The sequence below is a fragment of the Chelon labrosus genome (genome assembly GCF_963514085.1).
Source record: "Chelon labrosus genome assembly, chromosome: 5".
In the NCBI taxonomy this organism is placed as follows: Eukaryota; Metazoa; Chordata; class Actinopteri; order Mugiliformes; family Mugilidae; genus Chelon; species Chelon labrosus.
The window spans coordinates 10,216,161-10,332,054 of NC_140341.1; the positions used below are offsets into that span (position 1 = coordinate 10,216,161).

General features: G+C 43.2%; 6 protein-coding genes across 22 annotated transcripts in view; 4 read left to right on the top strand and 2 right to left on the bottom strand.

Annotated features, from left to right (window-relative positions):
• Window positions 1-19,833: 19,833 nt before the first annotated feature.
• On the top strand, window positions 19,834-22,939 carry rpl8 (ribosomal protein L8). The gene is made up of 6 exons (XM_084544584.1): window positions 19,834-19,857; window positions 20,651-20,794; window positions 20,889-21,030; window positions 21,976-22,194; window positions 22,279-22,394; window positions 22,743-22,939. The coding sequence occupies exons 2-6, from the start codon at window positions 20,657-20,659 to the stop codon at window positions 22,899-22,901; spliced, it is 774 nt and encodes a 257-aa protein (XP_084400710.1). The 5' UTR covers window positions 19,834-19,857; window positions 20,651-20,656; the 3' UTR covers window positions 22,902-22,939.
• A 1,810-nt stretch (window positions 22,940-24,749) lies between these two features.
• usp9 (ubiquitin specific peptidase 9) lies at window positions 24,750-58,896 on the bottom strand. Of its 8 annotated transcripts, none has more exons than XM_084544302.1 (48): window positions 58,572-58,896; window positions 54,373-54,641; window positions 51,839-51,984; window positions 51,352-51,431; window positions 49,945-50,057; window positions 47,534-47,752; window positions 46,658-46,773; window positions 46,286-46,537; window positions 46,041-46,176; window positions 45,799-45,951; window positions 45,156-45,260; window positions 44,809-45,015; window positions 44,576-44,712; window positions 43,245-43,283; window positions 41,898-42,031; window positions 41,701-41,791; window positions 41,086-41,199; window positions 40,760-40,988; window positions 40,123-40,218; window positions 39,798-40,009; window positions 39,448-39,688; window positions 39,140-39,289; window positions 38,818-38,938; window positions 38,560-38,690; window positions 37,646-37,924; window positions 37,399-37,524; window positions 37,030-37,155; window positions 36,762-36,928; window positions 36,565-36,673; window positions 36,305-36,451; window positions 36,069-36,215; window positions 35,753-35,960; window positions 35,436-35,656; window positions 35,035-35,222; window positions 34,780-34,953; window positions 34,541-34,682; window positions 33,649-34,405; window positions 31,850-31,973; window positions 31,537-31,762; window positions 31,291-31,420; window positions 30,981-31,166; window positions 30,539-30,759; window positions 30,359-30,447; window positions 30,111-30,267; window positions 29,411-29,623; window positions 28,946-28,975; window positions 27,414-27,512; window positions 24,750-27,284 (listed from the first exon to the last, which is right to left on the bottom strand). In XM_084544302.1, exons 2-48 carry the CDS (start codon window positions 54,472-54,474, stop codon window positions 27,027-27,029), a joined length of 7,848 nt encoding a protein of 2,615 aa, XP_084400428.1. In that variant the 5' UTR covers window positions 54,475-54,641; window positions 58,572-58,896; the 3' UTR covers window positions 24,750-27,026. The 8 variants fall into 8 exon arrangements, with proteins under 8 accessions (XP_084400428.1, XP_084400427.1, XP_084400432.1 ...); XM_084544301.1 differs by having other exon boundaries at window positions 37,030-37,167; XM_084544306.1 differs by lacking the exon at window positions 43,245-43,283.
• Window positions 58,897-62,022: 3,126 nt separating this feature from the next.
• On the top strand, window positions 62,023-73,742 carry med14 (mediator complex subunit 14). Of its 3 annotated transcripts, none has more exons than XM_084545478.1 (29): window positions 62,023-62,480; window positions 62,849-62,875; window positions 63,004-63,109; window positions 63,870-64,043; window positions 64,156-64,285; window positions 64,403-64,531; window positions 64,702-64,809; window positions 65,619-65,751; window positions 65,850-66,000; window positions 66,098-66,209; window positions 66,462-66,587; window positions 66,751-66,829; window positions 67,160-67,319; window positions 67,456-67,650; window positions 67,749-67,883; window positions 67,994-68,070; window positions 68,184-68,344; window positions 68,451-68,597; window positions 68,842-69,086; window positions 69,732-70,001; window positions 70,175-70,409; window positions 70,888-71,010; window positions 71,187-71,363; window positions 71,626-71,864; window positions 71,965-72,144; window positions 72,278-72,385; window positions 72,482-72,607; window positions 72,706-72,895; window positions 73,006-73,742. In XM_084545478.1, exons 1-29 carry the CDS (start codon window positions 62,305-62,307, stop codon window positions 73,077-73,079), a joined length of 4,293 nt encoding a protein of 1,430 aa, XP_084401604.1. In that variant the 5' UTR covers window positions 62,023-62,304; the 3' UTR covers window positions 73,080-73,742. The 3 variants fall into 3 exon arrangements, with proteins under 3 accessions (XP_084401604.1, XP_084401605.1, XP_084401606.1); XM_084545479.1 differs by having other exon boundaries at window positions 68,872-69,086; XM_084545480.1 differs by lacking the exon at window positions 70,888-71,010.
• A 3,488-nt stretch (window positions 73,743-77,230) lies between these two features.
• LOC311487664 (uncharacterized protein) lies at window positions 77,231-80,195 on the top strand. Its single transcript, XM_084544018.1, has 6 exons — window positions 77,231-77,349; window positions 77,431-77,498; window positions 77,590-77,692; window positions 79,227-79,345; window positions 79,459-79,604; window positions 79,695-80,195. Exons 1-6 carry the CDS (start codon window positions 77,280-77,282, stop codon window positions 79,801-79,803), a joined length of 615 nt encoding a protein of 204 aa, XP_084400144.1. The 5' UTR covers window positions 77,231-77,279; the 3' UTR covers window positions 79,804-80,195.
• Window positions 80,196-81,292: 1,097 nt separating this feature from the next.
• On the top strand, window positions 81,293-98,018 carry LOC311488418 (cohesin subunit SA-2). 5 transcript variants are annotated; one of them, XR_014699080.1, is made up of 32 exons: window positions 81,293-81,393; window positions 81,771-81,860; window positions 81,963-82,050; window positions 83,201-83,359; window positions 83,491-83,742; window positions 83,823-83,894; window positions 84,578-84,782; window positions 84,890-85,041; window positions 85,123-85,196; window positions 85,281-85,404; window positions 85,500-85,598; window positions 85,990-86,069; window positions 86,146-86,253; window positions 86,324-86,444; window positions 86,538-86,658; window positions 87,834-87,937; window positions 88,051-88,143; window positions 88,244-88,330; window positions 89,024-89,224; window positions 89,377-89,453; window positions 89,540-89,627; window positions 89,711-89,791; window positions 91,248-91,340; window positions 91,416-91,590; window positions 93,589-93,725; window positions 95,446-95,547; window positions 95,634-95,785; window positions 95,881-96,009; window positions 96,088-96,275; window positions 96,359-96,434; window positions 96,514-96,768; window positions 97,152-98,018. XR_014699080.1 is itself a non-coding variant. In XM_084545098.1 (32 exons), the coding sequence occupies exons 2-32, from the start codon at window positions 81,817-81,819 to the stop codon at window positions 96,647-96,649; spliced, it is 3,540 nt and encodes a 1,179-aa protein (XP_084401224.1). In that variant the 5' UTR covers window positions 81,293-81,393; window positions 81,771-81,816; the 3' UTR covers window positions 96,650-98,018. The 5 variants fall into 5 exon arrangements, 4 of the variants coding, with proteins under 4 accessions (XP_084401224.1, XP_084401221.1, XP_084401223.1 ...); XM_084545098.1 differs by having other exon boundaries at window positions 83,491-83,587; window positions 83,666-83,742; window positions 96,514-98,018; XM_084545095.1 differs by having other exon boundaries at window positions 96,514-98,018.
• A 131-nt stretch (window positions 98,019-98,149) lies between these two features.
• Window positions 98,150-115,894, bottom strand: part of ppp2r3b (protein phosphatase 2, regulatory subunit B'', beta) — a 23,483-nt gene continuing 5,738 nt past the window's right edge. For 2 of the 4 annotated variants that reach the window (XM_084545101.1, XM_084545104.1), the window contains 12 exons: window positions 107,365-107,550; window positions 106,910-107,013; window positions 106,264-106,366; window positions 104,805-104,879; window positions 104,626-104,712; window positions 103,838-103,994; window positions 103,156-103,204; window positions 102,980-103,069; window positions 102,716-102,891; window positions 101,472-101,590; window positions 101,258-101,364; window positions 98,150-99,192 (listed from right to left, as the gene is read on the bottom strand). In XM_084545101.1, the coding sequence (XP_084401227.1) occupies window positions 99,054-99,192; window positions 101,258-101,364; window positions 101,472-101,590; window positions 102,716-102,891; window positions 102,980-103,069; window positions 103,156-103,204; window positions 103,838-103,994; window positions 104,626-104,712; window positions 104,805-104,879; window positions 106,264-106,366; window positions 106,910-107,013; window positions 107,365-107,550 (1,392 nt within the window). In that variant the 3' untranslated portion in view covers window positions 98,150-99,053. Of the gene's footprint in view, window positions 99,193-100,653; window positions 100,696-101,257; window positions 101,365-101,471; window positions 101,591-102,715; window positions 102,892-102,979; window positions 103,070-103,155; window positions 103,205-103,837; window positions 103,995-104,625; window positions 104,713-104,804; window positions 104,880-106,263; window positions 106,367-106,909; window positions 107,014-107,364; window positions 107,551-109,706; window positions 110,339-115,894 lie in introns of those variants that run through there. The other 2 variants (XM_084545103.1, XM_084545102.1) reach the window with 2 other exon arrangements.

The following is a 115,894-nucleotide window of genomic DNA, read 5'->3' on the forward strand; positions in this document are numbered from 1 at the left end:
AGCTGGCCAGTTGCGATCGGATTGCCCAGGTTGGATGTTAATGCAAGGTCTGAACGGGGCCAAGTCAGCAGTGAAAGCATCAAAGTGCTCTGGAGACCAGACCAGGCATCCCCCACCCCGTAGCAATGACACTCCTTGATGTCAGCAGCCATCCCCAGCAGGATGCAGCCTGACACAGGCACACACAACTCAAAAACAGTTTAGGAACAACTCAAGAAAAAAAACATGAAGAACAGCACAAGGTGTTGACCTGACCTCCAAATTCACTAAATCCCAAACTGATCAAGTATCTGTGGGATACGCTGGAACAAGCCTGATCTACCGAGGCCCATCGGTCTGTCTATCTCTGTTCAGCAAGTTGTGTTTATTCACTCATTTATTATTCAACACAATTAACAGTTAAGCTGGAAAATCTTCTCAGAACCTCGCTGACAAGCTCATTGTCTGTTTAATCTGTGCAGAAGCTGTAACATGTCGTAATGCGGTACTGTAACTTCCTGAGTACCTCAAACATGTTATGTTACCATGTTAATTTCTAAACTTTAGCTTTGCTCCAGCCCAGACGATTGGGTATTCTGTTTCCCTTGGAGGTTTTAAGCGAAGTAAAACTAACAATATGACGGTTGTGGCTTCATATTGAAATGACACATAAGAGACGGTCAAGGGTTTTGTCATCTGGCTCTCAGAAGAAAGCCAAAAATAAGCATGTTTCCCAAAATCTATTACTTTAAACTCAGAATGTGTTATTATATTATCTACACAGCGTCAAGCGTCGTCCAGTGTGTGAACATGTCTTCCTGCAGCAGCACAGAAACCATGTCCACGACCACGATCACTTCAGAATCCATCAGGGTCTTTACAGAGACAAGGAGGGCAGTGTGAGAGGAGACTGGACGGAAAACATGGAAAAGAAGAAATGCCAAAAATAGACAGAACCCTAGTACAGCTGAAGATGAGAAACATCTTTCAGGATAAAGCAGCAGAGCCGGGCTGCCTTTGGCTGCACACTGTGAGACGAACCCCTATGACAGAAAACAGAAACCTGGAATCTCAACTGTGAAACTCAACATAAATAAACACGGCCCAGAGAAGTGGGTCGGGGTTCATATGATCAGTCTTGTCTTATTTTAAATACATCCGTAATTAATGACAACAGCACAAGAATTAGACTATTTACTGTGTGTGTGTGACCATATGTTGAATCATTAATTAGCTACAGGCCTGCAGCAGTTATACGGTGTGTGTGTGTGTGTGTGTGTGTGTTGTCCCACAGGCAGCACAATCTGTTCCCGAAGAAGATGCCTTCGGACACGTACACACACACACACACACACGGTGGACTGAAGCGCCAAACTCGCGTCTGTCATTTTCCCGCACACGGGCCCAACGTCTCCAGAGCTAAAAGGAGATGCGCAAATACCGACTGTATGATATTAATTCGGAAAGAATTTCTGGTGAAACGTTGCGACAGCGCTGGGGAGCAAAGACAACTCATTTCATCCGTCTGCAACACTCATGAAACAGTAAACAAGCTTTGGCCACAGTGGTGACCCTTCTGCAAACTGGCAAACCACATGAACGGAGAGGAAAATAAAATTCACAGTGGATGTGTCACAAGATCAGTGTCAATATTTAATTTATAGATAAATAAAGGATTGCCACATCTAAAGACCAAAAATGTAGTGTAATTAGCTTTTTATTTTTTATTTTTTATGGTAGATATAAAAACATCTACACTCCTGTTAATCAGCAGGTGTAAAATTACATTAAAAAAAAGTACTAGCAAAAATAAATCTGAAATTTTGTACATTTATTTTTAAAATTACAACCCATGCAATGTCACTAAAACCAATGTCACACATTTCAGACAAAAAAAGATAAAAATAAAAAACACAATAAGGAATAAAGCCCTTTTATAACTGATGTTGTGGCAGGAAGCTCCTTTTGAACTTCAGATTAATCTCAGCTGTTCTTGAAGGACTTTTTTTGGTTGTCTGATTGTTTCAAAAGTATCGCTCAGGCGAGGGCTACAAAAAAAAAACCTTCCAAAGCATCACAGATACCACGGAAGAAAGCGAAGGCCGCCACTGGCAACGTAAGAGAATACGGCACGACGGCGACATTATCAATAACAGGATGTCCCTGAAAAATTGATGAGAAGACAAAGAGAAAACAGGTCAAGGAGGTTGTCCTGAGGCTGACGCCAACTCTAAAGGGTTAGGGTTAGGGTTAGGGTTAGTCCCTGTCCCTTGTTTCATGCTGGTTTTCATCGTCACTGCAAAGGTTGTAGATATTAAATAGATGTTCACTAACAAGACCACCCCTCTTGATATTCAAAGTAGTTTATTTGACCGGGTTAGGAGATCGAATAGAGGGGTCGAGGGGATGGGGTGAGAAGGGTCGAGGGGGAAAGGGATGGAGGGGTCGAGGGGAAGGGAAAGAGAATGGAATAGCGACCGATGGCGATCCTCGGAAGTCTGGATGTAGGAACCCGGGGAGAGAGATTCAGGGTGGGGGCATATCTCTGGAGGCATCGACTCCTTGATCTCCCGGTTCCTGCAAAGAGATTATAAAGAAGAAGAGAGAACAGAGAGGGTTGGGGTGGAGGATTTTGAGAACTGAGTCAATCGGGCGAGGAGAGGTTAGATGCGTCTATATAGGCAGGCGCGGGTATTTGGGTGTTCGAGGCGTGGCCCTGTTCCTGAACCTCAGTTATTTAAACTTCATTACAAGAAATCCTCACGTGATTAATCTTTGTTTCACCATAGCAACAGTCCATTCTGCGCCAAAAAATCTTATTTATTCGATTGCCACTTAGCAACATTGCACATGTAATAAAACCATCTAGCTGGTGTGTTGGCTGGTTGGTGCGGTTGTATTCTGCGTTGCATCACACCCACACACAGTAGTCACCTGCTGTTTACACCTGCAGCTGGTTCAGAAGATTGATTTATTCAGTGTTTGTGGCTGTCTGATTGGCTGAGGAGGGAAATTACATAATTAATTTAGTAAAAATCATACTACAAAAAACAACAATAATCATCAAGAACATTGTAAAATGAACTAATTCCTGCAAAATTTAAACGACAGTGAGAATAAGAACATCCTGCAGTTTTAACTGATATAAAATCCTTCACAAAAAATGTTAGGTGCTGCTTTAAAGCAAACTACATTGTTAGCTTATTGTAATGAGATGTATTTTGTCATGTGTATTTGGTTTTAAAAGTTTTTTTTTATTAGTGTTGCGTGGTAAAAACTCAACGAGGTGGAACATTAGATTTTTCTCTTTCACAGTGTTTGCTATTTTAGTTGAAGTCAGGCCTCCTGCAAAACAGTAAAACCATTTCCATAAACCTTCCTCTCATTGTGATTGTTCCTCTCATGCATGCAGCGAATGAAAGAATGTAAACAGGATTCCTGTGCATACACAACACGGCCAGATAATGTTTAACATGTCTGTCTTCGGCGGACTGACAACAACGGACGCGCTCAGGAATCCTCCGGCGCATGAATCAGCTGCTACTGTACTAATCAGTCACCGAGGCCTCGGGTGGATCGAGACACACGGGCTAGAGATGCTGAGTTTCATCCGCATTAGCTCCTTCCTGCGTCGGGGTCCTTGGCCATGATGTCACATCCTGTCTGGAACAACGGCCATTGTGCTCGCCAGGAAGCGAACTTCCCGCGCACAGTTTGTTCTTCCCCGCCGAGGGTCATTCGGTGCGGGCTGACTGATGCTCGACAGGAAAAGCGTTACAATGCGTATGCATCCACGCATCGTGCTGGTTCCATGTAGCATAGTTTATATAGTGTAGATTTACAGCCGCACGGGTCAGGTATGTGCACTCGGCTGTAAAGTGCACCGTGCAATTCACAGCTCTTTAAATTAATGAAAAGGCAGACTAAGTGTTTAGTGTTATGTTAATTCCATTTCAACATGATTATCCAAACAAACTACAAGCTACTGCATGCCTTTTTATTGTACTGAAAACAATAGAGGGAGCGGCAGGCACCAGTCTGAAAGTACCCTAACAGACAAAACATTCACTCAGTCTACAATTTACTCTAAAAACATTAAGTCAGTTAAATGCTTTCTGTCCACAGCTCTGATAGAAATCTCACCTGACTGTCAAATGTCATGCTGTTAAATGGTTTTAATGCGTTCTAAATGAACTCCTGTGCAGAGTTTTAAATGAACACGGAGGACTTGTCCTGTCTGTTAACCTGCAGCTTCATTAAGCGTCTAACGAGCGTCAATTTATTATGTTAATGAGCTGCAGTTAAAATCTCTCCCGGAGGGAAACAGATAGTCTGTTAACGAGCTGACGGCCGAGAGACGAGCCGATTGGTCCGAGGAACCGTTAGACCCTCACCGCATGTGTGGGTGTGTGTGTGCAGGGTGGATTTCATGCAGAATTTTATCTCTCTGTGGCCCTGACCTGCTTATCTCTAACTACACACACATACACACACTCTAACACACACAGTCAGATCTTTTCCTGTCTGGAAGGGGGCAAGGTCTTGTGTGTGTGTCGTATCCAGCTGTTGGCTTCGTATCTGTGACCTCCTATGGTGGGCGTGTGTGTGTGTGTGTGTGTTGGGGGGAAGGAAGCTATAACGGGTTCACACTAATATCATCCCTAATGACGTCCCTGTGTGTGTGTCAGTTGGGGAGTGTGTGTGTGTGTGTGTGTGCGTGTCCTCAGAGCGAGAGACCGGCAGATGGAGGGAATTTTGCTTTTTTCGCCTGATTTCAATTCGAACCACAAAAGACAAAAACTTTATAAACACGTGAAGTGTGTTTGAAGAAAGTCACACAAAAGCTGCGGCTCTCTTTTCTGATTTGTGTTGTATTCTAGAAGCTGACTGAAAACCAACACCCTTCCCCTCTAATATGCTAATATAGTAAATTCTGATCTCAAACGTGGTCGAGATGTTGGGTTTTAGAAAGTAGTTCCTTCCTTAAGTCTAACGTGACCACAAGAACCATGACTCATTTGTCACCGTCAAAAGAGGAAGTTTTGATGATGTTATTGTCGCTCTAAGGAGGGAGGTGGTCGGGGTGGAGTGTACAGTCGCTCTACCATTGACCTCATATCTGTGACACCATCGTATGGATTGATTTTGAGAGCATGTTGTGGTTTCTAAATTGGCCTTAGGTGTGCATGTGAGTGTGAATGGTTGTCTGTCTCTCTGTGTTAGCGCTGTGATAGACTGGAGACCTGTCCAGGGTGTACCCCGCCTCTCGCCCGATGACAGCTGGTATAGGCTAGGGTTAGGGTTAGGGTTAGGGTTGCCACTCGTAGGACAGCGGCTTTTCATTCAGCACGTTGAATCGGCGGAGGAGCTCGTTGGTAAAAAATAAATGACTCTAATTAGATGGTGGTCAACAGTGCACATGAACAGAAACTGCTGTAGTCTTTGCAGTGCGTCCCAAATTTTTACACATATAGGCAACGTGAGGTGATGCCAATTTTATATAAAGATATATATATATATATATATATATATATATATATATATATATATATATATATTTATTTATTTTTTTTAATGCAGGTAGATCTTTTTAAGTTGGTCATTGTAAAAGTCAAGCCAAAAGGGTTGTGGCCACCCCTGTTCAAGGCGAATGGGGCAATGTTGGCAAGGTGCAAACCTTTTCTGATCAAAAACGCACCCCAACCTTATTAAATCTTACAAAAACATACACTGCCTGGCCAAAAAACAAAAGTCGCCACCATAAACAAAAAGGTCACACTATTTCGTTGGACCGCCTTTAGCTTTGATTACAGCACGCATTCACTGTGGCATTGTTTCAATAAGGCTTGTACAGAAGGAACTAGGCATGATGGGTGCATCACTTCATCTGCCTCTCTTCTTACCCTGATGCCCCCATCACTCTGGAACAGGGTAAATCTGGACTCATCAGACCACATGACCTTCTTCCATTGCTCCAGAGTCCAATCTTTATGCTTCTGACCCTTCTCAAACACACTAACATCTTTTCCATTTTCAACATGTTTGTTTAAGAAACGAGAAGCTACTCGTTGCATCAGCTGGGGTTCTACAACACACACACACTTCTTTCCTCCTGTTGTCAGTTGAAAGATAATCGCCCATGCAGTAATTATCCAATAGGAGGTTCATGTCTATTTGCTTAGTTAAATACAGGTGGCAATTTTTTTTTTTGGCCAGGCAGTGTACGTCCAGTTTCTCAAAACCGTTTGGGAAGATGCGCTTTGGTCCAATGAGACCAACAATGAAGGTTCTGGCCTTAAAATCTACACAACTCATCAGCAGGATAATAGATGATTTACATGATATTTGTTATGTTTTTAAATTGTCACTAAACCAGTTTTTTTTTTTAATTTGTGCTTAAGAACAGAAGGACGTCAATTAACTGACTCAATTATGTGCTGTCAGCCTCATAACACAGTATGTAGTTTATAGTGTCAGTATGTAGAACACGGTGCATGAAATTAACCCTTCATTTTGACGAATGGGAGTCTCTCGTCACTGACTGTGACCCTCTTTTGTTCATTCATCCTGAAGGCCTGCAACCAAGTGGATGGAAAATGTCTCTGTCAGCGTTAAGACAGAGGCTGCAGTGTGATGTCTTACTGAGAAACACTCTCTCGTTAACAGCTGTGTCGTCTCCCACAGCTCCTTGACTGACTTCCAACTGCTGGTGATTCATTTACAGACGCTGCTGGAGGTGAAGCGCTCGTTCTCCTGATGTGCAGCTCGGCGTCACGGACCCGTCGGCCGCGTGTCGTTGTGCATTGTCACACAGCTGTACTTCATCATGAAACAGGATCAAGTGGGAGGAAGTGCTGCGAGGCTTCTGGCCACATCAATCGGCTCATCTTGAACTGTTTTGAAGTTTGCTTGTGCAATGAAGCTAAAAAAAAAACAAAAAAAAAAACATGACATCTACTGATAAGACAACACAATTTGTTTTCCCCTGTGACATGAATTAAACCACTTTTATTACACAACAAACCCAACAAGTAGTCGTTACAGTTAAAGCTTGGTTTATACTGTAGTGTGCAACGGATACAACCGAGTGGCTCGTGTTGAGTGGGGCCAATAAATGTTGATCAGTGCTTTTACTGAAATGATTGCAACACAGAAAAAGGAGAAGACGTGCGAGTCGACGGCACGTAGGAGGAAGAGAACGTCACAAGTGAAGCAAGGAGGGTAGGAGCCAAAGGCAGAGCACGCACGCAAGGAAGCAAGACGTGGTGTAATAACAAAGTTCAGTTTAATGAAGATTTAGCTTAAGCTGGTATCATAAAATCAAACTAAAAGTGATCCAGAACAATCCAGTGAAATTAAAAGAGCCAGGAAACACCAATCAGGAACAGCAAGGGGACACACGCAAACTTCATGCTTGCTCTGGGGGTTTCAGGTCAGGTTTTGGAAAGTGTCTTGAGACGATTTATGTTGTTATTGACGCTATATAAATAAAATTGAATTGAACTGAAATAGGGGCGGCACAGTGGCGTGGTGGTTAGCACTGATGCCTCATAGCAAGAAGATTCATTGAGGATTTTAAATTGGCCGTAGTTGTGAGTGTGAATGGTTGTCTGTCTCTGTGTTAGCCCTGAGATAGACTGGAGACCTGTCCAGGGTGTACCCCACCTCTCGCCCGATGACAGCTGGGATAGGCTCCAGCCCTCCCGCGACCCTTCACAGAACAAGCGGTTACAGAAGATGAATAAATAAATGATGACAAACTGCCAAATGGATACATGAAGGCTAACAAAGCAAAGGTGAAACTATTTAGAGAGGAGCACACAAGGAGAAACCAATCATATCATCACAGGGAAGGGAAAGAAAACAGGACGTGAAGCAAAACACGAGACACCAAGGAAGAATCTTTCAAAAGAAAAACAGGAAACACATGGAAAACCAAACAGGACTGCATCACAGTGACATGTGGCTACGGTATAAATCTATCTTAAGAAGTATTGTTTACTATTTGTTTATTTATACACCTGCTTGTATCACTGTACGTTGGGTCGTCAAACCACTTCAGACAACAACCGTTCAGACATCTGAGTCCCTGTGTAGTATATTAAAGACTTATATAACACAGCTTGAGTCATTGTCCATCACACGTTTTGCTTCGGATATCTAAACCAGAGACTGACTGGGCCTCGGCTGATGTGTGTGTGATTACGGCTGGTGACTTTAATACCTCCAGGACTTCAAACTCATGACTGAGGACAGACCATAGTGTTTCGAAGCGGTTCAGCAGTAAAATTACCTCTTTCCATTGTCTGTTCTTCTGGATTAAAAGAATCACATGTTGGCCAGAATGCAACACGGACACGTCACATGATACCACAGACACACAGACACACACAAACACAGCCTCAGGATGATTAGTGGAGCAATACTCTTTGGCCAGATCAACATCCGTACAATCACTGACCAGATTTATGTCCCACTTCTGTATTCCTGTGTTTTTATTGTGGGGAGACAGACCCCAAATGTTTCAGAGCGAAACAAGCAAAACATAAGAATAGGGAGAGAGCTAGCTTAGGCGTCAAACACTTTTTGTTTAGCTCACAGATAATAATAATAACAATTTATACTGTATTGATGGGGATATTATGTTCCTGCTGTTTGACACATCCTTTTGTTCACACAGTTGAGTGTACAGTTGGAGCAGTGGGACCACGCCCGTGGAGAAATTTGGGGGTTAGGTGTTTGTTTAGTGCACCGCAGTTATAGACACGGGGGGGGAGGCTAACATGGGAACCTTTGGTCCCCACAAGGGAGCTGTGGAGATAGGTTGCATGTTATGGATTGCCAAGTTCTTCTTTGCCACACCACTTTCCATTTGAAAAGAGATTATCATCAGCGCCTCTACTACTCCATTTTTTTTTATATATATATATGTATTTGACCAGCGGCCGTTGGTCTAGAACAGACCTGGGCTGACTCTGACCAGTCCACGTAAAGCTCGTTTGTTCTCATTTGTTCTCGACAACATTTGTTCTGTCCTAAGTTAGCATGCTAATGCCGTGTTAAACATGCTGCTGTTATTTGGCTAACGGACACTTTCAGTGTGTCTGTATGTTAGCATGTATGTTAACAGACTGGTGTTTAGCTGCAGTGGTGTTGTCATTTATGCTAAGCTTTCTGTTAGCCGTGTGTGCTACTGTGGAACAGTAGGCTAACAGATTTAGTCTGCTAACTGGTTACAAAGACACAGTGACGCTGCTAACTGGTACATTCTTACTACGTCTTTGTGTCAGAATCTCCGTTAACATATTTTAGTTTTATTGGTCAACCGTATGAACTTCAGAGCGCCGCGCTGCCGTACCGGTACTCTGAGCGGTTGCCAAGGCAACCATGAGACTCTGACAAGTTTGTCAGTAAAGTTGGGAGAAGGAGCTAATTGGCGTTCCTGCTTGATGCACGCAAAATACCTGCGGATCAGTTCTGATAGATATAAAATATTAGCTTGCAGGCCGGATGCAATTATGGGCTTTGAGTGTGACATGTGTGGTTTAGGAGTATTAGCAAATATAAATATTATATATGGTCATTTAAAAGAACATATCATACTAATAGATTAACAGTTAAATAAAAAATACATTTTGTTTATATTTTAAAAGTTAATTGGTACAGATTTAATTTAAGATTTCATGTCATTTAAGATTTAATCAATTTATAAGAGAATGTGTTCATTGTTAATAAAGCATTTCAAGCTTTAAGTATGACTAATTGCTTTCTTGATCATCCCTTTACTACAAACACCAGCACAAAATAAAACATACCAATGCTGCAGGCGCAGAATTGAGTTCAGCCTATTGGCACGGCCCTCCAAAATATTTACTGTTTCTCACGTGGCCCCTTGGGGAGAATATTTTTGATGTCAGCCCTTTGCGAAAATGCAAATATATATGTGCAACATGCAGGAAGAAGCAGAAGTGTGAAAGCCAACGGAAACATGGTGGATGTTGTTTAGTTTATGAACCATGGGAACAACTGTCACAGTCACTGTAGCCTCCACACTTTTATCTGTATGACAAAAACACTTTTTACTGAGTTTTTGTACAACTATGTATGTTTGGTGGACTGAAAAAAAATATTTGAATGTATGTTTTATTTATGTGGTCACACCCTGGTGTTTTTGGTTTTTCTAGGAAGGTTTCAGGAACCATGCGTTTGGTTGGAAAAAAAGAAGTATCAGAGTCATTAGAAGTCAAAGGTCACCACGCTAGCCACCGCTTCCTCTCAGATGGTTTTGATTGTAAATACCTCAGTAACCATGAGGACCGTGCTGAACTTCCTCTTTGCTGGCTGACAGCAAAGAAGGGAGGGTTTGGTACGCGTTGCCCCCGGCGACAGCCTCGCGATCTGCTTCCCGCCTCTCGGCCTTCCCCATCTTCGCAGGAAGCTCGTCTCTGTCAAGGCCTCCCCGTGTTTAGGGACATCAAAATAAAAGCACGCTGACCTCCTGTCAGAATAAGAGCTTAGGCCTTCACCTTTTGTCAGTGAGAAATGACTAACATCCTGGACACACTGACACACACACACACACACACACACACTTCTTACTTCCTGTCCCCCTCCATCTCTGCGACACTGACATGTCATTAGAGGCGAACATCAGGAAAGTAGAGAGGCTGGACAGACAGGAAACATATAAGTCCAATATTCGTCCCAAAATAAAAAAAGTTCTTGAGCTGAAGTTAACTTAGAATGAATGATGAGATGAATATTTAAGTCAGACAGACTCAGAACTAATATTTAAATTAAAGTTTTGCTTGTCATAAAGCAACAATGACTTTGTACTATAGTTGCCCCGATGAACGCTGTTTTGTGCGAGTCATCGTTTCCTTGAATCTCAATAACCCAGACACAGAGTACTAAGTCAGCGTGACCCAGAGCGCCACAATGGTGACATTAATGGTAATTCGCCAGGTTGAAATAAACAGGAATTATCCTTAAAACATGATGCCGGCTTAATTGTTTTCCCAACAACGTCTCCACTGTTCATTCAACTCTCTCCCAAACAACAAGGAAGTCTTCTCAAACAGCTGACAGCTGCAGTCAAGAGAATATATATATATGTGTGTGTGTTTGTGAGGGTGTAGAGTGCGTGAGAGTCTGGACTCTCCATGGTAACCCGTTTTCAAAAACCCATTCATGATGTTTATTTTCTTGGCAAAAATAAATAAACAGGAAGTGAGGCAGAATGGAAGGAATGGGACGTCCTGTGAGGGGAAGGGGGGGCGCAGTATTGATCGAATCCAATCAGTGATAAGAGCTGATGTGAAGTCACTTCCTGGACACGTCCTGTATTTACTCCTGTGACGTTTCTTACTCCTCACTGTGGCAGGCGCCGCGTCGTTGTTGTTGTTGTTTTGATCATGGTTGCCAGTAGCGATGTGGACATCATGAAACAGAACAGCTGTCATAACTGGAGGCTTCGCCTTAGCGACCCAGACCCACAATGCCTCTGGAGTAAAACAGCTGTTCTATCCAGGGGCGAGAGACCCAGAAAAAGACTGAGAGACAGAGAGAGAGAGACACACAGACAGAGTCTTGTTAGTTCCCATTGATACTGATTAGAGCACATGCAGACTATATTTAAATAAAGTTAGCTTTGTGTATTATTTAAGTGGATATAGTTTTATCATAATAATGTATGCTGTGTATTGAATTGTGCAGGATTGAGTTTATTATATAGTTATTTCTTTATCAGCTCCTGCATTTTGTTTACATGTGTATCATTTTAATAGTTATTCATGAGCCATTTAGTCACAGAGTAATTTTAGTTCATACCTGTCGTTGTTTGACAGTCTCCCGGGGCGCATGTAATACAGAAATGAAAGTTGTGTGTTTACTGTCCTGCCGCGCTGGTGATGACTGACAAGGACGCAAAACTGTAACCCCCCAAAACACCCACATCACAGAGAGCCTGGAGAACGCTGCGCCAAGAAATCAGGGTTACATTTACATGGCCATTAAATAAAATCATCTCATAAGAAACATGTGTTTACATGCCCCAAAACATCGACCGCAACACCACTTTTTGCGGCCAAGCGGTTCTGCTGCTGTGGAGCGTCACATATACAGGATATATAGCAGAAGGAGAAGAAGTTTTTTCCCCCTAATTTATTGACCGCACTGGGGTAATTCTCGCGGAGAAGATGGACTCAGGTTTTCAGGGTTCCTGCCCACATTTATTCCAGCTTTGTTCACTACCTGTGTGTTTTAAGTCTCTCCTGGAAACTGTATCTGATATTTACCCCTAACATGCTCAGAAAGTGTGGATTTATTACAACCAGAGAGAAACTAGAGAAACAGTCAGACGCTCTAAATCTGATTGAATATTGAACGTCAACACTTCTTCCTTGATTGGGTCAAAGGTCAAAGAGGTCTTTATTGCCATTTCAACATATATATAGCAGGTGCAGTACACAGTGCAATACACAGGACTGAGCATAAAGTGCATGTGTGCAAGCTTATGAATTAGCTTGTGACTATAGGTAATGATACACCGATCAGGCGTAACATTATGACCACCTTCCTAATATTGTGTAGGTCTCCCTTGTGCCTCCAAAACAGTTGTGACTCATCAGAGAATGGACATGGGCCTTCTGAGGGTGTCCTGTGGTGTCTGACAACAGGATGTTTGGGTCCCATGGGTTGAGGGGAGGGGCCTGTGTGGATCATCCCACAGATACTTGATCAGTTTGGGATCTAGTGAATTTGGAGGCCAGGCCAACGCCTTTTATTGAGTTGTTCCTGAAGTGTTTTTGTGTGTGTGCCTGTGTCAGGCTGCATCCTCCTGGGGATGGCTGCTGCCATTAAGGAGTGTCATTGCTATGGGGTGGGGGTGCCTGGTCTGGTCTAGGTGGGTGCTACATGTCTAAGTAACATCCACACGAATGAATGAATGCCAGGTCCTAAAGTTTCCCAGCAGAACATAGTCACAAGATGGTCAATGTGTTTTTACTTCTCCTGTCAGTGGTCATAACGTTGTGGCTGATCGGTGTATGATATGATTGTGATTGACAGTTAGTGGGTGTATCGTTCAGTCCAGTTTCATTGAGTTCAAGATTAGACTAAATCCTTGAAAGTGTCCATTTCAGCATTTTCCAGCCTCTTCACTGCTGACTGAGGAGCGTATCGGTACTTACTGATGGAAAAAATAGTTCCACTAAATCAGCAGACGGACAGAAAAACACTGGAATTGAAGCCAAAATGTGAAAGGGGAAATACAGAGTGTGTGTGTGTGTGTGTGTGTGTGTGTGTGTGTGTGTGTGTGTGTGTGTGTGTGTGTGTGTGTGTGAATACCATGACTAATTAAAGTTTAAATTTGTACTTCCCGTCCATAGTTCCCATGGTGACCGTGGGAGAGACCGTACAGTGTTTGATTGTATAGCAGCGCACAAACACAGCAGACAATGGACAGATAAAAAAAAACTCTTGCACAGGATAACTGTATATTTAACAGCTAGCAGAAGTTAGTATTAAAGTCAGCGTGAACACTTTCTACTTAAATGTGAGAGAAACGGGACGATAAACAGTAAAATAGTAAAATATACCAAGCAGTTCGTGTGTGTGTGTTTTGTTTCAGCTCTATTGTTCTGTTTTGTCCCAGATCTGACAAAGCTAACTGCATTAATGATAAAGAGGCTAACACACCCACACACACACACCCCTAGTGCAGTGTTAAGTTGTTGGACAGCAGAATGGAGCGCCGTTGTCACATCTGCAGCTCTCTGCATTTTCCTTCATGCGGAGGCCGAAGGTTGCTCCACCGTAGGGAGGTCAGAGGTCAGAGATCACCTCCTCCTCCTCTTCCTCCTCCCTCTCTGATGTCTTAAAGCTTAAACTTGAGTCTCGGCGTGAGTTTGCGTTGCTCTCGGCGAGGGAACAAAGAACTTTTTCCAGCATCTCAGCCAAGTGGATGATCAAGCAAACGCCATGTTGAATAATTTAAATACAGTTAAATTCATATATGTTTGGACACTGACAAATATTTTTTGTCGTCAATCAAAACATTTTAAAGCCTCAAAGCTTTTATGCTTGTTCTCAGGTCCTAGCACAAAGCCACAAGAATATGTCTACCAAGGTTACCAAAACCAACGGTAGCCCATATCACTAGGTCTTGAAGGAATTACCCCGGCCTACTGTCACCAAGTCATTCAAACTAAACCATACCAACAAGCTTTGTTCTGACAAGCCCTCAAATTATGTTACGACCACCTTGATTGGCTCACAACAAAGTGATCAAACACAAACAGAAGTTGCAAGATTAAGCAACTTATAAATCTAACAAGATGGGTCAGTCAAATGAACTAAACAAAGAAGAAGACGCTCAGGCCAGCCCACGAAGGACTGTAGGACCTGGTGATTTCCCCTTAGCCTTAAACATGAATCCTAATCAGTTTCACTCTATTGAAGCAGACTGGTTTGAAACACTGCGTCGTGGCTCGTATCAAATCTCCGTGATCGCATGACCATGACGTTTGAGGCTTCACAACAAAACACTGACTGATTCGAATCATTTGCGCCACTTCATTCATTATAAGGAGACGCAAAACGCTCTGTGTTCCCTCCCGGCTTCACAGCGTTGCATAAGAACTTCTCAGGACCTTTTTTCGTTTTGTTGGAACTGGAATCAATGTGATGCATCAATTATTTGGAAGTCAGTGGCTGCTATAATTAAAGATTTGGTCACTGGTATCAAACAAAGAAGTAAAACCAAAAGCCACATAAATAACAGTTCCTGCTGCACTAGCTGGGAGAAGACGGTATGAGAACCAGAGCCAAGCTTCCTCCTCCTATTTATTGGATCCTTCTGATTACCACAGATCAGCTTCACCTGAGGAAGATTTAAACAGTCTTTACCACTCTTGACCAACAGAGGGGAACACTAGAGGCCATAACAGTCACACATCTAATCGTGATACAACCAAGAGTACAAGATATAGGTGATACATGATACATGAGAGACTGATAATAAATAAAGAAGGATAGATAGAGGTGGCACTCAAAATATTAATTGTAGAAACGTTTAATGTATGTACAGAGTGCCCCCGCTATAGGGATAAACTAGAGTACAGAGGCTGTCAGTGACAAGAGTAGCTCTAATACAGGTGAGCTGCTGCAATGAGTGAATGTAGAAAGTCCAAATCTAAGCAGGCTGGATAATTATAAGTGGTCAAATCAGTAGTTTATTGATGCGTTTAGGTACATGCATATAAAAAAAGCATCTTCACAGCACTCAACCGAGTGAAGAAAGGTCTTCAAGAGGTGGAAATATTATGATCCCACACTGCTTTATGGAGCTTAAAGGGTAACTACTGTTTTTTACAACCTGGACCTTATTTCTGGCATAAAATACGGTTGTTTACTCACCCATATAACTTTTGTGTCATTTGTAGTCAACCGGGAGATATTCACATCCGCGTACATCCATATAATGGGAGTGAATGGGGCACCGAAACGCAGCCTCTAAATAACGCATTATCTGCTGCGAAATTCGTTCATTTCACCAATATTTTGTTATCATATGCTAGTGCTATTCCCCGTTGAGTCTGCTATGGTTCGTCCACAACCTCAGAATCGGGAAAAGTATTCAGCCATGTTGCAAAAAAATAGCAGTAACAAATTACAGGTAAACAAGCCGACCGGGTGCGCGGGGCTCTCAGAGATGACATCATCCAGTTCAGAAGACATCATCCAGAGTCTGTAGGTCAATCTACAGACCCCGGATGATGACAACAGGTAAGTCCGGACTCAACGGGGAATAGCACTAGCGTATCATAACAAAATATTGGTGAAATTTAGTTTCGCGGCAGATAATGCGTTATTTAGAGGCTGCGTTTCGGTGCCCCAGTCACTCCCACTATATGGATATACGCAGATCTAAATATCTCCCGATTGACTACAAATAACACAAGAGTTATATGGGTGAGTAAACAACCGTATTTTATGCTAGAAATAAGGTGCAGGTTGTAAAAAACAGTAGTTCCCCTTTAAGTGTTTTTTTGTTGTCAGCGGTTTGCACAACAACAAGCCTGTTATGAAATAGCAAAACACTTCTCAATTTCTCCTCGTTTAAAAATAATAAACCTCCATCCTGTTTTCTATTTAAGAGACAAAGAGCTTGTTAGAGAGGAATGTAATATGGCGTTTTGTTGGGTGGAAATCTAGCTGTACAAACACAATCTTAGTAAAGTTCCTTTTTATAACATTTACAATAAACTTATAATCCACTAACTCATCTCAAAATCCAGGTAAAACTAAAATATCAGAAATAAAACGCTCCTCTTGCGACACTTGGCTCACACTTCTCACGTTTACTACACTCACATCTTGGCATACAGGAAGTACAATACTATTTCTTCTTATTTTTAAATTCACTTCTCTGTTTTAGGACCTCTAATTTTTGATTCATGCAAAGTAAAGTGTATAAAACTGGACTCAAGAAAGTTCCCATTCCGTTTAAAGTGCTACAATAGCCTAAACCTTAAATAAATAAATAAATAACATAAAACAGGTTGACCATTAAAGGTTTTAAGAACTCTTTGCCATTAAACAAATATCAGCAGATTTTGATCAATTGGAGCGTCTTTATCCGGCCGAACCTGTGATCTCAGAGGACTAAAAACGAGAAAAGCAATAAAGAATAAAGGACAAAACAACAGAGTGTGTGCGTGCAGTATTTATACATGAAATCCCTGTGGGAGTATATAAAACAATGCAGCATCATAATAACTGAACCACATATTTATCACCTGCAGTGTCAGCCCTGTGTGTGCGTGCTCTCATTAATCACGGCGCCGTTGTTCTTCCAGCGGGGCGCTCTGATCTCGGGAGGGGAACCATCTGTTGCTTCTTCTTCTGTGGTGGGAGGACACGCACAGGACTGTGAAGACACTGAACTGCCAGAGAAGAAAGAAAAACACGCTCTTGCTGATTTAACTTTAACAGAATTCACATTTTCTATGAAAGTTGCACTTTTAGAGAAACATATCTTATAATTATAATAATAACCCCTATGAAAAAATATTATATCCTGAAGGAAATGCTGCAGTTTAAACAAAATTTAAGCGATTAAGCTGAATTTTAAATTGCTCTACAAATTTTCTTGTGGGTCTAGTGAGGACAAAGCTTTAGTTTATGTTCCACAGGACACAACTAAATCAAAGGTTTGCATACCAGCTTGTGGATGACTTAAATCAGAGGCATTTCCTCGGTTCATTGTTCTCTGCACTGGACACACAGACCAACGTCATCAGAGCAACACGGAGAGAAGATCTGCCAGAGTGCATTTTACAAACCAAAATGACGACAGCTCTGTCAGTGACATCACGAGCAGAGCTGCAGCTTGAACCCAACTCCGGCTCTTGTTGGTAAAAACTAAAGCAGGGCCTCCTCCAGGAGTCAGAACCACAATGGGAACACCTGCTGGAAACATGGTTTGCATCAAAACCAGGACTGGATCGATCCATCTGCGCATTAAAACCCCTTTTTGTTTTCAGGAAGAGCTACTCTGTGAAAGGTTCTAGAAAGGATGAAGGAAAACAACTATCTTAATTGTATTTCAGTGCTTTTTGCAGGCCCAGACTCTGCCTGGTTTTAAAACTCATTCTTCCACTTTGGTGTTTAATTCAGTTTGAGAGCTACTTTTTTTATCGCATGATTTAATTTAGTATTTCTTCTTCCTCTTCTTTCTTGTTTTTGTGTTGACTGTGTGTTTATTTATTTTTGGAAGCCTTTACTGCTATGCCTTTACAGAGGTTTGGTCAAGTTTTTACAGATTTGTTTTGACACTAAAAATAATCACTAAACTGTTTGATTCAGAGTCAGATTTATTCCCACCAGACAAACAGAGTGTAAAGTATTTGCTCGGCAGATGTCACTGATTTGACTGCATCATCTTTATTTCCTCCATCAGTAATGCTCACAACAAGATCAGGGATGTAAATAGAAGTTTAACTCTTTTAAATGACACAGTGTAGCAGCGGCGGCTGTACAGTAGGTGTTCACTTTTAAACCTCCACAGGGGGCCGCGCCTGCTTATTCTTCTCTGGTGCAGTATTGCTGCCATCTTCTGGAGTTTACTCATTACCACAGAGTCTGGAGGGGTTGTTAAAGCGCTTCAACGTATTACTCAGAAAGCTAAACACCAGCCAGTTCCTTTCTTCTCTCATGTTCTAATCTAAATCTAATAATTGCTTAATCCTATCTTCTCATTTATGTAGCCTTGATAGTGTTTATTTTCTCAATAAATATTCTAATTACAAAACCTGGTAAAGACTACAAAATTGATTGTGTATTCTTTGATAGATAGATAGACAACTTTATTGATCCCTTTGGGAGGTTCACGCAGGGAAATTGAGGACATACATGTACATGAATTGGATAGAAAAACAGTGAATAAACCCCAAATACCCAACACCCAGAAAAGAATAATAATAATAATAATAAATATTGTGATTGTACATAAGATAAGATAAGACATGTTTATTAATCCCACGTATGGGAAATTTCCTTGTCACAGTAGCATGGAATTTGGCAAAAAAAATATATATATACAGAAAACAGTGACAACTTCGACAGGGAAAAAGTTACCAAAAAAACACAAGTACAAAATTTTGACAAATATATACAAAAAATATACAAAAAACAACAATACTATATATATAAACTATGAGTTGGTGAGGTAGTGGTTCGTGCAAAAAGGCAGATTAATTTGTAAAAGTACAGTTGTCATTGACTCAGGCTGGTGTTGTAAGGCCTGATGGCAGCTGGAATGAAGGACCTGCGGTAGCGTTCCTTCTAGCAGCGTGGATGCAGCAGTCTGCTGCTGAAGGAGCTGCTTAGGTCTCCTACAGTCTGATGCAGTGGGTGAGAGGGGTTGTCCATGATTGATGTCAGCTTGGCTAACATCCTCCTCTCACCCACCTCCTCGATGGAGTCCAGAGAGCAGTCCAGGACAGAGCCTGCCCGTCTGACCAGCTTGTTCAGTCTCTTCCTGTCCCTCTGAACTACTCCAGCAGACAACTGCATATAGGATGGCAGAAGCCACCACAGAGTCGTAAAAAGTCCTGAGCAGTGCCCTGCACACTCCAAAGGACCTCAGTCGTCTAAGCAGGTGGAGACGACTTTGGCCCTTCTTGTACAGGGCGTTTGTGCTGCGTGTCCAGTCCAGTTTATTGTTGAGGTGAACACCCAGGTACTTGTAATCCTCCACGACCTCGATGTCCAAGCCCTGGATGTTCACCGGTGCAGTCAGATGTGGTTTCCTGCTGAAGTCAAATACATACATGGTTTGTTATTGCATAAATATTGTGATTGCACATGGTTTGTTTATTGCACATTCTTAGAGAGAAAAATACAGACTGCATATTATTATTGCACCCTATTATTGCAGTAGTTGGTGTAGTTCACAACAAAACAACAAAAAATGTAAATTAAGACACCTAGCATGATACCATAAGTAATAATATTTAGAAATTTAATTTTTTTCCCCCATAATTTCAAGTTATTATATGTTTTAATAATGTTGGAAATTAAAATTGAATACTTTCACAAGTAGCTTATCGGTTTTGTAGTCCTATTTAAAGAGGAAATCTGCCCCTAACATGGCATTATACATTTACAAATAGTATATAAATATTTTAGTTTTGTTTTAGTTTTAATTTTTATTCAGTTTAATGTATGTGAAGCTTTTAATATAGTTAAAAGAAGAAGAAGAAGCTTCAGCCGCATAAGAAGTGCCTCCATTTCCCATCAGCCCCCGCGGCGATTTCTCCGGAAGAAAACCTCCGCTTCTCCCTTACACTTCCTCTTTCCGTCAACGGAGTTTAGGTAGGGCAGCTACTTTCTGGTTCCCGTCCTAAAATCTGCTCTAAATCATGATTTTATTGAGTCATCCGCGCTAAACTAACATTTCTATGTGTATAAGAGACGTATAAGAATAAGACCCAATGAGTATTTTAACGGCAGACTTTGTTTTTTTAAAGATGTTTAGTGTTGTTGTGTGTCGCTGCTGGGTGACATGGCGTAGTGACAGCGGTGTGTTAAAGGCTAAGAGGCCGGCATCCGCTACACACAGAGCGGCTGTGTGGTTTTAAACAAGCCGTTCAGATGATGTAGCGACAATTTTATTTTGCACATATCTGTTAAACAATTAGAAAGTTTTAACTCTGACATCCGGGTAGTCCGCAGGGTATATATTATAATAACAGCCAGAGTTACGGTAGCTAGCTTGCTAGGCTAATGCTAGCTAACGGCTATTGAGCTCTTGTAGGGAACATGTGAAGTAAAAGTTGCTTTTTCAGTGTCACAGCTGTTTTGTGCACTCATTATCTGTCAGTTTAAGTTTAAACTTAGTGAAAATATGCTATAAATAAACCTAATATTAGTCGTAGGCCTCTAAACTAGCATTCACATGTCAAGCTAGTTAGTAGCAGCTTGTTTGAAAGCTTTTAAATGTTTGCAGAAGACTGGAAAGTTTGTCAATAAAAGTCTCATGAGTTCTTACCTTTTAGAGACAGTAGTGTTTATAATTTAACATTTTGATTCCAATTAAATGAATTGCACACTGCTGGGATGTCCACGTTTAATCATGGTCCTAATGCTGAGTCTTGTCTGTTTCCAGTACACGATGGGACGTGTGATCAGGGGACAGAGAAAAGGTGCGGGCTCCGTGTTCAAAGCCCACGTCAAGCACAGGAAAGGTGCTGCTAAACTCCGTCACATTGACTTCGCTGAACGCCATGGTTACATCAAGGGGATTGTGAAGGTAAAGATTAACTCCCGGCTGATCCTAAATGTTTGTTTGTTGGTGTATAAATGTGTTGACGTTGTTGTTGTCGTCGTCCTTCTTTCTCTCTCAGGATATCATCCATGACCCCGGCCGTGGTGCGCCCCTGGCCAAGGTGGCCTTCCGTGACCCATACCGGTTCAAGAAGAGGACCGAGCTCTTCATCGCTGCTGAGGGCATCCACACCGGACAGTTCATCTACTGCGGCAAGAAAGGTGAGACGCCGCAGAGTGTATCCTCACGTCACGAAGTAGATGTGTTTTGATCAAGCTCCAGTTTCATGAGTTGTTTCCTTCAGCCCCTAATATTTTACAGAAGCTGTCTGAGCCGCCATTCATTTAAAAACAGGGATGCTGCTTATCATGTTGACACTAAACACTGGTCAGAGACATCGCACTATAACATGTACTAGAGCTGAATGAGTCTTAAATGGTGAAGACGATTTCATCGTAACAGAAATCCTTAGTGTTTTGTACACTTCGCAAGAGAGATTTGTGACTGGTACTGGGAGTAATATTCAGCAAAACATGGATCAGATGAATTAAAAACTTGTTTTAGACGTAGAATTTGTAATATTTCTGGTTTTGTCTGCCTTTTAAAATCGGTTATGGCCACAAAAAGTCAAAGATTTCTGTCCTGTTGGATATTTTTTTGCTGTAATGTTTAACACTACCTCTTAGGAGCGTTATTAGGACTATTTTACAATGTATTAAAGTGACCAAAAGTGTCCTTTAACTTTAAACTGGTAGCACAACTTCAGTAATGAGGTGTGTGTTTGAACAAAGAAGAAAGTCTTGGCCTGTGAAACATAGATAACGTTTAGACGTCAAGCTTTTAATAAGAGCAACCTTAAAACACTGAAGACGAGCTAATGTTTCATCCTGGAGTCAGACCAGGATTAGAAGTTTTAAGTGTTTTGATCTGATCCGGCCTCATTCAGCATCTCTGTTGGGTTTTTATAGTCTGTGCTATCTGACGTTTACGTTTGACATGCTCCTTTACGCTGGAACCAGTTTTAGATTTGACGTCGTACATAGAGACGTGACATCTAGTGCAGTGATAATAAAATCTAATAAATCAGATTCTCTAAACTGTTGTTCCTGTAATTGGGACCATGTTCTGAGATGAAGGCTCATGTCTTCTCCTCTTTTATCCCACAGCTCAGCTGAACATCGGTAATGTCCTGCCCGTCGGCACCATGCCTGAGGGAACCATCATCTGCTGCCTGGAGGAGAAGCCCGGCGACAGAGGCAAGCTGGCCCGCGCTTCAGGAAACTACGCCACAGTCATCTCCCACAACCCCGAGACCAAGAAGTCCAGAGTCAAGCTGCCCTCAGGCTCCAAGAAAGTCATCGCCTCGGCCAACAGAGCCGTTGTTGGTAAGAGCCTTTCCGCATCCTCGGAGGAACTCTGTGCTCTCTGAGCGCCGACAGTGACTGACCGTCTGTGCCTGCGTGTTACAGGTGTGGTCGCTGGTGGTGGTCGTATTGACAAGCCCATCCTGAAGGCCGGTCGTGCCTACCACAAGTACAAGGCCAAGAGGAACTGCTGGCCACGTGTCCGTGGTGTGGCTATGAACGTAAGTGAACATGATGACACTCCTCTTTGGGGTCAACGAATTACGTTAGACCACGTAGGCCTGAGGTAGCAATCAGTACACAATGAGGAAAAACATGTCCTGATACTTTTAAAACTTGAGGAGAGAGACGTTACTTTCTGTTCTCCAGGGAGTTTAGGTGACAAAGCTTTAATGACTTTTTAGTTTAGCTGCCGTAATTGGTTTGCAGCTGGTTGGAACTGCTCGTCACTTAACATCTGGTTCAATTGAGCGTGGGTTCAGCAAGTTAGAGTTCATGTACATTAGTCAGAGGAGGAAAACGAACATGTGATTTCTCGTACTTAAATATATATTTTTCTTTCTCTGCAGCCCGTTGAGCATCCCTTCGGTGGTGGTAACCATCAGCATATTGGCAAGCCCTCAACAATCAGGAGGGATGCACCTGCTGGTCGCAAGGTCGGTCTTATCGCTGCCCGTCGTACAGGCAGACTGCGTGGAACAAAGACCGTCCAGGAGAAGGAGAACTAAACCCGACTTTCTTGATAATAAAATGTGTTCCAAAAGAATCGGTCTGCTGGTTTGCTTCATTTCTGGGTCCAGACACACGGGAGATGAGTAGTAGAAGGATCAGGTTTGAGTTTAGAAGACCTGACATGAGGCTACAGATGAAACCTATCTTCAATGAAGATATAGTTTGGAGGTCTAGAAAACTAGGACACTGTTTTACTTGGAAGTTTAAACCTCCTCCCATAAAGGACAGAATCAATGAACGAATGAGGTTTATGTGAAATGAAAAGGTGTAAAGGAAGCAACTGCTAATAAAAATCAGTTGCGCCAGCTGCTAAACATAAGGGAGTTAATGATTTATCAACAGAAGTACACCCAGCACTTAAAATACTTGCTAAACACAGATCATGAAAACATTAACCAAAGTAGAGCAAGTAACGTCCTTAATAGTTGGATAGTAACAGTTTTGCATCACTGGGATTTCAAAAGGTCAAATTAAGTTTTAATTTTGTGCTGCAGTAACTACTTCTGAACGCTAGAAGGAGTCATAGTTAAGCAAGATATGTCTACACATTTTTAATCATCCAGGTCAGGTCTTACAGAAAAAAGCTGAAAGGGCATCTACAATTGAACCACTTCCTCTAATTACAGATAAGTTGTTTAAAGTTGGCACCACGCCTGGACGGTCCAAATTAAAATCTTAATTTTCCACCAGTCGCTTAGAAGTGAAGAAGCCACTTGAATAAGAAAACTTGTAGGGACTTCTTTCCTCTCTTTGACAGCGACTACAGCCCAGATATGTTCAGTGTATAATTACTGAACCACACTAACAGCTCTGTAACTTCACTGACCTTTTTTCACATCAAATGTTTGTGGCCAATCAAAGCAGGAAAACCACATTTGACGTCTGTTAAATTTCTTATTTCCAAAAAAAAAAAAAAAGCTTAAACAAAGGCAACTGGACTTGTAGACTTTCTCTAAGATGGTTTGTTTCTCATTCAAGTAGCTCCTTTAGTTCAGAACTTTACCTTCCTGTTGTCCTCTGGGTCAAATCTGACCCATTTTCAAATGTTTTCATGTCACGTAAATGTGGTCTACTCACCATGATATCCCAAAAGAAGCGTCCAATATGCAGTAATTAGTTGAAAAGAAGTTATATTTCAGACTTTATAGTCAAACAGTGCGGGTCAGCTTCAACCAGAGAGGACAAAAGTCTATAATTTTGATCATTTCAAATGCTTTTGTTGAAGGAGCTTAAAGCTTCAAGAATTGAAGTCCTAATTTTCCAAAGCTTAAACTGATGAACCTGATTTCTTTCCAAGCAGAAGTTTTAAAATGTGCCTCCTGCAATAATCAGATCAGATAAAGGTTGAAAATTAGGACATAATTTCTTTACTTTAAGTTTTAAGTTCCTTCAATTAAAATAGGGCTTAAAGGCGTCGTCGTACATACTTGACATGGTCATCAGGCTGTAGGTAGCCGACCTGGATGAGCAGCAAAGCATCTTCAAGAAACTCTACAAGTCCAGTTTATTTTATTTTTTTTTTTGCTGCTACACATGTGACGACATTGAAACCAGGTGTGCTGAATGCAGGTGCACAGAAATAACGAGATGTCGGCCGTGGAGGAGATCAGACCAAGATCAGTCCAGCTGCTGAAACGTGTAGCTCCGAGAAGAAGCGACGAAGCAATCTGAGCAAATGCAAGATTCATGCGTTCATTCATTTTCAGTAACCGCTTGTCCTGTGAGGGGTCGTTGTGAGGGGGGGGGCTGGAGCCTATCCCAGCTGGACATTGGTTTTTTGAAAGCCTAGCGGGAAGTTTGTGTGACTCTCACGACCGTTATCCGAATTAAAAACGAGACACACACAAGATTCCATGTTCTTTATTTGCTAAGGGCGCAATGCTTTTTTTTTTTTTCCTTTTTTTTTTGTTATATTTCTGTGCACAAAAAACCTCACAAAGTGAAAGTCCACATCGCGACTGTAGCTCCAGAATTCAACGTCACACCATGGCCAAAACAAAAGTCGGCAAAAAACAGGGCGCAGAACTCTGTACAGTCATTATCTTCTTTAAAAATAACACAAGGACAAAAATGTTCCTCTTAAATCAAATTCTATTTTTTTTTTTTTAGTGAAATACAACAAAATAAATTCTATAAAATAAGAGCAACATATTTAAATATAATACGGTGGGCAGAATATTTTCATTTGCAGGAGTATTTGGTATGTTTTTAGACAAAAAAAAAAAAAATGAAAAGGAAAAGAAAATCAAAAAAAAAATAAAATAAAATACACGCATTCAAGTTACCAATTAAATACAGTATTTACTGATGTTTTACCTTTTACTCCTACAGAATTGCAAGTTAGCTCAAGTTGCAACGTTGACTAACCAGACTCTATTCTTACGGTAAAAACCCTGCTGTGGGACCTACTCTCCGTGGAGCGGGACAGGACTTGTGTGTGTGTGTGGGGGGGAGGTGGGGAGAAGGGGGGGGGTTAGGGTCTCGCTGCAGCTCGGGGATGGATGGGGGAGTCGGGGGGGGGGAAATGTCGCTTCATCCCGACCCGCAGCCAAACACCCAAAAAAAACAAATAAAACTAAATCAGAAAATAACAAACCCCCCCCTCTGACCTGACCCGGCTCCACGGCAGAAAGGAAGCCGATCGGGCGACGGCGTCCGTCTACGACTAGGCTCTATTTGAAGAGACAGAAGCGAAACCACACAGTCTATTACACGCGGGCGGGCGGGCGGGGAGGGAGGGAGGGGGGGGTGTGGTAGCCCGGTGCAGCAATTCTGTTGCATATGTGTTCAGTTTTTCAGAATTCCTATAAGATGAAAAGCTAAGCTGGTCTAACCCACCGAATCCGACTGCCAAATGTGAAGGATTATAATGTGCAATTGAAAAGCCACTTATTCATACATTGGTTCAAAATATCGCCCTCGTAGAAGAAGAAGGGTAGATGAGTAGAAAAACAAACAAAAAAAAAAAAACCTAAGGGTAACACCACCCCTCTCTCCTCATCCCGGAGATGTGGATTAAGAACAGCTTTAGGTTTGTTATGATCACAAGTCTTCCCTTGGGGGGACGGGGGGGGCAGGGGGGGGGGCTACACTATTCTGGTGAGAAGCCATGCTAAATGTTACAGCATATTAACTAGAGCTTCAAAAAGGATTGAATTATTTAACCAGAACAAACAAATGTAAGAAGAAAGGTGGAGGAAAAAAAAAAATAAAAGAGAGAAAGAAAGAAAGGCAATGAGTTTCAGAACAATGTTGCATCACTGCTTTTTCACGTCAACCGAACACCGTTAAAGTCCACCCAACCATTCAACGTCTCAAACTAAAACCAACCACGGCTCGTGAGTTGGCCTGGCGTGGGTCATAAGGTCGCCAAGGAGCTTTAAGAATAATAATAATAATAATAATTATGATAATAACAATGCGTCCTTCTACACTTGAATGACCAGAAATGACCAGAAACCATCCGATGGTGGAACAAACTGTACTGCTGAGAAATGGTGATAAAGCAAAGAGGAGTTGTCGTCTTCTTACAGTTTTTTCTTTTTTTGTTTTGTTTTTTTTTTTGTTTTGGAAGGGGGTGGAAGGGGGGGGGCGGGGGGTTTTCTTTTCTTATTTATAATATCCATTTTTGTTTTCCATAATATCTGCAACATCTCCCAACAGCAAACCATACAGAGTTATGCTACCGGGGGATCTGAACAGTCAAAAACATTAACATAATATGTACACCTTTTCGTCATGAAGACAAGCGCATCTGCATCGTCAGCTCTGGGTAAATTTATTTTTCCTTGTTAGAACTCCGCTCCCTCGCCTCTGCAGCCGCCAGCAGGCTCCTGTCCAGGCAGCTCCAGGCCAGGGGAGAGCGCATCCCGCAGGTTGACGTAGGGGACGGGCGGGGGTAGAGAGAGAGGAGTGGCCTGGAGAGGGGATGGTGAGGCCCGGCTCTGCCCTGCCCTGCCCTGCCCTGAATGGGGGCCAGAGATATAGAGAGAGACAGAGAGAAAGAGAGAGAGAGTGGGGGGGGGGGGCCCGGCGAGGAGCTCTGTTGACCGAAAGGACGAGAGGAAGGAGAGCGGGACGACGGAGGCCTCGAGGCACAGCAGAGGGCAGGGGAAGGGAGGTTACTCCTTAGGCGGGGCGGGCGCTGCTGGGGTGGAGGTGGAGGTGGAGGTTGAGGTGGGGGCGGGGGCGACCTCCTCGGTGCCGTCCCAGTTCTCTTGTGCTCGCGGGCCCGGGCCGGGAGTCGGGCCGGGGCCTGGGGTGGGGGTCGGGGTCTGGGTCGGGGCCGGGGTCGGGGCAGAGGCGGGGCCGGGGCGCTGGGGGTTGTTCATGTGCTGGGCGGCGGGCCCGGTGTACGGCTGCCCATGGGGGTGGTTGTTCTGTTCAGGGAGGGTAGAGAGAGAGAGAGGTTTGTGTTCTCTAGATTTACAGACACAAGCAACAATAAATTCATGTTTTAATCAAAGGTTCCTCTCAAACACGGCGTCGTAGCTTGAACCGGACTCTACCTGCTGAAACTGAGTCGTTCCAGGAGAGTGTGGGTACAGGGACGTGTCCTCAGGTGGGGAGGAGTCTTGATCGTCAGGTGCTTCCTGTTCATCCGGCTCCTAGAAATATGACAAGAGGAACGTTATCGCAAGTCAAGCTTCATCTACAAGCAATACACAAATACAAAGAAGGAGCTGCTTATATTATATTATGTATTAATTTCTTTATTTGAACAAAGCCCTGGGTATTGTTAATGTCAAGCTTTGTGGAAATTCAGCGTGAGCAGGCTGCGTGGGAAAGTCAAAACGTTTTTCTACTGCTCTGGTCGAGTAAATGAGGTTTAAATGAGATTAGATCATGTGAGTGGGCGGACGCTACACCTGAGAGCTTCCCTCTCTGCACGCTCTGGAAACTAACAGAGGCTCTACTGTGGAGCTACTTTCACTGTGCCTCTTTTTATTTATTTTTTTTAAATATTAATAACATTATATTTGCCATATATCTCTGGGACATGGTCGGGTTCATGAGCAAATAAATTAAAACACGATTTAATTAATTAAGAGAAGCTGCCAGGAATGTGATGCTAATAAATGCCTCTAACTAAAGATAGAGGCCATAAACTGGTTTTGATAGTTTAATCAGTTAAAATACTGTAAATACGACTTAATATTAAAGTACAGCTGAGGCTAGGAGGCTAACAGTAGCGCATAAAGAGCTCTAGACTGAGATGGGAGACTGGCTGTGTCCATGTTTTGGCTAATCAGTGAGACTGGGCAACAGGACAGGAGAGAAAACAAAGGCCTGTTCACTGTGTGCAGCTGCTGAACGCGGCTAATTACGCCAGTTACACTATGCTCACCGGCCAGTTTATTAGGTACACTAGCGAACGCATTCTAATATGCACTAAGTCGTAGCTTCTTGACGGTTATAGTGTTCAAAAATTGGTTTAAAATAACCGAGAGAGCTGTTGATTCAACTTGGTTTTCATTTTGGAGAATGTGGTTTGTGGTTTTAGTCAAACACCACCACAATGCGCATCCTCCAAAATGATCACACAGCTCAGTTACCTCCTTTCTTACACGATTTAAACTTAACGTTATAACCTTAATGAAGGGGGATGATTTAGTGCACGTTTGCTTTCACAGGTGTATCTAATGTTTTGGCAAGCGAGCGTACAATCTCACGTCTCAGCGGTGGCTGCTCTACGTTTCCTTTCACTATAATAATCAACAATATGTTTTAGTTTTGTTTTAAATCTACGGTCACAATCGGTCTTACTGAAACAGCATCTTTCAGATAAAATAATTAAACACTACACATAAAAACTGCTAACAGGGGCTAATTAATTCAATATGATGCATTCTGGCTGTCCTCAACTTTATTTTTTATTTTTTAAATCATACACATTAAATACAACTCAATATGTCAGTGTTTCTAGTCTCTGGTTTTCTAACTAAGCTAAAGTTAAATGTGTTTGGAGACCTAGACACTGGTTCTTCATTGATTAAGACTTAATTTCCTTCCTTTATGTCGTGGTGCCTGGAATACTGACCTTCCCTGGGCTTCCCTGAGTACACTTGAGCTGTGTATGGAATATTACAGAAGAAGTGTGTCATTGGACTGGCCTTTTCATCATAGAAAAATACAAGTAACTCATTTTAAGTGAGAACAATTAAATGATATTCGTGTGTATTTGTGAACTGCAGCCATGAAAAACTAAACATACTCAGCATATTTTTCTTTTTTTTTTTAAATCAGCTATAAAACATGAAACTCAGAACATTACACGACACCAATTTAAAAAAATGTTTACACAATCTATTACACATACACGCCCAATTAACTGCTGACATTCAGTGGGCTGTTAACACATCAGGTTCAGCCTCACTCATACTGCTGGGTTTTATTTATTCATTCATTATTTGTTTTTATATATTTTTTTTTTTGTTCATTCCCTACGGCTGTAAGATAATGTGAAAGCAGTGGGTGTGAAGGGTGCGGCGTCGGTTGCCATTACCTCCTCGGGACAGAGTTCGCAGGCCTTGGCAAGAGTCATACGTGCACTGTGAGAGCGCTCCAGGAAGTATCCGTTGGACGTCTCGTTGCTCTGGACGGGAGGGGACCAGTTGTTGTAGGTGTACTGGGGGTTGCCCGTGTATGGTCTCCTCTCCAGCTCGTCCCCTAACCACTCCACCGCCCACGTCCACTTTCGCTTCAGGTCGCCGTTACTCTGTTTGTGCAAAGAAGAAGAAGACGGTGGACGCCACCCCCCACCGATTAGCATCAACGTGTCGCCGCTGCAATTACAGTTTTAATCTCATACGGTTTAATTTAACAGTTTGGATAGACATCGATCAGCCACAACATTAAAACCATTAACCGGGGAAGTGAACCGTCTTTTGGCATTTACTTTTATACTTTGAATACTGTTGCGCCAAAGAGATCCCAGTACCATATGTTCCTTGGTTTAGCAACACACACAGACGTTTATCCGTGAGTAGGAAAAGAAAAAGTGATTCATCGGACCGGGCCGGGCAGTTTTGGAGACGTCGTTATTCCAACTTGTCAATTTTTCCTGCTTCTAACATCAACTTTCAGGACAAAATGTCCACTTCCTGTCCAATATATCCCACCAAATCACAGGAGATTATCTGTGTTATTTCATTGGTCGTAATGTTATGGCTGATGGGCGTCAATCCAAGCACGAGGAAGCGTACCTGTAGGATCTGGTAAGCCACAGAGCAGTTGCTAAATAGAGCCACCATGCACTTGATGCACTGATAGGCCCGTTTCTGGTAGTGGTTCTTGGAGCGTTGGATGGTGTCAAAAAGCCCATCTCTGTCGTCAGGAATGCCTTTCAGCACGTTGTGGATCCTACACACACAAGAACAACAACGAGAAATTTAAACTAGGATCATATTTACAGCTTAAAGCATTAATTTACACACTGAGCAATGAGTCTGACCTGTGTGTTTGCCAGGAGTCCTCAATGAGCAGGATCTGTAGCAGCAAGTCCAGGTAAGGCCTCAGCTCATAGGTGTAGGAGTACGCCACCTGCAGACAAACACGTTTACGATCTGAATGCCAGCAGACAGATTTCCAACAGATTTCCGGATGTTGGTTTGACGTGGCGTCGGGCGTTTACCTGCCAGAGCAGTTCACTGAGCACAGTGGAGGAGAACTGAGGGTTCTCCCAGCAGCTGAAGCGGAGCAGCTTCACCGTCTCCTCCGAGTTGCTGCAGTCCTCGATGATCTTCTTCACGTAGCTGGTCCTCACGAACAGGATCTCCGCAACCAGCTGCTGCACAGGCATCACTGGAGCCGTCAGGTTGGTATCCCCATAGGGGTTAGGTAGGGGAGGGTTACCTGTAGAGTAGACGGAGAAGAGAAGAAGGTTAGAGCAACTATTATGAAAGAGGAACATACAACGTTTAATTTCTGAGAGCCCTCAGCTCCAAGCAGCGGCTACACAGCACAGGCTCAGAGCGGCTGGTTTGTCAGTCACTAGATCCTGAGCAAGGATGAAAATCTTCACTGGGCTCGAGCCTCTCACCACCACTACGGCTGAGGTCAGGTATTAAACTCACCATTAATGGAGGACTGCATGCGCGAGGAGACGTCACAGCAGCGAACCAGCTGCGAGACCACAGTGTAGAGCTTGCCCAGCTCAGCGTACTGGTACTTGATCGGAGGGCCGGGACCCTCGTCCAGAGCGACCAACATGAAAGTGGCAGGAACATTCAGCTTCAGCAGCTGGGTCTTTTCTGCCAGGCCTGGGAGTGGTAGAAACAGCGAAGGGGAGAAAGGGAAAGTTAATTATGTTTTTGCTAAACCCTTGAATAATTAACTGAGGAACAGATGAACATGACAGGTTGGTGATGTCTGTGCGCTCCTTACCCAGATTGGCGTACATGACAAAGAGGTTGAAGTACTGCTGCAGGTGACGGCCGTGTTCAGAAACCTCTCTTCTGAGCAGGTTGAGTACAGCTCTCAAAAGGTGGTCACTTAGACTGAGGTTATCACAGCCCTGAGACACAAACAGTCAAACCATTTATCAATCTACAGCACACAGAGAAACTCCAGTGATAACACGTGCTAGAAGCTTCCTAAAGTATCTTCTAGGACGTAATAACTGGCACCGACCTGAGTCGAGGGTCCAGGCGAGGCGGTGGGGGAGGGACAGGGGCCGTCTTGCAGGGAGAAGTGAGCGATGAAGACGATGAGCTTGGCGAACGCGCCGCGGACCTCAGCGCTCGGGCACTCGAGCAGGTACTCGGAGAACCGGTTTGGGTAAGCAAACAGAACGTTGTGTGCAAACCAATAGCGTACATTCTTACTGTGTCTCAGCAGGATGCAGAGGGCGTCATACCTACGGGGAAAGATGAGGAGAGTGTTTACAGACAACAGGGGGAAACAAAAAAAACACACACAAAAAAAACGGGCAGACAGAGCTTACCAGTCGCTGGCAGGACCCCGTACTACTTTCTTGGTGTGAAAACCTGTGTTGAAGAGGAACCTAGCAGCCAGCTGAGCACTTATCATAGCAATCTCCTCTGCCTCTGGCAGAAGATGGTCTTGTCCTGATAAAAAGAGAGGGGGAAAAAAAATACCAAACCACAATGACTTTCTTCCAGATACACACTATGAAGTGACATAAATATAATCTAGACAAAGGAAAAAATGAAATCTAGTCAGCTGAATCGCTACCAACCACATATCCTCATTTCATCGGACCAAGACACACACACATTACCGTATATACCCGAATATAAGACGAGGTTTTTGTCCTAAAAATAGGCTGAAAAATGGGGGGGGGGTCGTCTTATATTCGGGTATATACGGTACTTTAAAGTGCCGACACACAAAACTGACATCAATCACTGTGATGCTGCCTCACATCGCTTGTACCTGGAGCAAAAAAAAAAAAGACAAGCTGGGATGTACACTCTACTCTTCACCTGTGTAAAAGGAAATGACTCTTCAAACCAGCAGGTGGCAGCAGCCTGTATCTGTCTTTCTGTTGACAACTATTAGCGTTGAGGCGCTACAGAAAGCCTCAAACTGGATCATCCTGACCAGTATCTACAGTTTATTCATTCTAGATGATGATGATGTAGTAAAGTATTTGAGCATCTAATTATTGTTTACTTTAGTTTTTTTCTTATTTCACAGTGGTTACTAAACTTAACAGCCAAACAGAGTGATCTCTCCGACCGACTCGCTCCACCGCCAAATCAAGATGCTCGAGCAGGTGGAAACCCGCCGACAGGGGTCCGACCAGGGACAACGGTGCAGGACGCACTGCAAAGACCACTTACTGACAGCCCAGCACCTGCAAACGCCTAACCATCGGCTTGATGTGGAGTATATTGTATAAAACAACACATTTAAACACACTTTGCAGGTTTGCACGTTGTCCTTTGTTCTGGTTCTGCTGCACTATAAAATAATCACCGCAAGAGACAAACATCCTCTGATTGAAGATAGTCAGGTAAGAATGGCAGGAAATTGTATTCTTGTTAAATCCACTTGCAGCGTGAGTGAGTGAGGTGAAATAGCAGATGGGAAGCCATCAGCTCAAAATGTGAGACAGCTGTGTTCACGCTTAGGGGAAAGATGAAAATCAATGAGAGGGCTCCGATCAATAACACACAATCATACATTAAAAAGGAGCATGACTGGGTCTAGGTGTTGTGGCAGAAGGTGAACGGTTTCAAACTCTTAATATATTTAAAAAAAATAAATCTTTTGAGGCATTCAGAGCCGATTAAGTTCTTTGCAGTGATGAGTTCGCTCACACGTGGACTTCACTGTGAAACATTATGACGTTCTGGCTCAATTAATAATGCATCGGTGCTTTTTACTGCCAAATAAAGAGGCGGTGCAGTTCTCGGCAGACCGTGCTAAATTAGTGCACGTCAGGTTTTTTGTTTTTACCACCACCACAGTGATGCTGCGTATTTGAACCACTTTTAAATTATTAGATGTTTTAGTCATTGTGGCAGCTGCTGTATCTTTAAGAGAGAAGTTTTTAAATCCACAGTGTAGATACGATGAGGAATTAATTAAAAGTGAGGGAGTGGCATGACTTACCTGGATAAATAAAAAGGTCTGAAGTGGCAACTAGCTTTTAAAGACGTGTTTAAACTCTTTAGATGTTGGCTCTAAAATTTTGGCTAGCTACTATTTTATCTTGATAAGCAGTAAAACAAAACAAGTTTGCATTTGGCTGCGTGCGACAAAAACAATGCATACCTGGAGGAGGGTTTAAATAGACACTGTTACAGGTCAGAAGTTTCTTAATGAACTGGAAATATTCCAGGCTGTATTGCATTCGGTTGTGCATGAACTGGACGTTCTGCTTGCGGACGCTGCACTCGATGACACCAGGCATCTTGACCTGATGCGGCTTGGTGGAGGACAGGGTCAGCTCCGAGATGTATTTGACAAGCTCGCTGTCCTTGTCCAGTGAGTCCATGCGCTCGTAGAACAGGATGTAGGCGTTCCACCAGCGCTTCTGCCTCCGGTACGACATCCTTTTCATCATATGATCAAACACCTCGCCCATGTACTCCCCTCCAAAGCACTGGTTCTTCATCTCCTCCTCATCGTCCATCTTGCACTCGGTCACGTCGCCGTCGTCGAACTTATACCACCGATTCTTCTCGCCGTCGCCCCCGTTCCTCTGGATAATGTAGGAATAGTAGTGTCCGCCGCTGGCCTGGCCCGAGTGGACCAGCACTCCCACCAGACGATACTTGGAGCTGCCGGGCGGTGTGGGCTCGGAGGGCTCGTTCTGTTGGATCACCTGGTTCTCTGGGTTGACGTCGTCGCCCTCCAGCTTGGCCACACCTGCTACCGTGTACGGCTCCATGTCCAGCTCCCTGGGGAACTCAAAGTAGTCGTTGAACTTGATGGCACACTCCCTCTCCCAGTCGTAGTCAAAGCGCTTCAGCTGGATGGCCAGGACAGGCGGCAGCTTCTTGATCAGCAGACGCTTCACTGTATCCACCTGGCAAGAAAAACAAAGATTTATGATAAATAAATAAATGTCCTGGACGTTAAAGAGAGAAAAGAGAGTTTTAATGCCTCCTCCTAACATAAATATAACACTCTGTCTTGAAACAGAAGGCCGCTACGTTCTCACCTTCTTGTTACACTTCTCACAGTGGTAGGCATTGGCTCCTTCCAGCAGATCTCCTTTAACATACTGCTCCATGGAGTCCAACAGGTTCTGGTGATTTCTAATGTCTACATTGAGCGTTGTGAACGACTCCTCACACTCGTACCTAAAAACACACAACAGTTATTAGGTAAAAACAACCCAAGTAAAGGTCTAAAAAGTTATTTATACTGAGCAAGTACAGGGGAAATAACCGCAATCACCTATGGGGGCATCCCTGACAGATCTTCTGGTCAGCAAAGGACCCTCCCAGCACCTTGCTGAGCATGGCAGGGTGGCCCAGAGCCTTCAGAGCCTCATCCAAACTGTCCACCAAAGAGTTGAAGAACTCCAGAGCATCGTGCTGTTCCCTCAAGTTAACTGGTTCACCCCATAACCTACAAAAAAGAGAAGAATTTTAGACATCCGCAAATGCTAAACAGGAAAAAATACAAATAGTGAATCGTCTCGTGAAATACCTGAACTGTTTCCAGAATCCCCTGGGGACGTAGTACTGCAGCCTGGAAGCAGCCAGGTGGCCAAAAATGACCTGTAGGTGGCGCAACACACCAATGTTGTACTCCTTCCTGTCCTCCGACTTACTAGAGGGTTTATCATCAAACTGGTGATGGTAGCTGAACACCTCATCCCGAGGATCTACATTACTCTGTGGAGACAAGACAATGAGTTTTACCTGCTGCTGCTGCTAGGAAAAGAAGACTGAATGGAGTCCTGTAACTACGCTGCCCTCAGCTCCAAGCTCAGCCTACATGGCCTAAAAGCTTAGAGTTGGGTATTTTTGTCAGTCACTGGATGCTGAGCAAGGATGAAAATCTTCACGGGGCAAAATCTTTTGTCGTAGCACAAACTCTCACAGTACCTCATTCTCCTGCTTCTCATCCCCAGACATGTCGTCATCCACATCTGTGCCGGTGCCCTCGATGGCCAGGATGCCGTTGCGTATGGGAGGGATCATGTACAGCTGCTGAATCACAGAGTTCATATAACAGGTGGCCCCGGCGTTCTTTAAACCTACGAAGCCCTTGTTGGGGCGTGGGCCCACTGGAGGCAAGTACTCCCACTCCGTCAGTGTTTCACAACCTGGAAGGAGAGGGAAGCAAAAACGCCATCATGCACGCTGTAATGCACACGTGATGGGATTCGTCTATAGAATGGCCCACAGCATTGTCTCCCTACCTAGATAGTACATGTCAGTCAGAGTGTCGACTATTTGTTTCAGGTTACGGACACAGCCGACAGCCAGCGCCACCAGGAGCTCAAAGCCAGCGTTGATGGAAGCAGGCGTGCTGCACACTGGGATGGCCTGCTCCGTGGGGAACTCGCCGCTCTTCATGTACTGCAGGTAAACGTTAGACGCTGGGAAGATGAAGTCATCAATCAGCTCCTGGATGAGAAGAAGATGTGAGATATAAGTAATGTTATGAGCAAAGAGGTAAAAACATAAAATAGATAGTTTTTTTACAATCTTTACATGAACAGTTTCATTCTGTACCTTAATGAGGTTCGCTCCTCCCTTCTCACAGCCGATGTAATATTTCTTCTCTGGTGTCTGGAAAGCTAGAAGCTCTTTGGTGACCCCAAGATGGCCCTCCAGGATCGTCTCCTCCACACCTGTCTCCCCTGTCCTCTTAACCTCATCCTGGTAAATGAAGACACACTTATGAACAAACTGACTTTTCTGGAGCTAAAATACAACTTTATTTGTCAGATATTTCTTTATTTTTTTACCCGTATCCGTTTCAGCCAGTCGATCTCATTGTTGAGCAGCACCTCAGCGTTTGGCAGGTTGATGTTGCTGTTGTAGGCGTAGTTGAGCAGATGTCGGAGCAAAGTGAAGTAGTCCCCAGCATGCTTGGCTCGCTCTTTGGCCGTACTCTGAACAAAGACACGGACAAATTGAAATTACGATTCGGGGAAAGCAGTTAAAGGTTTACGTGGCGATGCGTTAAAAGTGTCCGATACACTTGAAGACACTTAAAGCCACTCACCCCCAGCACAGTGAAGAGGAGGGTGATGAAGAAGAGGAGGGGTCGATGGCCCATACAGCACCGAGTCGCCATCAGGAAAAACTGCTCTTGTGCCATCTGACGCACAGACCTGTCAACGTCACGTGTGTCAACATTAGCATCAAGTCTCCGTCTCAGTCAGTACATTCATGCTTGGAACACATGCTGGTGTAACTTACTTGCTGTGGCAGTGAAGCAGCAAGTCTATGATGAAGGTCTGCCAGGCTTTCTCTTTACTGAGTGTGTCCAGAGCCGTGGGCATGAGGGCGAAACACAACGTCATCACTTCCAGGGCCTCGCAGCACACCTGCTCATCTTCTCCATCCGGCTCCTTGGCGGCATTCGTCTAGAAAGAGGAAGATATATATATATATATTAAAGGTGCTCACAATGTCTTGGTCTCTTAAGAATGTCCTGCTCGAGTACGGTTAACAGTTAACATTTTACCTTCTCGTATATTTTGCTGATTTCTTCATTAGAACTGAAGACGAGCTGAACTGTACCACAGCCTGAGGCCCAGACTATTTTCTGCACAGCTCGGATCACACAGATGTCTGGGATGTACTTTGATGCCTGGAAGAAATTCTGATGAAAAAACAGTTCCCATAAAATCAATTATTTCAGACAGCACAACTTGACAAACAAGACTTTCATGTGCTTGTCCGATGTGGGCTTAAAACATCTTCCTTACAGGCTACCTCTCAGTACAGCTGCAACGCACGGCGCATGTAAAACTATTCATAAAAATTCATCGCAAGCACAAGCTTGTGATATTCTAATCTTTCAAGCCTCTGCAAATCATTTCCCTTCTGTTACCTCATCAGAAATCTGCTGGGCCAGGCGAATCGCTACATTTCGCAGCATGCATTCTGAGGCAGGGTTGGGGATGTTTTGCAGGGCACTCTGCAGAACCAGAGCCTGGTCATGAGTGGCCTGATTTATCTGTAGACAGGAGACGGGGGTGTGGAGAAAGAGGCAGACATGTCAAGCGAACGACCGGCAATCACTGAGGAACTAGAAATACAGGTTCTTTTCTCTGTGCGGGTCATGTGTGCGGCCTAACCGGAGAGACGGGAATATTTCCCTCCGCGTTGGGCTGGCAGGCCTCTGCTACAGCCTTCACGTGCCCGAAGCCTACTGCAGTCAGCAGGAGCTTGGCAATCTTCAGTGCGTTGAGGTAAGCCCCACGTCGAGTCTCCATGTCCGCCGACGGCAGGAAGTTGTTCCTGGTGAGCATGCTCAACACCAAGGGAAGACCGCCGCTCTTCAAGAAGTTGTACTGGAAGTCGCTGGCGTCCTCGCCCAGAGTGGCACTGGCTGGCATCAGCAAAGCATACACAACCTGCAATGTAGACAAGAATGACATGGATGTAAATCAACAGGCATGAGCTACAACAGATAACACGGTATACACTCACTAGTGAAAACAAATGCATCGCAACAGAAACATCCTGGATGTAATCTTTGCTTCATGGAAGTTGTGACATTCAGCATTTGTTTAAAATAACAGAGATTAACAGAGTTTTGGAGGCTGCAGTGCTATTGAATAGTATCGTGTTGTGATAACACATGTTTCTATTATTTTGGCAACACCATTTTAGCGAGTACATTAAAAATCAGAATCACTTTTGTGATAAATTCTATCCAGTTTAAAAACATCCTCAAAAATGATCATACACTTGAAATACCACCTTTCTGATGCTGTTTCAACATAAACTGAACATTGTCCTAGAAAGACATCTAGTGCAGGACTGTTATATTAGAATACATTGGTTTTGGCAAGTGAGTAAACATAATGTAAAAACTGGAACTAATACATGTTACTGCTTTATATTATTCACTGTAACCATGTTTTTAGACTACTGTTCATGCCCCAATAGCAAACTACTTCACCACAAGCTCGTCTGTCCGAGATTATAAGATTTGCGGGAACAAAAAGTATCAGGAATTGTAATGCAAGGCCACACTGCGACTTGCCTCAATGAGGTAGAGCACTTGTGAGGGTGAGGGGCCGAAGAAGCGCGAATCCAGTGAAGGACTCAGGCTGTTTTCGCCGAGCTTGGCGTGATCCAGACACACAGCTCTCAGATTCTCCACTGTAGTGTTATCTAAAGACGCAGAAACGGAACAAAAAAACGGCCGGTGAGATAACACTCTCTCTGTACGTGTTAATGTGCAAGCATGCTTTCAATTGAGCACAGCGGGTCGATAATGTTATGTAGCACGCGTGTCTACCTGGAGGCATGAGTTTCATGAGAACTCGAGCTCCGTCTCTAAGCAGAGGCATGTTGAGGTTGCAGCCCAGGTCGGCCACCTGCCACAGGAAGGAGATGTACCGCAGATGCAGCGACATGATCTGGAAAATAAGAGAGACCGTGTTACAGTATTCGTAGAGAGCACAAAATGATGATAAATAAAATACACGGCTCACAGGTAGCAATAATGTGTCCTCCCCTATGCTATATAAGAAGCTTAAAGTGGATTTTAAATATCATGCACATGCCGCAGAAGTAAAAGGAAAACGGTCCTTCGTTCAGAATCTGTGTTGGTAACTCACCACACCAGGAAGACAGCTCTCCACCTCGGGGTTTGGCCCATCACTGTAGTGGTTGCCGTGGTTACCAGGAGAGCCGGTGGACGAGTCTGATGAGCTGTCTGGGCTCGAGGGCATGTTGGCACTCACCTGGGTCAGCTTGGCCGTGATGAGCTGTACAAAACCAAAAAAATAAATAAATAAAAAGTGAGAGTGACTTAATGCGGATGTGATGGATGGAAGACTAAGCGCCGTGTCTGTAAGTTCAAAGACGCACGTATTTTTAGAACAGGTGCGTCAAAAAAAACAGGAGAAGACGAGCACACTCTCACCGTTTTGTCCTTCAAATTGAGCTGACCAATCAGCTTCCTGTCGTCGGCTGGATCGACCACCTCCCCGCCGATAAAGAGCTCGATCTTGGTGTGTGCGGCGTTCGCCTTTATCCTGTTCAGGATGCCGCGCCGAACCGAGCCAATTGTGTCATTGGTGTGTGACCAGATGTCTAAATCGTCGACCTGACGCCCCTGGTTGGGGAAACGTACGATCAGCGTGATATGCTTCCCACGGAAAGCTCTGCAAGAGAAACGGAATGAAGTTACCAAATTTGGATGTGGGTAGATTTCACGGATTTTCAAGCGCAGAAGTAAATTTACAGTGAAGCAGGCTATCACTGCGAGTGTACCTGGACATGGGCAATATAGTCCTCTCCTCGTGGTAGTCACTGTCACACTCATTGATGTACTCTTTGAGCACAGTGAGAACTCGCACCATACGGATGGCCTCCTGACGGGCACAATTGATACTGTCTTTGTCCCCGTCCAACACACAAAGGGTGTCATAGGACGCCTTCAGGCGGTCAAAACACGACTGGATGAAATCTTCATGAATTTCAACCTAAAAAGGGGAAGAGGAAACTGGTGAAGACTTGTCCCTGATAATTTGACAAACACATACAACAGAAGCAGATTAAACTTTTAATCTTAGGGAGTTGAATCAGTCCCCAGTACCTGATTGACTTGTAGTTTTGGTCCTAGGTTGGTGTAAATCTCTTTCAGCAGGTCTATGGCTCGGCTAGCTATGTCGTCACTTCCTTGAATAACAACCTAAAAGAGAAAAACGGTAAAAAATGAGTCTTTCATTGTCACATCTCTGCAAAATATGCAAAAGATGAAGTAGTCTCATCATCAACCAAAAGAAAAAGAGGGGACAAGGAACTATGTAAAATAAATTTACTAGGTCTAATTGCACATGGACCACAATACTCATTGCAAAAGGTGTATATGAGTATTTATAATGAGTTTAAAACATACAAATGTTATTATTATTAAACCTTATTACTCTTAAGTTGCGGACGCACGTCTGAGAACTACATGCAGAGTGCTACTAACACCTACGCACACGATGGGCAATTCCTCCTTTGTTTATGTACATGCACAAGTCTGCAGAGAGTTATTGCCAAAATATCAAAGCTTAAAAAACAGAGGCTTTCAAAGTCTGATCTCGGGGATTTAAGTGGTGCTCAAGGTGACTAAAAAGACTCCAAGGTATTAAAATCTCATCTCCTAAATCAAAGTGGATGAGCCTTCAAAAGAAATAAAAACAGAAAATCTGTTTGTGTGCGCTGGCTCCAACTACTCTCCTCACCCTCCAGAGATAGTCCAAGCCTATTAGTTCCAGGTCATCCATCATGTAGGCCCTGCGCTTCGCCACCAGCTTGCCCTCCCTGCAGTTGACAGCCTTGAAGAACCTCTCAAAGCACTTCATGCCATTCTCCGTCAGCAGAGATGGGTCCAGCTGCAAAACGTTGTTCTCAAAAAAGTCCTTATTGATGTCCGGGTCCAGGTCTGGCTCATCACCCATCAGCTTTGAGTACCTATTGGGTGTCGCAAGAGAGTTATTCGGATTAATTATTACGTTTGAGGGAATTAATTTAATCTTAAAAACAAGGAGTGATCAAAGGCGAACTGTACCATTTGAAACAGGCCTCGCGGTCACAGAGAAACACCGCGTTCTCTGCGAGACACTTCCAGATCTGCTTGGCCTGAGGGGCACACAGCCACAGCTGGCCATCTTTGAGCAGGAACCTGGTGGGAGGAAAATAAAAAAAAAAACAGAAAAGAAAATCATTAGTGGAGAATGGTACCCTGAAGGTTAGAGTAAAGGTCACAGGGCTGGTCACAGACTTGTACTATAATTGCTGGTGGGGGTTAAGAGACAGGCAGCACTTGATCTTTCCTAATTAGCCACAGTTGTCCTTGAACAAGGTACTTAAATGGAGCAGGTTAACGGCGAAAAGACAAGACGGGGGGATGCTTGGCTGCTGTGTAAAAATCAAAACGGATGAAAACTAACTAAAGGACTGTTGGGTTACTGGTCAATCGATAGATAATGGGTAGATCTGGTAGAAGCGGGCTGCAAGAGTTTATTTTGGTTAATATGAGACAACATGTTCTGAGATTCTTCCATAACTTCAGGCAGACAAATCCTTTATCCTTTATAAAAAACATTCATACAATTTCTCTGTACAGTCTGAAGTGTAATAGCCTTGTTCACTGAATGCATCTGAGATACTTAAAGTGACCTACCTCAGGAAGTTGAGTCGTTCCTGTACTTCCTGGACGTGGCTGTAGCGGCTTCCTGGTCTGACAGTCTGGGGGTCAAACTCTGCTTGTTCTTCTGTAAAACACACACACACACAACCAGTCAGATGTCTCTTCTCTAATTCCAACTGGTGCAACTATGAAAATGACATTTAGACTCATTTAGGACCCAGACAAAGTACCTTTAGAGAACTGCCTCATGGTCTCCATGTAGGCTGAGAGGTTCTCAGCCACCAGAGTGACCAGAGCGTGGTTATGTTGCAGCTGGTTAATCAGGTCATGGCGGTAAAACACATGAGGACTTCTCTGGGTTTGACTGAAGAGAGAAAAGCGGGAGTGGTGGTGGATGCAAGGGATACAAAACCACATATTGAGTGATAAAAGACGAGAAGCAAGAATTTACAGACAAGTCATTACAAACTTTTTTTTTTTTTTTCCGATTAAGAAAACTTTGTATGGTTGATTTCTTATTTCTTATTTGTTTATTATATCAGGGACGTAAAGAAAGCAGCTTTCTGTTTATCTGTGTGTGTGTGTGTCATAGAATAACCAGCAGAAGAAGTCATATCATTAAAAGTCATTTCCTGCCTTGTTTTAAAGATGAATGTTTCTGGCTTGAAAACCAAGCCTGAGAATGAATTCGATAGTCACCATAGCACAAAGACACCCATGGGAACCTTCCACATTTTGAAATGCATATAAAAATGTGGGGAAACAATAACAGGTGTAAATTTGAATAAGTGTGTCCAAGGCATGAAATAACCCTGATATTTTTTTTTGCATTGAACGATTTGAGCTGAAAGAAACTGGCATCAGGAAGAGTGGGGCTCCATCTCAAAGGACCTTTCATTTAGTTTCTGCAACTGACTAGATTAAAAGGGCTACTCTGTGTTATGCACTATGGCTTGTCTTCAAGCACTGAGAAACTCCCCAACAACTAGAGAAATTAAGCACATCAGATGGAGTTTACCAAACAATCTCTGCTCGTCTGACATTCTGCAACCACACCTTGCACATTGTTTGGACACTGGCATAAATGCAGCAACCACACCCTGATTTATCCTAACAGATAATCTAAAGATAATAATCATCACTGTATAATCAGTCATACAAACTGGAGGCTAATGTTACACATGACTGACTTCTTGTCCTATATCATCTTTCTCTCTCTCTAGGACTCAGTAAATCTAAGGTCAAGTGCACCTACAAAAAAATGTAATAGATGAGCAAAAGCATTAAATTATGAAGGTATAATTTAATGCTTCCCTGCACCCTAAAATTTAGAGCTGTTAGTCTCAATCTTGTCAACCGTGCTTGACCGGACTCAAGACGTGCAGGACGAGTCATTTGAGATGAAACCCAAGAAAGAATTGCTTAAGCAGATTCATGGCAGAGATCTACATTATTATTATTATTATTTTTTTTTTTTTTTTACATAGTAAAATATATTGTAATTGTGTCAAAGAGAAAGTTAAGACTTGACGTAACACAGAAAATAGGTAGAACCCTGGAATTAGCACTCAACTTACCCCGCTAAGTTCGTTTGTATGTTAATTGGCATTTTCTTTCTGAAAAACAACAGGCATGTGTGCTACATATTTTCTACAGTGACTATAAAAAGACACTACTTCAGATCAAAACAGTTTATCATTACCGTTGAACAGTGTTACAGCAAACCAATCTTAATTTAATAGTTTCACAAATTCACTAGGTTTAAGTAAGTAGTCGTGTTAGTTCAGCCTGTAGAGCCTGGTTAAAAAGAGATTTGACCAACAACAGCTCACAAATTTACTCACACAGTAAGAAAAGCTTAGATTTAAATAATAAAAATGAATGATGGCTGGATCCTATTAAAGCTGCATTGGTTTCAGGGACCTGGTATTGGTGCATGCTGGTTTCCTGTCACAGATAACTGGGACATTTGAATCGATTGATGCCATCTTTAATTTATTTGTGTTTTTTTTGTTTTTTTTCTACTGTGCCAAGTCTGCAGTGAAACGGGTTAACATGATCACTAACATGACAGTGGCTGGACAGGCTAGAGGAACAGACTAGAGAGAACTAGTAAGTTATCTGTACACAGCATTAGCTACACTAGTGAAAATTAAATGCACTGATATGTAACAGTCCTCCACTGAATCGGCAGCTTCATGAAGGTTATAGTATCCAGAATTTGTTTAAAATAACCAAGAGAGATGTTAACTGTGGATTGCTGTACTGCTGAATTGTGTCGTGTCGTTCCGAAACAAGCTTCTGTTATTTCAGAACAGAAACGTTTTTTTTTTTTTTGTTAAATTCAATCCAGTTTAACAGCAGCACGAACTCCATCCTCTAAAATGATCACACGTATATGGATTACCACCTTTTTTTCTTACAACCGTTTCAACATTATAACAATCATTAAGCTCAGATTTACTGCAAGACTGTTACATTAGGACGCATTTGTTTTCACTTTTCAGTTCTTTTCAGTGTCCCTGTCAACCTGTAATGCTTGATTTAAGGCGAGATGTGTTGACTGCAAAAATTTTTGATTTAGTAAGAGATGTTTAGAGTAAAGAATGAAAAAAATAAATGCGTGTATAGCCCAGCCGTGTTGGTCATCACTGATGGGTAGTTAATGCAATCAAAGTGAGTAGCAGTGGTATAACACTAAACTAACCTGCAAGGCCATTTACTCTCTTGAGCACTAAGAGCAACAGAAACACTACAGCTGTTGTGCAAATGTGATAAACATGGCAAAATGAAATGTCAGGACAAATATAAATGTTGTTTTTCTTACAGGCATTTTATGCAAAATCATTACTACAATCTAAAATAAACAGTTCCTACTGGCTAGAGTTCTACAATGACATGATCTTACCTAAGATTTTGGGGAGCTTCTCCAAAGAGGCTACAGATTTCTCTGATTTGCTTCAGGGCAGGTATCACCCATTTGTCATTGGTCCGTAGTTCCTCTATAAAGCGGTCTATCCACTGGATCTTCTGCGTGTCTCTGTCCTGTAAGGGAACATTAAACATCCTCAGCATTAGTTAAACAAGTCCTCCGTCTATTATTTCTTCTCGCCTTCAAATACGTTCTCCGGCAACGTGTACCTGTGAGCAACTATAGTCCAATATCTTGATGTGAGCACTTAGAGCCTGGTCCATGATGTCTACAGGCACATCGTCGCTGTGTGCCAGGTTCCACAGCAGGTTGAGGACCTTGTGGGCCATCACACCGTCCTTATCATCCTCAGCCAAACGCCGGATCAGCTCCAGCAGTTTTTCACGCTGCTTCTTGCTGGCGTTGGTCCAGCTTGCCTGTGGAAAAAAAACCAAAAAGGACCAAGTTCAGAGATTAAGGCGCGATACAACAAGGTATTTGTGATGTTAACATTTGAGTCTTAGCCAGAAACGAAGGTAAAAGGTGTAGTTTGTGACCGCTGAAAAGACAAACTTACTTTGAAACAGTCGAAAAGGTGATCGAGCTGCTCAGGTGAGAAGTCCCATGCCAGCTTGGCCAAGAGGTCATGGACGTTCTTCACAATTGCCTCATGCTTGCCAGCCTGCAGACGTACACAAACAACAAGGTAAATATTTTCCGACTTTATCACCAGCAATTATCTGACGAGGGCCTCATCCACTCCTGATAAAGGCCCCGAAATGAGAGGCAATTTCCCTCGTGCCGGGAAGCATAGGTGTGACTAAAGTTTAATTGATTGTCTAATCTAAAAAGTTAACTGGCGAAGGAAACGTGTGGGTTTGTAAAGTTTTTCTCCTTGCGGCTGTAAATGATGTGGCCAAGCTGACTGGACAACAAGGACATTTCAAATGGAGCGCAGCAGTGCAGCAGTCAAAACACATTACTGTCATTTTTAGCATTCTTGAAAATTACAGTTCATCTCTAACGTGGAGAAAAAGACAACAGAGCAACACACTGCACTACACAATAGCGGGGTTGTTTTGCAATATTTGTTTATGCATCCTTTCATGACTTCATTAATTTATGACCTTTACTTTTTTTTTTAGGTAAATTCACAGTTTGCAAAAAACTTAAAAATAGCCGACATACGAATACTAAAAATGTCCTTAGTTGCAGATTACCTGTGCAGCCCAGATGTTGTCCAGATCTTGCATGGTAAGAGCTTTCTCTTTGATAACGAAGCGAAGGATCTTCTCCAGTTTCTCGACGTACTGCGGCTGATGCAAACTGTCCCTCAGCACAATTGACAGGATGTGGTTCTGCTGGATCCATTCCTGAGGTACAAAGAATAAATTCATTTTTTCCCCAGGAGATATTGAAGTGTCAAGTAATATTGTTAAGAGCCCAGATGAAGTGAGCTTACCGCCATGCGCTCTGCAGTCAGCCATTCCTCCTCTTCGGGGTTGTGCCGATGTGTGTAGTAGGACACACTGGAGATCACCTTGTTAACTTCATTTAGTGCATTCATTTTGCCGTTAAAAGAAGAAATTTGCAATAACCTGGGGACAAGAATTGACAGTTTTGTTAACATCCGATCCTGTTGTCGGTATGTGATGTATAACCGCACTTAAAGCGAACAAAATCTTGGGTTTTCATGATCTTACTCACCTAAGAATCATTTTTAACCTAAAAATCTCTAAATTCTTCACGGTCTCCTCCTGCCCTGGTACACGTGAAGCCAGATTCTTCAGAGACTTGATTATCATGGACAGTGCGTCGTTTTTGGCTTCATTCTTGGCCTCTTTCTTTAGCTCCTCATCTGTGAGATTCTCAAGAAACTGGGGAACCATCTCGATGACTGGAAGGAAGTACTTCTTTACTGTGTGCAATGTGAGGAACTCGTAACACTGGCCGAAAGGCCTGTAACACAGAGAGCACGAAGATTACCTCAACAAAAAACTTGACCATTACGCAGAGGCACTCAAGTAGCCTATAAGATTTTAAGTTAATGAAATGGCGTGCGTTGCCAAGCAGTCTCACTTGATAAGTGCAGCGATGATCTGGACGTTCAGTGCTTGGCCGCTCATGAAGCGATCGTGCAACATTTGAAACCCGTTTAACGTGCCAAATTTGTTTATTAAGTCCACCAACCAGCCCTGTGAATAAAGAATAAAGATTAAACACATTAGAAAAACTAATTAACAAGCTGTGACGTTTATGACAACATAGATTTATGGTCATAAATTTCCATGGAGAAATATCGAGATTACCACCGACAAAGTAAAACAACTCCATCTCTTCAAAAAACTAACTGAACTTCTCACCCTTTAGCACAAAAATACCTTTAAGCAGACAAAATGGTTGCATTGTGGATGGATGTGTGACCCTAAAAAACAAACAGTAACAAAATCTGACTTAACAGTTGCACAGCAGAGACCTAAGTAGTCCTTGGCCCCCGGCCAACGGAGGCAGACAGGCTAGCAGTGCTGCAACACCGTTCATAGTGACCCCGTGCCCACGCTGCATTCATCACTCTTTCAGTGTAAAATTCTATTCTCTGGTGTATCCACCTTCTCTTTTGTGCAATCTGTTTCCTGACACAGGCATTAAGTGCCGTATGGACAGTGTGTTCCATATTTTTTATTATCAGGCTATTCCAGAGGGATTCGCTTTGTTTCACAAGGGCCCTTAGGGTGAGACTAAAATGCCACTCGAGGGATTTAATCTTGGAACAAGAAAGACAGGCTGTCTGTCCTCAAGAGGGGAAAAAAATAATAAAATGCCCATTTCCTGTATAACTGTTCTTGACAAGATGTTTTTTTTTTTAATTATATACACACGGCTAAACATCAAACATTTATGAGGCAATATGCATCTAGATTATTATAAATGTCCAGTTTTAATGACCCAGTTCACCTTAGGAGATCGTGGGTCTGGTGGCCGGGCGTAGAGCTCGTCGTCAGCCAGCTGTGCTCCAGCAGGGACGGTCTCCGAGGGCCGAGTGCCGTTGTAGATGTGGAACTTGCAGTGAGGGTTGGTGGCCATAGCCAGAAGCTCCAGTAGAGGAAACCAGTCCTGAGAGAGCTTGGCCACACACAGCTCCACCAGCCGGTGTGTGTTATTGATGATACACCTCTGTGGAAGGAAAAAACAAGGTAGAACACACAGTGATGAATTAACCCTTAAACCACCAGAGGGGGAAAAAAAAAAAACACAAAAAAAATGTCCTTCCTTAAGACTGAGATGATTCCCATTGGTTTAATGACAATAACCAATGTTTCTTGACTCAAATCAAACCACATTGAGACCGCAATGTTGATAACCGTCAACTACCACAATCAAACTAAAGCCTAACTTGAAGTAAAAGTAAAAGTTAGATAGATTCTGTTAGCACCATAACCAAAATTGGCTAACAATTGGACATTCTCTCTGAAGTTTAGTTCATGGTGTTGAAAACTAGTAAGAAAAAGATCAAAGCTGTGGAGCATGATCCATTCTTATTTCTCAAAATATTAGTCTTTTATGTCAAATGCTTTTTTTCACAAATAAAAAGAATGAATCAAGCTCACCAATCTGCCATTGATTCAACATGCTGGATCCCCTGAAAAGCCTCACATAGGGGTCCGACTAGTGCCAACATTCAGGGCAACACAAGAAAAACCAGGGCTACAGATGCTCACCCAGGGCATGACACCAGAAAATGGCTGTCTGTTGGCTTGGTGCGTCACCAGAGCTTGGTTGCAAAGAACATTGACCGTCATTTGAAAGATCCAATATCGATTCATAAAATTCTTTGATCTATTTTTAAAATATCTGCCATTTCCAGCACCTTTGACCTTGCTGAGGTCTTGCAGAACTGGTTTTGCCCAAGCAGTCTCGTGAAAGAGATCTAAAACATAATAACAGAAGCGACAACTACGTAGAGCACCGTTCTGAAAGCCTGAAAGCTGATGTGGCGCAGCATTTTGGATTTAAAAAGTAAGACAACAGAAGAGGAGCAGGACAAACGCAAAGCCGCGAGCAAGACGTACCAAAATGAGGTAACATTAATTATAAGATTACCACAAAGCTCCAAAACCAGTCGTTTAAAACGGAAATCTCTATAAATAAACTGAACCGAAACCCAGTGAATCAGAATCAATTTGTTTCAGGAAATCAGTAGTGATACCCAGCCCTCTGTGTCACAGCTGTAAAACATATATATGAAGTTACTGTAACTTTTATTTGACTCAGCAGGTAGGTTAAAGATTCAATCATTACACATTATTTTATTTAGTTAAAGCCTTTTTTTTAAACTACGGTCCTATAATTTATAATTTACTATTCATGGCGTCTAACCAGTGACCCTGCAGTCAAACATGTCATGACTGAGCAGCTGCTACAGCCTTAACTCCTAAAATAGACGAGCCTCACATTTTACTTGTGACACTTTGGTGCCTTTATTGGGATTTCACATCATCAACATGTGGGATGTGTAAAAATGTTCACGAGAAGTAAACGGAAACAAATTCAAAGCATGTGTTTGCCGTCATGCCATTAGTAAAAGGCAATAACCCGGTCCTTCTGCATTACCCCCCCCCCCCCTCCGGCTGGTTCAGATGTCTGAAGAAACCAGATAGCAGTAATCAATATGGGACTGAACCCATTGATGCATTCCAAGCAAGATTTGGGAGACTTTAGTTGCTCAAAAGGTGCTTATGAAGCTACTAGCGGATAAGCAACATGACTGATTAGAAAACTCAGTGTGTATTATAAGATATGGTCATGCACTAAAAACGTTCTATCATAAAACGAACCTAATCAACCTTTTTTAACACTATTTACAGTCTGGGTAATAGGAGAAAACAGGAAACATCCTCAGCTGTCTCACTAGTTTACTGTGAAAAGGTTCCAGGGATCAATCTCCCTAACACAACCAAACAGCCAGTGTCACCTACTTCAAACAAAAAGATCATTGGTCACTGCTGGCGTTGCCTTTTCCCCCCTCTACAAAACTAAACAGAAAACTCAATTTAAAAGGCAGAAGCCAGGTCTGAAGCGTGCGTACAGCCAATGAAATGAGGACAAAGATGTCAAAGAATGAATGAAGTGGAGGTGACCACGCTGAGTCACGGCACCTGACACAATAAAATAGATTCCTGTTAACCTTTCACAAACACCTTTGAATCCATTTTAATCTGCACAGGATAGTTGTCGTTGCTGGGATCAAATTCCACCAGCTGCAGAAACTGTCTCAGCCTTTGAACATGTCAGCCATATATATATATTTTTCATAGAAAATCTGAATCTGCTTTTTAAATGCACAATGGCGTGACAAACAAACTCACATGAATCTCAAACTTCCAGCCGCTGACTGCCTCGTCTGTCAGGATCTTCGTGAAGGAAATGGTCAGACCATCTCGGAAAAACCTCTGACATGCCTCACACTTCACATCCAGTCCTGCAAAGGAAAGACATCCATTAGATGAGACTAAACATTTACACTTGAATATGCTACTAAATGAAATGAAATACAGAGCTGAGACATTTTAAGAAGCACAAACGGCTTTAAGAGCATGAACAAGGCGTAAAGTCAAGCAAAGACGGATATTCACACACACACACACACACATATATATTCAATGATCTTTCAAGGTAAATTGCACACATTCACATCATTCCTAATTCAAATCTATAATGGCTGTGAAGCAATCTCTGCGGGGTTAATATATATAGTATAAGGTTGCCGTGTCAATTGTGTAACATCCATAATTACTATGTTTACAGCACAGTCGTCCTTTTGATTCCCTGCTGCACTCTGGTGGATAGTATTAAAAATAAACAGCTGTAGTAAAAAAAATAAAGCAACTTGGGAAGATACCCATTTGATTAAATAAAATTAACAAAGTCTGATATTAGCTTTTAATGAACTGTGAAATCTCCCTTTGTCACGAAACAAGGACAGCGATTCTTTTCACACGGATCACTTTCCTAATTAATTAGGAAGGGAACTATTCACAGCCGCCAGCAAACAATGATTCTATTAATGTAGAAACGTCGCAGAGTGTTGCTTTAAATCAGAGGATTAAAAAAAATAAGTATGAAGCCAAGGGACATTAAAGAAAGTCCCTGGTGTGAAAAGGTCCAACTGGGCCATCCTGCTCAGGTTTTAAAGTGGGGATACTGGGATAAAGTGGAGATAGGTTTTATTTTAGTGGTTAAATGTGTAGGCAATGTATGTATTGGCTGATAAACAAAAATAAAATCCATTTTCTATTTAAACACCTTTGCAGCTTTTCTGTTTGATTCTTTTCAGTTTAAAATAATAAATCTTTATTCGAGATTAATCCATAATTAAAACTATTTCTGAAACTATTTTATCCACGGATTAGTCAAGAGATAGAAAAACAGAAGAGTTTCACATATACGCCCTTTAACTTTAACAATAAACTTTAACTGAAATACAGCATTTTTGTTCTTTAGACCTTGACGGGCAAAGAATGTAGCCAGCCATATCTTGAGATGAGCTCTGAGGCGATAAATTGCCAAGGCTTTATGCTTTTAGTCAATTTAAAAGGCACAAGGCACCATCAAAAATTAACTCCCAACAAACTACTATAAACAGATTATGCACAAATTCGTGAAAACGCCAACTTAGCTAGTTAGGCCTTTGATGTAACATGTGCAGCCTGATAAGTCGCTTAAAGAGCAGGATCTAAACATCTTTAAGGACTCAACATTCAGTACATTCCTACCTTTTTTACTCAGGTCTATAGCAGCTTCCAAGAGGACTTCTAACTCTCCTTTTGGCAAAACTGGAACAACCCAACGAGGCCTAGGAGAACAAAAAAAAGACATGAATCACCAGAAAAAAAACAATATATGGGCATAAAAAGCGTGACTAATGCATGGATAGTGTCCATCTGCAGCTAAATTTAATTTGCTGTTAAGTACATTTCCTGTGAGAGTGTGACTGTTGTGGTGTGAAGCAAACTTTAAAAGAGACTACACACACACACACATTTAATTAAAATATTCATGGGTCAAGGCACAATGGATTGAGGCCACTGTCTATTCTGTCTGATCTGAAAATGTTTTAGCTTGAATTAAAAACAAAATGTGTCCTCACCACAAACACTGCAAGACAGAGGAAGTAAGTGGAGTATCTGTTCGGTTTTAACAAAGCACCGACTGGGATGTGATCCAAGCATGTGGCGACTGAATAAGCAAGCGGGCACATACCTGTTGATCATGTCATCGAGCTTGGCTAGGTCAGTGTGAGGAAAAGCGGGCTCTTCCTCCTCCAGCTGAGGGGGCCCATCCCCCTGGCCCTGCTCATCTGGAGGGCTCACGGGAGAGTTCTCATTAGATGAGTTAGGAGATGATGTCTGGAGGGCACAGACAATATAAAATTAAGAGATTTGTGAATGAATCGTACAACCAAACCCCAGCAGTATTGCAATGTCAAACCAAATACCTCAAAAAATTAAGATGTCATTAAAAATTAGACATTTAGATATAAGCTGATATCACTGACGAAAAGAAAAGGCCGTAACTCAGTCATAAAGGCTCAGCGCAAACACTTGAGAGTGTACGGGGAACACACACCTAAATTTGCTCAAGTTATCCTGTAGCACGTTGCAGTGAGTGACATTTTTACATATTCACATATTAAAAGAATTCCCGACAGACGAAACTCTCTCAGCAAAGCGCTGAACTGCAGCACAGTGACCCACTGACCAACAAAAACAACAACTTCGATCAACCTTGGCGGGTTTTTACACTGATCTAAGGAACATTTAACCGGCAACACTGGCCGCTAAATTAGCACGATTTTCTTTCAAGAAGATCAAGATGCTCCCCTAGTTAACACAAGTGAATAAATAACTCTTTAACACTCACACACCCTTCCATAGCCAATTTCTGTTCTGACAAATGGTTTCACTTGCAGCTGAGTGGGCATAAGTCAGGAGTCAATGGTTCAGCACAAAGGGCACCAGAGTATGAGCCATAATATATTGAATCATGAGACGGCTGCAGATAAACATCCCTCACGGATGCATTGTGAGGAAAATATCAACACCTGCAGAATGTAATTTAAACTCCAGGGCCCATTAGGCTGCAGTGCTCATTAGACACCAGGGAAAAACAACAACATTTTTAGACAGACACAACTTTGCTGCCATTTTTTTTTTTTTTAATAACAGTTTGGAGAAACAGGAAATATAGTGTGCGAAAACAGGTTGATGACGCACAACAAAGGTTCCAGTCCAGGAATGTAATTGGTTAAGTGGCATGTTGGTTAAACCACTCGACTAACAGGAAAACAGAAAGTGATTTGTTTTTATCTCTACCTGAAATATAACTTGGTAGAAGACAATCAGGTTTAAATGCATCTTTAAACCACCGTTGTCGTTGTAGAGATAAAAAGATATGCAGATTTGTGGCAAAGAAGCAACCACTGGCAGTTGCATCTTTTATCTGCAACGGCTACTTCTGACTTTTTATTTAATTTTTAAAATGTTCCTCTAATCATTTGCAAAACAAAAATCCGCAATCAAACAAGGAGGCTTTTTATTTCATCCCAGGTGTATCCATAGTAGATAACAAAACATCTTGCATCTCCGTTGCCTCATTACATTCCTAAAAGATTAATGTAATTTTGCTAACGGCTGTGTTTGCTTGGATGAATTAATCCAAGGGCGCCAAAGCAAAACACACAGCCAAATGCATTTTCAGTTGTTCTGAGTTGAAATAACATAACAGTACAAAATCCAGGTGGGACGTACTAAAGCTGCAAAGCAAAAGCGAAACTTTAATTGATGTTTTTTTTTTTTTTTACTCTAGTTTCTATAGTGACAGATGCCAGTGAAAAGAAAAAGCCCCTCTCCTTGTCTGGCGGTAGAGTTCCTATTGTTGTGGTCACTAAGTGTACACCCATATGGAAATAAAAGAGACAGGTGTCCTTCCTGAAAGGACCTTTGTTAAAACAATGCCATTCAAGTCACCATTCCTATAGTATTTGGCATGCAGAGCAATGCTCTTTTCATCCATATCTACCTAGAGAAAACAAAAAGTGAGGGCCGACGCGGTTTAAATATAAACGTGTTAGCATGTGGGTGTCTCTCTGTTTCAGAGCTGTCAAACAGAAATACTGGAAGGAAGAGCGTAAGAGAAACAAAGGCAACAATGTGCATCCATGAATGGATATCCAAGCACCAGGGCCGCTCTCTTCTTTATTTCCTTCCTCCACAACGAGCGTGCACCGGGCCTCAGAGCTGGTGCGAGCAGCTGTGTATATGACAGTAAAAAGCGGGATACACGTCGTTGAGAGCACAACTGAGAAATATAAAATGTGGGGGTGTGTGTGTGTGTGGCGAAGGCTCCTTCTGCTTGGCTGACCTACATAGGCAGCTTGCCTCTCACGTCTCACCACGGCTCATCTTTAACCAACACAGGACTGCACATGCACACGCACAAAGAGACACACACACACACACATCTTTTATCCATCACTCAGGAGGCTCTATTCATTGATGACTCCCCTTCACTCCCTTTCTCCCCTCTTTTCCGCTCCCTCCTCCCTTCCAATTCCCCTTGGGCATCTGTGTGTGTTTAGGTGAGACCAATTTCAGTTTTGTATAAAAAATAAATAAATAAATAAATAAATAACCCGGCGCTGCAGTGTTTTAAATACAAAGACACACATCCTACTTTCTTTTTTCACAGGTTATTTTAATTTCACGTGTGTTAGCTAGCTAAAATATGACACTGACCTGGTTCTGTGGCAGTGGGGGTTGGCTCTGAGCATCAGGTGCCTGGCCCTGGCCCTGACTGTCATTGCCCCCCACCGGAGAGCCACGCGTGGTGGCCGTCATGCTCGCCACGGGGCAGATCTTGGCAATCTTGGCCTCTTAGGGAGCGCTGGCCAGGAGGGAAATCACAGCCACCTCAGCTGTAGAGCAGAGGGAAGAGAGCCCGAACACGCGAGAGAGGGACACAAGCACCTGGAGATCTGGATGTGCTGCTGAGACCATTGCATAACCTGTAGAGGGGGAAGAGGGTCAAAGGTTAGAGCCGTCAGCCGGTTAGTTAGGTTAGCCGTAACGTGCAAAAGCAAACTGAGGTAGCGGATCATTAAAATGTTCTACGGCAGAAATTACTGCGTAAATCAAGTGAACCAGGCTGTGCTCGTCACCTAACAGAAGTTCTGTGTTCAGCGACCAACTACATTTGAGGAGCTGATACAGTTCACTGAATTAAATGTAATCTGATTCACTGCTTCTGAATTACACCTATACAACTTGATCATCATATAATTACAGCTCTACACATGTTCTTGCATCAACCCGCAGAGAAGTGACATTACCGATATCTTTATGCCACTTACGGACACCGAGCACATTTACCAGCAGACAACACTGCAGAGGCGAGTGTCCACCCACTCAGCCTTACAATAATACTGCCCCAAACTTAATGCGTCTAATGTTCCCATTTTTTTTTTTTTATTCCCCACACAACAGCTGCAAAACACGTCAGGATACGCTGAGGTACTTTGGCTAACGCACGGGACATATCAAATTCTGATAGAACCTAAAAGTAATCTTCCAAAAGCCTATTTTAATTTGAACACCGCTAGCACAGACACCCCCCAACGGACACTGTTAACGATCAGCCAGAAGATTATGCCCGTCGCATTTCTTCTTGAGTCCCACCACAGTCAACATTTTAAGGGCAGACATGACCATACAGGTGTGTGTACGGTGGTAACAGAGTGAAGAAAGCACTCAGTCTTACATTTATTTTGTTTTGTTCTTCTATCTGGTGCATTGAAGTACTACTGATTTAGTTATTAGTATGCAAATTATCTCAAACTAATTGGTGCTTAAATTAATTGATGCATCTCTCGTTATAAAGAACTAGTTACTCTAAGATTCAGAAATATCATCTTAATAATAATAACAAGGCGCCTTGGAACGATTTTAATCCGCCATCGCGCTTTCTCTGAATAACGTCATCGCCACCAAATCAGTTCATTACAGCTTTGGCCTTACGTTTGTTATATTTGCAAATTAATTTGTCAATTATAACACAAGTGTACTTGCCAGGCATACTTAAACAGAAAGCCGTGTCTCGGTAACGGTGCAGAACGTCAAAGTTCAGCCAGGAAATTGGTCCGTAAACTGTGACGCTTGGGTAATATCATTTGCATTTACTTTCAAAATGCATTCCTCTCATGAGCACAGTTACGTGCTTCTAAGTTCTTTTACACCAAGTTACAACGCCTACACGTCATAAGACGCAAGACATAAGACATGTCTTATCTCAGCAAAACATAAGTTTGAAAGTGCAATGAAGTAATTACACATATGACAGAAACAGAGACAGGAATTTCCCTTTAAAGAGCGACAATCACAACAACATAATTAAAGCTGCCGATTTTGCTCTTGATCACAAAGTCCTGAAAAGAAATATATTATATTTTTAATCTTCTTTCTGCATTTTGATCTTTAACATTTGTGTTACGGAGGACTTTCAAATTCAGTTAAATCTAAAGATTATTCCCTTTTTTAGCTTCGGAAAGTTGCATAATTATTTTAGTAATGTTTTAAGAGTGGTAGCCATGGTAATTGGGGAATGATTAAACGTATGTTAGCATCAGAGCAGAAAAGTTTAAGTCTAGCATGATATAAAAAGCAGTTAAGGGAAATTTTGCATTTCTGACACCGTCCAAAATCTACCGATACACAATAAGCAGACATTAGCTTAACAGTAATTTGATGTCCCAGGACTGCACGTTTTTGTCTTCCAGTCACTTAAATTAAAACTTAAGCCGTGTCCTGGTTTAGAGGCGAGCAGTTTTGTAATTTACTTCACAATCTGAGCTCTGGAAAAGGACCGAAGCCAAAGCAGTTCATGTGATCAAAATCAGTGAGATGCACAGAGATCCACAAAGAGAGACTGGAACACGATAAAAAGGGAAAAATATGAAGTTTAACCAGTTGAAAGCTCCAGCAAAGTTGGCAATCTCAATACAAGGTGCAACCAAGCTCCTCAGAGCGTAGTCTATTTTACTTCCTATAGGTAAGAGTGTTATTCCCAGAAACATCTAAAGTTGTGTGTGTGTACATTTCATAAAAACGTAGATAAGACAAACAATAAGTTAATATTGACGTCTGTAGGAATGGCAATAGTTTCTATTCTGATGCCTTGAACTAAAACTTGCATCTCTGTTACAACAGGTTAATGTGGATGGAGACATTTGGTAGATTTATTTTTTGTTTAATGTACTGCATAGGGAAGTGCAACTATTTTATTCCCTACATTACAGGTGGCCACTGTCACCTGTTTCAGCATTAGCATTGCAGGTTTCAGCACTCACGCCACACAGTACGGTACAGTTATTGATAAAAGCAAAATCTGGAGAGTGTCTTTGGGTTGCTGGGGACAAAATACCATATTAAGGCTACTATCAGTGTCTACTAAAAGGGGGACAAGGTGGATTACTTCCATGACGCACAAAAACATACAAAAAACATGTGTTTTATCACCAGTGTAAAAAAAATAAAATAAAAAAATGACACACGCCATCAACAACCACTATTAAAAGACACGCTTTGTATAACTGAGGCCTGTTGGACTGAACTGGCTGTAAAATATTAGCCGCACTGTTATTTAAAAACATCTCATTGACGGATACATCGGTCTTGTTACATGATACGCTTTACCTTGTAGTATCTGCAGAAAAAATAAAAAAATAACACGATCCGGATGCACATAAAGTACACAGGAGCATTACACAAGTATCATAACAAACTAGCGACATTAACCACCAATAACAACAGCTGGTTTGGGGTAGTTAACGCCTGCTGCTTGCTTGCTAGCTAGCTAGCTAGCTGCGGCAACTAACGTCAGGTTAGCCTACAAGGCGATCCGCCCAGACAGCAGAGCAGTGGAGGCCTTGTCGTCCAAAGCCCATTGCGCTGAGACATGCAGGCCTCATTATTCGGTTAGGGCCCGACGTTACACTTGTCCTGCAAACCGTTACTGCACAAGAAACAAGCCCAACTGTACACGGAGTCGGTTTAATATCCGAAACCAGTATCGATCCAGCGCCGCTTCCCTCGGCGTTATTGCTGACGAACTATGTCACCGTAACGCCATTTGCAATGAGCATCGGTCATGCTAACGATCTAAACAGTTGATGTTAGCTAGCCGTTTAGCTTGTGTGCCTAGGTAAATACCCCGAGCGTGCAGTTGGGCTAACGTTTGTGTTTTGACAAGCGGCTTGATGAAAATGACTCGACAACTAATTAATATTACATCTATATATATTAAAAAACCGATCCCCGTGTTTAAGCTTGGCGTCACTTTGCAGCCATTTCGGCGTCCCAGCACAAGTTAACCCAGCTAGCTACCGTTAGATAACACAAACGTTAGTGACAGGGGAGTCGTCTATTTCCTGAAATTTAACAGAGTGTTCTGACCCGTATCGCCTGACGCTAAGTTATAAGTTAGCTAAAACAAACTGAAAATAAGATCTCCCGAGGCCTGTGGGGATATAAAAATGTTACCAGCAGGGTTGTACAGATGAAGCAGCTGCAATAAAATATTTTTAAAATATGCGTGGAGAGCATGTAAATTTCGCCAACTTGTAAACATGAAACGTTTAAAAGGAAATGTTCCTTCTCAGTCTGTAGACCGTGTCGAGGACTATTTGCAGGTAGCTAGCATTAGCCTCGGTGAATCTAGCGGGGGGCATGCTAATCAGACTGTTAAGACCATGAATTGCATTTTAATCGCGTTGACATTGTCAAATATCCAGCAAGCAGTAGCTAACACACCAGCAACCCCTTTAAAACACAAGCAATTCAAAATCCAGTACCTTGCACACAACACCAGCTGACGCTAATGGTAGCTGTAGCCAGCTAACAATCACCAGCCAACATACCGAGCTAGTTAGCTAACAACTCACCAGGAATTTGATATGACTTCCCCTCTATTCACGGGCTACGTCCAGCCTTGAACGGTGGTGTCGTCGTATATTACATAAACGTGGCCTATATCAGTGACAGTTTCGCAGGGCACAAACCTGTTACTAGAAAGATCTAATTCCTACGTTTTTTCCTCTGCTTCTGGGTGTTTTTCCTGCGTCACCGGCGCGGTAACAGCCCCCTAACTCTATCTAGTCCGATTTCTGGGGCTTGTCACTTCGGTCCCAGCAGTCACTCACAACTTGAATCAGTTCAACATGGCGGAAGCGCAGTCGGACACGAATGCTGCTCCAGCATTAACCGGCCGGGGCGACTGTGCGAACTCCGGCAAATCAGCGACGTCTGAGAGAGACAGTTTGCACCGCAAACCAGAGCGGCTCGGCTAACACAACACCCGCTGAATGGAAAGGGCATAAAACCCCTTCTCGTTTCTGATATCTGACTCCGGCTCCAGCAGTACAACGTCCAATCCGCAGTTTGAATAAAACCAGGAGGAGAGACGGAGGGGGGGGGGGGGGGGAGAAAAAAAAAAAAATCCCAGCAGCTATATCGCCTCCTATCGCACAGGGTGGTCACAAATGAACATGTTTATTTAAAAATAAATAAATAAATTACAAAAAAAGTCATCATTCAAACACCTTTTGCACTTATTAAAGAGGATGTGGCTGGAAGAAAATACAGACTCACACTTAAACTACACTAAAAACACCATATGGTAGGCTATATTCCAATTGTAAATTCCTAATTCATTGTGGGAAACGGTTTGCAATAATTTATCTGCACACAAGGTAAGCAATATAAGTGTAATGTACACCGATAGAGAAATAAAATAAAATAAAAATAAAAATATAGACTGAATAAAAATAGACTGGTAAACTCAGAGGAGGGGGGGGGGGTAGTTTTATATGTACATAAATTTACAGTATTTGTCAGTCTTTACTAGATGTAAAGAGAAGTAATGCTTAGAGATAGTTAAGATATATTCTCAATTTTATATTTAATCATCTTTTGTTGTATGTATTTCAGTTTTACAGTAAACTTCAATTGGGAGTGACAAAATAAGTCCTTGAAGCAAGAAGACTTTGCCTCTCATTGGAGAACTGTTAGCTATCATGCCACGGTGCATTGTTATTCCAATGTATCCCCTGAGAACTGCTATGACCCCGTCCTTGCCGGTCGCCGACGAGCGTGGGGTGCGAGGGCCCGTTCAACGCTGCTTGCAGCTTTAATTTATCATGCGGTTAAAATGAAGAAAGATTACCCTTCCTTCTCACTCCTCTTTGTTACAGGAATATAGCCTCAAATTTGATTAAACACAAATTAGTTTACCCAAAAAGCAGAAAGCAATCATATCCAAACACAATCTCGCTTCTGAGTGCTTATTAGAAATTATATAGTTGGGAGGAAAAAATACTAACTTAACACCAAAGCCAACTGCAGTATATCCCCAAGATAAATTATGCTAAATAGTATTCATGGCATGTTTAAATCAATTAATATATGGTTAAAATAAACTGTACACTCCTGGTCATAGCTGTATTAACACCATCTTTTCCACCCTCTTCTTTGTGCTTTGCGTACATTACTCCAGGAATATAACCCAACCTTTGCTGTATATTAATTACATTAAATACAAATTAGTATACCCAAAAACAGTAAACAATCATTTTCAAACATATTGCAATATTTCAGTATTTATTAGCAAGGGCATGTTTGTAAGAAAGTACACACTCGCACTTAAAACTGCACCAAAGCCAACTACAGAATGTAGTCAAGACCGATCATGGGAAATGGTGTTCAGGGTACATTTATATTGATTTATATGTGGTTAAAATAAAATACACCCTAAGTAACCCACTTGGAGGCCACTGGGCCCCTAACTCCATCTTCTCCATCCTGTTTGTGTTTTGGGTACTTTACATCAGGGACATAGCACAAAATTTACTGTGTATTCATAAATAATAAACACCAGTGAGTTTACCCATATACAATAATAACGGGCTTACAGCCACGTTTTGGTACAATAAAGCAGGATACACTCCACAGCACTTATTGTGTTATTTGATATTGCACTTCTCATATTGGTAACAATGGTAATTCAGCAATGGTTATCTCAAAAGCCACATGGTGTTTGCGTATGGCTACCTTCCGTTTTCGGTGATCACCTGAGGTAAACAGTACATTACTCTCAGAAGTTTGTTCCCTTATTAATGCAGTGGACACATTAAATCTGTATTAAAAACATTAAATCTGATCTAACTCGAAATGTTTTAAGGTGTTTCCAATGGAGACACTTTGGAGAAGGTTTAGAGGAAATGTTAAACAGGAAGACAAGTGATCAGCCCACGTCTCCAGACATACTCCTTTGATGAGACAGCAAAAAACGAGGCGAATAGAAACCAAGTAATCCAGCGCCCAAGTCATGTAGCTCCTCCTCCCATCCTGTAGATGTTCTTCCTCCTCTGACTGTGGTTTGCCTTGGTCAAAAGTGGGGGCTTCCTGTGGAAATTGAAATGCACATTTAATAAAGGCTGTTTCACAAACAATAACGCAAAGCCACACACACTCTCGCAACCAGTACATAGACCAGTTCAATACATTTATCAATACATCAACAACATTTGTGGCTCTTTTTTTTTTATTTGCACATCAACACACATCTGTACAGTTACTTTACTATTTAGAACCACACTTTTGATGTATTCATTGTATGTTTTATATTGTCTTTTTTCTCTTACTGCACCAAACACCATGACAAATGCCTTGTATGTGTGAGCATATATGCTCAAGGTTTTCATTGATCACATGCTTAATGTACAGGCACAACAACAGTGAAATTAAATTGCCACAGCTCCCAACTGTGCAAATAGCAGGTAATGTATGATTCTGAACTAGTTTGGGAGTAAATGAGTAAATTAATGGCAGAAACTACAATTATTTATATATTTCAAATCCTAACCCTTTAATAAAGGTGTATCTTGAACGTTAAGTGCTTTTCAGTGAAGCCCCAAGTTAATACTACTACACATATTAGAATTTGAATACATTATAATCAAATCTTTACATACTATCATGCAAATATTAGTATAATCAGCAGCATGTAATGTAATTTTAAAGGGTAGTATCTCATAGTGTTGCTGTTGGTCTAGTTTAAATATAGGTTGCTGCCCACCTGCTATTTTTGGCAGTTGTTTATTCGTCAACATCCTTCCTGTTAACTGTTACCAAGGCAACAAATTAGAGGAAACGTTAATCAAGTTGCAAGCTACGCTAAGCCCGTGAACACACAAGCATTATAACGCGTATATCTTGCATTGTGAACCTGACATTGAACAAATTGTTTGGCCCCCAACGGAAACGCAGCGGCCGGCCGAGAGAGAGAGACATTCGTGACTCTCGCTCCTCAGAAGTCTTGTCGGGGTTTTCCTTCCCACCGCGTTTATGGTAATCATTCCCGACAGCAAAGATGGCGGCTTGAGCGGCGCTGAGCCTCCTCAGTAATGAGTTACCAAATTTTAAGTATTTGCAGAGTTTTCCACTGATCGGAGAAACCAAGTCCATGCGGATAAACTCTTTTCGTGAAAGAAATGTTGTGAAACTGCGAGAAAAAAATCTTTTCACAAGGAGCTAGCGAGCACAACTACGACCGTTTTTCTCCGTTGTGGCGCTGGGTGTGCATCGGCGTAGCTAACTGGTCCGTATCGTCATTGTAAAATGGCTCCGGTGCAGATCGGGTCAGATGGGCAGCTCGTCCCTCTCGGGGGTCCGGTTGTCTCGGGTCCGCAGCCGCCACCACCGGGAGCCCCGGCTACACAAGGGGTCCGACTCAGCCTGCTAATTGAGTTTCTTCTCCAAAGGACCTACCATGAAATTACACTACTGGCAGAACTGTAAGTAACAGTTAGCATTGTAGGCCTCAAAGCTAACTGGCGGACTAACCGGCTAACGTTAGTAAACTAAAGAGGATGCTACTTCTTCCAGACACTGAAATAAACATTTTAAGTTTGGGCTATCGAGTTGCTTTTCATATTCACTATGATCGAAACCTTAAAACATGTAGATAACACAGAGAACTACAGTTATTTGAGGGGGGCGCACAGGTAAACAACACCTGACAATATGCCTCAACATCAAACTTTAACGTTAGCTAATGTTTAGTTGATTTGTTATTGTGCTTCTGCCATTTTCACCTGATTGCTTGATCAATTTTGTGAGTAAATGCATTATACTAATTACATATTTAATATTTATCTTCCAGTCTTCCCAGGAAAACGGACATGGAAAGGTGTGTCTCCTTCAGATTTCATTCATTCATTCATTCTTGTTTATCCCCTCGCTAAGTTTGCCACTCATTAAGTCAAGTCGTTGCCTTTAAATTTTATTTTAACCTTTTATCTCTTGTTTCTTCTCCAGGAAAATTGAGATCGTTCAGTTTGCAAGTCGCACCAGACAGCTGTTTGTCCGCCTCTTGGCTCTGGTGAAGTGGGCAAGCAACGCAGGCAAAGTTGAGAAGTGTGCGGTAAGTTGTGTGTGTGTTATTTACTGGTATTGCGGATTTTTATAATGCGCTGCTGTTGGACCTGTTGCACCAGCTGCACGTACACTCGGTTGTAAGAATAGACCGGATGTAAAAGGTTTTTTTAAGACCTACATAGAAGACTAAATCTTACACCTGGCAAGAGGCAGGTGTACGTGAAAAGTCTTGACCAGTTTTCATGATGGAAGTAATATCTTGCATCTAATTTACAGACTTCACTATCAGCATTTAGGTGGGATGAGAGAACACACAAATTCTCTGGATATATATATATATATGGATATATGACTTATTCAAAGATTTTGTTTCAGTAAAGGTTCAGATTGTGTGTGTGTGATGCAGTGGCATGGTTCTGCTCATGAACACACACACATCTTGAGGGAGTACACTGCCAAAAATGTGTGCGTAGGGATGGATCGCTCGCATAGTACGTACTTATTGTAGAGTTCGATCATCATTTTCTTCCCTTCACAACAGGAGTACTTTAATTTTTCTTTCTTTCCATTTCTTGGCTCAAGTGTAAGGTTGGCGACCGCAGCACCGTGACCGTCGGTGGTAGCTGCGTGCACTTTTAGATGGTGCAAACTGGTATAAATATTTATCACGAGGCTGGACATCGCTAAGCTCAGTGTTGGGCACACACCCAACTTTTTTGGTGCAATCGGCTCCTTGTGTCTGAAATCAACTTATCCCCCCCCCCCCCCCCGTCCCCCCCACCCATCTATTGTATCCATGGTAACAGATGATCTCCAGCTTTCTGGACCAGCAGACTATCTTGTTTGTGGATACCGCCGACAGGCTGGCGTCGCTGGCCAGAGATGCCCTGGTGCACGCTCGCTTGCCCAGCTTTGCCATCCCGTTTGCCATCGACGTCCTCACCACGGGGTCGTACCCTCGCTTGCCCACGTGCATACGGGTAAATCTTAAACTTCCTTTAAGCAATCGTCTTGCATGAAAACAAGACGTGAAATGTTCTCCCTTGCGTGTTTGGCATGTCAGCACAACTGTTTCTGTGACTGTTTGTCTAGGATAAGATAATTCCTCCAGACCCCATTACGAAGGCTGAGAAGCAGACCACCCTGAGCCAGCTCAACCAGATTTTGCGGCACCGCCTCGTCACGACAGACTTGCCACCGCAGCTTGCAAATCTCACTGTTGGTAAGCGGTTTGTGTTGTGTATTTTAACCGACGGCCATAACTTCTTCAGCGGTTTGTTTCCACCTCTGTTGAGAAGAGCTAATGATTACATTTTGCCCGTGTGTATATTGTGTGTAGCTAATGGACGTGTGAAGTTTCGCGTGGAAGGAGAGTTTGAGGCCACGTTGACCGTGATGGGAGATGACCCTGATATTCCCTGGAGGCTACTCAAGCTGGAGATTCTGGTGGAGGATAAAGAAACTGGAGGTAAGGCTTCCACTCGTTCAGCTTAGCTTTTCTCTGTAGTGGGTAACATTTACAAGCTGATTAAGTGTCTACTTAATTACTAATGTCTTTCCCTTTCTCTCTCCATCGATTTGTCTCTCTGTCACCCCATTCCCACGGTTTATCCCCCCTGCCTCATTCTGTATTGACAGACGGCCGAGCCTTGGTCCACAGTTTGCAGGTGAACTTCATCCATGAATTGGTCCAAGCACGTCTCTGTGCAGATGAAAAACCTCTACAGGACATGTACAACTGCTTGCGTATCCTTTCTTAGTTTTTCTTGATCCACACATACAGGAATTTCGTTTGTATGTCCTTTTGGCTTTTGTCCCAGTCCGCTCTGAACCACTGCAGTAGGGCGGGAGTGTGAGTTGGAGCATATAGAGTATTGACTGGTCGAGCAGACAAGTGCAGCATTCCAATGAGAAACACAGCTGCAGAATCGCACCCTTCTTAGCCTCCGTTCATTAATTCTGAAACAACACAACAACCTTTTGTTAATGACAAGGAAAAGGCAGTACTGTTCTTCCTCCAGCCAGTCAGCCAGATCATGTGAGGTATCATAGAGATGTGTGCTTCAACATTTGTTGATATTGAAGTATAAAACGATGCAACTCATCTACAGGCATGTTACATTTTCTACAAAATGCAAGTTAAAAACCAGTGAAGCAACATTTTTTTTTTCCACCAGGCAGTGATTACGATTCGTTGTCAGTGAGAGACTTATGAGTCTTTGGTAAAATTAAGCTTTCATGCAGAGAGAGAGAAACAACTGCTTGTTAGCATTCATGCTACCATCAAAGTCCTTAATCAAGCATGCGAGTTGTGCACAACTGTGCTAATCACAATGCTAATCAGTACATCTCTGCTCTCGCTTTCCCCCACCGCCATGTCAAAGAGCGGTCTGTGTGAGGCACAGACACCCCTTTTACTAATGCAGCGTGTCTTGAGGATATGCGTGCGAGTGTGTTTCGAATGCTAATGGGAAGATGTTTATCATACTTTACCTCTCGTCCACCTGGACCGGTATTTTCCCACACTGCGTTTTCTTTAACTGCATTGTCTCCAGACTCCTTTTGTCTGTCACTGCAACTCGAGGTGCTCCACTCTCAGACGCTGATGCTGGTCAGAGAGCGCTGGGGAGACCTGGTGCAAGAAGAGAGATATGTGCCCGCGAAATACCTCACGCTCACTGTCTGGAAGTAAGACTTCATTGAGTGTTTTTGCATGTGTGGCCAAAAAACAAAGGGTTCTAAGAAATAATTTAATGTCTTTTTTGTTTTTTTGTTTTTTTCTCCAGCCAACAAGTTTTGGGTAGAAAAACGGGTACGGCATCAGTACATAAAGTCACTATCAAGATTGATGAATCAGACGGATCTAAGCCATTACAAATATCTCACGAGCCTCCCCTTCCTGTCTGTGACTCGAAATTAATGGAGAGAGCTATGAAGGTAAAGTGCTCATGATTTCAATGTAATATAAGGGCCCGTTTATCTTACCATACCAATTTAATAACATTATTTTTGTCTCATTTCTTTTTGTTTTTAGATCGACCACCTGTCAGTAGAGAAACTTCTGATTGACAGCGTGCATGCCCGGTCCAATCAGAAGCTGCAGGAGCTGAAGGCCATTTTAAAGACGAACAATCCCAACGACAACTGTATGCGTGAACTTTTCTTTTTTTTTTTTTAATCATTGAAAACGACATTATCTGTTGTCTCCTATTAACTAACTGCAGCATTATTAAATGTCCACTCTAATGGCGCAATTTTTGTTTGCACATGTTCAAGGCTCCCGTTAGCTCGTAGAGATGTTCTCTTTCACCCCACATTATTCTCCTGTCAACTATCTGTAACCGTGCCGTGGAGTCATTTGCACATATATGTTAAGTGCGTATTCATTTTTATTTCAGCATTCATCGAGACTGCTTTACCCACACTTGTTATTCCGATACTGGAGCCCTGCGGACGCTCAGAGTGCCTGCACATTTTTGTAGACCTGCACTCTGGCATGTTCCAACCCATGCTGTATGGATTAGGTAAGCAGGAGCAAATGTTATGTCATAACTGTAACTTTTTATTTTTTTGTTGATTGTGTTGATGTAAGAGTATTAGCTTGGAACAATAAAATTCCTACTTTTCCTCTGATATTCTGCTTTTTACGGTTCTGTATGCTCAGCTCTGTGTGTTCTCTCTCTGTAGATCAGTCCATGCTGGACGACATCGAAAAGACCATCAACGATGACATGAAGCGCATCATATCTTGGCTTCAACAGCTAAAGTTAGTCCACCTCAAGTAAATATGAAGAAAAAGATATATTTGTGTGTGTGTATCGCATAGATGAGAGGAGAAGTAGTTCAGTAGATTACAGTAGTGGAGAGGTAAGAGTCAACAGTAAGAGTCTGAGTCTGACGCCTGCTTCTAGCTTGTCAAAACGGACTAATTGCAGCCAGCGGCAACACTTGGCTAAGCATGAGCATGATGGGTGTTGAGATGAATTGCTTGAGCTGTAAGAGTCTCACACTAGTGTCAGTGTCAGAGCAATGTTTATGAGTACGAGCTGTGAACTCGAACTGAAGAGGCCGACTTCTTTCTTTCTTCTCCGATCAGGTTCTGGTTGGGCGAGCAGCGCAGTCGACAGTCAGTGAAACACCTTCCCACTGTGTGCACTGATGTCCTTCACCTCTCCAACTCGGCTTCTCACCCCATTGGCAACTTGTCCAAACACAAACTCTTCATCAAGCTCACGCGTCTGCCACAGTACTACATTGTGAGTTACTCGGCCACCGTGCTGCTGAGAGTACCATGACTTACGTTACAGTCACGGTAAATTGCTTTTTAAAATTGCTTTATTTCCTCCCTTTAAGTTGCGCTCGTATATCTTCCCTCCCTTTAATCCTTTGTAGGTGGTGGAAATGCTCGAAGTGCCTAGCAGTCCCACAGCGTTGCAGTACAAGTACTCTTTCCTGTCAGTGACACAGTTGGAAGGAGAGGACGGACCCATGTGTGCGCAGCTTCTGCAGCATTTCAAGCCCAACCTAGAACACCTTGTCCAGGACACGACCACAGGGAGAGGGGCCCGACCCGGGACTAAGAGAAAGGTAGTGAACGCTTAAAACATCTTTCATCAAATGGACATAAATGGGTTCCACTTGATTTAAATGGATTCTAAAACATGAATTTGCTTTTGCCTCTGTAGATTTCTGGAGACCAAGGGGAACCAGAGCCAAAGAAGCCCAAGCGGTCTGGAGAAATGTGTGCCTTCAACAAAGAGCTGGCACACCTAGTAGCGATGTGCGACACCAACATGCCTTTTATTGGCCTCAGAACAGAGGTAAGTCACTGCTCAGAAAGTTTGAATTAGCATTTGTCTTGATTATTAGAAACAATCCCAGTTTTAGGATAACGCTAACTCTCCACGTCTTCCTGTTTGTCTGTGAGTAGCTGTCCAACATGGAGATTCCAAATCAGGGCGTCCAAGTGGAGGGAGATGGCAGCAGTCATGCAATACGTCTACTGAAGTAATGACACAAACATTTCATTTATACAAGGAAATGTTTTTGTGCAAAGTATGACACAAAGGTTTTACGATTGTAAAAAAGAGTCTTGAGATTTATTGTGTTTTATTTTTCAGGATTCCTGCCTGTAAAGGTGTAGGAGAGGAGACCAGGAGAGCTTTGGATCGTTCCCTGCTGGACTGCACCTTCCGGCTGCAAGGAAGAAACAACCGAACCTGGGTGGCTGAACTGGTGCTCGCCAACTGCCCTCTCAACAGCACACACAGCAAGGAACAAGGTACACACCAGGAGCAGGAGTTATATGTCTTCCAGTAATAAGAGAAACTTTCGCCGTCTGCTTCGAGGCCCAGCTTCTAAACGAGCCAATCTTTCCTCTGTTTTAGCTTCCACGCGGCACGTCTATCTGACTTATGAAAACCCTTTGTCGGAGCCGGTGGGAGGTCGGAAAGTCGTTGAGATGTTCCTTAATGACTGGAATGCCATAAGTCAGCTCTACCAGTGTGTCCTCAACTTCTCTCGTGCACTGCCAGGTAAGTGCTGCAGGAGTGTAATTTAATGGCTATCACTCTTGGATCACCCACCTTACCATGCATTGGATTGCACATGTATGCAACTACAACAAAGCTGAAGTTTTTTTTTGACCTGTTTTACAGTTTATACAGAAAATGTTAAGTTAATCGAAGTAAAAATGGAAAACATGAGTTGTAATTCATCACCAGCACTGAACGAAACACACACATCTAATATAGCTGCACACGGACTTCTTCCCTCCAGAGATGCCATCTTACTTGAGCTTGTTCTCAGAGGTGCGGCTTTATAACTACCGTAAGCTGGTGCTGTGCTACGGCACCACGAAGGGCAGCTCCGTCACCATCCAGTGGAACTCCAGCAGCCAGCGATTCCACCTTTCCCTGGGCACCGTGGGGCCCAACTCGGGCTGCTCCAACTGCCACAATATCATCCTCCACCAGCTACAAGAGATGTTCAACAAGAGCCCAAATGTCATGCAGCTATTGCAGGTACGCAGACTTTTAAGGTCCCTTTTAAATGTGTTCACCTTTACTACTTTCTACAATGACACTGTACCACTAGCTACTAGCTACTAGCACCCCCAAGTGCAGAGCGAGACATGAAAAATATGTTTCTGTTTTACAGGAAGAGGAAAGAGATCCATTTATTTATGTATTCAATTTAAATATACTTTTTGACATATACAGTATTAAGCATGTTACACAATCAGTGAATGAACAGACACAGGAAGAGAATTTGGAAATTGTACTGTTCATTTCACTGTGACTTTAATATCAGCGGACAAATCAAGTGTAAATATACCAGATTTTTTGGTATTCGTTTGGTTCATGCTCTTCATTTGATATATAAATGTTAAAGCTTCTGGTATTATCTTTCTTGCTTGAAATTATCTTTACCATGTATTTGTTTCTGGGATTTGTCAATAACTGGGGACAGAGGGACATCCCCAGATGACATGGAAATGATCTACTTTATTCCATCATTTCTCCAACATCTTGTTTGTATTTATTCATCTTTTCTTTCTGCGTTATAAAATATCTAATAATGTTTTTCCATCCATGTTCTCACCATGACAGGGAGCCAGTCGTTTTTTTCCTCACTGATGCTCAAGAATCTCTCCTTTGTTTCTCCAGGTGCTCTCCGACACACTGGCTCCTCTGAATGCAATCAACAAGCTACCAACAGTGCCCATGCTGGGCCTCACCCAGCGCACCAACACTGCCTACCAGTGCTTCTCCATCCTGCCCCAGTCGCCCACTCACATCCGACTGGCGTTCCGAAACATGTACTGCATCGACATCTACTGCCGCAGCCGTGGAGTGGTAGCCATCAGAGATGGAGCCTACAGTCTCTTTGACAACACTAAGATTGTAGAGGGCTTTTACCCTGCTCCGGGACTCAAGGTACTCAAGGCTGTGAAACTTCAATTTCTTTTGTTTGGACACTTGAAATCTTTACCCAAACAATAAACATGATGTGAGGTTAAGCCAAGGATTTTAATACAAATCTGCTGCTTTAGCCTGTTAGCCACATTTTCACCTCAGATGCTACCTTCCTCTTCTTTTCCTCTCTCTAGACGTTCCTGAACATGTTTGTAGACAGTAACCAGGACGCTCGCAGGCGTTCGGTCAATGAAGACGACAACCCGCCCTCGCCGGTGGGTGTAGACGTGATGGACAACCTCATAAACCCGTTGCAACCCCAGACAATGAGAGGGGGTGCAGGGGGCGTTTATCCTCCTCTCACTTCACCGCCACCAAATTACCACGCCAACGTGACGCCCTCGCCATCCATGCCCACCCAGTCGCCAGGTAATGGGGCCGCGTCGTACGTTTTGTGTTAGTCTAAATACATGTGAGTGAATGTCACCCTGTACCGTCTGTGTCATCTCTGCTTGTTAAGCCGCCACACAACATTACGAACAACAAATTGCTGTTTTATGAACACGTCACATTGCTGTCACCAGCCTCCCTGCTGACCTACTGTATGTGTGTACGTCAGAGAACAGGGAAGCGCAGACCATGTGTGCCCGTTATAATTTTGTCAAGCCATGAGATCAGACGCGCTTCTCCAGCAACATGTACACACCTCGCAGCCAAGAGGGAACAAAGCATGCATTTAGCCGTGCTTCTTCCATTTCTCCCCCATCTCAGCCCGCCAGCCAGAGACTACAGCCCTTCCGCCCGGCTTTAGCTTGTGTGCACATGAGCGACTGAGTGTGTGTGTGTGAGGAGTACTTGTCCTTAGAGTCTGATGAGCCCTTTGATGTGTGTATGTGTGTGTGTGCAGGGAACATCCATGCCTCTGGCTCCCCTAGTGGAGCTCTGAGGGCACCCTCTCCTTTCGGGCCCACCCCGTCTCCATCTTCCCTGGGCATAGCCATGGGCCAGACCAGCTTTGCCAGTCCCCACGGTAAGCAGCAGGCCAGAAATGGTAATTCTGCTCTGCTGGGCGAAGGCTGGTACGGGCTGAACTGAAAATCTTCTGCAGACTTTAACCAAGCATGAGACAAAGAGGCCTTTAAACCGTGGGTTTTCTTTATTTTAAGTCTTCCTATGTGTCTAATGGGTGTCTCTCCTTCACCCTAGGTCCTCTGGACCCCAGCTCTCCGTATGCCATGATGTCTCCCGGCCATAGGGGCCAGTGGCCAGGTTCACCCCAAGTCTCGGGACCCTCTCCTGGGGCTAGGATCCACGGCATGTCCCCTGGCAACCCTTCACTGCACTCACCTATTCCTGACCCTCATTCTCCACGTGCTGCGACCAGTAAGTGCTGCTGTGTTGGTATTGTTTTATTGTTTTATTGTTGTACTTGGTCTGCTAATGCTGACTTGAATGTCGTGGCCAATAGTGATAGAGATCATTGGGAAAAAGATAAAATGCCGACTGTTTGTAATGTTTCTTTAATATTATCGGTGAATATTAATGATTGTGATACTGAGCCCACTGATTTCATACTTATTGGTGAAGTTCATAGTTCTACAACTTCACATTTCTCCCTGTGTTTCCTTTTTTTTTTTTTTTGTAGGTTCACAAGTCATGCCTACCAGTATGCCTCCGCCCCGCAAGCTACCTCAGCGCCCCTGGGCTGCCTCCATTCCCACCATCCTCACCCACAATGCCTTGCATGTGCTTCTGCTCCCCTCACCCACTCCCTGCCTGGTGCCAGGCCTGGCAGGAAGCTACCTCTGCTCGCCGCTGGAGCGCTTTCTGGGTTCGGTCATCATGAGACGGCACCTCCAAAGGATCATCCAGCAGGAGCCCAACGTGAGCGTCCCCGCAGATTGTCCAGAGAAACTTGTCTGTGTTAATTATTTCCGAAATGACATCATTCATAACCACCTGTACTGTGTCACCTCCCTTCCAGTTATCTATTGTGAATTCTAATGAGCCCGGCGTCATCATGTTCAAGACGGACGTCCTCAAGTGCCGAGTGGCTCTCAACCCAAAGAACTATCAGACGCTGCAGCTGAAAGTCACTCCAGAAAATACAGGTCCCTGGTCCCAGGAGGAGCTTCAGGTGCTGGAGAGGTTCTTTGAGACGAGGGTAAGTGAAGGCATCGTTTCGTGAGTCTTTGAGAACATTAAAACCTGATTAGTTAACAGTGCTAAAAGGTTAGTACCTTTAACTGCATCCGGTGTTGCTGTAATTAATCCACCTTCTCTTATTTCTTTTCTAGGTTGCTGGTCCTCCCTTTAAATACAACACTCTGAATGCCTTCACAAAGCTGCTGGGGGCGCCCACGAACATCCTTAGGGACTGTGTGCGCATCATGAAGCTCGAACTGGTGTGTAGCCGTTTCTTTGTGCATTTCTTCCTCCAGGTTCTGACCTTGGAGGTTGTGTTTGAACTGTGCTACATGAATAAATTTGTCTTCCTGCAGTTCCCTGACCAGGCTGGACAGCTGAAGTGGAACGTGCAGTTCTGTCTCACCATCCCTCCCAGCGCTCCCCCCATCGCGCCTCCTGGCACCATCGCCGTGGTGCTCAAATCCAAGATGCTCTTCTTTGTAAGCCTCAGCAGTGTCTTTTACTTTAGCCTTCTGCAGCCACCACACAATATGAATATTTGAATCGACCTTTGTATTTGGTTGGTTTTCCCACACAGTTGCAGCTGACCCAGCGTATTCCAGTACCCCAGGAGCCAGTGAGCATTATAGTCCCCATCGTGTACGACATGGCAACGGGCCTCACTCAGCAGGCTGACATCCCCAGACAGCCCAGCTCCTCTGGGGCAGCAGCACTCATGGTGTCTAATATCCTCAAGAGGTTCAACGAGCTGCATCCTGCCAGACAGGGTGAGACGCGCTGAATAATTTATTGCTCTCAAACGCAACAGAATATTTAGTTTTGTTATTGACACTTTATGCAAAACCCTTTTTGCTGACCATGTTCTTCTTCCTCCCAGGTGAGTGCACCATATTTGCATCAGTTCACGAGCTGATGGCCAACCTCACTCTTCCTCCCGGCACTCGTCAGTAGAAAGAACAAATTCGGAGGCTGTGCTGAACCTCAACTGGAGTCTCTTAAAGTTGGCGGACGGACCATCCCCGACCCGACAAGACATAAGAAAGCAAAAGCTGTGGTCCCAAGATGTCAGAATCCTCTCTGCTGTTAAGAAAGGGATTGAAACAGTCGTGGACCACAGTCTTTATTCTTACACATAAGATTTATGGTGAAGGTAGATCTTCTAACGAGGACGACATTGGATGCAAAAGGATATAATTGTTATTTTTCTCCTCCAGGTGCACTTGTAAACAAGATTATCTATTGAAATTGAGATTGTTTACGAAAATATGTACATTGTTGTATATTTGTTTGTTGAAAAAGAATCAGGTGAGGTAGATTTTTGCTAGAGCCTTGTCTTCAGTTTTCTTATTTTTTTCTTTTTTTTTTTATGCCAAACTGATATTATTGTAGTATCAGGAGATATATTCCTTAGCAAACTATTTAACTGTCTTCTTGCCTTTACTTTGTCAATACCTCTGCATTTTTATTTCATACTTTCTCTTTGGATACTGTAAAACTGTGACAAACTTTATAAGCCAGTTGTATTTTATTAAGGGGTTGATTGGGGGGGACTCGAGGCATCTTGTCCGACTTTCCTATTTAATAAACCAAGCCCACAGTTGGTTTGTGCTTTGAGGATGTTCCTCTCGCAGTGGTAAAATAAATCAAGCGGCAATGTCACACAAAAACTTCACGAATACGAGGCGATTCTAGAGAAGCGCCGGCAACAAAAATGGACATTAAAAGTAAAAGTGCTCGTTATCCATCTCACATACGGCAGCTATAAAGCAATATGTTGGACGTTAACTCATACTGCTTTAATACATGGATCCATGGCCTTTTTTGTACGAATTTTAAAAACACTTTCCCACTGAGTAATATCATTTAATTAAAAATATACAGTGTTAAATAAGTGATGGCTTACGTTTTGACCCCTTTTAATTCAGTATTTCGTTTGCCTCAATCACTTTGACTTCTGTCAGTATTTCATTCAAATGAGAGTCATCTCTTCTGCATTATTAAATTACACCTAAAGTTCTTAAGTATTTCAATCAATTTCATCTACAAATTTATTAGTAGGCAGTGCATATTCCGATCAGCCGCAACATTAAAACCACTGACAGGAGAAGTAAATAACATTGACCAGCTTGTGACAACTCAAAGTTCTGCTGGGAAACGTTTGGACCTGGCATTTATGTGGATGTTACTTAGACATGTAGCACCCACCTAGACCGGACCAGGCACCCCCACCCCATAGCAATGAATCACACACACAAAAACGGTTAAGAAACAACTCAAAAAAACATGAAGAACAGCACAAGGTGTTGACCTGGCCTCCAAATTCACTACATCCCAAACTGATCAAGTATCTGTGGTATAATCCGCAGAGGCCTCTCCCCTCAAAGGCCTCCACTAACAACATCCTGTTACCAGACACCACAGGACACCCTCAGAAGACCCATGTCCATTCTCTGATGAGTCACAACTATTTTGGAGGCACAAGGGAGACCTACACAGTATTAGGAAGGTGGTCATAATGTTATGCCTGATTGGTGGAAATGCTCTTATTGCACTGGAGTTGCTATTTGTAATTTTGTACTTTTAGCTCTTATTTTAAAAGATAGAAGCATCTTGATGAGAAAACTAGTTGCTCAAGATATAGACGATATATAAAACAGGAAGGATTTGAGAAAATGAACTACTTAGATAATAAGGAAATCATTTAAAGTGCATTTTAAGCAGAAGCATTGATCATTTCCTTGTCACCGACTCTTTATATTCAGGAAATCCTCATTAATTATGAATATTTTTGAGCATTAAGTGAGCAGATTAATTAGCTGCAGCAAAATAAGCTGGAGCAAAAAGCACAATAATGAAATCACTTGAGTAACGTTCAAGGACAGCATCCGAGCGAAGTGAAGTCAGGCTGCTGCTTTATCATGGCTGCATCCTGATCCTCTTCCCCTTAAAACATGACATCATTGTAAAAGGCCGGTTCTCAGTCTGTGTGTGGAGGGGAGGGGGGGGTTAGAGAGGGAGGGGGGGGTTGGAGAGGGGCGTTCAACGCTGCAAATGACAAGACTGTGACTGCACGGCTGCTGTTGCAAAGGGCGGGGACGTGCTTTCATTATTATGGTTATTATAAATCCGTCAGGCTCTCGGCTGCTGCACGGAGCGAAGGATGCGTTCATCACCACCTTGCGGAAGTGAGGTCTGGATGGGGAGAGACTGTCTGAACGCCTGAACGTCGTTTGGTACTCGAACGCACCCCCGGTCGATGGACGCCTCCGATCAGCTGCGATAAAACAAATAAATAGCGCCCTTCCTAGACTCATCTTGCAGGTCAGCGCGCTTCATATGGCTACCAAGAGCGAGAGGGCATTAGGAGAATAGGTGTGACAGCCGGGTCTGTGTGGATATGGCTGTGAGCATAACGGAGCCGCTCAGCCAGCCGTGCGCCTACCATGAAGCTTTTAAAGGTAAGCATTGTTTTATTTCTAGCCAAGGCAACGCTTTCTCATGACATCACCTTTTGAGGGAGTGCAGATACCTCCAAGTTCCAGGACACTGACCCCCCACCCCCTCCCCTTTTGTCCTCATCCATCCTTCTTCTTCTTCTTGGACCTGTGGGACAGATGTGATGCTGCCCCTGTGTGTTTAATAATAAGGGGTGGTAGAAAGAGAGGGAGGGAGGGAGGCAGAGAGGGATGGGGATTGCCACAGACTGATGTGATTGCTGTGTGGTCAGTGGAGCTACAGGTGAAGAGACCTCTGATGCCGGTCCAGCTGAGTCCCGAGCAGGTGGGCCTGGAGATGCTGTGTCTCTGCGGGCAGCTGGACCTCCTCATCAGGGCACAGATGCAGCAGGTATGTTTGACCACATCACTAGATCACCACCCCAGCTCACACTTTAGTGTTCATTTCCAAGTAGAAATACTAATTGTTCGCTCATGTGCATCATCTGGAGTAAAAGCTAATAAACCCGGACGTAACTAATGTCCCTACATAGTCATTAAATGAGAGTCAGCACTGTAACGGTAATGTTTCCCATGGATCATACTGTGTTAAGATGACAAGAAAACCATTAGTGTTCATGTTCCATCATCTGTAATTATATTTTTCTTAAACAAATCTTTCATTATGTTTGTTTTACTATAGCTCACATCATCATTAACATCAGGAACTACCTCTAATTGTTTTGCCTTTAATTTGAATTGCCACCAGTGAGAAAGAAAAATGACGAGCACTCGCAACTTTTGCTGTGTTTTCTTTCTGTTCGGTTAAATTCAACTGCCTGCTTCAGATAGCTGTTCTGCCTTCCTCTAATTATGACAGATTTCTACTTTTCCAGTCGACTGTCTTGCCTCTGTGAGGCTGACATTAACGACAAAACTCCAAGACGTTCTTACTGTCTAACCCGGTTTCGTGTCCGGTCTTCTGCCTGCCACGTTGCTCATAAGCAATTTACTCAAGTTAACAAACTAAAGTTCTGTGTTTAAGTTTAATTTCAAGGTCCTTCTTCTTTGGTGTTTCCATTTTATGCTGCTTTATGCTTCTGTTTGGCTACATTTTAGAGGGAGATGCTGAACTTTCTGCTCCACTACAGTGCATGAAACTTAGATACTCTTAAGATTTTACACAATAGATAATATAAGAAACCAAATAATACAACATATTTAAGACGCAGATAGTGGTTTCCAACATTTTCTGCCTTTGACATATTATAGAAAGCATTGTGTATTTCGTCTGCCTACATATTAACAGCTCTTCTCTCATTGTTTCATTTCAATAAACGATCCAGTGATCCAGAAGAAATCAGTGACAAGAGAAAAAGTTCAAAAACTCTAAAACCAGAACTTTTCTTCTTTACTTAATTTTAGTTGCATGCTGTGCACAACTGTATTTGAGATAGCTCAGTAATGAGAAAGCAGTTGAAAATGACATTGGTGAGGTGAAGACAGGGAGGAAGAGGGCTGCAGGACAGAGTGACAAACTTGCAGCAATTTTAAAGAATGGAGATGGATCGCCTTGCAGGATGCAGGCAAACAGACCCTCAGACAAGACAGCTGACACAGAGAATGATGGATTTCATGCTGCACTTTTATTTGCAAAATAGCATTTTTACTTTGCTATATTAGTAGTTCTGCTTGAGTAAAGTCCCTGAATGCTTCTATGTTCCAGTTCCAGGAGCAGTTAGGACAAGGCTGCAGCCCAGAGGAGTCAGACACTTTCCAGTCTCAAGGTATTTTCAACAACAATCTAAGGGTTTGTCTCGGGTAGCTTCTTTTTATATATTTGATTATTTTTTTTGCGCTTCTTAAAGGATCAGAGATTCTTGACCACATGCTGCAGTGCCTTGAACACCTACCAAAGCCTATGCCACAGCTGGAGGTATCTCACCTGTTATTGGCCAAATGAAACACGATTTCCAGTTTGAGGTGACCGTTGTGTGTCGAATGAAAAATCGATGTTTTCTCCTCAGGACTACCTGGACATGGTGGGTTTGTCAGCAATGTTTCCTCGTGTGGAGGTGTTTCTCATTCAAGGCAGTCCCGTCGACATGCTGGAGAGTCCACCGATGGACGGTGAGAAACTCACGTTCATCCCCATCCAGCTGTTGGCAGGAAGAGGAAGGATTATGTACATTTACTTTTCTCCTGAAAAACATCCCCAAAACTGTAAGGCCATAATAAACAACACTGTGCTCTACGGATAGCAGATATTATTGATATTTATGAAGTAGAGTATATCTCTCTGTCCCCATCAACAAGCCAGAGTGAGACATGGAAAGACTCCAGTAAAAATTGTGCTTCTGAATTATTTATTTGTAAGTGACAAGTGCAGAGAAACATCTGCAGAATCAATTTTCCAACACACTTATATGAGACCAAAGCTAATTTGTAACACAGGTCCCTTGGTGGGCATACGTCATCAAAGATACATATTGGTGTTTATCATGAGTACATATACAGAAGTAATGTCTAGATCATGTTCAGGTTTATATATATGTTTGGATAAAGATGGTAGATGAAAGGGGAACTACCGTTTTTTTACAACCTGTACCTTATTTCTGGCATAAAATATGATAATTTACTCACCCATATAACTTTGGTGTCATTTTTAGTCGTTCGGAAGATATTTAGCTCCAGTGGAGCGCCACCTATATCCATATAGTGGGAGTGACTGGGGCACCGAAACGCAGCCTCTAAATAACGCATTATTTGCTGCGAAACTCGTTCATTTCACCAATATTTTGTTATGATATGCTAGTGCTATTCCCTGTTGAGTCCAGAGTTACCTGATGTCTATTCGTCCGCGAACTAGCGCACTATCATATCATAACAAAATATCGGTGAAATGAACAAGTTTTGCAGCAGATAATGCGTTATTTAGAGGCTGTGTTTCGGTGCCCCAGTCACTCCCACTATATGGATATACACAGATCTAAATATCTTCCAAACAACTCCAAATAAAACCGAAGTTATATGGGTGAGTAAACGATCGTATTTTATGCCAGAAATAAGGTCCAGGTTGTAAAAAAATGTACTTCCCCTTTAAATATATATATATATTTTTTATAAAATTGTGAATGGTGCACAATCAAAACAGCAGAAATGAAGCACAACAATGGCAGTTTAACCACAGTAGTCAATGTGCATTTTGTGCAAAAAGATGGCTGCATCCTGATACAGGCCCATACTAATCAAGTAAAACTCTCATGTACTTGTATCTAAATATGTCAAATTATTGATCTTTGCACTTAAACTCTACTACAGTTCAAAGTTAAATATCTTACATTTTGGTCTGATAGTTTTAGTCGTATGTTTTACATGCAAAACTGAAAATAGCATTTAAAATCAGCTCCATCTTGACTACTGATTACATTATATGCTTGTTACGTATTAATTCAATCTATTATTAATTTAACAATATTGCGGAAGAGGATTAGAGTCACTGTAAACGTAATAAATATAATATAATTAGGTTTCTCCATATTATGGATTTTTTCTCAGGATTATGATGAATAAGGTCCGATCTGCCTTTAAGAAATATTTGAATGGAAGGGCTTCTATTTTTACACCGAGAAACACACTAACAGATTTGATGTTGCTGCTGCAGAATACTTCTTCCATGTGGCCAAACTGAACCAGCTCCTGGTGCTGAGTCAACAGCTCGAAGAGGATATCAGGCACCTTGGGAGTCATAAGTACATCGCCCACCAGCTCTCGGTCATATATGTGAGGAGAAGCAACAATAACGCCCCCATTTTCAGCTTTAATCTATTTTTTAATTTTCTCATTTCCTCCGTGTTCGCTCCACTAAACTCTGCAGTGTGCCTTTTATCTTGCAGCAAGTCATCAGCTCTTTCAGGGGAATCCAGGTCTTCTCTGAAATCAAGAAGGATATTGAGGCCAACTTCAAGCAGATGAAGCAGTCTCTGGTTGCGGAGGAAGGCTCCAGGCATGAACCACAGCTGGCTGCTCATTATATCAACTGGTGGGTTCAAATACAAATGTTAAACTGGGTGATGCTGATTAATTAATACGTCAGTCATCCGATAACCTTCGTGTTCTTTGCTCCGTGCAGGATATTAGAAATAACTCAAAGCTTGACGTCGGCGGTGTTGTCACTGCCGGAGGAGCTGATGGAAGACGTTCACCAGGCCGTGTCCTTCGTGTCCCAGTTCATCTCCTGACTCTGATTGGACGCCTCTTCATCGAGAGTGTCCTGCTTCTAAACGAACTGATGATGATAGGAGTGTGAAAAGGTGCTACTCAGTTTGATTCAACGGAATAATGGTGGGACTGGAAAGCCTACTTACATTTCAATATCACATTTTTTTTTTAATGTTGTGTTTCTGAATGTGGCCCTTAGTTGTCCCTGTGCTGAGTCAGTTATTTGGGATTGAATGTAAGCCTGTTGAATCAATTCTTGCACTAATGTTATAACTACTGATACATTTTTTTAAAGTGAGATAATAAAACTGAATGCAATAGGGTGATGTGTTTGCTGTCTCCCTGTCTCTTCAGTCATAGTGGATATATAAGATTTGATCATATAGTTTCTTTCCTCTCAGTCTGTGCAGACAAATAGCTAAACAGTAAGCTGAATACAGCTCCAATAAAGGGTTGAGGCATTACAAAAATGAATAATAATAATAATGATTATTATTATTAGATCATGTTCCCATATGCTATAGTATTTTGTTACTCAGCCTCACCTGTTACCTGCGTAACAAAAAGACACCTAGAGGCATAAGATGAGCAAATGGCTCCCCCTGGTGTTTACTTCCTTTTAGAAGATCAGGCTATATCAGAACAGCTCCCTGCAGAATCAACAGCAACCTGTGTCGTTAATTAAAATACACAGGAGAATATCTTACCCAACGGCAGGCACAATACAACTATATAGTACGTTGTATTGTAATTTATGGCACAGGAGTCCCACGAAAAAGTAGTTATAAAGTAAATTAATGAAAAGAATAAATAAAATATGTGACATGTAAAGAGAAAAAAATAGAGAATAACTAAATAAATCTGAAAATGTAAAGAGAAAAATAAATTATTTATTAAATATAAACAAATAATATATCTTAAAAGAATTAATTAGGAGCATTTCTTTAAACAATGTGCTATTCATTTATTTTTATGAGCATTTACATTTATTTTGTCATTTGCATCTATAAATATATATATATAAAGAACATTTCCATTTATCATCGCAATTATTTGTCAATTTATTTCTGTATTAATTTATTTTTATGGACATTTAGGCTTTTTTTCACATTATCTGGATGCATATAATTTCACATTATTTTTTTCAAATGTAGACTTTTTTTGTATATATTATTTATATATATATTTTGAACTTTCATTTATTCATTATTCTTTTATTTTGTTTTACAATTTTTTAATTTTTAATTTTTCGTGTCACTCTCATGACTCCATACAACATTTTGGCGCCTCGCGTCTCTCATGTGTTTTCCGACAGATGTTTACATACAGTGCTGCGGCATGCAGAAAACCAAACCGGACGGTGCCCGTCTGCCACAGGGGAGGGGCTTAGCTGTGAGTGACGTTCCACAGCAGCCAATCACAGAGCTCCATTTCTGCGCGGCAGCTAATCAGAACGTGGTTAGGCTGTCCGGCAACTTGACTGTGAGAGCTGGGTCAAGGAAGGAAATAATATACCCGTGGAACATTTGAATCATTATTTGTCAGACAGCCTTCAGATGTAGAAACAACCATTCACGAGCATCACAGAAGAATGAATCTATCCAAAAAAGGTAAGTCTGAAAAGTTTCTGAGCGACGTGTCCGTGTGTTTGTTGTACTTGTCAGTTTTAATCCGAGGCTGTTGCATGCAATAAACAAAGATACTTAACGTTATTCCAGGAAATTATTACTTCTGTTATGTTTTTCTTTTGAAAACATCTGTAAGTTAGCGGCCGGACATGAAAGTGTTTCACCCTCATGGGGCCAAACATCCTCTGTGCCGAAGTGTCCATGAGCAACAATGTAAAGACAGACTAGCTCCTCCCAGTGGATGGGGCATGCAAAAGATTGTTTTCATGCAAGCATCAGCCCTCTATCTGGAGGTAGGGGGTTCATACTGAGCCTTAATTTCTGGTTGCACACACTGTCTGAAACATCTGTGTTTGCAGATGCAGAGACACACACCTGAGTCCTGGGTAAAGATCTGAGGAGGACATGATAAATGAGCCCTCAGCTGCACCCAGGTCCTCAGAGCAGACGTAAGAACATGGATCTTAATAATAATAATAATGCACAGCATGTCCTCAAATCTCCCCCGTGGTTTATTATCTGTTCACGCGATCACATTTCACGTTTCCCAGTAAGAACTCTCACGATGGGGCAAAGTCGTCTGCAGCTGTAAACCAGTCAGAGGATGAGTCGGGGAATGAGAACAGACGAAAGAGCGTGGTAGGTGTTCACGCATGTCAGAAATTTATGTGTAAATGTAAATGTGAAGCGTGACAGCACAGTGAAAGCACACATCGATTGTGACTCACATAAATGCTTCTTTCAAGGTGATGTTCAATAGTTAATTATCAGAATAATTTGTTAATAGATGTTTTTAGAGCTGGAATTATTAGAAATTAGAGCTAAGAGGAGTTGCTGCTTTTCTTTGTCATATATGAGTGTCAGGTGTTTATGCGTTAGACTGTCAACTGGATTAAATTAAATCCAGTGGAAACATCTGGAATTGAAGCATGACGTTAGCGCAGAAGTTGCGAAAACTGCAGTTCCACAAATGTCCACTTGAGGCTGGCTACAGAAGTGAGTCAATCTACTTAGACCCGTTAAAACATCCGACTTTGCAGCAGAAATAAACATCTTTACGACCTCCTATAAAATTAGTTTTTCGTCTCTATAGCTAATTTCATCACTTTATCCCTACGGTGTGGTGGTCCAAGTCGTAAAGTTAGGCGCAAATTTAGAGCGTGGCTGCTCGGAGTGGCATGTCAGCACCCTCAGAGGTTGCTAGCTGCCTGCCCCTATGTCACCCTCCGACTCACGCTCTGCCTCTTTGACCATTTTGGAGTTAGCTGGGAGATAGGAGTAGTCAGACAAATCCAAGATGGCGACAACCAGAACCACCGCATTGAGCTTCAAAACCACTCAAGCTATGAGTAGTAATGTGGCGCCCATCTTTATATACAGTCAATGGATTAAACAGGAAATTTGCAGATGGCGCCTTGGACTCTGTTAAAATGGCATTTTAACCGTGCAATTACATGAATAATAAAGTTATATTTATCAGATTCACATTTATTTGTCATAGACAGGATTAAACAGTATAATACAAAAATTTAAGCAGAAGAATTACAGAATTTACAGCAGTCACATTGCATGTTCGTCATCAACCATTAACATTTTCATCAGCTTTTAATCATTAATAATAAATAAAAAGGAGACACCATGTGCTGAAAGCTATTTCTTTAAGTGTTATCTAAGTGTTTTGAAGCTTGTTAGCACTCCCAGAGGTGTGAGACGTCAGACTGACGCTCTTGAATTTGCTCCTCAATCATAAATAAGCAATTGACCCGATCACATTTTCAAACTCCTGCAGAGACGAAGGAAAAGGGTGCACAAGGGCTCCGAGAATGTCAAGAGCAAAAGCGCCAAAGCCGGCGGCAGCAGCGTCCGCCGAGCGGGAGGCGGCAAACAGAAGCACGTGGAGGCCGTCACCCTGTTTGAGGTGATCACCATGGGGAAGAGTGCCATGCAGGTGAGACGGCTGACCTCAGTGATGGGCATCTACCTGTAGACAAGTTGTCTCTCAAACCTCCTGCACATATAGCTACGTACATTTTATAAGCGCGTTCTCACCAGTCGTCTCCTTTTGTGACGTCTGAGCAGTCGGTGATAGATGACTGGATCGAGGCGTATTTGACCGACAGAGACGCGTCTCTCCTCGACCTCATCAGCTTCTTCATCCAGTGCTGTGGATGCAAAGGCAAGCGGACAACACAGACAACACCTGCAAACACACACGTGCACACACACAGAATTACCTTTTTTTTTTTTTTTCTAGGTGTGGTAACAGCGGAGATGTGTCAGAGCAAAGAGGACAGTGACGTCATGAGTAAGATGGTGGAGGAGATGGACGAGGTAGGACTGTTTTTTCTTTGTGACATGCATGTGGTGGCACCTTTTTTTGGAGAAGATCTGTGTGACTGTGTGTGTTTCAGGTCGCTGGTCTGCAGTATAAGAAGTTTCTGGCTTTCCCGTGGATCCTCACAGTCACGTGGCCGATGGACACGGTCAGTACCTGCTTGCTGCACTTTTTTTTTTTTTTTTTAATTCCTTTTCAAATATTATCATAATACAAGTCTTACTGGTGAAATCCAGACACACAGTGACTGTGAAAATGCCCGAGAGCGAGAACAGTCAACAGAGAGAAAAAGTGGTTTTGGTTTCCTGCTCAGTGCTGCAGTGTTTATTTGTGCAGGTTCACTGAACATGAAGCCTGTTTGGTAGGTCGAACATATCTGCTTCAGTTCACTTTCGCTTTCACCTCAAACTCACGAGTTAACATAAAGGAGACAAACAAAAACATGCTTGGTTGCGCTTGCAAATGAAGCCCCCCAGAGGATTAACTCGGGGTTATACTATAAAAGACGTAGCTCAAGCCATCAGGAGTGTAGTCGCGTACATGAAACATGACAAATCGAGCCAGAGACAGATTACCTTCCTCTTTTGCAAGCATTATCTGTTTTTAAAGTTAGAAAACTAGTCGAAAGCAGATTTATAGATTTGGCATTGGGACGTGCAGGGTTTCTGAAGCAGTCCATGAGAATTTGCACAAAGTAAAACTCCACTTTATCAACATTTAATAACCTTTTTGCTTTCTGTCCCAGCGTAAGAGGAAGTACTACATCACCGCTTTAATCTCCAGGTCACTGCTGCACATTAATGTCACTCTGCTTCTTCTCCTCCGCTGCAGGATAGTGCAGAGTACCCTCTCGTGCAGTCTGGTCCGTACGGCCGCTGGTTCCACTCCGAGTTCTGCGACTTCGTGTCGGTGCTGGTGGCTCAGTGCCAGCACGGCGTCATCTTCGACGGCTACCTGATGAACGCTCTCATCTCGCTGCTCGCCGAGCTGTCGAACTCGTACGTCCGTGCGTTCAGACACACCTGCACGCTGGCAGGTGAGAGATGCATACAGACGCATACAGACGCATACAGTAAATGCTCGGATTTAACTCATCTGTGCTCTGTTTGTTGTTTTTTTTTCGATGTGTACGTCTCTGAGAAGCGGTGAAGCTGCTGAGCTCCCTGGTGAACGTGGCTCTCAGCCTCAGCGTTGGGATTGAAAACAGTCAGAAACTGCACGGGGTCCAGAAGACAAAATCGGTGAGACAGAAAAGCACTCAGCAGCTGGAGAGAATACAGAAGAAGATCACAGAGGTAGGATGAAGGAATTAAGAGTTCTCAGTGTAAATAAGTCACGGTTTACTGACTGCGTCGCCTCTCTGGATGATCCTCAAGCTGCAGGAGAAGCGAGCGGAGGTAGAGAGCATGATGGACATCATCTTCAAAGGAGTTTTCCTCAAGAGATATCGGTAGTTTTGTTTTTTTTGTGGCATACGGTCATTGTTTTCAGATTACCTTTGAATTCTCTGAAAGCAGTTTGTTTGCCTGTTCAGCGACATACTTCCAGAAATCCGCTCTGTCTGCATGGAGGAGCTGGGCGTGTGGATGAAGCTCTACAGCTCTGCATTTCTCAACGACAGTTACCTCAAATACATGGGCTGGATGATGCACGACAAGGTGAACCGCGGCGACGTGATGCAGCACAAAAATAGTGGTTGATGGTGTCTCTGCTCGTCATCTGTGGCTGAATGCTAATGCAGATCCTCTTTCAGATACCAGATGTACGCCTCAAGTGTGTGTTAAGTCTGCAGGGACTGTACGATGACCCTCTCCTTCTGCCTAAACTTGACCTGTTCACCAGCCGCTTCAAGGTAATCAATCCACTTTAAAGCTGAGTGAGCGGAGCGTCCACTAGGGGGCAGACAGTACTAAGCTAACTAGTAAATCTGAATTGAGTCTATACATGTCTCTGGCTTGGAAAGTATATATTGAATTAACACATTTGAAAGACAATGATCAACATGTGTGACTTTGTTTTATTCACTTTGCAAAAAGTAAAGTCCAATACTTCCTGTCCTTTTTGCTCTGTTTTGGTCTCCGCCAACTCTTCAGAAAAATACCCAGCTGTCCAGAAGTGCAGCAAGGTCTAATAACACAATCATTTTGTTGGTCGTTAAGCCAAAACAGTGAGTTAAAATAGGCTAAAAAGCTCCTTAAACCTGCAGCACTGCTCACGCATAATGTTTATTGCTCGTCTTCCAGGACCGGATGATCTCCATGACCCTGGATAAGGACAACGAAGTGGCTGTGCAGACCATGAAACTACTGGTGCTCATCTCCAAGTGAGTTTGGTTTGTTGTTTCTAGTCTCCATTCATATTTTGCTGCTCTTTGCATCAAACCCCTCCTCGCTCCTCAGAACATGTGACGATGCGCTCGCCCCAGAGGACTACAAGCAGCTCCTCCAGTTTGTTTACTCCTCACAGCGCCCTCTTGCGGCCACTGCGGGGGAGCTGCTCTTCTCCAGGTACAGACACCTTCTACACTTGACAAACAGTTATTTAGTATTAACGCTGGATATTGCTTGTCTCTGCCAGGCTTCTCAAGGCTGTAGCTCCTACAGCTCACTCTCAGGATGAAACGAATGAAGAAGAGGAGCACAAACGACAAACATTTGCCAGACTGAAGGCTCTGCTTCAGTTCTACCAGGAGTCTGAGGTGAGGATGTTTCAGCTGCTTGGTTTCTCGCTATTTGTTACATGCTTCATATGCTTCATATCATGATGGTTGGACTAATGTGAACGCTTTTAGCTGCACACGCATGTGGTGTACCTGGTGGACAGTCTGTGGGACTGCGGTGGAGCCCTGCTGAAGGACTGGCCCACGCTCACGTCGACTCTGCTGCAGGAGCCTCCTCCTTCACTCAGTCCAGGTCTGAACATGTTTGTTTGTTCACAGTGGAGTATGAAGTTTTGTTTGTTTGTTGATTTGATGATATATCTTCAGCTTTATCAGATGAATGCTGGTTTTAAATCAGTGGCCAAAACCAACTATGAATTATGACCATGTCTGACATACACCGATCAGGCATAACATTATGACCACCTTCCTAATATTGTGTAGGTCTCCCTTGTGCCTCCAAAACAGTTGTGACTCATCAGAGAATGGACATGGGCCTTCTGAGGGTGTCCTGTGGTGTCTGGCAACAGAATGTTGTTAGTGGGGTTGAGGAGAGGGGCCTCTGTGGATCATCCTACAGATACTTGATCAGTTTGGGATCTAGTGAATTTGGAGGCCAGGTCAACACCTTGTGCTGTTCTTCATGTTTTTTTTAGTTGTTCCTAAACTGTTTTTGTGTGTGTTCCTGCTGGGGATGGCTGCTGCCATCAAGGAGTGTCATTGCTATGGGGTGGGGGTGCCTGGTCTGGTCTAGGTGGGTGCTACATGTCTAAGTAACATCCACATGAATGAATGCCAGGTCCAAAAGTTTCCCAGCAGAACATTGTTTTGTCACAAGATGGTCAATGTTATTGACTTCTCCTGTCAGTGGTTTTAATGTTGTGGCTGATCGGTGTACATAGTGCAAGCGAAGAGAAGCTGAGCAGTGAACTTCTTTAGACGGCGTCAACAGCTACCAGTATATGGTCATACAGACGAGGCGCTCCCATGTTTTTCAAAGTAAAATTGTCAGCGCCAAACGAGTTACCAGTTTTAGTTCCCCTTTGAAAAAAGTCAGTCTGTAGATTTTCTTCAAAGCTGGACCTTGTTTTAAGTGTCTACAAAAGGTTTTTGCTGCTGATCTTGTCCATAGCTTGCTTTTTGCTTCTGTGTCAGTACTCCTCTGTGCTTCTTCAAACTGGAAAGGTGTCCACTTCAAAGAAACCAAACTACTCCTTTAATCTGTTCAAACTGACGTGAGGCTTTTTTAAAAAATGTCTGCACGTAGAAATGATTTGAATCAAATCGTCTATTTCATCTAGAAGTCTCTTTTGTTTCTTAATTTCCTCCATACCATCCTTCTGTTGTCACACCTGACCATATAGTGAGGGGAATACGTCTTGAAATAACCTCTAGGAGACATTAAAAAACATTTATTTCTGTTTGTAGGTTTTACTCAGGCAGAGCAAGCAGTGCTCGTGGAGATCCTGGCGGCGTCGGTGCGTCAGGCCTCGGAGGGACCAGCGCTGCCGGGGAGGAGCGGAGCTAAGAAGGTCAGTGGGACACCCATCTGCGCCCGTGAGAGCGGTCTGATGACTTAAACTTAAAATCTGATGCGACGGAGGTTCCTGAAACATGCTGAGTTATATTAGTCTTCGCGTTCCAGGTAATGAACGCCAGAGAAAAGAAAATTCAGACCGACGACTGTTTGAAGCTCACCGAGCATCTCCTCGCCGTGCTTCCCAGGTTACTCTCCAAGGTATTTAATCCACAAAGAACAGTTAATATACGAGTCGGTCTGATTCTGTGTTCACATCTCTGTGCTGCACATATTTATTAGAATAATGTCCATTTTGCAGTTTTCAAGTAGCGGTGATATCGTCGCCTCCCTGATGAGGATTCCTCAGTACTTCCTCCCAGAGTGCCCAGAGGCCGAGGACACTCAGGTCTGAACGCTGCCTCTTCATTTACACAAATTATATCATGAATAATTAGAAATAAATGTGCTTTCAACCTCTGATTACTTATTTTTCCGCGATTACTAAGCCTGTAGTGTTACACCATGGCTATTTAAACAGAGAAATCACTATTATTGGTCTGATTATTACAACTCAGTAGCTGACTATAGATGTATTATGAAAATGAACGGAATAATGAATGATAATAATGATGATTAAAGCAGACATTTGATGTATCTATTGTGTTTTATATATTATATATAATTATTAATTATTATTATTCACTATGTGGTCTGCAAATGATAATAAATATCAAGTGAACACACGTTAATTATTGAAATTACTTTGATCGCAGCAACAAAAAAGCTGAAAAACTCACTTGTTACAATTTCTATTTTTAGTTAATTTACTTAAAGTCAATAAACAATAGGGTAATTTTGTCTGTGCTGTCAAAATAGTGTTTATTTTTCTGCGCTGTTGTGGGAGACTGGATAAAAACTATTTTGTAATGAATTGCTAGTTTATCTTCCAGTTTTCCACGGATTGTAAATAAATAAAGTCCATGACACAACGTTAAAGGCCGAATGTGAAGCCTTGAAGTAACTTCAAGTCCAAAAAGAAACAAAAACAGCAGTTTGAGTCATAAACGTTTGCCGTCTGCACCATGTGTCGTTCCTGCAGGCAGTTTCCAGCCTGATGGCCGAGATGGGAGCTGTGTTGGACCTCCACTCGAGCCCCGCTGTCCTGGAGGCGGCGGCCCGTACGTACCTCAGTCTGTGTGGGGAGGGGGCCGCCTGGTGCTCCGCGGCCCGAGCTGCTAGAGACTCTCTGGTCCAGAGCTGGGCGGACCGACTGACCGCTCTGCTGGGGGAATCGCTCGAGGTGAGGGGGCAGCTTGAAGTGACTCAGCCAGAGACGCACAGGAGACAATATGGGGGTTATCAGAAGCGTCCTTTCTGATTTTGTCTTCAGATAAAACTTACATCTCTCTATACCTTCATGTCAAATGATTGTTTCCTCCCTCTGTTTTGCAGGGGGACAGTTTCTCTGCTGATGAAGACAGAATAAAAGAAATTTTAACTCCGCTCAAGAAACTCAGAGCTTTCCACAAGTAAGATTAGACAGTTCAGTCCACACGTCATCTGTGAAGCCACGTTACCGTAGCGCTGATTGTGTATTTATGTGCTGTACATGTAGCTGCCACGACCTCAGTCAGTGGAACCTGTTCGATCTGCTGTCTCCTCTCCTGTCAGCGGAGAGCAACCAGGGAGGACCGCCGCCAGAGGTACCACCACCACCACCACCACCTACACCTGCTGCATAAACACATTCATCTTTTCATTGTACTTCTCCTCTTATCGTCTGCAGGTGCTGCTGGAAGTGCTCCAGTGTCTGTCCTACTACATGCTCTGGTCTCTCAACACCAGCGGTGAAACTTTAACCTGCAAAGTGAGTCACAGCCGCTTCACCTCTCAGGCAGGAAGCTTTTTTCCAATAAGATTAAAAGAAATCTCCTTGAAACGGTCATTAAAAGATACAGAATCATTAAATACCGTAGGATAAAGTCTAAAAGGCTAGTAAAGGGACGCTGTTTAAAGAAATATGAACCCAATAAGGAGTGATCAAGTGCAGAATGAACATTTAATTGAGGATATGTGCAAAGTGATTCTTTTGGTGGTTAGACCCCGATGAGCAACGGTGTCTTTGGAGCTGAATTATGAAGTTAGGGACAAGAGGACGAAACCTAGGAGGAGCAGTCTAGACGCTGATGGTGTTGGAGAAGTAGAAAGGAGAGGGGGGAACAGTGGTGTGGTGTGGTTAGCAATGAGGTTCGAAACTGGGTTCGAATCCATGGGCCGACTGGGCCTTTCTGTGTGGAGTTTGTATGTTCGGGTCACTCCGGGTACTCCGGCTACCTCCCACCGTCCAAAGACATGCTCATTAGGTTGTCTCTCTGTGTTAGTCCTGCGATGGACTGGAGACATGTCCAGGGTGTACCCCGCCACTCGCCCAGTGACACCTGGGATAGGCTCCAGCCCCCCCGCGACCCTTCACAGGTTACAGAAGATGAATGAATGAATGAAGTAGAAAGTGTGATGAAGACTTTTTGGGATTAGATGGGGAAGAGGCGGCGGAGGGAGTGACAGAATAACAATGACTTTAAATCACAGGGATGAGTGAATGATTGACTCGGAGAAGGTGGGAAAATGGGGAAAGTAGTGATAAAATTTGGGGACTGATTTTGACAGTGTGGGAAATGATGAGATCAACACACATTCACCGTTGTTGCTTAATGAACTTTTGCCTAGGCTTCATTTAAACGTGTAAAAAGTGTATACGCATTATTTAACGACTGACTTTGACAGAGAGTGTTTTTCTCAAATAAATCACTAAGTTATTGTAAATTCTTCTGAATGTTTTAATGACTTTACCGTCTCTACTGATCGATTGTCGGCCTCAGATCACTAATATAATAATAATCCCAGCTTTAACCACGGATGATGAAGAGCAGCCAAGAGGCAGAACAATGAAAGCTGAAATCATTTGTCAACTAATCCATTAGCAAATCCATTAAAAATAAACTATTTAATAATTGTTGAAGATGATTTTCAGCTTTTCAGATGTGAGTTGTTTCTTTCTGGCTTCCATCCGTGACGCCAAACAAAATATTTTATTAGTATTTAACATGTAATATGCAGTTTAGAAACTAATCTCTGACACTGTGTGACTCAAGAAAGAAGCCATTAATCGCCTAATTAGTTGCAGGCCAACGGAGAATTAATGAAAATAGTTAAGCAAGATGGATAATCTAGTCATTATAATATATATTTTTTTAATATTTGCCTCATTTAGAAGTTTGTATATATATTTGTGGATCAAATGTGTCCCCATGTGTGTGTTTTAGGAGAAGGCTGTGTCCCAGAGGCTCCAGCTGCGTCTCTTCTGCGACAGAAGTCACCGCTGTCTCTCCCACAGCGACCACGCCGTGAGGCTGCAGGTACAACAGCCGGCGACAACCTCGTCTTCTTCTTACCCGGCTTCTTCTAACCTCACCTCGCCTCATTCGTTTTAGGCCTTCCTGGGCGTGTGCGACGTCCTGACGGCTCACTCCTACCAGCTCCACGTGTGGGACCCCACCTCCTTCGGGCCGCTGCTCTACACTCCCAGTCCCAAGCTGCAGAGGGCGCTGCTGACCTTTGTGTGCGGCCACGTCTTCGTCGGCTCGGACTGTGACGGACAGAGCAGAGGTGAGAGCTCAGCCCGAGTGCACCAGTCAGTTTTTGTTCTTGTGTTTTTTTTTTTCACTTCAACCTTCGTGCAGATTTTAATCTACAAAGAGTCGGGAAAAAAAAAAAACACAAACTCCCAGACGATTAGAAAATATGTTTTTCTTGTTGTTCCTTCTCTTTGAAGGCAGTCTGAGCTTCGCCGCGTGGAAAGACGTGTGTTCAGAGACTCGTTGATCTGCTCTGTTTAAGTTCACCTACACATGACTTTTTAAAATGATTTAATTATTATTAAGCAGCTTGGAAAATTACTCACGGACAAGTCAGTGCGTCACATAAACTGAGAATGAACTATTACGTGGAGCACTTTGAAAACAGATTGAGGATTTTTTTAATGACAATACAACAGAATTAACTCATTTAACTTTATAAAGTCAAAGAGCAGACACTAATTATTTTAAGAAGAGTGTTTTTAAATGTTAGAACAAATTTTTTTAAGTAGTTTTATAACAGTTCAGATTGTGTTTCATTTATTTTGCTTCATTTATTTTACAGATGAACACAATCTATACTTGCTGCATTCAAAATCGGACGTGTGCAGCGTTGCAAAATAAGTTCTGAGCTCTAGGATTATGCAGAGAAACATCCTCTTTTACTGACATATAATTAGAAATGTCATAATTTAGTTGCTGATACAGACTCGTTAAAGTATAATCAGCGTTCTCAGTGCTGTAGCTGTGGCTACTTTTAATTAGATCTCCGTTCAAGGCTCACACAGTAAACCTGAGGGTTTTTTAAAAAGCAATTGAAGAGTCAGGAAAGTGACAGAAAACTAATCTCTGACGCACAAACGCCTACTTTTTGTGAAGCAGTTTGACCTCCGTGGGCCTCAAACGTTCAGTTAAATGAAACCATGTGAGAAATTCGGAGGGAAATGTCTGTTCGGTGGAACTGCTCGACGACTTAAAGGCGTGTGGGAGCTGTTGGTAAAATCAGAAACTTGGCTATAGCTGATTAATAAATGTAGTTTTTATTGTCTACAATATTTAACTTTTAACTGTGACAGCTAAAAAAAAAACGGTGCCTTGAACAGTAGATGGCACTCTCCCTCCTCTCCCTCCTCTCCTCCTCTCAGCGCGGCGGCGTTCAACACATGCAGATTTTAAATGCGCGGCCACACATTTGGCTTAATAAGTCACCGCGGAGCTGCCTGGTGACTGTAAATGGGCTCTGATTTCCAACCTGACCTGACAATTGACCCTCAATTACAAAGGAGGCCCCGTTAATTTCCTCAGACTGAAACAGGGTTGACTAATTTGTATGAAAGGACGCCAGACTTTGTTATGCAAAGCGACGCTGCTTGTAAATTGCGCCGCCAGCCTGTTCTCAAATGAGGATTGATATGTTGGGAGCGCACACCCGGGGCGGATCCCCGTGTGAAGTCCTGCAGGTGAACTGGTGAATTCATTCCCCGGCTAAAACATTTTATTGTCTTTACAGCAGCTTCTGCTTTCAGACGCATATTGCATCCAAATATGCGATGGTCCATGGAAGTCAATAACGGCCCTGGTGGGAATCTCTTAAATGTTCACCCAAATACAATACAGGATTATTGGTTTTTGAACATGTAATAAAAAGCTATTGTTTTATTGGATTTGCCTGGTAACGATTTTGTTACAAAGACAGTGTTTTCTATTAGCTGCTGGATCAGAGATCACTCGGAGGGCAGGGGCACTGAGTTAAATCATAAAATCAGGGCAATCTCTTTTCCGTGAGAAAATTCCATTAACTCTGGCTCACCTCCGAGCCTATTTTATTAGCCCTGCGAAAGATTGAAGCCACATGGTGTCGCAACCATAACTCCAGACTTGTGTTATCTTTGATTTCCACCTGCTAAAGCCATCGTCCTCAAACGCTGAAACTGAAACACTCTTTCCCTCGCTTTGTTCTTTTCTTTCTGTTGTACCACTTCTCACGATTAATCACTCTCCTCGCTTCGCCCCCGTCTGGTCTGCTCAGTCAGTGAAAGCTCCGGAGGGGAGAGGCTGGAGGACCTTCACAAAAGGAGAAATCTGCTGGCGGCCTTCTGCAAGCTGATAGTTCACGGAGTGCTGGAGATGAGCATGGCAGCTGAGGTCTTCATGTACTACATGAAGGTAAAGGCTCGACATGGTTTGGGGGAATTCACCTTTCAGCGTAGGGTCCACTGAGAAGATACCTTGATGCTTCAATCTGAAGCTAGCTAGTTAGCATAAAGACCTTAAACGGAGCTGTCTTGGCCTCTGTTTAAAGTTAAATAAGAGAGAATATCAGCATCTCTAAAGGTGCAGCATGTGATGAATTGTTGTTGGACCCGACCGAAACTCAGGAAGTCACACAACAGGAACACATAACTCCCTATAAAACCATAAATTCATCCTTGCATCCCAGAGAGCTTCAGGGACGCTGGACGGAGGATTTTATTAGCTTTGAGCTGAACAGTTTCCCCATTTACAGTCTTTATGCTGAGCTAAGCTAAGCTAACTGGCTATTAGCTCCAGCTAGACCTGGTTTCTGCCCATCCTGCTTGTTCAAAGCCAGGTTTCAGTGGTAACAGGTTAAGCATGATATTCCAGATGTCCCTTTAGTGTACCAACCGAAATTCCTAATTCCTCATGCGGAATCTTGAAGCCTTCGTAGGCCAGCCGAGACACATAGTCCCTCTAGCAAAGGTGTCCTCACAGCTAACTGGTAAACCTCCAAGGGGACACCCCAAAGAGGCATCCTCACCACATAAATCAACCCCCTTAAAGGTTGAATTACCGTTTTTTACAACCTGGATCTTATTTGTGGCATAAAATACGATCGTTTACTCACCCATATAACTTTTTTGTCATTTAGAGTCGTTCGGACGATATTTAACACAAACATATCACGATGATGATACTAAAGGTAACTCCGGACTCAACGGGGAATAGCACTAGCGTATCATAACAAAATATTGGTGAAATGAACGAGTTTCGCGGCAGATAATGCGTTATTTAGAGGCTGTGTTTCGGTGCCCCATTCACTCCCACTATATGGATATACGCAGATCTAAATATCGTCCGATCACTCTAAATGACACCAAAGTTATATGGGTGAGTAAACGATCGGTAGTTCACATTTAACTGGCCGATTTTGACATGAAGGAGCAGTGGCTCTACTCCGAACCCCCTCCAAACATCCTCACCCTTCCTCTGAGTCTGAGCCCAGCCACCTCTCTTTAGCCGGTTGTATCCGTGATGCCGTTCTTTCCGTCAGCTCCCTCTTTGCCACGGCGGCTCAACACGGCGCCTGTGTTGCTGTAGCTGCCGCAGCAATCCATCCATCTCTCCGTCACTCACATTTTGCCATCACTCACGAACAACACCCCCGGATAAATTCCTTCTTTCGGTGCTTAGCGCCAACTTGGAAAGGCCCCTTCCACCGTTTCCCTGCAGAGGATCATGGCCTCAGACTTGGAGGTGCTGACTCTCATCCTGGCTGCACGTTAGTCTGTGTATGGTCTGATAGATCTAACAGGGCCGCAACATCACATCTAAAAAATAAGGGATGTGCGTTGAGATCCGGTCCATGGAACAGATTTATGTTGTATGATTACATTTCAGTGCAAAAACACAACTCTTTTAATCTTTCCCATGTATGTTTCCTATATATATATATGAATACATGTTATTTCTGGCTACTTGGATCAGGACATAAAGTTTTTTCAGTGCGGTAAATGTCTTTACATGACCTGAATGTTCAAAGCTAGCCGCTAACTCTCTGCAGGAAAGCCAGTGTGTGTCCCTTTAATGCTGCCGTTGATGTCCTACAGATGTCTGGACGGATCATTTTGTCCCTCTTTGTCCCCAGTACTACAATGACTTCGGGGACATCATCAAGGAGACGATGTACAGGACCAGGCAGATAGATAAGATAGAGAGTGCTCGCACGCTGGTGCTCTGTTTGCAGCAGGTTTGTATAATCAGTCCACGCACAACGGAAATATTAAAGGTCGGCAGAAGTACGCTGATGTGTCTTTTCCTCCCTGCGCTCCCCAGCTGTTTGTGCGACTCAAGCGGGAGCAGGAGAGCGGCGGCAGGGCTCAGCCGGGAGTCCAGACCTTCACCAGTATCAAGGAGCTGGCCAGGCGCTTCGCCCTCACCTTGGGCGACCTCGTCAAGTTTCGTGAGTGTGTCGTCATGATCCACAGGTCAGCACCGAACCCCCCTCTCCTCCCCTCGTTTATTTCTTGTGGACTGTTTTTGCCGAGTTTGGAGCCTAAAGTGTCTGTGTTTATACGTCTAGAAGTGGCATAGAGTTTGTGTTCCAAGAGTTTAGTCAGACCCCAGAGTCAGCCACACCTCCGTACCTCTCCTACCTGACAATCCTCAGCGAGTTCTCCAGCAAACTGCTCAAACCAGACAAGAAGTTGGTGTAAGTGCTGCGAGCAGGGCTGCATATTTCAAGGGAACCTCGTCTGAGATGGCTGAAAGTCTGTTCGTGTCTGTGCAGGTTCTCCTACCTGCAGAAACACACCGCCGAGCACATTATCAACCTCAGGGAGGAGTGCTGGCAGCCGCTCATCTACTATCGCGCGTCTTTACTGGCTGCAGCTGAAGGCGAGGACGCCGTGTCGTATGTGAGCTCTGACAGGAGGCCCTTCCTGCCCAACCGCTCTCCTTTCAAACAAAAACTGGAAGGTACAACACAACTCACAGTAAAACACAGATTCATGCCTTAATTGTCGCGTAGTCAGGTGTGCATCTTTTTTTTGTGTTTTTAGGGAGCAAGTCTCCCGGACCGTTCAGTCCTGCTGATCCCAAAGCTAGCAAAGTTCACAGAGCTAGCTTCAGTTCGAGGTGAGACTCAGGACGGTCGGTTTATTGTATATTTATTTTATATTTACAAAGCGCTCACTCATGTCGCCTCACTCCTCAGCCATCAGGAGAGGACGCCTGACACGGATCCGTTCTCTGTCCCTCTGGAGCCTCCTGCAAAAAGACTCAACGCCGAGGGGTCCGTCCTCAGCAACAGCAACGAGCCGGAGGACGACACCGTGGACGTCGAGCTATAAAGGACGCTTCTGTCCGGACCTCATCGCATCACCGACTCAGAGATGATTCCATTTTTTAATTTTTAGTTTTTTTTTTCGCACCATATAACCAGTGTCTTCTCAAGCTTTGCTGAACATGCGTAAGTATTATGTGTAAGGGTGCTGATATGCTGTCATGCGAAGGCCAAAACCAACTATGAATTATGAACATCGATCAGGCATAACATTATGACCACCTTCCTAATATTGTGTAGGTCTCCCTTGTGCCTCCAAAACAGTTGTGACTCATCAGAGAATGGACATGGGCCTTCTGAGGGTGTCCTGTGGTGTCTGGCAACAGGATGTCGTTAGTGGGGGCCCTTTAGGTCCAATGGGTTGAGGGGAGGGGCCTCTGTGGATCATCCCACAGATACTTGATCAGTTTGGGATCTAGTGAATTTGGAGGACAGGTCAACACCTTGTGCTATTCTTCATGTTTTTTTGAGTTGTTCCTAAACCATTTTTGTGTGTGTGCCTGTGTCAGGCTGCATCCTGCTGGGGATGGCTGCTGCCATCAAGGAGTGTCATTGCTATGGAGTGGGGGTGCCTGGTCTGGTCTGGCCTAGGTGGGTGCTACATGTCTGAGTAAGATCCATATGAATGAATGTCAGGTCCAAAAGTTTCCCAGCAGAACACTGAATTGTCACAAGATGGTCAATGCTATTAACTTCTCCTGTCAGTGGTTTTAATGTTGTGGCTGACCGTCGTATGTTATCTACATAGCTCAAGATACATTAACAGGTCCCGGTCCTGTGACGTTGCAGTGTGTACAGTATTTCTTTATTTTGTTTTGAGACCCTCACACCGGCCTGCTGCCAAAAATATCTGTGTATAAAATCGGCAGCTGATGCACTGTTCACCCACTTTATAGAGACTTTTGCTAAGCAGATTAATGCTCGTTAGAATAGAATAGAATGTCTTTATTGTCATTGTACAACGTAATTAAGGCGACCTGAGGTTAATAATAGATTAATAGATTTTGGGGTTGAATGATACCGACCAGGAAGGATGTCTAAGTCAGATCAACAAATAGTTGGTTTTTAGTCTTCACGTGGAATTAGTTAGAAATAATATCGACCAACACCAGTCATCTCCGTCTTCTTCTTCTTCTGTGGTATTATTATTATTCCAATACCACTTTAATTTTTGTACACTGTAAACTCTACTTGAATGTTACAGGTGACACTACATATTTATCTTTTAATTTGACTTCTGAATCAGGTCCAGGTTTATTTAACAATCATGCCAGGTGCTTTATTTTCCCTACTTGCCACTTTAAATGTAAATTAATTGAAATAAAGGCATATCCACGCATGTCATCACACCCTTGTTACACTTTTATCCAATTATCTTTTTATCCGTGCGTTCATCAATGTTTGTGTACAGCAGCAAGCGGAGCAGCACGAACCCCCAAACTTTATTTTAACATTTTAGGAACGTCATACTAACCGGATGCACCACATGAAACCTCCCAGTTTACTCCATTAACTAAGGCTTTATTATTAATTTAACAAAAAGCAAAACATCTTCAAATGCTTCCTTTTGTTCTTTTTGTCAAAGTACGTTCAGTTTACGCGCACTTTGTGACATAGAAAAAAAAACAAAACCTGTCTAAAACACTTGCCCAAATCATTTACAACACAGCAAGCACAAAAATAAATATTTACAGTCATTTATAAATTCATCTCTAATAATTTATAAGCCCATCTCACACATACATTAAACTCATTAATATAGACCTGTACAACAAACGCTGCGTGTGAACTGTGTGCTCGTGTCTACAGAAGGCTCCACGGTGGCTTCGTTTTTGGCATCTACAGCGACTTTTCTTGACTCACAGAAATCCCTCCGTTAGGAATGTAACATCAGCCAATAAGTTCGGCACCCGAATCGGACCCGGCGCGCGGTTTCCCCCCCCCCCCGTCCAGGCGGCTCGGTGAGCTCCGAGTGTTTTTTTTTTAACAGATGTGGCTCATGTGAACATGATTACACAGCAGAACTCGCTCTGAACATTATTGATGCGAAAGATTACATGCAGAAAAACAGCCTGTTATTTCGTGTGGAGGGAGCAAAGGTCGAAAACATGCTGCTGGTGGTGAAGTGTGAAAAACAAAAAAATATATATATATAAAAACATCTACCGTCTGCACCAAGAGCTATTTTTATTTCCCGTTTCTCCAACTGTTCAGTGCTTCAGCTGAGTCCTCTGGTTTACTGTGTTTAGTGAAGCGAAGTGTCCTGATCTCGTGATCCTGGGTTCATGTGATTCAACCACCAACACAAGCTCTTTGACTTCTGGGAGCGGGAGGTGATCAGCAGGCTCGTGGGGAAAAAAAAAAAACTAAAAAAAAACCAACAACAAAACAAAACAGCAACGCGTCAAGCATCATTCAAAGTCGTCTTCGTACTCGTATTCGTCCAGGTCCAGGTTGCAGTGCGGACTGGGGATCTCAAAGAAGTGTCTCTTGGTCAGACCCAGGTCGCTGGAGATGTGCTGCCCCAGTGGGCTCAAAGGATTCTCATACCTACACGGACCGAGGGAGAAAAGGGAGATTTAAAATGTGATAGCTCTTCTAAAAACAATAATCAGGAGCCTGTGTGAGGCTTTTTTCCTCGTTGAAATCATTCCTTCTGTTTATAGCAGCCGCTGATCCCAGATAAAATCTAGTCTTTGTTTCATGTGAAAACGTTTTCCTATGTTTTTTTTTAGTCCATGAAGCTGATATGAGGACGAGGCTTTAGCAGGTTGAGTTGGACTCAAAACACAAAAACTATTCTCACTTAAAAGAGGATTTTCCAACTAGGTAGCCATCAAGCCTCGTCTTTTTATTAGAAAGACACAAAATAATATTTTTAAACTGAATTGAAGGTGGTGTATTTTTACTCCTCTGAAGAGAGTGTGAACAAGAGGAATGATCACACCAAGCCAAAAACTCCTGTGTAAAATAACAAATGTCAAACAAGGTGCATGATATAGTCATTCAAACGCACTCAGCAGTAACACTGTGGTGGATGGAAGGACTATTACGCTGCAGAAACAGTGGAGGAAAACATATTCGCCTTCTTGAAAGGAGTGTGATGAAGAGAGTTACGCCAGCTAGCTTAGCTTAGCTCAGCTCAGCTCAGCACGAAGACTGGCAGCGTGTGGCGGAAAACACGTGAGCTGACGGTGATGAGGCTGCGCAAAAACAAACAGAAATAGTTTCCACCCTTTGAGGTTTGTTTGACAGTCTGGTGATTACATTATTATATTGCTGCGTCCTCTTCTTCTTCTTCTTCCTGATTTGTTTGCAACAGAGCGGAGAATTAGTGCCACCAAGTGTTTATCTTGTTGGAAAAACAAGTCTTTAAAGGAAACGCTGCATAAATTATCTGTATGATTGTATGAACAGAAAGCCCTGAAAGATGGACAACCTGAAGACAACATGCCTGCAGCTGTCAATTGGAGACAGTGCTTATATGGGAAATAAACCAATTAATTAACCGAACAAGCCGCAAATAGCTAATAAACAATATCTAGAGGTGATGCTTGGTGGACTATTAATGCTAAGCTAGCTGACGGATGGTTGTGGCTTTGAGTTCGGCAACAGACTTCAAATCCTCTCATCTAATTCTCAACAAGAAGGCCAATAAATGCATTTCCCAAAACAATTCTGAACAAACCAGTGCGGCTGGAAAGGACACGGAGGAGCACCACACGGAGGCATGGACAGAGGCAGAAATAGAGGAAGGATAAAAACAGAAGCCGTCTGGTTTCAAAAACAGACCCCCAGCTCCACGGCGTGGCCACATAAACACGACACTGTGCCGGCTGACAAACAACTACCTTCTGTCAACGGTATGCTCGGGTCGGTGTGTGTGTGTGTGTGTGGCGGGGGGGGGAGAGGGTGGTGGGGTGGTAGAAGCTAGGAGTGGGTGAAGGACTAGAGAGGAGCGAGGAGGAGGAGGAGGAGGAGAAGTCTCTGCTGGTACCCTGAGTGTCTTACCTGCTGTGGTTAGCAGCCTGCCTTTAGGAGTCGGTGGTGTTCCTAAAACCGCCACACAACATAGCTGTCAACAGCCTCATTTATCACTGACTCACTCTCAGAGGGGCTCTGCTGCTGGACTTTATCCTCTTAGGACGGGAGGGGGGGGGGCGGCAGGCTCTGCTAGTCCTCTATGAAGACTGGCTGAAATCAACTGGACCTCAACTCCAACTACTCAAACCTTCACTGTCAGACAAAATGCTCATTAAAACCTAATTAATCATTTAATAATAACACTATACCGGTTTTCCGGTAGATAATCAGGATAAATATTTGTAATTACTATATCGGGGCACTTGTTTATCAAACGTTACGGTGAAATTAAAACACATGAACCAAGCAGCTCGCTCCTGCTAACAGCTAATAGCAACTTAAAGTGACTCTAAGTGGCTCACATGTGGATGTACCTTTCATTTGCCATAATGTTAGCATACATTCAGTGTGTCATATCGCTACCGTCTCCTGTATAATTCAATGTGAATATAATATATAAATAAAGATGCATTAGTAGGAGGATACTGGCTGTTGTTTAGTTGCAGCACTGAGATAAAAAGACCACACTTACACATCGTTACACTGATCGTTGGCAGCCTCCTCGGCCACCAGTATGTCGTACTCCTCCGCTGCGTACTTCTCCCAGTCCGAGACCTCCTGCCCCTCCGTCTCCGCCTCCTTAAAAAAAAAAAAAAAAAAAAACACGTCAGGGTTACGGGATCCGCTTGACCTCTTGGCGAGGAAAACGAGTCGCGGTATCGGTTCGGGTTCGACTCCCGCCTTACCCGTATAACGGAGAAAGGGTCCTTCTGCTCGTGGTCCAGGTACTTCTCGATGTTGAAGAAGGTGTCAAAGAAAATGTGGGACAGCTTGCACCTCTTGAGGTCGCGCAGGGTGATTTTACCTGGACGGGGTAAATAAGGGTCAAGGGTTAGCTTCTCAAATGCAGGTTAGACCGTTCACTGCTGGTTTATAGGAACTATTAAACACCTAACAGCCTCCCTCATCTTGTTGCAGGAGTTAAGAATCCAAGTAGAGCTGCAACCAGTGACTTTCTCTATTTATTAATTTGTCATTTTCATCTGTAATGATTTTAAATAACAAAATGTATTACCTCTTTTCTTTGATTAGGGATTTTAAGTGTGTTTATCCTAAGACAAAGATATTACAACTGTCTTTGTCTTTGTCTTTTTACAATTACCTGACTAATCGTTAAAGAATCTAGAGGATAATTCTTTCTTTACCAAGACAAACCGTCTAAAAACATGTGCTGCGGGGGCCGACACAAGCTTACTTCGCCTGCCTGACTGTCTTTCATACCTTCTGTTAAGACACGGGGCTAGTGCCAAAGGCAAATTGCCACTAATTTTATGTCCTCAAATAGATTCCCCCGACAATAAACACACTGTACGTCTGTCCCAACAGATAATGTCTTACGTAACGGATTATTTTTCATGTTTATGTACAGGTGAAAAATGTTTGCTTCTGCTTTTGCGTGTGTGTGTGAGAGAGAGAGAGGATAAAGCCTGCCATTTAAAACAAAACCTCAGCCTCCATCTACAGCTTCATTTGCAGGTAATACAGATCTAACGTCTCACCGTCGTCATGAAAATTTAACAGACTTTTTAGCCATCTCAAACATCTCAGACATTCGGTAAAGAAGTTGTTAGATCTCACATTACATGTTACATTATTACACAGAATACCACCGCACCACCAGAGGGTCACATTCTTGCTGTGGCCGGCCCTAATAAACATGTGCAGCTGAATAGTACCTACTAGTATGTTCTAAATAACACAGTGGAAGAGCTAAGTGCTGGCGAGGCGGTGGTGGTGGGGGGGTTTGTTGACAGTGTGGATGACTCCAGCAGCTGGTAGCAGGCAGGCGGTCTCATCCAAAACTGTTCACTCAGCTAGTGATCAATACCCTGACCTGAAAACGTATACGTGTATCTGCTGCTGGGACCGCGGACAAAGTGCAACCCGTCAGGACTTCTGAGGGGGAGTATGAACGTAAAACAGGTCTGACCTTCGACCTCAGGCTTGACAAGGTCAAGCATTTGGCAGAGGCAGTCCTCGAAGGGAAGGGGCTCGATCGCCATGGACTCCAGCTTCTGACACTGCTCCTCGTAGAAGTACTCCAGCTCGTACATGCTGAGCACGCCGTCTCCGTCCAGGTCCATGCAGCGGAACCAGTACTCGATGCTGAACGGAGACGAAGAAGGTGGGCGGCAGAGGTTAGTGAAGACATAAAAGGTGCGGAAACTTGGAAGACGTTTGAGTTTCAAGATACCTGGTGTCAGTTTTCTTGTCCTCCTCAGAGATGAGGAACCAGACAAAATCAGCGTAACTAAGCCGCCCCTCCTTATACACCCGTCTGTCCCTGGTGAGATAAACGAAAACATTAGAACCAGCAGCGGCGGAGGCGACACCGCCTTCTTTTTAAACTCAGTGACATTTCCACCTTACCTTGTTACTGTTCCTGAGAATATCCTCTCAATCATCTTATGTGAGATGGCTGGAAAAGTACACAGCAGAGGTTACAACCCAGTCTGGGAGCGGACTACGTCTTTTCTCTCTTAGACAACAGCTCTTTCAGTTGCTGCGCGGCTCTTTCACAACACATGTAATCCATTCTCACAGGCTGTAAATCCAGACTGGCTAGTGCAGCTACTTTTCTTTTCTTTATCTTGACAATGCCATAAATCCTCCGGTCATCATTTTGACCATATAGCGGTAGAAATTGTTCCAGACATGGCGTCACTGGAGCAGAGTATATACGCTGCTCTTATTGATCTTGTGTCTCATTTCCCCTGCCATCAACCAAGAACATGTGGCGTGGAGTGAGCGGGGAGAAAGCGTCAAATCTTTTATTTTTTTTCCCCTGGCTACGCGTTTGCGCGCGAGGAGTAATCCTGGTGCGAATCTAATTGTTACATGTAGTTTCATCTTTCATCCGCCGTGCCGTCAAGTCGCGGGAAGATTTAAGGAGAGTCGATTTAGCTTTGACAAGGTCGAAGACTCGTCCCGCGTCTTTTGATGTATTTTTCGCACCAAGCGCGTCGACTTGACACGACGCTAAGAGAAATAAAAACAACAATCGAGTCTGGAGTGATAGCGAGTGAGTGTGTGTGTGTGTGTGTTGGCGCACCTTGGTCATTGTGCCGTGCCAGGTCCTTCTGGTCTATGTAGAGGTCGTGGTCACTGTCCAGCTCCCAGAACTTGCAGTAGATGACGTAGAAATGTTCATAGGAGAAGAACTCTGTCAGCTGGTTCACATCCTCTTCCTGCTCCAGCAACGCCACATTCTGACCAGCAGGAAGAAAGAAAGTATGAAATAGACTTTATAGATTTAAGCTTGGTTTATACTGGATATATACAGGAGATAACCTGTGCACTGGTGTCTGTGATTTAGCCACTAAAACGTTAATGTTGATTCTCTCTGTGTACAATGGTGACTGGAACTAGGAGGCTCGTTTTGGAGTTTAGCAATTTTGGACGAGAGCGATTTTTGAACTCAAAATTACTGCAGTGCAAAGAAACGCAGAGCAAAGACGTTGAGTAGTGGATGATATGTAGGAGGCAGAAGGAGGGAGAATGTTTTTTTGTGCTTGTCCAGCTGCTTAGATACGTAGACTAGAAAGTATATATGGAACCAATCACAGCTGTTTCTGCGTGCGTCACCACGACTTCTTGTCACATTTCTGGGGAGGTGTATGTCGGGTTATGACGTAGCTCTGATGTAGAACCATGCTTTAGATTTCTTAGTTTCACTCTAATTGAGCACACACCCCACTGGCGGTACAGAGTTTTCACAAATAAAATTATAAAATACAAATTACAAACAGTTTTAGGGACATGTACCCTGAAGGAAGGAAGTGTTTACAATATTTTTCAGCACAAAAAGAAAAAAAAGTGCACAGAAAAGTGATGATTTACCTGAAGAAAGTTACTTTTCCTGAGCTCAGACCCCGTTATTTTCCCAGTCCACGACCGGTTCACATTGTAAAATATCCTCTGAACCACCTGAAAAACAACCAACGGAGCAAACCTTAACGAGTGCAATTGCCAAGTCTCGCTGCTTGCAATGTGCCGTCATGTGTGTCACGGTGGCATACCGTGGTGATGTATCGTGAGTGAAAGTCCGGCGCCTCTTTTAGAAATGCCAGGCCCGCGTGGGAGTTCACCACATCCTGAAAACGTAAAATAAGAGTCAGACGAGTTGGCAGTTTACGCGCTTCATATCCATAACAAACACAACAACTCAAAACTCAGCGACATCCGATGCCTGTGCCCGCTACGCTAACAAATACATATGTTAAATTTAAATTATGCGGTTGCTTTCGGAGACGAGCTAAAGGGCGAACCACATCTGTCTTCTCTTTCTTTTTTGGTAGACGGGACGCATGACAAAGTGGGACACGAGAGGTTGCCAGGGACTGTCCACGACGTCACTCTGTCATGCCATATGCTTTATAAAGTGCGCTATGTGAAGAAATAGCTCCAAGGCTTATTGGGAGAGGCCATACAGTTAAAATGTTTTGTTGAAATCACGAAACACTCGGCCAACCGGTTCGAGACTGAGTTTCAGTCATTCAAATTTGACAGAAATGTGGTGGGAAGGCGGGAACGAAGAGGTTTGCCAGAGACTGCTGTTAACCTTCTCTTCGTCCTCGGGCCATATAGACACACAGTGTGCTGCAACTCAAATGAACTGTAGCTACATGCTATCGCGCCTGTGCTTTATTCTGCGCCCTCACCCTGCCTACAGAGGGAAAGAATTGTTGACATAAATGCGAAGGCGGCAATGAAATTAAAAGGCCTCGTTCCAGGGCGGCCGTCGTGCCTCTTTGACTCTCGCTGTGAGAAATTAAATCATAGAGAAACACATAAATCACGGGGCGCAGGAAACAGGCGGGGACAGTCAAATCTACTCCACTGCAATCCGCCTTTCATTCATCAAAACAGTCAAAGGCGATTCGCGGAGTGGAACCGTACAAATTAAACAGCGTGTGTGCCACGAGGCATCTCTGCTGGTATGCTAACGGGTGTTGGGGCTCAGACCGGGCCGCTCCTGCCTGCCTGCCTGCCAGCCAGCGTGAAAATGAATCAGGTTTAGGGTGGGGCCGGTGTGGCTCACCAACCGCCTGTCAGCTAGAATGAGAAAACAAATAGCCACCGCAGCAAGTCCGCACCGTGAGAAATACTCAATTAAAGCGGCGTTACAAAACAAATAAATGAAACCGGGAGTGAATGTTTTCTGGGATTATTTTGGTGCTATAATGTGTTTATCACCGGAGACACATTTTCATCTCCATTTTCTCCCCCCTCTAATAACTGCTGAGGCTGAATCCTGCATCAGGGGAATCTCCCTTCCCTCCTCTATACTGCACTCCGCTATATTACTGCCTTAAAGTGGCGCCGCTGAATTAGTCCTCTGCCACATGAAAAAGCACTGCCTCAGCAGGGCAGTCCCAAAAAGCGGCGGTCCAGTTCGCGCCACCCAAGCCAACGCAATTTTGGCCACCCCTCACTGCCAAGCCCAGCCCCTCTCCCTGGGTGTGCTGCAGCCAGTACCTGCAGGAATGGAATAAAGTCGTCTTGTTCCAGGTAATTGCAGCCGGGCTTGGCCAAGAGGTGCACAAATTTAGAAGCATCATCGTGACAGGTCTGCAGAGTTCTGGAGGAAAAAAAAAAAGAGACAACAGATGGTTACTTCCTCTTTGGTCGCTATGTTCGCTCGAGTCTTTTTTTATCATTTACTTCAAAAGCACAAACGGACGTCACAGGTATTAACGCATTCTGAAATTGGGATTGCAAAGAATACGCAAGCGTCTGTCGCGGCCTCTCATCTAAGAATGGTGCAGTCATGAGTTTAAGTCAAAGGCCAGGTCTGTCCAGGCTCACACAGTTATACAAGAGCATGCCTATTGCACACAACAGCACACAGTCGCCAATATAAAAGCCCTTTGGTGTTCCTTTATATGCAGAAACACACTAAAGGGATGTTTTCATTTACGCACTGTATATGCATAGCGACTTTCCCTCGTGGGGTTTATGAGGGCTGTGATTTGTGTTTAGGTCATAATAGCAGAGATGTGCGTGCAGCGTCTGTGATCCCCCAGTGAGCGGTCATCATTGTTCGGAGGAGGCTGTGTGAGCCATTTGGCTGGGAGTGAATGTACCAGCGGCCTAGTGAGAATAACAGCAGCTATTGTCTTACTTTCTCCACATAGCCACAAACTTGTGTACAGACACGAAGCCCGTCCTGTCGCCTCCAGCTGAGATGAACAATGGCACTTTCCAGTAGAGGGGACACTCGCAGGCCTGAGGAGACAAGGAGGCAGGAGAGATGAGGCAACACGTGGCAAGGATGCAGAGAAGGGGAAGAGGAAAACGTTTAATAGTGTAATGTAAAACTCATAAATACACGAGAGCTAATCCTGTCGGTGGAAAAGCGGCGTTGCATCATGAGACTTCCCAGAGGAAACCGAGCTGTCACTGCTCTCTTCACTCCGGTTTCTCACATTCCTCCGGGACAAGTAAATCATTTTTCCGTGGGTTTTTTAAAAATCAGCAAACATTCACAAAGTCAGAAGCTAAACGGCACTAATGAAAATAATTTGCCGGGGTTCCGGGTGGCAGCTCAATCTCCGCGCTGCAAATCACCATTCTCACCTTGGCGACCTGCCCCATGTCCTCAATGGTGGCCCTTTCATTTGGGAATTGGGAAAATATTTTCTCAATTTTGGAAATGAGGCCGTCGACGTTGAGGTTGGCTTGGGGCCGGCCCTGTGGGAAGTAAAACTTGGGAATGCTTTCGCTCAGCGCTGTGGTGACCGGCTCCTCCGTCCTCACCTGTGCCTGAGACAAACACAGAGACACAAACTGTTAGCCACTGGTGCTAGGAGATGCTAACGCTTCTCAGCGGCGGTATTCCAGTAAGCACATGTAATCGTACCTCTCGGCAGCCTGAAGCAACATCGGTGATAAGTTGTGACTGCTCAGCAATCATAGACATTATCTCCTTTATCTGTAATAGATATCACTGTAGCTGGCATTCCTCTCTAATAGCCAGCCTGTGGTAGGTTTTAATTAACGTGTCGACTGTTATTAATGTGTGTGGAATTGTTTGTCATTTTAAATCGCCGCTAAAATCTGTGATTGACTTAATATTTGTTACGCACGCTCGTTAATGTCACACTATAAAGTACACCGGTCTATATGATAATCTAAGAACCGCCCCAACTCTATTTTATATAATAAGCACTAAACGTAAAATAATTAGTGACAGGAAGAACTCATCTTAGGTAATTCAATGGTCTAAAGACTCCTAAGTTTGGCACCGTAGTGTGAACTGACAAATAGATAAATGGCTATATCCACTGTCAACTATAATATCCTACATATCTGTTCTCTAACAACAGCATCTGTAATATAACTGCACACAATGTAGTGGCTCTGATCAACAAACACACAAAACTGGACTCACTTAGTGATCCAGAAGTCAATAAACATACATTTTTATAAGTAACTGCAACTTCTAACCTTACTTTAGGTTAGGTAAATGATATACCGGCCATTATTGACGTTATTATAGAAAACTAAGATTGTCTGTAGTGGGAAGCCCAACAAAGAGAGGAGATAAAACTGGTCTGTGTGCGTTTAAACAGCGAAACCCATTACAGTTGTCAATGACAGACCTAGAAAATAGAATTAGGGCAGGCCTGTGCTGTATGTACAGTATGTGTCGCGTCTGAACTTCACACATCGGGTACAGTAGTCAGGAGTTCGTGGTATGTAAATACCAGCACCACCAATTTATTGCTTTCTATTCTTATAATTAAAAAGGACAGAATATATTAGCTTTGTTAGCCTGGCTGTTTAACCACCAGTTTACTTATTTGATATTTGCCAACCAGGAAGAAAGGTGTGTGAAACCAGCACGAGTAGCACCGAGCACAGACGTTCATGTCAAAACTAATGAAATACAAAGTGAATATGATTCACCATTAACATCTGAGCAGACCACATTCCTTGACAATAACTCCACTGTGTGTCTCGCTGTGTAAAATCTATATAAAAAGCCAGAAAGCTTGGAGCCAGGGATGTTGTGTCGTGCTACACAGCAGCAGGGCCTACTAAAAAAAAAACAGCCTGAGCAGAGAATGCTTTCCTCTCGGTCGTCATCTCGTGCCTAAAGACTATTTACATGATTGGAGAACATGCTAACTGCATTGCTTTGCATGGCCCCTTTATTAATCACATAAACACACACACACACACACACAGTGCTCGGCTAAGACGCGAATACACAACCCAAACCCAGTGTCTGTCTGTGTAATTTCCACATATAACATCACATCTGCGGCAGTTAAAACTTTCAGCAATATCTCACCAAAGCCTTTAAATTATGGAGGTGGATTTAACGGGACTGAAAGTGTTCTGCGGCGATAATTTGGCTCTTTTTTAACGTGATAAATGCTGTTGATCCTCTGCTCTTCTGTTCTGTGTGTTGGTGTCAGCCATGGCTATAAAAGGACATAAACATCTCCTGTTGCCCTCCCTGTACTGTCCCCCTCTTTCTCTCGCTCTCTCTCCCTCTCTCCCTCTCTCCATGCTAACCACTAGCAGAGCTCTTGAGTACAACTGCTAAGCCACATGACATTTTGCACATTCACAATGATGTGGTCTGAAAGAGGACGGCGAAGCAGCTGAGTACTACACACCGCACAACATGAAACTCCATCCAGTAGCCGAAGCTCACATGTCGTATCTCATGATTGCACAACAAACCCGTTTCACAAGGTTTAAAACACAGAGAATGTGAGATAGCTCTTAATTCGTCCCAACAATTACTGTAATTTAACAGTTATTCCACTATAACACAAACTGAATACCACGACATGAAGCCCGCAAATGCCAGCCAACATTAATAGACCTGCCCCCCATTGGCTGACAGGCCAGTGAAGCCTGCGTAGTGGAGGGTAGCAGAGGGTACACTCGTACAAAACACCTGCCTGTCCTTGCTGGAAGGCTCTGAGCCTCTTCTTGAACCGAGAGGGCAGAACAAAGTCACATCCGCGTGCCAGCAGAGCCAACTCCTTCCTCAGGTCAGGGTCCTGACGCAGGGACAGCTCCCTCATCCTCATCCTCGCATCGGACAGGAGGGGGAACTCATATACACGGGCGCAGCGCTCAGTCCGCCGCCGCCGCCGCCGCTATCCTCTTCGCCGGGCAAATCACTTGTAGTCAGCAAAGCAAAAGGCAGTGGAAGCAGTGAAGGTCCTCTGTGTGTATGTCCCTGTGATTGTCCTCTGTCAGTGTGAGAGCCTCTTAATGCAAGGCAGCAGCTGCTACTGTGACTCTCTCTCCCATTCCAGATCTGGTCGCACAATCTCAGCTCAGCCTGCTGCTCTGTCCCAGTCTCTACCTAACACACACACACACACAAATACACACAGCAGGGTCAGGAAGCCCTTGCCTCAAAGCTGCTGGGAAGATAAGGAGTGACTGAGTGCATGTTTGTGGGAGTCACTTAGTGTGTGAGTGTGATGGGAGGGGTGTGTGTGTGTGTGCGCACCACGGTGGATCTGCCCTTTCCAGTTTGCATTCCTCAGTGCTCATAGAAGGTTATGCAAAGAGACAGACCTGTTGTTGCAGCTTGCAACAGCCACAGGGTGGAAAATGGAAGGATGCACCTTCGTACGGCGACGACACGCCGTGTGCGCCAACTTTTCTTCCCGAAAGGCTCCCGCAACACAAGATACGTCAGAGAAAGTTTTGATGTGAGGCCCCCCGAAAACGGGACTCCCTTCAAGGAGAGACGCCGATGTGAAAAATTCTAAACAAAATAGTGAAAGCTGCTAGCCTGACGAGCCAGACCCACATTAAATGTAGGGTCTACGGCACTCTCCATAGACGGGGCTCAACCGGAGGGGTGGGATAAACGGTCGTCTTTCAAACTCCCTCTCCACGCAACAGGATAGCGCTACAACCAATCGGAGCAACGAAGAAGGTGACGTAGTCAGAGCGACGGAAAAGAGAGTTCCTTTTCTCAGAGAAAAGCTTAACTTCAAGTCTTTCAGAGTGGCGGCCAAAGCCGATTCGAAAGAAAGTTGTTCGCTAGCAGCAGCCATCGCTCCGGTAGTTCTAGCTAGGATGGGGAATTCACGCGTAATTCACGGAACTTATGGTCGCAGGTCAGTCGTCATCATGTTAAGCCCGCCCACCGACTCGTGACTGGCCCGGTCCATCTTGGATTTTTCGAAATCTCAAGTCAACGGAGAGTAACTAGACTGCCCCTGGAAGCAAATGTAATGTGCTGCCGCTAGGGGCGCGTCTAGATTCTAGGCTACAAAGCTGCATATTACTTAAATAAATCAGCCCGAAGGTGTAAATCACGAGGACAAAAGAAAGACTAAACAAACTAAGGAGGCACTAGGAGTGCACATACTTGCCGGTTCATTAGGCAAGCGAAACAAAAGTGAAAACAAACGCATTTTAACGTAATAGTCGTGCAGCAGACCTTAGCTTCATTGTGGTTTTAAGCGAACTGTTGATTCAACTGTGTTTTCAGTTTTGTAGCTGTGTGGTTTGTGGTCCTATTGAATTGTATTGTGTTGTACAGATACGTGTTTCTATTATTTTGAAAACTCCCATTTTAGTCAGTGGGCTAGACTAAACGTTTTTATGTTTTATTCATTCCAGTTTAACAGCGCCACAAACTGCATCCTCCAAAATGATCACATATAGTTGAATTACCACCTTTCTGATGCTGCTTCAACATAAACTTGAAACATTGCAGCTGTCATGAAGCGTAGATTTAGTGAAGGACTGTTATATTAGGATGAATTAATTTCCTCTGGTGCACCCAATGAACTGGCAAGTGAGACTGTAGGCCAAATCAAAAGATGATATGCACAACACAACTGTAAGACGCGCATATTTCCAACTATTCTGCATCCTACATTATGGTCGTCTTTGTTTTGCCTTCCCTTTGCAAGCTTGGGCTGCCAGCCATTCCATGTCTTATTATAGTTGATGGGCAATAGAGGGGAGGGAACGGGACATGTCAAATTCAAAGACGGATGACCGAACCAGTCTGCGCCTATTAAAAGCACCACGGAGCGCTGTTTAGGCAATCCCAAGAAAGTGGATATGGTTATTTACTCCTCAAACAAACATCCACTTCCGGTTGCTGCCGCCGTCGTGGAATGATGGCAATTACATCAATTCTCTGTAAATGCGTTGATCTAACAGCTCTTCACGGTGTAGACTGAAGGCACAGGTAGCCCCATACGCCTACTGATGTGAATGCTAATTAAGCAGAAATGGTATATCTGCTAACGTCACTGTTGTTGCATATGGAAACTAAAAGCGTGGCCGCAGTATTTTTAGATGACAGGATCACAAAGTCCAGTGTTTTTTTCCACCGGTTTCTGCTCAAACCCAGTTCCTGTTGTCCTTCACACAGGACACTGCACAGGCTTGATAAGCTGTTTTGCATGACGGCTTTGCACACTGGCTGCCTTCTGTTGAGGCTCATCAGTTCAAATAAAACACGGAAAGAAAAGCACCAAGGCAAAAAAACAAAAATCTAAAATAGCAGAGCACGTGAAACAACCAACTCTAATAAACTGTTCAGTCAGTTTTGCAAGCGACCAAACAAAACCATAAAAACCGTTGCACAAACGAAGGTTTCACAATGCAGCAGGGATGATAATGTATTACCCTTGTCCTTATGAAATGCTGTCCTTATAAATTGTATAAAGCTGAGGTGTCGAGTTCATTTTAGTTTGGGGACCACATACAACCCAACTTGATCTCAAGCGTGCAGGACCAGTAACATAACAGAATACGTTTGTTTTACTGCAAAGAAGAACAAGTTAATTAGGAGAATGTTTACATTTAATAAACTATCCTTAAGAAAAATAAGGGCATATTGCGTCTGCTGTTTAGTCCGGGGTCTCAGTGTTGTATTCTGTTTAACCCTCTTACTAGCCTGGTCGTTACCATCCTACGTTTCCGCCCGAAATTTGTCTGGCCAAATTGCACTTCCGTGGTTCGCGTGTAACCGCGCCAATCAGCGAACAGTTGAGTGATGACGCGGAACTCGCCTGCCGAGTTGCTTGTAGTCCAGCGAAGCTTGTAGTTCAACAGCATAGCAACAATGGCGACGGAGGAAGAGACGCTAGAAGCCATCCGCGAAGTTGTCTCAACTCTCGAGAGCATCACGGAATTAAAACCAGAACAAGAGGCTTGTCTTGTCAATTTTATAAATGGCAAGGACGTCGTAGCTCTCCTTCCAACTGGCTTTGGGAAAAGTTTGATTTATTTAACTGGAAGCGGAAGTGGTAAGCGTAAGAGCCTGAACTCCGGCGCACAATATACGTCATTACCAAACGTTGCTGATTGGTTAAGGGAACTCCAATGATTTTAAACCTCAAAATAAGCATCCGCCCATTACGGAGACAGATTCCTATTACATTGGGCCAGACTAACGTGCCAGACCGAAATCAAATTTCGGGCGGAAACGTAGGATGGTAACGACCAGGCTACCCTCTTACTAAAACAGTGGACAAATTAGGAATAGCAATTATTTTCATTGAAAAATTGCAGTCTTCTACATAATTCATGCTGCGGGCCAGATTAGACCCTCTGGCGGGCCGCTTTTGGCGCGTATGAACGGACATCCTTGAGCAATATTATCTTTAACCAAATCATCTTAGGGCCACTGCAGGCAGGCAGGCTGCCCGAACAACATCAAACATAACGGGCAACTAGCAGTCAGACAAGCTGCCACTGCATCAACAAGTCTGATGGCGATGACAAACTCAGGCCGACCGGACAAGTGTGTCTAATCTGTAAACTGCTAAATCTGATTTGTGCATAAACATGTGTCCAGTCATGTTCACTTCGTTTCGTAACAGATGAGATTATGAAACGTGCTGTCTGCAGTTAGAGGCCATTGGCAGGTAGATGTTGGAATTCAGTGCAGTCAGATGACTGATGTTGTTGAGGTCAGCTACTGCTCTGATTATTTAAGAGAAAATATGCAGGCCAGATGGAGAGAGAGAGAGAAAAAAAAACACTGAGGCGAAATACATTACATGGAGGTGGGGCAAAACTAAAGCTTTACCAAACTGTCAATATAAGCACAAATACTATGTTCTGCTGGCATTACTAAACCAGTGAGATGAACAGCTACCTCCAAACAGAGGGAACCTTCACACAGCCCCTCGGTCGAGCCTGTTAACAGAACCGATGCTGTTGTGAAATCCCCAAATCTCCAGCTCAAGCCACCACGATTGGATGTCTGAGACTGGGATTTGGGATTCATGTGAATATGTGCCAAAAATAGGCCTGATTGACTGACCACACAGTAGTCTCCCGGAAGGCCGACGACGAGTTGAACGTGGTGCGAGCGGATCGGCCTGGCAGATCTTATTGGAGTAATAACGCGACAGCGGAGTCTAGCTCGTAAACGTTTGATGAAATATGCCATGAAATAAAGAGAGGAGCTGCAGATAAGAAGTCACAGTACAAAAGGGACTCCCTTACTTACGCAACGGTATTAGAGGAACTTCTATGTGAAGTTTATTCATCAAAGCAGTTTGGTAGAGCACAGCGATTTAACCCATTCAGACCGGATCACGCATCTATGCGTAGTTACCATCAAGGCCGGCAAACGCGTCTGTGTCATTTTGAGCGTTGTCGTCTTTTTCGAGGCACATGGCCAATTCGCCTTTGGCTAAGCCCCGCCCCCCTTAGTTACTGTTGCTACGTCCGACATTCTCTTCTGGGCTGTGGTTTTCTGGTTATCTATAAGGCTCTGGTATCAACGTGGCTTTATGCTGTGACAGCTCTTCCTGCTGAACTTTTGTCAAACTTTTATAAAGCAGCAAATAAAGTGTCCGATAGAAGTAGGCAAAAGGGGCTGCAATATGCGTTCGAAGGCTATATTCAGGACATACAAGTGAAACGCAACGAACAACAAGGCATCCAAATAGAGGCGAAAGCATACAGTCAAAAAATGAACCACCGCATATCCTATTAATCGAGACGGAGGCTGGGACTGACAATATCAAGGAGCAACACTGTTCATGCAAAGCTGGGTACGTCTCTATTCACTTCTATAATCGTTATTACGAAGCAAACGGACTAACGTTACGCACGTATAACGTTGTATTTCTTCAGCGTGTGCTATAGCGTATCAACAACTATGCAACTTAAGCTGTAACGGTGATGTTTTGGTTAGCTCCACAGGGTTTTGCGCGCACATCATTGGGCTTATCCATACCCTGGATATATACCGACAGTATAGCCTGCCGAGACCGAAAATATGAGACGCCTGCGTTAAAGTCAATGGAGCGCTGTGGAAAAAGTGTCGGACCCCTGTGGGAGCTCTCTTGGCTGTGATTGGTCAATCTACATTCTAGGGTGTGGCTTAGCCAAAGGTGAATTATATGCACTGTGATTGGCTGAAATATTCTTGGGGTGAGTGACAGAGATGCTTAGGGATTTTTTTTTTTTTTAAACTAATGTGACTAATAAAACGCTTTGTGATTGGTCGAAATAAGCCTGACACATGGAGTATGTTTTGGTCGAAAATTTTAAACACCGTGCTAGCGATCCGTCACAGCTGACTCAAGTGAAGGAAGTGATATTGACGAAGTAATTGATTCGGATTTTAATAATACAACAAACAAATTTAACATGAAATTATTAGGTAAAGAAGAAGTAGCTCTGTTTTGTTGTGGGTTTTTTCTATATCTTTGTTTCAGTGATGTTCACTTGTCACTTTGGTACCTCAAAAGTATGAAATAAAAATAGATCTTTACTGATTTTCAAAATTTTTTAAATGTTTGGTGTTTATTGATTTTTTTAAAAAAAAAATGCATTTGAAGATTATGCCCTAGCAAGTCAGTCAAGTTGAAAGCCAAAGAAGTAAGCTTCCAAATGCTTTTTATCTCATGTTTTTATCTGCTACAGAGCCTGAGAAATTAAGGTTTTAATAAGCGTTGAAATATTTTGACATATTGTTCTGAAAAACCTCAGGTTTATTTAGTATTTAGGCATAAAAAGGCCTTTTGTAGCAGGCGTTTTAGGCCTAAATGGGTTAACTTATTGTTTTACTACATTTTATTATTATTTAAAAGAGAAGACATATTCAAATAGGATTCAGTGTCGTCATTTTTCTTTATAT

Bases quoted from the DNA above. Each gene is read 5' to 3' on its own strand.
- rpl8 (XM_084544584.1), top strand. From the start codon at position 20,657: ATGGGACGTGTGATCAGGGGACAGAGAAAAGGTGCGGGCTCCGTGTTC. The intron at 22,195-22,278 runs GTAAGAGCCTTT...TGCGTGTTACAG, and splicing joins GGCCAACAGAGCCGTTGTTG to GTGTGGTCGCTGGTGGTGGT. The intron at 22,395-22,742 runs GTAAGTGAACAT...CTTTCTCTGCAG, and splicing joins TCCGTGGTGTGGCTATGAAC to CCCGTTGAGCATCCCTTCGG.
- usp9 (XM_084544301.1), bottom strand. From the start codon at position 54,474: ATGACGGCCACCACGCGTGGCTCTCCGGTGGGGGGCAATGACAGTCAG. The intron at 45,016-45,155 runs GTAAGTTTGTCT...TTTTTTCCACAG, and splicing joins ACCTTTTCGACTGTTTCAAA to GCAAGCTGGACCAACGCCAG. The intron at 36,674-36,761 runs GTAAGTTACACC...TGACGTTGACAG, and splicing joins CTGCTTCACTGCCACAGCAA to GTCTGTGCGTCAGATGGCAC.
- med14 (XM_084545478.1), top strand. From the start codon at position 62,305: ATGGCTCCGGTGCAGATCGGGTCAGATGGGCAGCTCGTCCCTCTCGGG. The intron at 72,145-72,277 runs GTAAGTGAAGGC...TTTCTTTTCTAG, and splicing joins AGAGGTTCTTTGAGACGAGG to GTTGCTGGTCCTCCCTTTAA. The intron at 72,386-72,481 runs GTGTGTAGCCGT...GTCTTCCTGCAG, and splicing joins GCATCATGAAGCTCGAACTG to TTCCCTGACCAGGCTGGACA.
- LOC311487664 (XM_084544018.1), top strand. From the start codon at position 77,280: ATGTTCCAGTTCCAGGAGCAGTTAGGACAAGGCTGCAGCCCAGAGGAG. The intron at 77,350-77,430 runs GTATTTTCAACA...CGCTTCTTAAAG, and splicing joins AGACACTTTCCAGTCTCAAG to GATCAGAGATTCTTGACCAC. The intron at 79,346-79,458 runs GTGAGGAGAAGC...TTTATCTTGCAG, and splicing joins ACCAGCTCTCGGTCATATAT to CAAGTCATCAGCTCTTTCAG.
- LOC311488418 (XM_084545095.1), top strand. From the start codon at position 81,817: ATGATAAATGAGCCCTCAGCTGCACCCAGGTCCTCAGAGCAGAC. The intron at 83,360-83,490 runs GTGAGACGGCTG...ACGTCTGAGCAG, and splicing joins TGGGGAAGAGTGCCATGCAG to TCGGTGATAGATGACTGGAT. The intron at 86,070-86,145 runs GTGAGTTTGGTT...CTCGCTCCTCAG, and splicing joins CTACTGGTGCTCATCTCCAA to AACATGTGACGATGCGCTCG.